At 56.2% G+C, this 140,251-nt stretch overlaps 3 protein-coding genes and 1 pseudogene across 4 annotated transcripts; 3 read left to right on the top strand and 1 right to left on the bottom strand.

Annotated features, from left to right (window-relative positions):
- Positions 1-34,589: 34,589 nt before the first annotated feature.
- LOC309583731 (olfactory receptor 14J1-like) lies at positions 34,590-35,438 on the bottom strand (the record flags this gene model as incomplete). Its single annotated transcript, XM_082299512.1, has 1 exon — positions 34,590-35,438. One exon carries the CDS (start codon positions 35,436-35,438, stop codon positions 34,590-34,592), a length of 849 nt encoding a protein of 282 aa, XP_082155638.1.
- Positions 35,439-56,862: 21,424 nt separating this feature from the next.
- On the top strand, positions 56,863-57,711 carry LOC309583760 (olfactory receptor 14J1-like; the record flags this gene model as incomplete). Its single annotated transcript, XM_082299552.1, has 1 exon — positions 56,863-57,711. One exon carries the CDS (start codon positions 56,863-56,865, stop codon positions 57,709-57,711), a length of 849 nt encoding a protein of 282 aa, XP_082155678.1.
- A 30,432-nt stretch (positions 57,712-88,143) lies between these two features.
- Positions 88,144-118,948, top strand: LOC309583700 (olfactory receptor 14J1-like; annotated as a pseudogene). Its single transcript has 4 exons — positions 88,144-89,038; positions 115,669-115,720; positions 115,895-116,011; positions 118,814-118,948. The product of its transcript is annotated as an olfactory receptor 14J1-like (transcript).
- Positions 118,949-136,769: 17,821 nt separating this feature from the next.
- On the top strand, positions 136,770-137,738 carry LOC309583699 (olfactory receptor 14J1-like; the record flags this gene model as incomplete). The annotated part of the gene is made up of 1 exon (XM_082299492.1): positions 136,770-137,738. One exon carries the CDS (start codon positions 136,770-136,772, stop codon positions 137,736-137,738), a length of 969 nt encoding a protein of 322 aa, XP_082155618.1.
- Positions 137,739-140,251: the final 2,513 nt, after the last annotated feature.

Here is a 140,251-nt window from a genome sequence, read left to right as displayed (position 1 = left end):
ACATTAAACACAGCAGAAACAAGACTGACTGACACCGTGGGGTTTGGGGTTTTACATAAATCCTATTGTTTTAGGTATTGAATATGATTTTCTAAGGGGATACTATTTATTGGATCTGGATAAAGATATCAATAATTGTGTATTTATAATAATAATAGAAACAATGTTCCTGACTTCTGGGAAGGGAAATGCGGTTTTCAAAGTCAGTTCAAGGTGTTGGCAGATGACAGAATGTAACCCCTGTAACAGCTTGTTTGCCAACACCAGCCTCTGCAGAAAATCCAGTGCCATGGGGAGCTTCAGTCAACAATTTGACAAAAATCTGGGAACACGTGTGGGAAGGAAATAGCACCCAGGGCACCTGGACAGGGATGGAAGGAGAATATTCCTTACCATGGACACATCAGACCAATAGTGCTGAAAATTGTAACATCTCCAAAGCGGATCTGGAAATTACATCAGGAAATATTGATCAGCTGACAGATTGCACTGATACCCCCTGGGGCTGTCAAATTCCAGCAGTCTGGAATGGCCCTCAGACAGGACACTGGGAATGTTTGCAGCCAGTTCAGGGGTGTCTGGGCTGGGCAGGGAGCCCAGGCCTCCCACAGGACCCCTTAGAGGTGGGTATAAAATATCCAGATTTAACAAGGTCAAGGCCAAAGGATCCCAGGACCAAGGAAAAGTGGGATTGCCCTGGGACAGACACTTGAGCTGTTTGGAATGCTGAGGTCCAGCGGCTCCTGGCTGTGGCCCAGGCTCTGAGGCTGGGCTGTGTTTGTAGAAATGATTCTGCCTTTCTCAGGGACACCTGGGCTGAGCCAACAAACAAGGAGCCTTGGAGAGGCACAGAGTGTCAGCAGGACACGGTCAGATCCTTAGGAGCCCCAGGATGGGTGGGAAGGGATGGAATTTGGAGCACACGTTTGCCCCTGGGAGAATCAGGAGCACCACGGACACTGGGGGTATGAACGTTCCGTCCCTCGTGCAAGGAGTCACCACTGGGAACCCGACTGTGGGGAAAGGTTGAAGGGGATGGAACTGGGAAACATCCCAGTGCGGGAACTCCAGCGGGATGGATTTTAGAATCCATCTCTGCTCCGCAAAGATCTGCCTTTAGGAACAGACCAGCCCCACACCATTGGGCTCTGCAAATGGGAACTTCAGTGAATGCAGCTCCTTTGGGGTTTGCTGAAATAAAGGAACAATTGCCAGCCCCAGCTAAAATGACCTTCCAGAGCAGATTGGCTTTAGCCCTATTGCTGCTACATGGACAGGGAGTGTGTGGATTCTTGAACTGAAACAGCAACACTTGTTGTGTGCACATTCCAAATGTGATGCTGGATTGGATGATTGGGTAGAGAGGATAAAATTGGTTGCTGCATCCAGCAGGGAATTAAGGGGAGGGTTAGACAGTAACTGTTTGGATAAAATATTTAGAGGACTTGGATTTTCCCTGACTGATGGTTGGCCTCACTTTTGCAAAGTCTAACTGGGATCACAGCACTACTTGTGCTTATGACACTTGCTTTGAGCTGTGTAAAGAACATGGCTGTGAAAGCAGCTGAGAAACTCGTGGGGTGTGAGTAAAGGAGCAGAGTGAGTCTTCTGAAGGCTTGAAGGGAAGAGAAGCTTCACAGCCCTCCAAGGGGGGGAAATTTGCCAGATGAAAAACCGTTTGCACCTGGTGGGTTCATACAATGCTTCTTCTCCAAAAGCCACTGGCCATGGACCCGCCCAAGGCTGATTCTGTAGGCAGCAACCAGCCCAGGTGTGCCAACTTTCACCAGTTCACCGGGCAGTCAGGGCTGGCTTTGGGGTCAGCGACCACCAGGGACCCCCAAGGAGACCCCCAGGGCAGAAGAAGGGATGTGCAAAGGGGTGGGGGAAATCTGCAATGATTTTGGGGCAATGATGATCGTGTGTGTGTTTCTGGTGGGACAATCTGGGAATGTGTCTGTGAAGCACAGTCTGCAAACAGGAACATTCCTGAACTCGGCACCCACGGCTTTGGGAGGGGCTCTCCCCTCGTGCATCCGGCCCAATAAAGAATGCTGCTGCTTCGTGCTGCGCTGGTGCTGAGGAGGTTTTGTTTCACTGAAGTTTTGGGAACACCTCTGTGCCTGTGTCACAGACCCACAGAGCAGCTGTGATGTCAGGAAGGGGCTGTGTGACATCACAGAGTGGGCTGTGACATCACAGGGTATTGGTGTGACGTCACAGAGAGGGCTGGGCCATCCCAGAACAGGCTGTGACATCACAGAGTGGCTGTATGACATCATGGAGTCAGCTGTGTGATGTCACAGAAAGGCCTGTGACATCACAGGTGGTGTGTGACATCACAGAGTGGCAATGACATCGCATAGTGAGCTATGTGACCTCACAGAGTGAGCTGTGACAGCACAGACATGGCTGTGATATCACAGAGCAGAAGTCTGACATCATAGAGTGGACTATGACATCACTGAGTGGTTGTGACATCACAGAATGGGTTGTGACATCCCAGGGTGGCTGTGTGACATCCCAGGGGGTTGGATGCCATGGCAACCCTCAGCAGTTCCAGTTCCCTTGGAAACCCCCCCAGGCCCCATTGCTGCAGTCAGGCTCCGTGGCCACTTGCCCGCAGAGCTGTGGCTGCCCTCGGCTGCCATGGCAGCCCTCAGGACAGAGCGGTGCCGGGCTGGTGCCAGCTACAATTGCAGTGACACTCGCTGATGCCCTCAGGTGCCACGGCAGCGGCCACAGGGACCCGTTCCTCACTTTGGTGCCACGGACACCAACGCTTGGCCCCGCTGCCATGGGCATTGGCACGGTCACCTGCACTCAGGGCCCGTGGCCGGGCACTGCTGCCATGGACACGGGCACGCAGCCCTGGGCCACAGGCGGCTGCCGTGGCCACCAGCCCAAGGTCCCGTGGCCAGGGCCGGGGCCATGGAAAGGAACCCGTGGAGCCGTGGTGATGCTGGGTGGCCATGGGGTGCTGCTGTGGGCTGGGCCAGAGGGAATTTCCTTGCCAGCCCTTTCTCTGGGGCTGTGTTGGGCTCTGTGCTGAGCACAGCGTTGCTCACACTGAGATGGTTTTGTTCTTGCTCAGCTTGCACAGAGCCAAGGCCTTTCCTGCCCCTCGTCCGGCCACGCTGGCGAGGGGCTGGGGGTGCGGGGCAGCTTGGCAGGGGTCACAGCCAGGACAGCTGACCCCAACTGACCCCAGGCATATCCCAGGCCACAGGACATCATGGCCAGTGCATAAAGTGGGGGGAACAAGGAGGAAGGGGGGACATTTGGAGTGAGGGTTTTTGTCTTCCCAGGTAACACTCAGGCAGGATGGGGCCCTGTTTTGCTGGTGGGCAGGGTCAGCACCAAAGACACAGACACCAACTGAAGGGGTTGTGCCATTTATAAAATGCAAATCTGCAAAAAGTCACAAAAGCATAAGCTCAGCAAAGCACATAATCATTAGCAAAGAATCACAGCAGGAGCAGCTCAGCAATGCCCCCAATCATCCCTGCCAAAGATTGCCTGCAGTGATTAACCAAGATGCAGCCCCAGTTCCCCTCAGACTTTAGCATCACCCAGAGCCACCCATCAGCTGGGGGAAGCTGTCCCAGCCAAGGACTGGAGAGCCACTCGCGGACACTGGGAATTCCTGCAGCTGCCTCCAGCCACAGCTGAGGCTCCAACCCCGCTGGGAGAGGGCCCAGCTTTGACAGTGCTGGAGAAACAAACTGACAGCACTTCTAGTGCAGGAACATCTGCTTTCATCCTCCTCTTGCCTTCCTCCTAAGCCTGGCCAGGGCTCAAGGAGGAGCCAAGGCAGCTGCCTTTGACCATACAGCCCCAGACAAGGCCAGATGTGGCCTTGTCCGGTTTCTAAATACAGAAAGGTAAATCTGTGTTTCACCAATGCCTGGTTACATAGAACATATTGTTAAAAGTACTTTGTTAATGAGTTAATGAGTGGGATACAAATATAACATTTGGTTCGAATGTTCATCAGGAGGTCAGCTGTGGCCCAGGGCCTGTTGTTCAGGCCTCACTCAGGGCCTGGTGTTCAGGCCTTGGAATTTCAATCAGTGCTTTGACCTAGACATGAACTGCAACCTTCATAACAATTCTTCTAATAATGGAGTCTTAGATTTAGGTATCAGGCATAAAGGCATCACCTCTTGTTCTCCAATTAAGTGCTGCTCAAGGTCATCACTCAGAGCTATAATTCACATTCCTTTTAAAACATGCCTCATTAGTTGCTATTCTCTGTTCTTTATCAAATCCCCCTTTTTCGTGAGACTGTGTCTCTTTTTAGACAAGTCTCAGTGCTCCATTTCCCAGCACAAAGTGTCACAACAGCTCTAACATGGAATCATAACACACCAAGTGCTCACACTGCAGTGATTACAGTGACTGCCACAAATGCATTTCGCAGCAGCCTCCAGTTTGGCAGCCCCAAAGCCAATCCCAGCAAGGAGAATTTTCTTCTTTCTGCCACTCTTCCACTGCTCTTCCCATCAAGGTGATTCCTGACTGTTGGACTTCAAACCCATCACTGATACCAGTGCAGCATTCCTGTCCTAGAATAGCCCAGGCTCCTCCTTGGCCAGCAGGCAGATAATCCAAGGCCATGCGGGTCTGCAGAGCCCCCGTTCGTGTTTGTGGGAGCTCACAGGATGTGCTGTTGGATATTTTAACAGTATCATTTGCTGCTTCTTCTAATAATCGATTCAGCTCGTTAATGTGAACTCCACAGGACGAGGCAGCGCATGTGGGGCACAGGGTGAACCAGAATCTTTGGCTTTCTGAAATCCAAGGCACTCTTTGGGTGGAAAATGTTCTCTTAACATATAACTCTTCCTTGCAGTTGTTGCTGAAGCACCCTAAAGGGAGGCATCACTCTTTTTCCTCAGTCTCACTGGGGTTAGGAACAATAATTCCATTGTCCATGGAGCTGGCACCTTTTTAATTCCAGAATAATGCCCCCAAGGTCCTTTGCTGTTCAGCTTTACCGCCGTGTCTGGGGGTAACAAGGCTTGGTGGGGTCCTTTCCCCTTCGGCTGGAGAGGTGCCGGGTCCCAGTCCCTGAGGGGCACCCAGGCTCCTGGCTGGAATCCGTGTGGAAGTCACTCAGAGTCACATCAGCCTTCACATGGAGCCCCGTGGATCAGAGCATTTTCCAGAGGGGCCGTGGGGGCAAACAGGGAGATTGGGTCTGGCAGGATCTGTGAAACAATATCCTGTAACATCTCCTTGTTCTCACACAGAACACTTGGCTGCAGGGACACATTCCCATCGTTCCTGCCCGGGTTCCAGGGTTCAAACAGTGCTGTCTTTCCCCGGAGCTGTTCCTTCAGCTGCCTCGGGAGGGCCATTGGGCCTCTGGACCCACACTCGGGCTCCATTATTAGGACTGCTGGATCCAAACCCTTTCTCTCCACCGACAGTGGTCATTTGAGGTGGATCTCCTTTTTTCACAATTGTTTATAAACCTGCAGTATCAGTAATTGTGCCGGCCTGTCATGGAGTTAAATAATCCAATCTTGTTCACTATTGTTTACCAGAATTCCTTTGATTTCTCCTTGATAATCTGCATCAATTCCTCCTCCCATGACATGAACACTTTGCAAGGCCAAGCTCCAGCAAGCAGTTATCAAACCAAAGTGTCCCGGAGGAATCTGAATTCCTATTCCTGCATTGATAACTCTCCCTTGCTCCTGATTTATCCCAATTAATCCTAATGCAGGAAGGCCCAGCCCTGCAGCCTCTGGGGTGGCCCTGTCAGGGCCCATCGCACCCAGAACGATTTCCCAGGAAGTCCAAGTCTCCCTGTCCATGGGTGGATTTGCAGACTGGGTGCAGCCGGGCACACCCAGGGGTTTCCATTTCCCCAGCGGGCCCATTGTTAAGGCTATGGAGCACATCTGGGAGATGGGTTCTCCATCAGGACGGGTTCCCATCTCCGCATTTTTTCAGCTGCTCTTTTAACAACCCCTTCATCTGCTCAACCAATCCTGCAGCTTGTGCATAGCCTGGGATATGAAAAACCCAGCAGTCTTCATCACTCTCTTTTTCACAGGAACAGACAAAGCATTCCAGATCACAGTATCAGCAAACCCTATAAAAACAGCCAATTCCATCCCTTCCTCCTTTATTCATTGTATGCAATCTCACAGAGTTTACCAGTAACCTTTGGGTCCTGGCCAACCATTTTCTGGAGGGTATTTAGTGTTACATCTAATTATATAGTAGTATTATATAATAATAATAGTGTTACATCTAAAGAATTCGTATTGTCAGCACTATTTCACATTATTATTTATATACAATATAAATATTCTTTTATATATATATCAACTAGGATATTATTATTAGTTCACTTGCACAAAGACATTTGAGCTCAAGATTAAAAACTTCTTCTATTGCTCCATGTGGGAGCATTCCAACAACAATTGTTCCTTCTGTTGGTGCTGCTTCCAATACGCTGTTAACAAAATCCATCCTCCTCTTCCCAAACCCACAAGCTCTTTTCCTTTTTCCATATCCAATTTTGGGATGCATTTTAAGACATCCAGCGCTTCAGCTCCTTTTAACCAACTGCCCCACTGCTCGCACGGTGCTCCGACCGCAGCCCACTCCAGAGCCAGCGAACTCCAGGGAAGCTCTTCCCATCTGGGATTTCGGACAGGACTGATTCCTTACATTTACATTTAAAAAGTGACATTTTGGTGCAATCCGGCCAGACTACGCCAGTTTTGTTGTACCAGTGGGCAGGGCCAGCACCAAAGACACAGACACCAACTGAAGGAACTGTGTCATTTGCTACAGCTCAAAGCAGCAAAGAATCAGAGCAGGAGCAGCTCAGCAATGCCCCCAGTCATCCCTGCCAAAGATTGCCTGCAGTGATTAACCAAGATGCAGCCCCAGTTCCCCTCAGACTTTAGCATCACCCAGAGCCACCCATCAGCTGGGGGAAGCTGTCCCAGCCAAGGACTGGAGAGCCACTCGCGGACACTGGGAATTCCTGCAGCTGCCTCCAGCCACAGCTGAGGCTCCAACCCCGCTGGGAGAGGGCCCAGCTTTGACAGTGCTGGAGAAACAAACTGACAGCACTTCTAGTGCGGGAACATCTGCTTTCATCCTCCTCTTGGCTTCCTCCTAAGCCTGGCCAGGGCTCAAGGAGGAGCCAAGGCAGCTGCCTTTGACCATACAGCCCCAAACAAGGCCAGATGTGGGATTTCATGGCCTTGTCTGGTGTCTAAACACAGAAAGGTCAATACATGTTTCACTAATGAGAGGATACATCAATCACAACGCTAATGATCATGCATATTTCGGTAATGAGCAGATACAAAGATAACCTTTGGTTGGAAGGTTCATCCAGAGGTCACCTTTGGCTCAGGGCCTCTTGTCCAGGCCTTGGCACTTCAGGGATGTGGTTTAGTGCTGGGCTTGACAGTGCTGGGTTAATGGTTGGACTCGATGAGCTCAGAGGTCTTTTCCAACAGGAAGGATTCTGTCATTCCAGGATTCTGTCTGCTGCATTCAGCCAGGTCCATGGCACCAGCATTACTTTGGTCAAAAGTCTCCTCTTGCTCAGCTCTTGTGGCCTAAGGCTTCAGCTCCTTCAGCTCCTGGTGCTGAGCTGCTCATGCTGAACGAGATGACTCGGAGAGAAGAATACAGTTCATCCAATTCCTTCTGGCACACGGAGAGGGGAGGCTGTGAAAACAGGAGCATTGTTTGCTGTGGCCTCCTCTGTGCCCTTCACGCCTTTCAGCGCTTTGAAACAGCCAAGAGCTTTCTCCAAGAGTGCAATGAAGCAGCTGTTCCTGCTCCCAGCTCTCGCCCTTCCCAGTCTCTGCCCTTGGCTGCTTTTGTCCCTCTTGCTGTGCCCTCTGTGCCCCCGGGGCTCGGTGGCTGCTGCCCAGGGCTGTGGCACTGGCACAGATCCAGTGCTCGAGACCCTCCTTTCTCTGCCCTCGGAGCTGCCTGCTCACAGCAGCCTTTTCCATCTGCAAGCTCCACATGGACAGGGAGTGCCCACCTCTGCTCCTTGCACACCCTCCAGGAGCCCAGGGCTGCCATCTGCAGTCCCTGCTGGCACTGAGGGCTCCCAGGTGCCCCAGGCTGCTGTGACACCGCTGCCAACGGGAGGGAACAGTGGCAGGGGCTGTGCTGAAGTCAGCTCCATTTGCTGCTGCTGCTGCTGCTGTGGGGGTCATTTGTCCAGCCCTGCCCCAGAGCCAGGGATCAGATCCAGGCCCTGCTGCTGCTCCCTCGGGATCAGGCACAGTTTGGGTGTTGCTGTCAGTGCCAGCAGGAGCGGGCGCTGGAGCAGCGGGTGCTGACAGTGCCCCGAGCCCCGGGGCCCGAGGGGTGCCTGGGCTGCGGGGCTGGCAGGGAGCTGCCCCTTGTTCTCCCTGTGCCTCACGCAGAGCTGGGCCGCTCACAAGTGGGGCAGCACAGCAAACAGGGAGCCTGCGAGTCTCTGCCAGCCCTGTCTGCTCAGAGATTGGGCCTTGGAGCTGCAGGGGGACAAAGGCAGCTGCTTCTGCTCCCTCTGCATGTCCCCATGTTCAGCAGTGCTGCTCCATCATTTAGGATATGTTTTCTGTTTAAATAATTAGAAAAACAAAAAAGAAAAAACCCAGAAAATATTATGAAACATAAAACCAAAACCCAAATGTGGAGTGAAAAGTCTTTTGTAACTCTAGATTAAGAGGTAACTGATCTTTTCAAAAAGACAACTCAGGTATTTGTAAATATGCTGAGGGCATTGATCCATCTTACTGACCTCAGCAGTCCTTTGTTAAAGATTTTGGGCTTTGTTTCCAACATTGTTATTTTAAATTGTGGTTGAAGCAATAGGAAATTGCTTGTGCCCTGCCAGCTCTGAGCAGGACTGGCAATCTAAACTCTGTCCCACCCCAACTCATGGAGAAGATGCCCTTCCTTCTCACCCTGCAATGAGCTGCACATTCCCTTGGAAATTGTCAGGGGGTTCTTAAAGACACCAAGTCCCACTCAGGGCTTTTTGCTCTGCTTTGGCACTGGAGAAGGGCGATTCTTCATCCATCAGCTCCAGACTGCACTGCCTCAGGAACACGGCCCACTCGCCAGGTTGGGCCCACTCGTGGCACTTCCAGAGGAGGAAGAAAGTGCAATGGCACAATTCCAGCCCAAAAGGAAGGAAGAGTGGGACAGACAGAACACCCTGTGCAGATCCAGGCGTTCAGCTGGGACTGTGCAGAGTTTGGGTTCTTGCCAGTGGGATGTGTGTCCCTGACTGCAATCTCTTGGCCTGCACCAGAGTCTCACTCACCTGCAAAAGCAGAAAGCTCCGTCGCTGTGCTCGCAAGGGGCCCGTCTGATGCAAAGCTGTCAGAGCCCTGTGAGGGGAGAGCGGGCCCAGCCGTGCCCGGGGCTGAGCCCCAGCAGAGCCCTGGCGGAGCCCAGAGCAGCCTCAGCATCGGCAGAGCCCGGCTGTGAGGAGAGAAAGCAGAACCCGCCCGTCAGCTGAAGCCTCCTGTCCCCTTGTCCCAGCCGCCCGCAGTGCCCAGGCCGTGCTGGCCGTGCTCAGAGCTGGGCCCAAAGCTGCCCAGCATTGCTGCCTTTGGGAGCAGAGCAGCAGGGCAGGACATGTGCCCAGCCTGCAGCCAGCCATGGCACAGCCACCTCCTCAGCAGCTGCCCAGAGCCCAAAAGCAGCTTGGCAGCCACTGAAGAATTCCCTGCAGCCGCCCCAGCAAAGGGGGAACCTTTGGTGCCCGGCCAGGCCGTGCCATGCCCAGCTCTGGCAGCATCCCCCTGGCTCTGGACTCACCTGCACACTGGCCGTGGAGCGTGTCTTTGGAGAAGGTGCCACAATCAAAGGCCATCATCTTCAGCTGCCGCTGGCCAGCTCCAGGAAGAGGTTGTCGGCCTTGAGCTCGGCCTTGGTGGCTCCAGCAGCAGCAGCCCCACCTGCTACAGCTTCTCCAGGGGCTCCTTCTCCTTCCCTGGGGCCACACCAGGCTCTCAGCGTTCTGCCCAGGGCCCCAGCCATCAGTGAACCAGACAAGCAAAACCAGGGGGGATGGTGGCCACCAGGGCTTGCCAGAGCAGGCCTCCAGCTCAGCTGCAGCCCAAGAGCTGCGTGTTCCCTTCTGATGCTCCCTGCTCAGAGCTATAGGCAGGACAAAAGAGTCTGCTTTGCTTTGCCACTGATTGCCAAGAGATGGGTGGGGCTGTTCCCTGCCAGGCCCCTGGATCACACTGTGCCCGTGGCTCTCTGCCATCCTCTAGGGCACATGAACACCCTGCAGCCAAGGGTCACTGAAGAGCTCTTCCAAGGACGGCCTGGCCAAGGGCTGCATGGACAAGCACCTCTTCAGAACATCCTGGCACTCTGGGCACAGAAAGCAGAAACCACCAGTCAGCTGCAGAAGGATCCCGCCCGCTTTGCCCCCCGTTCCCATGCCCAGGCCATGCTGGCTGTGCCCAGAGCTGTGCCTAAACTTGCCCATGCATTCTGTGCTTTGGAGGCAGCAGGAGAGCAGGACATGTGCCACCTGCTCAGAGCTGCCAGAGCGGGATGCTCCTGAGCCCGCTGCTGCCTCCCAGCACTGCTATTCCCCCCGTGCCGCAGAGATGAGGTAGCCACCTGGAGAGAGCCGTCGTGGGAACAGGATCCGCCCCCAGATGATCTCCTGGCCCCTCCTGAACGGGTGCTTCCCCACCACCAGGTGGTACAGCAGGAGGCCCAGGGACCAGATCGTCGCTGCCTCGCCGTGGTAGCGTTGGTGGTGGATCCACTCGGGTGGGCTGTACAACAGGGTTCCTGTGGAACACAGACCGAGTCCATCAGGGGATGCTGCTGCTCCCAGAGCCTCGCCCCAGCATCCCTGGGCACGCAGGGGCTGCACCAGTGGCACATGGGGTGACCCGCTGCCCTCCTGCCAGCACCTGTGACTTGTGTACAAACTTGGGGTTGGAAAAGAGGCCACTGGTGTTGGAAAAGGGCAGTGGAAGCCCTGGGGAGGCCCAACCATGACATGCAAATGAAAAACCCACCCAGTGGTGGCGAAACCCCACTCTCCTCCCTGCCTCCAGCGCCCCAAGAAACATCAAGAAGCCAAGGCAAACCAGGGCAGCAGAACAGTCCAGGCCCTTCCTCACCTGCACACCAAACCGGCCGGTGCACGGGGTCTGACCCCCCTCTCTGCTACCCCCACGGGAGATTTTGTTGGGCTGGCTGCCCCCGTTCCAGCCCCAGCCCAGGGCAGAGTGGGTGCTGAAGGCTGGCAGCAGGGCTGGGAACTGCCCCCTCCCAGCCCCACCCCAAAGCAACTTGGCTTAAGAATTAATCCCATCCCGGCAACAATGAGGGGAAGCCCCGGTGCCACACCCAGGCTGGGCCATGAGATGCCCAGGAGCATCCCCTGGGAGGGCTCACCTGCAAACTGAGTGTAGGCTGTGTCCTGGAGGAAGGCGCCGCAGCCAAAGTCGATCAGTTTCAGCTGCCCGGTGGCCAGGTCGAGCACGATGTTCTCGGGCTTGATGTCCCGGTGCAGGACCCCGCAGCTGGTGCAGTGCCGCACGGCCTCCAGCACCTGGCCGAACAGCCCCCGCGCCTCCTCCTCGGGCAGGAACCTCCGCTCCGCCAGCAAACCCGACAGGTCCTGACACCGCTCCGGACGCTCCAGCACCAGCAAGAAGCTGCTGGGCAGCTCAACCCACTCCAGGAGCCGGATGACACCACGGAACCCAGTGGACACCTTGTCCAGCAGCACGATCTCCAGGGGCGCACGGGCGCCGTCGGGCTGCGGGAGGAGCACGGTGCCGTCAGCGGGGCTGAGGCCGTGCCAGGGCTCTGGGACCCCTCACCCAGCCCGGGACGCTCTGCGCCCCCCGCTCAGCCCCCGCCCGCTCTCCCTCCGGGGCTCCCGGCGGCTCCCACCCCGCCGGGCCCCGGCTCCTCGCCGCCCGGCACGCCCCGGCTCTGCCGCTGGCCCCGCTCACTCACCAGCTCGCCCCAGTGCCGGACGCGGTCCCGCGGCACGCATTTGATGGCCACCTGCGAGCAAGGGGCAGCAGCGGGCTGAGCTCACCGCCCGCCCCGCCGCACCCCGGCCTTCTCCTCCTCCGCCCTCCTCCTGCACCCTCCTTCTCCTCCTCCTCCGCCCTTCTCCTCCTGCACCCTCCTCCTCCTCCGCCGGCCCCGCCACTCACCGGGGCGCCGTCCGCGAGCCGCGTGCCCGAGAAGACGCTGCCGAAGCCGCCGCTGCCCAGCAGCGAACCCACCCGGTACCGCTCCTGCAGGGCCTCCTGCGCCTTCCCTGCGGGCGACACGCGGCCGTCAGCGCTCGGCCCGGGGCCAGACACGGCTCCCGACCGCCCTCCGACCGCCCCGGCCCGGGCATCCCCATCCGAACGGAACACCGGCGGCTCGGGGCCGGCGGCCGCGCTGCCGAGCGGCGGAGCTCGGGCCGGGGAAGCCGCAGCGGAGGCGGCGGGAGCGGCCGCGCCCCGTGTGTCCTCCGCGGGCCCCGGGAGGAGCCGGGGCCGGCGCCGAGGGCGGAGCCGAGGGCGGAGCCGGACTCCGCGTCGGGGCCGGGGCCGGGGCCGGAGCCGGGACAGGCGGAGCCAAAGGGTGGCGATGCCGCCCCAGCCCCGGGCACCGATGCCCGCCCGGCAGCGCCACAGCCACAGCGAGAGCCGGGCGGAGGCGAGACCGCGGCGGGACGCCCGGGGCCGGGGAGGGGGCGGCCCCGCCCGGGGCCTGGGGCGGGCCTGGGCCATGGCCCGGCCCGGCAGGGGGAGGGGGAGAGACCGGGAGAGGAGGGGGACACCGGGAAAGGGACACCGAGAGAGGAGGGGGACACCGGGAACGGGAGGCGCGGGGAAGGTGCGGAACAGAGGGAGAGGAGGAGCAAGAGCAAGAAACGGAGAGAGTCTGTAGAGTCCCTTGTGATCGCTGCTGCCGCTGCTGCCGCTGCTGCCGCTGCAACTGAAGCGCCGGGGCCGTTTGTCCGAGTGTCCGCGTGTCCGAGTGTCCGCGTGTCCGAGTGTCCGCGTGTCCGTTCCCCGCTCGCCCCACGCTCCCCACGGCCGAGCCCCGCTCGCCCCGGGGGCAGCCCCTGAGTCTGTGCAAACACGGGAACTTTGCCGTGTCCAGCCCGGATCCAGAGTCCTGGCTCCTGCACGGTGGCAGAGGAATCCCCTCGGCTGCTGCTGTGCCTTGTCCCTGCTGAGGGTCAGACACTGCCGGGCCACATTCCCTGCCTGTAGAATTCGTGCCCCACCCAAGCTCTGCACTTTTGTCTCCAGCATTGCTTTCCAATAAAAACAGGGGAAGGCAAACTGTGTGCAGCTCACGGTACTTCAGAGTGTCTAAAACTTGCTAAGGCACAGATCTTAGAGGTGAGATCCATTTGGAATGCATGGGATGGAGAAGCAGTGCAACATGAAAAAGGGGAGCACAGAAATAGAGAGGAAAACACCTCGGATTGTTTCTTTCCATTTTCATTTCACTTCTGGAAAGCTGTTTCAGTTTTCTGGGAATCTTCTCTGCAGTCCTGTCTGCTCTTTTCAAGAATCTTTCTGGGAGAATGAGGTGCAGCCCCTGTCACAAGATGTGCCACCAACTGCAGCTTCTCTTGGCTTCCCACACTGTGAGTGCAGCACGAGTGCTGCAGCAAAGCAGGACAAATGTTGGGAGAAGTTTACAAATTGTCCTTTCTTTTCCCTGTGGGCTGGGCAGTTGTGCCATTGGTGAGGTTTTCATTGTGGCTGTTCTAACCTAAGAAATCAGGAGGTGGAACCAGGAATTGTTAGGCACTGCAACCCTGGCTGAACTCAGAGAAAGAATCCCCAGAGCCTGCAGCCAGAAATGGAGAGCTGTGTGATAATCATTCCCACATCTCCGTGGACATCTGGAAAGTGATCTAGAACATGAAAATGGGCTGACAGAGGTACTTTGTTTCTGTGTTCAGTTTAGATCAGTCTACATCTCTTGCACTGCTATAAATCAAGAGCACAATCAGTTCATGCAAGCTGGACCTCTCAGACACTGAAATAATCTGAAAAGGAGAAATGCAGGGAATGATTTTGTGAACTTTGTCTGGAAGAAGGGTGATTTTTTCTAATAATTTCTAATCCATTTCCTCTGCTTTTATCCTTCCTAACAAGGCCATTTGCATCCCAGATCAAATGAGAACCCTGAGCTTGTGGAAGTGCCTGAAAGATGCCCTGTTCTTCTGCAGGGACACTCAGGCTGTAACAGGAGCCGAGCCCTTTCTTGGGAAGCCTCCTCCCAGCTGGAATTTGTGCCGTGCTGGGAGAGCAGGAGGGGGAGAGCGATGGGATGGGCGCTGTGTGGGAGGAGCAGGAGGTTTGGGCCGCAGGACGTTCCCTCTGCGCCGCTGCCCCGCAATTGGCGGCCGTGCCCAGGGCTCCAGGCTTCTGAGCATTTCAATCTCTGCTAATCATGATGCCTGTGACAAAAATACTGAGTTCACTGTCACGAAAGCACCGTGGGTAGTGCTGATCGAAAGAGGCAATTGCGGTTTTCTGATAAAGTTCAGGTGGCAACCAGAAGAGGGGCAAGAGCAGCCGCGATCTCCAGTTCCCATGGCAAAGGCAACAACAGCCCCGTGCTGTCAGCTCAGGGGGAGTAAAACCGTGCTGAGAGCAGCGCTGGAAGCCGATCCTTCCTTTTTTCTCTGAAGGCTGGCTCAGGGCAGCACAGCCGGGCCCTGAGGAATCGGGGCTGTTTGGGGGTGATGGTTGCTCTGCTCCAGAACTCCCCTGGAAAAAGCCCTTGGGAAGCCGAGGCGGGAGCGGGCGGGAAGGGCCGGCGCTGCTGCTGCTCGTGCCCGGCAGCCCCGGCCGGGCCGGGCCGGCGCCCGCTGCGCTGCGGCTCCTGCTGCTGCCAGAGCCGGGCGGGACTCGGGGACAGGGAACGGGCCCGGGGGACAGCAAAGGCTCGGGGGCTGCAGGGATGTTCGCGCTCGGGCCAGCGCCGGCACAGAGCTTCGGCCTCGGCATTAACCCCGAGGGAAACGCTGGGGAAAGGCTCCGGTTCAGCCTTTCTGTGCTCGTTGCTGTGAAGTGCCCGAAATAAAAGGAGAACAAGCAGGGCCTGACCCCTTCTCCTTGGGAGGAGCCCCGTGCCTGGGGCTGTGAGGGGCTGTGAGGGGCCATGAGGGGCTGTGAGGGGCCGTGAGGGGCTGAGAGGGGCTGAGAGGGGCTGTGAGGGGCCGAGAGGGGCCGAGAGGGGCTGAGAGGAGCGTCAGCCCTGGCAGGAGGATGTCCTGCCATGTCCCTCCCTCCTTCCTTTTCTCTTGTTGCCTTTTTTTTTTTCTTTTCTCTTTCTCTCTCTTTTTCTCTTGTTGGAGAGGATCAAAGTTTGGTAAGAAAGTTTCACAGGTATGTAGGCTTGGCAGAAGGATCTCCAAATGTAGAAATGAAAGCAAGTTTTGATATAGAGTAAAAGATGTTTTGCTGAACCAGTGATCACTGAATAGCTGAGAAGGCAAAGGTTGGAGATGAGTTGGAAGGAGATTTTTAGAAATAGGACAAAGGCATGTGACTACGAACAAAGATGTGTTTTTCACCAAGTAAATGAGTCTCAAGAAGAGCATAAGTAAATAGAAAACAGGTTTTTACCAAAAAGAAAGATATGGCAGGCAAACAAGAAATGTTGATGTAGCAAGAAGAAGAGAGGTCTGAGAATTTTCCACTGTAAGCTTAAATTGTAACTTACTTACTCTTGTGATTGGATAATAATGACTATAATATGGTGTCGTGGGTTCGGTTTGTAACCGGGCAGAAACACCAATTTAGTGTAGTGGTTTGGTCCAAAATACTCATTACTGTTTATCTGCTGTGAGATAAGAATTAGGAGAAATGCAAAGCAGGCACCAAACTTGGAAGAATATAAAGAAGTTTATTAACAAATCTAAAAGAGGGAAGAAGGAAAAAAAAAAATTATACCACTTTCAGAACTCTCCTCCTCCTCCCACCTTCCTCCCTTCTCCCACTGACAATGTGAAAAGACAACCCTTGAGATGTTCAGTCTGTTACCACTTCCATAATAACCTTGTTCAGTCCATTTAGAAAGAGAAGTCTCTTCTTGCTCATGCTATGAATGAAAACATTATCACAACGAGCCAGCCGCCCACTTCCAAATATTGTTCAGTCCATTTAGGAAGAGGAGTCTCTCTGCTCGCATGTGAGTCCCTTCCCCCGACTTGCAGCTTTTCCTGCAACTGCTTTCGGGGGTCCACTCTTGAAGTTTTTTGGGGTACAATTTTAAGGTTGAGCCGTTCAGAAACAAAAACAGAGGCCCTTCTCCTTCCCTGGGAGCAAAGGGTCTTCCTCATCTTCATCGTTAAGACTATCTCTGGGAGCATCTCTAGGTACTGAGGTTTTCTCCTTTCCCGTTTGGAGCAAAAGTCCTCATCTGGTTCATCTCTAGGAACTGAGGTTTTCTCCTTTCCCGTTTGGAGCAAAAGTCCTCATCTGGTTCATCTCTCCCTGTCCAAACTTCTCATGAAATTACAGCTGCGTCAGCATCTGCCTATCTCGGCGCAGGTGCTTTTGCTTACGAGTTGAACACTCCACCCCCCATATCTTCATGAAATTACAACAGGATACACTGATATATCATAGCTTCACAACAGAATTTCAGCTTTAAGCATCTCCTCTCTCTCTTCCCTCAGGTTTCCAGCTCTTCACAGCAATAAAAAGGGTTAATCTCACCTCGGCCTTGCAGCTTTGCAGCTGGAATGTTGAATTTTTTCTTATCGCAGTGGAGAGGGGGGAGAGCCGAGCCGCTCAGGCTGCCCACGGCAAGGCAGTGGGGGGGGTTCCACGGCTGGAACAGGTCCATGGCTCCAGGATGGCCGTGGCCCGGCCCAGCCTGGCCCAAGCAGGGCCTGGCCGGGCCTGCTGGCCCCCACACGGGGCCCGCAGCCACCTGTCCCAGCGCCGGAAACAAGAGAGAGCTTGGAGGGGGAGTTTGCCTATTCTTAAATGTGGATCACAGAGGTGTTCACAACTTTAAGTGGTTTAGAGAATTGTCCATATTCAAACTGGCCGCTGATAGGTTCTGTCAGTTCCCAGAGGAAACTGTAAGCACCCCTTAGCAAGGACGTCCCTTCCGGGACTATGCTTGCTAACCTATGACATATGGTGATGGTAGTAGCTATGATAGGCTATAGGCAAATGTAAAGGTACTGTGTGTGGTGCTTATGGGTTGTTATGTATTAAGATACTCAGCAAAGAAAAGTATCTGATGCTTTGTAACTTGAACAGCAAGCGGCTTCAGGTATGCCTACAGCTGGAGCTGGCAGCTGTAGGGCTGGCTCTGGATACCCACTCCCTGAGCTGCTGTAACTTCGCCTATGCAATAAACAGCTTTCAAGAGAGCCGCCTGAAGTCCAGACATCCTTTGTGAACCCTTCTCCTATAGGACAGATTTATTGTAGCACTGTGATTAAGCCTGCAAGCTGTAGCTAAAATTAGCCTTTAGGTTTAGAGGTATATACACTGAGTGCTTCCGAATAAAATCCTAGATTAACCCGCATTTTTGTTGGTGGTGTCCCTGATCTCTTCATGTGTCACAACGAGCAGCCAGCCTGAACAGGTCAGCTGGAGGACAGAATGACAAAGATGAAGATAATGAAGAAGTGAAGAGACTCCCTACACAGAATTACCTGAAAAGGACAGCCCTGCTCCATGAAAGAGTAGCGCTGTGAAGCAAGATATCGACTTCAGAGACGTGACATGTAGGACAGGCTGTTGGGGGGATATGAGAAATTTCTGGATGTTGAAGTGTATATAAACTGTTCCGGTTTGGCCAAATTTAGAAATATATCCTCTGAGAGAATGCACAACCACTCCTCCCCCACCAGGTTCAGGAAAAAATAAATTTTCCTCAAAGAAAAGTGAAGAACATAAAACTATTTATTTAACAAACACATGGGAAAGGAAAATAATGTTAACTGGTAAAATCTTTCGCTGTAGAGGAAAAACCTGGGAAAGTGTTCGAGTCCTCCCTTTGGTCTCCTCGGAGCTGGGGCTTGGGCCGGGGCCAGGCCCTCTGTGCTCGGTGGAAAGTCCTCCTGATGTGCTCTGATGTTAAAGCAATCAAGCAGTCCAGTAGAAAAGGGAGAAAATCCAAAATTCCAGGGTGTTGAGAGTCTTTCTGAAGAATGGCTAAAAAGCAAAGGTCATGATAACACAGGAGGCTTAGAAAAGATGCAGACACTGAGTCCTTGAGCAAGAAGTTGCATAGATAACAGAATGTGCATTCAGATAAGAAAGAAGACAGAAACCATATGGAAGAGAAGGATAAGACCACCGTGTTTGCAGATCCCACGGAATAGCTCCCACCAATGAGGAGCTCAACTTTTGCAATATGTATGAGCTAATTAAAGGTACTATAAGTAAGTGTAGTTTTGAAAAATAAATCGAGACTTGCTGAACATCATGCCTTGAGTGCTTGTCTCCCGCGACTCCACCCAACATCTGGCACCCGAACAGGAGAAGTTGCCCTTGCCTTATGCGATGGGGGAGTTGCGTTGGGGTCGGGTCCCGCAGCTAGACGGACGGCGAAAGAGGTCTCGTATACTGCAACGATTTCCTCCGCGCCCGAGTGACCGCACAGGCGGGCTCGCCGATACGTGCTGCCGAAGCCTGGAGGGGCTAGCAACGGTACCGACGTAAGTATGGAAAGGCAAGCAGCACAGGAACTTTTCAAGGCTTTTTTGCTTAAGCGTAATTTTAAAGGGATTGATCTTGATAAAGACCTCCCCGCTCTTTTAACGCATGCGCGCTCTTACGGTTTTTTCGCTGACCCCCACTCCATTCATGAATTAAGTCAGTGGCGCGCGTATAGTGACAAACTCTGGGATCTTGTCTTAGATGACGATAAGCCAGCTAAAAAGATAGCTAAACTATGGAGAGTTGTTTATAATGAACTTTTAATGGTACAGGCAGAAAAGAAAGCCGCAGAAAAGATTAAAGTTGCACAGGACCGTAATCGTCTTTACGGGGAACATGGTCCCTCTCCCTTCTCTGGTCCGCCTAATCCCCCCACCTTTGCTACGGTTCACGTACCCCCTGAGGCTCTTGCCTCTGAGTTGCCTTCCGCGCCTCCCCCCCCCCCCCCCTCCTGCTCCTCCCACGCCTTCCTTGCCGCAGCCTGCTCCTCCGCCCTTGCCTCACCCGTCTCCGCCGGACTGTTCTCGCTCGCGAAACCCCTTTGTTAGCCCTGAGCCTGTCCCTGGGGCAGAGTCTGACCTCGCGGAGGCCATGGCTAGGGGCCATCGAGAACTTTGGGCTGCGGTTGCTCGTGAGGGCTTACAAAAGGGTGATTCTGACATGCTGGCGGCTGCTCAGGACAGCATAGCGTTCCCTGTCTTATTTGTCCCTAATCCGCAAGGGGGCGGCAATATCGCGCAGGTGACTAATCTGGATTGGAAGCTGTTAGCTCAGCTGCGAGCAACGGTGGGGAATTACGGTGTCACCAGTGAACCAGTTAAACAGATGCTTGATTATATTTTTAACGCTTTTACCCTTCTTCCTGCTGACATTAAAGGCATTACTAAGCTCATGTATACCCCGCATCAGCGACTGCTTTTTGAGGCTCGCTGGAGGGAGGAGGCAGCTGTTAGTGCAGATCTCGCTAGACCCCAGGGAGATCCGTTAGCAGATATCACTGTAGATGAACTTCTAGGACAAGGTCAACATATGAGGGTTGAGGCTCAGGCTGCACTAGGCCCTGCTAAATTGCGGGAAGCTATGGCAGTTGCTAAGAAAGCTATGGATAAAGTCCGAGCCCCGGGTGGGATCCCTATGTATATGAACATTAAGCAAGGCAGAGAGGAATCTTTAGGCTCTTTTGTTGACAAAGTTATGGAAGCCATCTCAAAAGCTGGGGTTCAAGAGCATATGCATGACCCGTTACTTAAGCAATGCCTTTTACAAAATGGCAACCAAGCCACCCGTGCTCTTATTACTTCCACCCCAGGGGATTGGACTGTCCAGCAACTTTTAGAGAAAGCTGCGACCATGCCCACTGGCTCGCAACTATTCTTAGCACAAGCCTTAGCAAAATTAGATGAAGGGTTTAAAGAACAGGCTATTAGCTCTCAAAATCAGGTTATGGCAGCCCTTGCTCCTCTCCAAGCGGCAGCAGCACGTCCCCGCCCAGCTCCAGGTGGCCGCATGAAGTGTTACCGCTGTGGGACACCCAGTCATATTCGTCAGGAATGTACAGCCGCAAGAATTTAGCGACCCAGCGCGAACAGCGGCCGCGCGACGACACAAGTAACCGCTCCAGCACCTCTACCTGTCCCCGCCCAGCGACAAGCGGAAGTCTCGGCCTGGACCTGGCAGCCTCAGTAGATACTGAGTTGCTAACATCAGAAATCCATCGCATTCCCACTGGTGTCATCGGACCTGTGTACATTAATGGCCAAGCTATGGGAGAACTTATTGTAAGTCGTTCATCTGCAATTACAATGGGACTCCTAGTAGAGACTGGTCTTGTTGATGCTGACTCCGCTGGAGAAATTTTTATTTTAGCACATACCGATTATCCTCCTGTTAAGATCCCGGCAGGACAAAAGTTAGCACAACTAGTACCATTACCACATCTGGCTTCAAGCATTCCGCCTGTTTGTGATGCACCTAGGTGTCAGCCAAGTCCTGGCTCTACTGGATCTCTGACCTTACTCACTATTGATCTCACCTCCCGCCCACGGAAGCGTTGTCTCCTGCTGCATCAGGCAGAGTCCATCACCTTGGAACCTATCCTCAACCCCCGACGCCCATGCCTTGGGTGCGCTACAAAGACCCCAAGACGGGACTTTGGCAGGATCCTGTAAAAACCTTGTACTGGGGAAGAGGTTACTTATGTGTGTCCACTCCGACAGGTCCCCTATGGGTTCCGGCCAAATGGACTAAGCCTGTTGTCACTGATGAGCAACCCACAACAGAGGAAGAAAAGAAGGGTACAGAGGAAAATATCACAGATCCTGCAGGAAGTTGAGCAGCGGTTTTGCATTACCTTCCTTGTGGACTCTGAACAGGAGATAGAGGGTTATCTCCTCCCACATTTGCAGAGACACTTTTTGCGCTTTTGCCAGTCTAGTTGCTTTGCATGTAATTGTAATAATCATAAGGCGTGGGTAAAATTGCTTTGCGGAGGCTGTAATTTACAGTGGTGGGTCCACCAGCAACATCTATCAGAAGGGTTTTAGTGTCAGTCTTGCAGTTTTCACTGGCACCGTGAGACAGCTCAAGGAGCATTAGTACAACTCACAGGCAAAAATATCATTGACAGTTTGCAATTAGTTGAAAATCTTGAAGATCTGCGGCTAAGAGAATTAGCGTGGTCAGTACAGCATTTAGCAAAAAAGATCTTAGCCGATAGCTACTCTGTAGTTTTGCAATCCTCGTGCCAACCAAATATCGGGGTTCCCATTCAGTGGCAAGTTGACCCAAGAAAGTGGGATCATGTTTGCCGGCGGTTTAAGCATCGTGCTGCTAATCGCAGGCTCAGTAATGGGTCACCCCCTTTCCTATCCTCCTAAAGTGTTTGACCCTAGAGATAATATCTGGGTCTCCTTGGCACGTGAATTGAACACCACAACATTCTGTGCCTCCTTAGCCACACCCAGGACCCCATTTTTGACATGCTTAGTTGGAGTACCACTAACAGATAATACATGGCGTAACTTCGTAATCGAGACCCAGAACCAGTTCAAAATTATTAGACCATTAAAATCCACAATGAATATTACCACTGGCCTACAAGAGTATGATAGCTGGGATGATAAACTCCCGGTGGGCCCTGAGCCACAAGAGATAGAACTAGTTGATTCTCTTAACGCTACAGCCTGTATTTATATTAATAGTTCACGTGATTTATGCCAAGAGGGCAGCCTTAATGGCTGTCGACTGAATGAATCCAACCCCACCTTGATTTATCCTATTGGCAATGCTTCACAGTGGGATTTAGAATGGTGCAACGTTACCGTGAGAAATCGATCTCTTGCAGCCCCTGGAACGTTTTTCCCTCGAAAGTTACCCAGAGGGTTTTTCCTAATTTGTGGGAATCGTGCCTGGTCAGGTATTCCATCCAGGCCTGTAGGTGGGCCCTGTACCTTTGGCCAACTGAGTCTTGCACTTCCACAGCACCATCCTAATGCTACACACCGAACACGATGGCGGAGGTCTTTAACAGAAACTATAACACCTGAATGTCAGGATGACCTCACGCTATGGAGCAAATCAGAAGTGCTTTTTACCTCCCTTTTTGTTCCTGGTGCAGCTGCGGCACGAGCCCATCGTCACTTAGAAAAACTGGCATGTTGGGTAGTTAAACAGGCAAACGGTACCAGCCGAGTGTTGTCTGAACTTGCAGAAGATCTGAGTTCAGTCCAACACGCCCTGCTTCAGAATAGAGCAGCTATAGATTTTCTACTCTTAGCCCACGGCCATGGCTGTGAAGACTTTGAAGGAATGTGCTGTATGGATCTTGAGGATCATTCTAAGTCCATCCACGCCGAAATTAAGAATTTGATTGAACACTCCCAAAAAATAAAAAAGGACTCCGGATTTTTCGGATTAGAAGGACTTACAGAGTGGATGGGCTTAGAAGGATGGATGAAAAGTGTGATTAAATCCTTAATGCTGTTGCTAATAATTGTTTTGCTTGGTTTACTTATGCTTAGCTGTATAATGTCATGTGTAAAAAATTTAATTTCGAAGTCAGTCAATATGACTATGATCATGCAAAAAGAAAACAGGGGAAGTGTTGAGAGTCTTTCTGAAGAATGGCTAAAAAGCAAAGGTCATGATAACACAGGAGGCTTAGAAAAGATGCAGACACTGAGTCCTTGAGCAAGAAGTTGCATAGATAACAGAATGTGCATTCAGATAAGAAAGAAGACAGAAACCATATGGAAGAGAAAGATAAGACCACCGTGTTTGCAGATCCCACGGAATAGCTCCCACCAATGAGGAGCTCGACTTTTGCAATATGTATGAGCTAATTAAAGGTACTATAAGTAAGTGTAGTTTTGAAAAATAAATCGAGACTTGCTGAACATCATGCCTTGAGTGCTTGTCTCCCGCGACTCCACCCGACATCCCGAATATTCCCCTGAACCCCAAATTCACCCCCAAATTCTGGTAAAATGGCACCGCTTTAGACCTCTTTGTTTAATTTATTTTTATGCCAATTTTTACTGTTTCAATGGGATTAACACAGAAATTACTTAGGCTGCAGAAGATCTCCAAGATCATCCAGGGTTGCTTGATACCACCAGAAGAAACAATTGTACAGAGTAGATGAAAAATTTAGGGTGTAAAGGTAAAAAATCAGCTCTTCCCATTGAATCTCCAATGTTGATCTGAGTCCCGATGGATGTTCCTGCCCCTGCGTTCACCCAGGTGCCTACGGGGATCCAGGAGAAGGTGGAGAGCACCAGCCAGGGCTCTTCCCAACCTGGATCACAGGGAATGTGGGTCACCAGGGCTCTGCCAAACGTGGCTCCTCTGATGGGAGATGGAGTTGGAGCAGAGGACAAAGCTCTTGCCACAGTCGGGGCACTCGCAGGGCTTCCCTTAGCGGTGCCTCCGTTGGTGTTTGGCCAAGGTAGAGCTCTGTGAGAAGCTCTTCCCGCACTGGGGACACTCGTAGGGCCTCTCCCCGGTGTGGATGCGCTGGTGCATGATGAGGTGGGAGTTTCGTTTGAAGCCCTCCCTGCAGTCGGGGCAGCGGAAGGGCCTCTCATCCGTGTGAATCCGCTGGTGCTGGAGGAGAGTGGAGCTGGTCTGAAACCCCTTCCCACACTGGAGACACTCGTAGGGCCTCTCCCCGGTGTGGATGCGCCGGTGGGTGATGAGGTGGGAGTTTCGTTTGAAGCCCTCCCTGCATTCGGGGCAGCGGAAGGGCCTCTCATCCGTGTGAATCCGCTGGTGCCGGAGGAGATGGGAGCTGGTGTGAAACCTCTTCCCACATTCCCCACACTCGTAGGGCCTCTCCCCTGTGTGGATCATCTGGTGGCGGATCAGGTGGGAGCTCTGGCTGAAGCTCTTCCCACATTCCCCACACGTGTGGAGCTTCTCCCCATTGTGAAGCTGCTCATGAACCACCAGCTCTGACCTCTGGCTGCATCTCTGGCCGCCTTCCCGGCACAGGGTGGGTCTTTCCTCCTCAGAGCACCCTGGGCTGCGTTTGCAGCCCCTCCTCCTGCAGAATCTCCGGGGCTTTTCCTCCCCATTGGATTCCAGCGCCGTGGAGCCGCTCAAAACGGCCTCTTCCACCAGGTTCTGCCGCGGGGATTTGTCCTCCCTGGGCTCCGTGCTCAGCTCCTTGTCTGGGGAGGAAGGACAAGGAGAGGATGGGATTTGCCTCCGTGCCACAGGGAAGGGCAAGGAGATCCCCCCAGTCCGTCCCCGGCAGGACGGCGTCGGCAGCGGGGTTGTCCTGCAGCCGGGGGCGATGCTGGGCTGGGAGATGGAGCAGGAGAGAGGGGAAAGGGGCACTGACTTCCTCCTCACCTGCCTGGGGCTCCCGGGGCATTTTCCTCTTCCTCACAGCCTCCTCCTTCATCTGGCCAAGGGCTGGGAATGGGAAATCCTGGTTTGGGGAAAACAAGGGATGAGCACATTGAGTTTAAGGTCCCTCTGCCCAAGTCCATCTCTAGAAGTCACTGGGCACTGTGTGTCCATAAAAATCTGCTCTGAAAAAGCCTCTCAGGAGTTCCCTCTCTCTGGTCTCTCCCCTTTGTCTTTGGGGGTCCCCTCTGTCCCAGCTGCTGGGGTCCCTCTTTCATTGGGAGTCCTCCTCTCTCCTTGGTCTCCCCCCTCCCCAGGCTGCTGGGAGTCCAGGAATCCAAAAGCTCCCCCCTTTGGTCTCCCCACTTAGGGACGCTGGGGGTTATGGGGTCCCCAGGTCCCTTCTCCCCTTATTCTCTGCTTCGGGGTGCAGGGGGTCCAAGGAGTCCCCCCTGCCCCTCTCCAGGCTGTTGAGGGTCCCGCGAATGGCGGCGCTCCCCCCTCTCTGGGCTCCCCACTTTGGGGCCCTGGGGGTCACAGGGGTTCGCTCCTCCAGACTGCCGGGGCTCCCCTGCTCCCGGTACTGCCCCTCTCTGCTCGTCCCACTCTGGGGCTCCCGAGGTTCCCCCTCCGGCTCTCCCAAGGGGTCCCGCAGCCCCCTGGCTCCGGGCTGGAGGTGGCCGTGCCTGACCCGGGCAGACCCAACCCCCACCACGGGGCGTACCCCACATCCCCCTGCCCGCTGCCAGGGCTCTGCTGGCACCGCCACCGGGACCCCCAGAAACACCTCCTGGGGACCCCCAATGTCCTCACAAGGGGCATTTTCTGCTCAGCTTTGGAGTTCTTCATTCTCCAAACATCCCCCCAAAAAACCCAACCCAGGGAACCCCCCAGGATATCTGGGCCGAGCTCCCCCTCCCCGGGCACCTGCGGGATGGGGGGCGATGATCCCACGGGTGGGGGGCTGTGAATTCAGGGAGCGCTCAACCTCATGTGGGGAGTGACTGGGTCTGAACTGGGGGCAACTGGGTTCAACTGGAACCACACTGGAAGATAATGGGAGCAGCTGTGCCCATGCTGGGGTCATACTGGGATCCTACTGGAACTGACTGGGATGATACTGGGAGTATCTGAGAGGGACTGTGATCATACTGGAATCAGACTGCAAGGGACTGGAAAGGTGCTGGACATGACTGGAACCATACTGGAGGTGACTGGGAGCAACAGAGACCATGCTGGGAGCAAATGGGATCGTATTTGGAGGAACTTGGAGTGACTGGATTCATACTGGGAGCAACTGGGCCCACACTGGGAGTGACAGGGAGGCACTCTGGGCATGACTGGAATAATACTGGGAGTACCTGGAGTGACTGGGATCATACTGGGGGTGATTGGGTGCAACTGGGATCATACTGGCATTGAGAGGGAGCAGCTGGGATCACATTTGGGGACACTGGGACCATACTGGAAGTGACTGGAACCATACTGGCAGTGACTACGGGTCCTACTGGGATCATGCTGGGAGCCACTGGGATTACAGTGGGTGTGAATGGAACCTGACTGGGGGTTACTGGGAGCTGCTGGGCCCATGCTGGGAGGAAAATGTGGACACATTGGGAGTAACTGGGATCAACTGGAAGGTACTGGAACCACGCTGAGGGGACTGAGACCACAACTGGCATCATACTGGGAGCAACTGGGACCACACTTTGGGCAACTGCAAGAAACTGGGATCATGCTGGAAGACCCTGGAAGTAACTGGGAAAGACTGGGATCATTCTGCGGTAACTGGAACCTTACTGGAGCAACTGGGAGTGCCTGGGTATGACTACAAGCATGCTGAGGGCAACTGGGATATACTGGGAGTGTCTGTAACCATACTGGGGGTGACTGGAACCACACTGGGAACAGCTGGGATCATGCTGGGGGGAAATGAGACCACGCTGGATGCACCTGGGAGCAACTGGATCTATGCTGGGGGCAACTGGGCATATCTGGGACTATTCAAGGGGCAACTGGGATCATACTGGGAGGAACTGGGAACAACTGGAACTATGCTGGGGGCAACTGGGATCATACCGGTATCACAGTGGGTCCATGCTGGGTGAGACTGGCATCATACTGAGGGTGACTGGAATCATACTGGGATTGACTGGGAGTGGCTGTGAGCAACTGGAATCGTGCTGAAAGCAGCTGGGAAGAATTGGGAAGGAGTGGGAGCATGCTGGGGGTGACTGGGATATACTGGGAGAGACAGGGAGTCACGAGGATCATAATGGAGGCTACTGGGCTCATGCTGGCATTGACAGGGAGCAACTGGGATCACAGTGGGGGCCACTGGCATCATACTGGGGGTGACTGGGATCATCCTGGGATTATAGTGGGTGTCAATGGGGGTTACTGGGAGCGACCAGGCCCATGCTGAGAGCCTACTGGGGATGCACTGGGAGGAACTGGGAATGATAGGATGCATGCTGGTGACAACTGGGATGTACTGGCAGTGACTGGGATAAATCTGGGGGCAACTGATCCATGCTGAGGTAACTGGGAGTGCCTGGGAATGACCACAAGAATATTCAGGGCAACTGGGATATACTGGGAGTGCCTGAGACCATGCGGGTGGTGACTGGGACCACACTGGGTGTGACTGGGAATGTGCTGGGGAAAACTGGGACCATGCTGGGGGCAACTGGGAGCAATTGTGAGTGACTGGGGCCCTGCTGGGAGAGACTGGCATCATACTGGGAGTGACTGGGACTATCCTGGGGCAACTGCGAGAACTGGGAACACACTGGACAAAAGTGGGAAGAACTGGGAGCAACTGAGACTGTGCTGGGGGCAAATTGCATCATAATGGGGAGTGACTGGGAGTGACTGGGTTCATACTGGGAGTAACAGGGATTCTGCAGGGAGTGAGGGGAAGTGACCAGGATCATACTGGGCCTGACTGGGCTCATACTGGGACTGATGAGGAAACTGAAACCACTCGGGGAGGGAACTGCGCTCATACTGGGAGCAGCCATTTCCCAGCCCCGGGACCCCCGAGCCCCTTTCCAGCCCCGGCACCCCCGAGCCCCTTTCCCAGCCCCGGGACCCCCGAGCCCCTTTCCCAGCCCCGGGACCCCTGAGCCCCTTTCCAGCCCCGGGACCCCCGAGCCCCTTTCCCAGCCCCGGCACCCCCGAGCCCCTTTCCAGCCCCGGCACCCCCGAGCCCCTTTCCAGCCCCGGCACCCCCGAGCCCCTTTCCCGGCCCCGGGACCCCCGAGCCCCTTTCCCGGCCGTGCCGCCCCTGCAGCCCCCAGACCCCCCCGCCGGGGTCCCGCCAATCCCAGGGGTCCCCCCTCTCGGGCTCCCCGCTTTGGCCTTCTGGGGCTCTCCTCTCTCCGGGGTCCCGCTTAGGGAAGCCGCGGCTCTCCCGGGGCTCCCCAAAACCGGTGTCCCCCCGCCCCCGCCGGCCCCGCGCCGTCCCCACGGGGCCCCGGCAGAGCTCGGAGGGCCCGGCCCGGGAAGCCCAACCCCCACCGCGGGGGGACCCGCATCCCCCCGCCCCCGCCGGGCCTCTGCCGCCACCGCCACCCCCAAAAACACCTCCCGGGACCCCCCGATATCCGCCCCCGCCGGGGCATCTGCGGCTCGCCTTTGGAGCCCCGCAAGCTCCAAACATCGCGCCGCCCGCCCCGACAGACAGCATGAAACAGCGAGCCCCAAATCGATTCCCTGCGAGCTCCAAATATCCCTCCCCCCTCCAAAAACACCGCCCGGCATGTTTGGGCCGAGCTCCCCCTCCCCGGGCACCTGCGGGATGCGGGGCGGGCGATGCTCCCGGCCCGAGCGGCTGCGGATCCAGAGAGCGCTGCCCGCACGTGGAGCCTCCTCCGCCTGCTCCGGCTCCTCCTTCTTCCCCCCGTGCCTCCTCTTCCTCCTCCTCTGGCCCGCCTCCTCCTCCTCCTGCCCTTCCTCCGTGCCTGCGGCCGCGGCCCGGGAGCTCTCGGGGCAGCGGGGCCGGGCCGGGCCACGATGGGAAAGGGCTGGGTCACCCCAGAGCGAGCTGGGGCAGCGGAGCTTTGGGGCAACAGCGGCAAAGGGGTGCGAGAGGGGGGATCCGGGCAGGTGGGACAGCGGCAAAGGGCTTCCAGTGGGGTCCCCCAGTTAAGCCCAGCACCCCAAAGCCCGTCCCAGCCCTCCCCGTTCCCTCCCCAGCCCCGGCTGAGTGCGGGGCTCAGCCCAGGAGCCGTCGCCGTTCGGGGCTCCCCCGAGTGCAGCAAACGGGAGAGTGCCCCCCGGGTGAAATGTTGGGGTTCGCTCTACCATCGGCGCTTTAAGATGCCCCGGTAAAGTCGGTGCCCACTGTAACTCCCGTTAAAAGGGCAACACCACTCCCGTTGATTCCGGCAGCGGAGCCCCGGGGGGGTTTGGGGGTCCCGGCAGGGTTTGGGGATCCCGGGAGGGTTTGAGGCTCCTGGGAGGGTTTGGGGGTCCCGGCAGGTTTTGGGGGTCCCGGGAGGGTTTGTGGGTCCCGGCAGGGTTTGGGGGTCCCGGCAGGGTTTGGGGGTCCCGGGAGGGTTTGTGGGTCCCGGCAGGGTTTGGGGGTACCTGGGTGGTGCCGATGATGGCGATGGGGACCCCGTGCTGGGTCTGAACATTCGCGAGGGGCTCCTGGGGGGGTTTTGTGGGTCCCGGGGGTTTTTTGGCGTCCCGGTGTTTTTTGGGGTTCCCGAGGGGAGTTTTCAGGGGTCTCAAAGTGGGGGTTTGGGCGATCACAAGGGGAATATTTGGGTGTCCCAAGGCTGTTTTGGGGTCCCTGCCGGTGATGGAGATGGGGACCCCGTGCCAGGTATAAACTTTCTCAAGAGGGTCCGGGGGGTGTTGGGAGGTCCTGTGGGAATTTTGGTGTCCTGAGAGGGTTTTGGGGGGTCTGTATGGGGCTTTGCGGTCCTGGGGAGTTTTTGGAGGGTCCCGGGGATATTTTCGGGGTCCCAGGAGAGGTTGGGGTTCCCCGGGGGGGTGTTGGGGATTCCCGGGAGGTTTTGGGGTACCTGGGCGATGCCGGTGACAGAGCTGGGGACCCCGTGCCGGGTATGAACCTTCTCGCTGCGCACGGGCAGCGTCAGCGTGTTCAGGGAGATCCTGGGGGGCCCGGGGGGTTCACCCCAAATCCCAGGGGACCCCAAATGCTGAGGGACCCCTGAACTCCCCTCACCGCTGGATCTGCTGCAGGCAGGGGGGCACCAGCACTCGGCCCCCACCCCCCACTCTGACGGGGGGGCTGCAGAAGAAATCTGGGGGGCACAGACGGGTGAATGGGAACACCTGGGACCATGGTGGGATCATAGTGGGATCATCCTGGGAGTGACTGGGATCATACTGAGTGTAACTGAAAGTGACTGGGATCATACTGGGGGTGACTGGGAGCCCCAGGGCCCATGCTGGGAGTGACCTGGGCCCCACCCCGGGTGGAACTGGGGGAACTGGCCCAGCCGGGGCTCAGGGTTGTTCTCCCCCAGGGCTGCTGCCACCCCCGGCCCCAGAGAGCCGAGGGACAGGGGACAGCCGAGGGACAGGGGACAGCCAGGGAACACGGCCTGGCGCAGGGACACTGTGCTCCAGCACTCTGGGCTGTTGTGCCCGGGGCGTTGCCCTTGGGCTCCCAGGACAGGCAGAGGGGGCAGAATCCCCTCCAGGAGCTGCTGTTGGCTCGAAGCTTTGGTGTTGGACATTCTCAACCACTCAGTGATTTCATAGTCTCCTCTATGATGTCAGACCTCTGCCCAGTGATATCACCGCCTTATCTGCGATGTCACCGCTCACTCTATGATGTCACATAGCAACCCTGTGATGTCATAGCCACTCTGTGATGTCACACCACCTGTGATGTCACAGTCCTCTCTGTGATATCACACAGCTGCTCTGTGATGTCACAGCTGACTCTATGATGTCATACAGCCACCCTGTGATGTCACAGCCTGTTCTGGGATGTCACACGACCACTCTGTGATGTCACACCAGCACCCTGTGATGTCACAACCTGCTTTCTGATGTCACAAGTGCTCTGTGATGTCAGTCTGCTAGATGATATCTGACCTCTGCCCTGTGATGTCATAGCCCAATCTGTGATGCCACAGAACCACTCTGTGATGTCACAAAGGTGCTCCATGATGTCACAGTAGACTCTATGATGTCATACAGCCACCCTGTGATGTCGCAGCCAACTCTGTGATGTCACACAGCCCCTTCCTGACATCACAGCTGCTCTGGGGGTCTGTGACACAGGCACAGAGGTGTTCCCAAAACTTCAGTGAAACAAAACCTCCTCAGCACCAGCGCAGCACGAAGCAGCAGCATTCTTTATTGGGCCGGATGCACGAGGGGAGAGCCCCTCCCAAAGCCGTGGGTGCCGAGTTCAGGAATGTTCCTGTTTGCAGACTGTGCTTCACAGACACATTCCCAGATTGTCCCACCAGAAACACACACACGATCATCATTGCCCCAAAATCATTGCAGATTTCCCCCACCCCTTTGCACATCCCTTCTTCTGCCCTGGGGGTCTCTTTGGGGGTCCCTGGTGGTCGCTGACCCCAAAGCCAGCCCTGACTGCCCGGTGAACTGGTGAAAGTTGGCACACCTGGGCTGGTTGCTGCCCACAGAATCAGCCTTGGGCGGGTCCATGGCCAGTGGCTTTTGGAGAAGAAGCATTGTATGAACCCACCAGGTGCAAACGGTTTTTCATCTGGCAAATCTCCCCCCCTTGGAGGGCTGTGAAGCTTCTCTTCCCTTCAAGCCTTCAGAAGCCTCACTCTGCTCCTTTACTCACATCCCACGAGTTCCTCAGCTGCTTTCACAACCATGTTCTTTACACAGCTCAAAGCAAGTGTCATAAGCACAAGTAGTGCTGTGATCCCAGTTAGACTTTGCAAAAGTGAGGCCAACCATCAGTCAGGGAAAATCCAAGTCCTCTAAATATTTTATCCAAACAGTTACAGTCTAACCCTCCCCTTAATTCCCTGCTGGATGCAGCAGCCGATTTTATCCTCTCTACCTGATCATCCAATCCAGCATCACATTTGGAATGTGCACACAACAAGTGTTGCTGTTTCAGTTCAAGAATCCACACACTCCCTGTCCATGTAGCAGCAATGGGGCTAAAGCCAATCTGCTCTGGAAGGTCATTTTAGCTGGGGCTGGCAATTGTTCCTTTATTTCAGCAAACCCCAAAGGAGCTGCATTCACTGAAGTTTCCATTGGCAGAGCCCAATGGTGTGTGGCTGGTCTGTTCCTAAAGGCAGATCTTTGCGGAGCAGAGATGGATTCTAAAATCCATCCCGCTGGAGTTCCCGCACTGGGATGTTTCCCAGTTCCATCCCCTTTAACCTTTCCCCACAGTCGGGTTCCCGGTGGTGACTCCTTGCACGAGGGACGGAACGTTCATACCCCCAGTGTCCGTGGTGCTCCTGATTCTCCCAGGGGCAAACGTGTGCTCCAAATTCCATCCCTTCCCACCCATCCTGGGGCTCCTAAGGATCTGACCGTGTCCTGCTGACACTCTGTGCCTCTCCAAGGCTCCTTGTTTGTTGGCTCAGCCCAGGTGTCCCTGAGAAAGGCAGAATCATTTCTACAAACACAGCCCAGCCTCAGAGCCTGGGCCACAGCCAGGAGCCGCTGGACCTCAGCATTCCAAACAGCTCAAGTGTCTGTCCCAGGGCAATCCCACTTTTCCTTGGTCCTGGCATCCTTTGGCCTTGACCTTGTTAAATCTGGATATTTTATACCCACCTCTAAGGGGTCCTGTGGGAGGCCTGGGCTCCCTGCCCAGCCCAGACACCCCTGAACTGGCTGAAAACATTCCCAGTGTCCTGTCTGAGGGCCATTCCATACTGCTGGAATTTGACAGCCCCAGGGGGTATCAGTGCAATCTGTCAGCTGATCAATATTTCCTGAGGTAATTTCCAGATCCGCTTTGGAGATGTTACAATTCTCAGCAGTATTGTTCTGATGTGTCCATGGTAAGGAATATTCTCCTTCCATCCCTGTCCAGGTGCCCTGGGTGCTATTTCCTTCCCACACGTGTTCCCAGATTTTTGTCAAATTGTTGACTGAAGCTCCCCATGGCACTGGATTTTCTGCAGAGGTTGGTGTTGGCAAACAAGCTGTTACAGGGGTTACATTCTGTCATCTGCCGCTGCCGGGGCTGACAGCGAGGCCAGGGACACACAGGGAATTTCTGGGCATTGCCTGCGCTGGGCAGGGCTGAGTGTGGGGAAGGCAGAGCTCAGCTGGCCTCGGTGGCTGCAGGAAAAGCCGAGAGCCCGAAGAGCCCCCGTGGCTGTGCTGGAGAGCAAGGCTGGAGGAGGGAAATGCGGGGCTGCTGCGGGATGGGGAGGGGGATTGAATTCCAGCAGGCACCGACGGGGGGCTGAGAGACTCAAGGGCTCCTTGGCCTGAGCCTGTCCTGGAAAGGTCTCTCAGCCCTCTGTGCCCATGAAGGGCTCCAAGGAGGAGCAGAGCTCATCTTGGCAGGACCCTCATGGAATCCCTGAGGGACAAATGCCAGTGCCTGCCCAGCCTTCCCAACGTCCCTGACACCAGAGGCCTTTTCCACATCCCTCGGTTCCAGGTCAGTGCCCAGAACACAGCACAGGCCTGTCCAGGTCCTGGGGGCGATTCCCAAGGGAGGCAGCTGTGATTTCTCCCCACAGACCCACCACTCCGGTGTCTCTCTGTGCAGCCCTTGGCTGTACTGAGCACTTTCCCTGGAGCCTCCCTGCCCTGGACATTTCTCTCCATGCAGTTCTCAGCACAGCAAAGAATTCAGGTGCTTTCCCAGAGGACATTACTCTGGCAGTGAAGTGGCCTCAGGGCACAGTTTGTGCCCCTGGAATTGTGCCAGCCCCGAGTGCTGCTGATGGTGTTTGTGCTCACTCGGGTTCATCTCCCCACACCCACTGGATGCACTGCTGAAGGCTCCTCAGGACACAGCAAACACGGACTGCTGGCCTGGTCACTTGGTGTCCCTCCGTGCAGGGACAAACAACCTCCTGCAGGGGAGGGCAGAGGCCAGTGCTGGGATTGCTGGTGGCAGGGGCTGGTGTGGGACACTTGCCCTGGGCACCTTCCCAGGCTGTGCCCGGAACAAAGGCACAGCCCAGGTCCTGCTCTGCTGCTCCCTCAGGTCCATCCCAGGAGCTCTGGCAGTGCCAGGACACTGCTGCCTGCCCCCCCTGCACACTCCCCCCTGCCCCTGGGCACTGGGGTTTGCTTTGCCAGGGCATTCCTGGGGCACATTCCTGACAGCAGCTCTGGAGGAGAGCGAAGCCTTCCTGCCCTGCCCCCAGGAGATGCCCTTTGCTGATGGAGCTGCTGTGCTGGAGCCCGGCTGTGTCCCAGCAGTGCCCGTGGCCTGTCCCTGCCTGTGCTCACAGCACGGACACGCAGCAGGACAGTGACCGAGCTGCCCGAGCACTCCGGCCTTGCACCCTCAGAAGGGCTGGGAAAGGGAGTGTGGAGCTGGGAAGAGCAGAGGTGGGAAGAGGCTGGGCCATTGTCCCTGGCCGTGCTGCTGTGCTGGGAGTCTCTTCCCTCCAGCTCTGCCCACAGGCACTGCCCCTGCAGAGCCAGAGAAGGGCTGAGGAACAAACCTTGGACACAAAGGTCAGGACAGCCCCTTGTTTTGATTCAAATGCACAGGGAAGAAGCCTCCTGAAAGTCTTTGTGTTTCAAAAGAAAGGTAGATGTTCATGCAGAAATGCAAGGAGTAGTACTACAGTACTTTATAAGAAGCAGAATAACACCAGAAAAAGAATAAGAAAAAGCACCAATGAAAATATGGACAAAGAGGAAAAAGAGGCCAAGATTGTAAAGAGTTAAATTCTGAAGGTTCTGGAGCAGAAAAGAGAGAGTTTATTGCTTCTGAGAAGCATCCTAGTCATAATTTTCCTCGCATGGCAGAAGGAAATAGAAAGATTTTAACTTGTGAAAAGTATCCAGTCCTCACTTTCCTCAGGGCATCCCTGAGCTCCTGGTTCCTCAGGCTGTAGATGAGGGGGTTCAGGGCTGGAGGCACCACCGAGTACAGAACTGACAGTGCCACATCCAGGGATGGGAGGAGATGGAGGGGGGCTTCAGGTGGGCAAACATAACAGTGCTGAGGAACAGAGAGAGCACGGCCAGGTGAGGGAGGCACGTGGAAAAGGCTTTGTGCCGGCCCTGCTCAGAGGGGATCCTCAGCACAGCCCTGAAGATCTGCACATAGGAGAAAACAATGAACACAAAACAGCCAAAGAGCAAACAGCCACTGACAGCGATGAGCCCAAGTTCCCTGAGGTGGGATTTGGAGCAGGAGAGCTTGAGGATGTGTGGGATTTCACAGAAGAACTGGTCCAGGGCATTGCCCTGGCCCAGGGGCAGGGAAAATGTATTGGCCGTGTGCAGGAGAGCGTAGAGAAAGGCACTGGCCCAGGCAGCTGCTGCCATGTGGGCACAAGCTCTGCTGCCCAGGAGGGTCCCGTAGTGCAGGGCTTTGCAGATGGACACGTAGCGCTCGTAGCACATGATGGTGAGGAGGAAATCCTCTGCTGAGAGGAAGAACAGAAAGAAAAACACGTGAGCAGCACATGCTGAGTAGGAGATGTGGCTGGTGCCCCAGAGGGAATTGTGCATGGCCTTGGGGACAGTGGTGCAGATGGAGCCCAGGTCGGTGAGGGCCAGGCTGAGCAGGAAGAAGAACATGGGGCTGTGCAGGTGCTGGCCGCAGGCTCCGGCGCTGATGATGAGGCCGCTGCCCAGGAGGGCAGCCAGGGAGATGCCCAGGAAGAGGCAGAAGTGCAGGAGCTGCAGCTGCCGCGTGTCTGCCAATGCCAGCAGGAGGAAGGGGCTGATGGAGCTGCTGTTGCACATTTTGAGCCTCTGGCCATGGAGTGCTGTTGAAGGACGAGACAGTGAGGAGTCAGGGGAGACTTTGCTGAGCAATGTCCAAGCCCTTTCTCCTGGCCCTGCCCCCCAGTTTTCCTTTTCTCAGAGCCCTTCCCTCAGCCCCGTGCCTGGAGCTCTGCTGGGATCTGGCCCCGTTGCTGTGACGAGCAGGGGCTGTGCCCATGGACAGCGAGGAGTCAGCTCTGCTCTGCTTCAGCGGGGACATGGGAATGGGGACAGGGGCCGGTCCTGGGGCTGGACTCCATCAGCCCAAAGTGCTCCTGAGGCAGAGGAGCTGGGCAGCATCTCCTGTGCCAGGGCTAAGGAACGGTGACGGCCAAAGGCACTTTGAGAGGGTTTCCTGCTGTGCCCAGGGAGAGCAGAGAGAGCTGTGCAAGGCAAGAGCATTGGCTGTAACTCAGAGAAGGGTGAGGGGAGCTGCTCTGTCGCTCCATCTGTCCCCAGCTGCCCCTCCTGAGATCGAGGGCAGTCACTGTGTTCCCCTGAAAATCAGCCTGGCACAGCTGAGAGCAGAGGGACCCACAGCAGAGCAAAGTGGCTCAGCCTTTCTCAGAGTCTCAGCCCCACTGCTGGCCAAGGACACTCCCGGCCCCAGTGTCCCCTGGAAGGCAGCTCACAGCTGGGATGGCATCCCGAGGGCACAGCGAGGGTCCTGTCCATGGCCCTGCTGGAGGAGAGCCGGCTCATTGCCAGCCTCCCAGCCCGGCGTGCCCAGAGCTCCCGGGGCACAGGGAGCTGGGACACCCCATTGCTGTGCTCAGCCTGCACAGGAGGAGCCCCAGGGCTGGGCCTGAGCCTGCAGCTGGAGCTGCCATTCCCAGAGAGCCCCTGAGCAGCGCCAGGAGCAGCTGAGCAGGGCAAGGAGAGAGAGCCGGGCCCTGAGGAAAAGCCTTTCCCTGCGCAGCGCTGCCCAGCCCCTCCCGGGCAGCACCAGGGCAGGACAGTCGCCCTCAGGCCCCGGGCAGCAGGAACGGGCCCGCGGCCGCAGAGATGCCCTTCATCTCTGGTGCTGCTCTGCCGGCCCAGGAGGGCACCGAGGGCCCCGAGCCCCCGGGCTGAGGGCCCCGAGCCCCCGGGCTGAGGGCTGTGCTGGCTGCGAGGGGACACCGGGGCTGCGCTGCTCAGGGCGGTGTCTGCTCTGCAGGGCAGGCCCGGCAGCTGCCACAGCTCCCCTCAGCAGGGCTGCCCTCAGCGCTGCCTCCCTCCCTCCCTGCCCACGGCTCTGCTGCTGGAGCTGTCCCAGCCGGGAGCTGCTCCTGCGGCCCGGGCTCCGTCCCTGCCGCTGCTGCCGGAGCCCAGCCCAGCCCCTGGGCCAGCCCTGCCCGGCAGCCGCTCGGGGCTGCGGGGATTAAAGAGCAGCTCCCCCGGGCCTGGGCACCATGGAAAGGTGATGCTGGCTGGATCTGGAGGCCGCGGAGGTGCAGGCACTTGCTGAGGCTCCCAGGAATCCTCAGTGGGATGGTTTAAGAGCCTCAGCCCCTGCTCCACCTGCACAGCTGAGTTTCCATTCCCACCAAGCTGAGCCTGGGAAAAGTGGGAGCACAAACTGAGGAAAGCAGAGACTCAAGCAGGAATCTCCTGCCCTGAATGTGCTCATGAAAATCCCCTCAGGAATGAGCTGGGCATGAGCTGGAGCTCTGAGCAGCCCTGGCCCCCACAGCAGCCTCTCCACAGCAGCAGGACCTGCCCTGCAGGAGTCACTCCTTGCAGCCACAGCTCCCCTGCACCGCCCATGGGGAGCTGCCAGGCAGGCTGAGAGCTGCCCCTGGCAGGTGGCAGATGCCCTGGCCTGGCAAAGAGCCCTCAGGGCTGCAGGAGCTGCTCTGCAGGACAGCCCTGGGCACCCCTGGCTGCTGCCCACCTTCACAGCCTGCAGCCGGCCCTGGCAGCAGGAGCCATCCTGCCCTGTCCCTCTGACGGTGCCCAGGGCAGCCCTGCTCTGCAGCACATCCTCCCCCAAGGCAGGAACGGCAGCAGAGCCATCCTCACAGCCATGGCAGCCGTGCCATGGGCCAGCTCTAGAGGATCCCTGCAGCCAGAGACTCACTGTGTCCCACGCTGGGAAGGTTTCTCCAGGAATGAGTTCAGAGCTGCCCTCCCAGCTGCTTTAGCCAGCTCTCTGCTCACTCCTCCCAGGTACCTGCAGGCAGTGCCCTCAGCCCTGCTGGGCTGGCAGAGGAGCTGCTCCTCAGCAGAGCTGCCTCTTTGAAGCTCTCCTTGGTTGCCAGGAGCTTGAGAGTTCCCTCTGTGCCAGGAGCCCAGCCCAGCTCAGCAGCACAGCAGCAGCACAAGGATTTTAATGACCCTCTCGGGGCTTTGGTGTTGTTCACATCAGACTCAGTCCCTCAGAGTGTCTTCAAAAAACTTCCCAAGAACTCAAAGTCAGATTCGAAGTCCAAAGTTTCTTTAACTTTTAATGGGTCCCAGTGAGGGACACGACTCACGTGAAAGTGTCCCCAGGTTCCAGTGAGAGCAGAACTCTGGAGGCAGCGATGGCAGGGGGGGACAAGCAAGGGAAAGGTGTCTCTGGTGCTGAGCAAAGCTGGCTGTGTTCCATGAGTGCAAAGGGCCAAGGCCTGAGCCCCAGCCCCTGGCAAGGCAGATCCTGTCCCTCCCTCAGTGCTCAGGGCTCTTGCCGGGGCACTGGGATGTGGGGATGGGCAGTGCCCAGGGCAGCACCATGGGGCGGCCCCTGCCAGGCTGCTGGGCAGGGACAAGGAGGCCCTGAGGCCCCAGGGCTGCAGGGGTCACTTGTCCCCTCCTGGCCTCAGGGCCAGGGCCAGCAGCCGTGGCCAAATGGCTGCACAAGTTGGCTCTGTCAGGGCCTTGCAGCTGCTGCCCATCCCTCTGCCCTCTGCAGCCCAGGCTGTCCCACGGTGTCCCTGCCCTGCGCCTCTGTCCCTGCAGGCTGTCCTCATCCCCCCGGCTGCCCCACCTGGCTGGCCCCTTCCTTTGCTGGCAGCTCTGCGTCCTGCCTGCCTCTGCCTGGGCACACAAAGCCTTGGGCTGCTCCAGACTCCTTCTGGGGGACGTGTTGCACCCCAGCCCTGCCTGGGAGGGAAATTCCTTTCTCCTGGTGTCCACTCTGGGCCTCCCCAGCTGCCCTGTCACAAAGGCCCCTCGGTTCCTTGGGGCCAGCAGTGCCACAGTGGCCCCTTGGTTCCATGGAACGCCACAGGGTCACAATGGTCCCCTTGGTGCCACCAGCCCTGCAGGGTCACAACGGCCCCTGGGTTCCACGAGGCCACGCAGGGTCACAGTGGTCTCCAGAGGAAGGGCAGCACCGAGCCCCAGGGTTTCAGGGGCAGATGAGACACAGCCACCAGAGGCCAAGGCCAGCCACATCTGTCTGTCCTGGCAGGTTTGTCTGGGAGCAGCCCTTGGATATCGGGAATTTGGGAGGTGGAATCCCAATTTTGGCCATGGGCACCTTGTTGAGAAGGATGGGTTTATTCCACATGAAAGAAAAGCACAAAGTCCAAGAGTTTTGGAAGAAGATGAGAGGTGGCCACCATGGGCGAGGGCAGCCAGACCTGTCTCTCATGGCAGCTTTTGTCTGGGAGCAATCCTTGGATAGACAGAATTTGGGAGGTAGAATCTCAGTTTTGGCCATGGGAGCCTGGATGGGAAGGATGGTTCTTTTCCTTAGGAAGGAAAGCATGGAGCCCCAGGAGCCCCAGGGCTCCTGAGGCAGCCCCTGCTGCCCCGGGAGGGAATTTGGGGAGGGGGCAGAGGGGGTGCGCAGCCCCCGCCGGGGGATGACCCCGGCCCAGCGCCCTTCGTTCAGCACCGAGCTGGGCTTGGGGCCGCAGGAGGAAGAGGCCGATGGGAAGCAGATCCTGCAGGGGGGACAGGGCTTGGGCTCAGGGCAAGGTCCTGCCCTGCACACCTGGCTCAGGTGTGAGCCTGCCCCGGGAAGGGAGCGGGACATTGCCATCCCCACGGATCAGGGCTGGGAGCAGCGCTGGGAGCACGGACATGGAAATCCTGGGAGCCACTGGGACCGCCCTGGGGGGTGAATGATCCCCCCCAGCACCTTTCCAGGCCGCCCTGCGAGCTGAGAAATGCTCGCTGGGCCTCGGCCTTGGCCAAGAGCCCCCGGGCTCAGCTGCTCTGAGCTCAGGCGCTGCCGGCTCCCGCAGCCCGCCCAGGGCCGCCCTGCCCGTGCCGGGGCTGTGCTGGAATTCTCTGCTGCTGCTGGGCCACTTGGGGGCTCTGGCCCAGCAGGAAAGGTGACCCTGAGCCAGGAGCTTTCCTTGGCCGCAGCAAAGCCTCGGCACGGAAAGACCTTCCCAGCGCTGGGCCCTGGGCCGGGAGGGATTGTGCCACCACAGCTGTCCCTCCATTTCTTCTGCCAGGCAGCTTTAGCACAGGAGAAGTGGAGAAGCCAGAGCTGCCTCTCAGCTTTCCGCAGTCCTGCAGAGCAATCCTGTGTGGGAAGCAGCCTGGGAACAGGGTTGAGGTGCCAGGGCAGGGGAATTGAGAGCCCTTTCCTCCGCCGTGGGCCCAGGCTCTGGCCCTTGCCCTTTGCAATGGCCCTGCAGCTGCCAGAGGGGCCTTTTTGGCTCAGCTGAGAGCAGTCCTGCTGCAAGGCTGTCCTCGAGCTGCTTGGGCTGCACATGTGCCCAGGGAATGCTCATTGCTTGCAGTCTCAGGCGCTGTGGGTGTGCAGGTGTAACTACTGCAGGAGGGAACAGCTCTGCTGGGGGCAGTTCTCTTTTTCTTGGTGGTTTTTCTGTTGAATGAACGTTCCCTGCCAGCTCTGGGCAGAGCTCTGTAGCTGTATGTGCCACTTGTGTGTGGCACTGTGGCTCAGGAGGTGGCCAAGGGGAGCTTGGCCGAGGTGTGGGCAGAGGAATGGCCATCAGGCCAGGCTGGGGGGTCAGCGGCCGGTCAGTTGCGTTGCGTGGCCGCGGCTCTGGAGGCTTGTGTGGGAGCGTGTGCAGGGCTGGAAGGCTGGGGCTGCCGCCGCTGTGTCCCAGAGCCGGGAAGGCCGGGGCTGGCCCGGCCCTGGCCCAGCCCCGCCAGCTCTGGCAGCTGCCGGCGGGGACACAAAGGGCAGCTCCGAGCTGCGGCCGCTGCGCTGCGGCCGCACAAAGGCAGCGCCCGCAGAGCTCCAGGGCAAGGTCCTGGCCCTGGCTCGGGGCTGGGCCGGGGCCAGCGGCAGAAAATCAACTTGCAGCTTGGGCCCCGCAGCAGGGAGGAGCAGCAATTGCTGGCTGAGAGAGACTCTTGCCAAGGGCCTGCGGGGCCGGGCCCCAGGGAACGGCTTCCCGCTGCCCGAGGGCAGGCTGAGATGGGATGTGGGGCAGCAATGGTTCCCTGGCAGGGCGCTCAGGGCCTGGCCCAGGCTGGCCCCAGAAGCTGCGGCTGCCCCCGCATCCCTGCAAGTGTCCCAGGCCGGCTCGGCCATTGGGGCTTCCTGCCCAGGAGGGCTGGGCTGGGCTGGGCTGGGGCTGCTGAGGGCGGGATGGGCTCTGCCTGAGACAGCTGAAGGCTGCGCATGATGAGGCCGGGGGGACCCCGTTCCTCAGTGGGTTCTGGGGTATCCCACATTCCTGAAGGGATCTCAGGGTATGTCCCGTTCCTGAGGCAGTTTTGGGGTGCCCCCAATGCTTTGGGAGGGGTTGTGAGAGGGGGTCTCTGGTGCTTGGAAGGGGGACCTATTGTCAGGGATGTGGGGAGCCCATTTTGGGAAGGATGCTGCTGTTTCTGGCAATGTTGAGAGGTTCTGAATGGGCTGTGGGGCCCTGGCTCTCATTTTGGGACTTGAGGTGAGCCCATGGGCACAGCAAGGCCTGAGGAGAGGTTCCAAGCTCCCATTTGGGATGGAGGGATTGAGCGGGTGCCTGCAATCAACTCAAAGCCAGCCCCAGTGTGTCGATGGCAGCCCCAAATGGCTCGATCCGTCAGCCCCAAGGCCCGGCTGTGGGGAGTCAGGAAGCACAGAAGGGGAATTGGTGTCCAGGAGGGGTGGGATGGGATGGGATGGGATGGGATGGGATGGGGTGGGATGGGATGGGATGGGATGGGATGGGATGGGATGGGATGGGATGGGATGGGATGGGATGGGATGGGATGGGATGGGGTGGGATGGGGTGGGATGGGGTGGGGATGGGATGGGATGGGATGGGATGGGATGGGATGGGATGGGATGGGATGGGATGGGGTGGGGATGGGGTGGGGATGGGATGGGATGGGATGGGATGGGATGGGGGTGGCATTGTGGGGGTGGGATGAAGTTTGGGATTGATGGGGTGGTTTGGGCACTTGGAGTGGGGCATTTCAGGAAGGGAAAGAAGGAGCTGCTTTTGGGGAGGCTCCTGCTGCTTTTTGACAATTTTGGGGCCTCTAGGTGGCTTCTGGGAGGTTGCAGTGAATTTGGGGAAGGTGCCGAAACCCCCTGCAATTTGGGGGGCTGAGGTGAAGTCCCCACATTTTGGGAGGGTGAGGGGATCCCAATTGGGAGGGGGTCCTGCTGCTTTGCACCCCTTAAGTGGGGTGAGAATTGGGCAAGGAAGGAAGGAAGGAAGGAACAAGGAAAGGAAGGAAGAAAAGAAAAATAGAAGAAAGAAAAAAAAGAAAGAAGGAAAGAGAGCAAGAAGAAATAATAAAAAAGAAAAAAAAAAGAAAAAAATTAAAAATGAAGGAAGGAAGCAAGAAAGATATAATAAAAATGAAAAAAAAGAAAAGAAGAAAGGAAGAAGATCAAAAGACATATAAAAAAGGAAATGAAAGTGATTAAAAATGAAAAGAATTAGAAAGAAAGCAAGACTAAATAACATGAAACCAACAAGGAAAAATTATTTAAAAAGAAAAGAAAAATCATTAAAAAGATGAAGCAAGGAAGCAAAAAGATAATAAAAATGAAAGAAAGGAAGAAAAGAGGAAAGAAAGAAAGTGAAAGAAAAGAAAAATTAACAAGAAAATGAAAAAAGTGAAGAAATTAGAAAAGAAGAAAGAAACAAAGAAATGAACAAAGAAAGCAAGAGTACATAACATGAAACCAACAGAAAAATAAAAGGAAAAGAAAAAAAAAGAAGAAAGAAAGAAGCAAGGAAGAAAGAAAAAAAGAACAGAAAGACACAAGAAAAAACCAAAAGAAGAACAGAAAGAAAGCCAAAAGAGAATGAAGGAAAACACAAAGCAACAAAAAAAATTTAAAAGAAAGAAAAAAAGATAAAAGAGTGAAGTATGAAGAAAGCAAGCTAAAAGAAATGAACACGAAAATTTAAAAAGCAAAGGAAAGTAAAAGATAAAGGAAAGACTCAATAATGTGAGACCAAGAAGAAAAATGAAAAAATAAAATGAAGAAAGCAGCAAGAAACAATTAAAGAACCAAGAGAAATATTGAAAAATGAAGAAATAAAGAAAAAAGCAAGAAGGTAATAAAAATGAATGAAGGAAAGGAAGAAAAAAAGAAAGACTGAAAACATGAAACCAACAAGAAAATAAATGTTAAGAAAAGTCAAAAAAAGAAGAAAGAAACAAGGAAGAAAGAAAATGACAGAAAGAAAGACATGAGAAAAAATAAAAGAACAAGAGAACCAAAGAAAGCAGAAAAAGAAAGAAAGATGAAAAACAGAAAGCAACAAAGACAAGAAAAAGAAAAAAGGTAAAAAAATGAAGGAAAGAAAAAAGAAGGAAAGAAAACGAAAAGAAATCCACAAGAAAATTTAAAAAGTGAAGAAAAAGAGAAGAAGAAAGAAAGACTAAGTAATGTGAAACAAAAAAACTTTAAAAAAAAAAGAGGAAAGAACCAAAAAAGAAGGAGAAAAGAAAAGAAAGAAAGACACAAGAAAAAATAAAAGAAAGAAGAAAGAAAGAAAGAAGAAAGCAACGAAAAAATAGGAAAAAGAAAGAAAAAAGATGAAAGAATGAAGAAAGAAAGCAAGCTAAAAGAAATCCAGGAGAAAATGAAACCCTTGTGCCACTGCGGGACCTTGTGCAGCCAAGGAGAGCATTGTGAGAGTGCGGGGCCACGGAACCAAGGGACCATTGGGACCTTGTGGGGCCTCCTGGACTCAAGGGACCATTGCCACACTGTGGGGCCTCATGGAATGAAGGGTCCATGGTGCCACTGCAGAGCCAAGGACACCATGGTTACACTGCGGGGCCATGGAACCAAGGCACCATTGGGACACCCCGTGGCCTCATCCTCTGGAATTCCAACACATCTGAGGGATGGCAGCACCTGCAGGCAGCACGGAAGGATTCTGGGGAGAGCCTTTGATCCCTGCTCCAAAGGAAATCAGAGAAAGAGCCCTGCTCAGATCAAGGCACCTTTTCCTTTTCCTTTTTCTTTTCCTTTTCCTTTTCCTTTTCCTTTTCCTTTTCATTTTCCTTTTCCCTTTCCCTTTCCCTTTCACTTTTCCTTTTCCATTTCCTTTTCCTTTTCCTTTTCCTTTTCCTTTTCCTTTTCCTTTTCCTTTTCCTTTTCCTTTTCCTTTTCCTTTTCCTTTTCCTTTTCCTTTTCCTTTTCCTTTTCCTTTCCTGGTGTAAACTGTTGACCTGCCTGTAAGGTGCAGCAAAAGCTTTGCAGGGTTTGGTTCAAGGTCCCCAAGGTGGGAAGAGGGAAGTGTTGGAGTCCCTTCTAAGAGAAGGCTTGGAGTCTTTGTGCCATGACTGCCTGGGATGCATGGAACAAGTGTGTTCTGGCAGACTCTGGGACCTCGAGAGCAATCCCATGCAGGAGCCAGCACTGGCCCTGCACCCTGGTGGGAGCAGCGTGGTGCGGATGGGAAACGGGCAGCTGGGTGTGCAGTGGCAACCTCGAGCCAGGTCCTAGAAGGCCAGGCTTTAGCTTTGAACAGAGCAGCACAAAAAGCAGAATGAATGACCTTGCCTAGAAATCCCTGAAGGACAAAGGGTGACCATATGGACTGATTTGAACTCTGGGTTTGCAATAATACACGCCCAGGGAGCCACATGGAAGGAAAGGGCACAGAGGTCTCCAGTGAGCACAAAAAGAAATCAGTCCCCTACTGCAGAGTGTGCCAAAGCCAAAAGAAGTGGCCCTGCTGCCCTTGTAAAGCCCATGGGTTTGGAGACTCCCCAGGTAATCCAGGGAATCCATTGGCTGACCAAACAGCTCAAGAGGGTGCTGCAAAAGCTCTCCTTGCACTAATATCTAGCAAAAACTGGAATGTTCTGCAACAACAACCAGATTCCAGTGATCAGGACAGGCAGTCAGCCCCAGCAGCAGCAGCAGCTACGGAAAATCCCAGCAGGTGATTGGTAACCCCGTGTGGGCAGGTAATTGTAGCTCCACAATTAATGTAGAACGGAACTAAAACATCAGCAAACACAGGAGGAAATGGAGAATCTGGTGGCCAGTTTACAAAGGCATCTAGTAAGCACCAAAATGGCAAAAAATGATAGATCAGTTGTTGAGAAAGATGGGATTGGTTTTGAAGGAAGAAGGCTGCCTCCAGGGCTGGTTAAATGGGAATCACCAGGTGATTTTGGCCAACTGATTTTGCAGAAGTGCCCAGGCAGAAGGGCACTGGCACATTTTGGCATTGGTGGATCCTTTTTCTGGATGGCCAGAAGCTTTCCCATGTGGCACCAACAAGCCAAGGGAAGGCTCAGAAGTTTTGCAGAAATGAATATTTAATAGCACTGGGACTAACTCTTGTAAGCCTTAAAAGGTGCATGGTTCTCAACAGATCATTGGGGCTGGACTCGCCTGTGCATCCTTTCCAACCAGGAGATGCGGTGTGCATCAGAACCTGGAATTTTGGAACAATCCAGCCAAAGTGGAAGGGACCATCTCAAGTCCTCCTGGTAACCTACCCTGCACTCAAGGTAGAAGGAATCCAACTTGGGGTTCATCACATGTGGGTAAAACCAGCGAGCACACATTAAACACAGCAGAAACAAGACTGACTGACACCGTGGGGTTTGGGGTTTTACATAAATCCTATTGTTTTAGGTATTGAATCTGATTTTCTAAGGGGATACTATTTATTGGATCTAGATGGAGATGATCAATAATTGTGTATCTATAATAATAATAGAAACGATGTTCCTGACTTCTGGGAAGGGAAATGCGGTTTTCAAAGTCACTGCAAGATGTTGGCAGATGACAGAATGTAACCCCTTAACAGCTTGTGTGCCAACACCAACCTCTGCAGAAAATCCAGTGCCATGGGGAGCTTCAGTCAGCAATTTGACAAAAATCTGGGAACACGTGTGGGAAGGAAATAGCACCCAGGGCACCTGGACAGGGATGGAAGGAGAATATTCCTTACCATGGACACATCAGAACAATAGTGCTGAAAATTGTAACATCTCCAAAGCGGATCTGGAAATTACCTCAGGAAATATTGATCAGCTGACAGATTGCACTGATACCCCCTGGGGCTGTCAAATTCCAGCAGTATGGAATGGCCCTCAGACAGGACACTGGGAATGTTTGCAGCCAGTTCAGGGGTGTCTGGGCTGGGCAGGGAGCCCAGGCCTCCCACAGGACCCCTTAGAGGTGGGTATAAAATATCCAGATTTAACAAGGTCAAGGCCAAAGGATCTGAGGACCAAGGAAAAGTGGGATTGCCCTGGGACAGACACTTGAGCTGTTTGGAATGCTGAGGTCCAGCGGCTCCTGGCTGTGGCCCAGGCTCTGAGGCTGGGCTGTGTTTGTAGAAATGATTCTGCCTTTCTCAGGGACACCTGGGCTGAGCCAACAAACAAGGAGCCTTGGAGAGGCACAGAGTGTCAGCAGGACACGGTCAGATCCTTAGGAGCCCCAGGATGGGTGGGAAGGGATGGAATTTGGAGCACACGTTTGCCCCTGGGAGAATCAGGAGCACCACGGACACTGGGGGTATGAACGTTCCATCCCTCGTGCAAGGAGTCACCACTGGGAACCCGACTGTGGGGAAAGGTTAAAGGGGATGGAACTGGGAAACATCCCAGTGCGGGAACTCCAGCGGGATGGATTTTAGAATCCATCTCTGCTCCGCAAAGATCTGCCTTTAGGAACAGACCAGCCCCACACCATTGGGCTCTGCCAATGGGAACTTCAGTGAATGCAGCTCCTTTGGGGTTTGCTGAAATAAAGGAACAATTGCCAGCCCCAGCTAAAATGACCTTCCAGAGCAGATTGGCTTTAGCCCCATTGCTGCTACATGGACAGGGAGTGTGTGGATTCTTGAACTGAAACAGCAACACTTGTTGTGTGCACATTCCAAATGTGATGCTGGGTTGGATGATCAGGTAGAGAGGATAAAATCGGCTGCTGCATCCAGCAGGGAATTAAGGGGAGGGTTAGACTGTAACTGTTTGGATAAAATATTTAGAGGACTTGGATTTTCCCTGACTGATGGTTGGCCTCACTTTTGCAAAGTCTAACTGGGATCACAGCACTACTTGTGCTTATGACACTTGCTTTGAGCTGTGTAAAGAACATGGCTGTGAAAGCAGCTGAGGAACTCGTGGGATGTGAGTAAAGGAGCAGAGTGAGTCTTCTGAAGGCTTGAAGGGAAGAGAAGCTTCACAGCCCTCCAAGGGGGGGAGATTTGCCAGATGAAAAACCGTTTGCACCTGGTGGGTTCATACAATGCTTCTTCTCCAAAAGCCACTGGCCATGGACCCGCCCAAGGCTGATTCTGTAGGCAGCAACCAGCCCAGGTGTGCCAACTTTCACCAGTTCACCGGGCAGTCAGGGCTGGCTTTGGGGTCAGCGACCACCAGGGACCCCCAAGGAGACCCCCAGGGCAGAAGAAGGGATGTGCAAAGGGGTGGGGGAAATCTGCAATGATTTTGGGGCAATGATGATCGTGTGTGTGTTTCTGGTGGGACAATCTGGGAATGTGTCTGTGAAGCACAGTCTGCAAACAGGAACATTCCTGAACTCGGCACCCACGGCTTTGGGAGGGGCTCTCCCCTCGTGCATCCGGCCCAATAAAGAATGCTGCTGCTTTGTGCTGCGCTGGTGCTGAGGAGGTTTTGTTTCACTGAAGTTTTGGGAACACCTCTGTGCCTGTGTCACAGACCCCCAGAGCAGCTGTGATGTCAGGAAGGGGCTGTGTGACATCACAGAGTGGGATGTGACATCACAGGGTGGCTGTTTGACATCATAGAGTCTACTGTGACATCATGGAGCACCTTTGTGACATCACAGAGTGGTTCTGTGGCATCACAGATTGGGCTATGACATCACAGGGCAGAGGTCAGATATCATCTAGCAGACTGACATCACAGAGCACTTGTGACATCACAAAGCAGGTTGTGACATCACAGGGTGCAGGTGTGACATCACAGAGTGGTCGTGTGACATCCCAGAACAGGCTGTGACATCACAGGGTGGCTGTATGACATCATAGAGTCAGCTGTGACATCACAGAGCAGCTGTGTGATATCACAGAGAGGACTGTGACATCACAGGTGGTGTGACATCACAGAGTGGCTATGACATCACAGGGTTGCTATGTGACATCATAGAGTGAGCTGTGACATCGCAGATAAGGCTGTGATATCACTGGGCAGAGGTCTGACATCATAGAGGAGACTATGAAATCACTGAGTGGTTGAGAATGTCCAACACCAAAGCTTCGAGCCAACAGCAGCTCCTGGAGGGGATTCTGCCCCCTCTGCCTGTCCTGGGAGCCCAAGGGCAACGCCCCGGGCACAACAGCCCAGAGTGCTGGAGCACAGTGTCCCTGCGCCAGGCCGTGTTCCCTGGCTGTCCCCTGTCCCTCGGCTCTCTGGGGCCGGGGGTGGCAGCAGCCCTGGGGGAGAACAACCCTGAGCCCCGGCTGGGCCAGTTCCCCCAGTTCCACCCGGGGTGGGGCCCAGGTCACTCCCAGCATGGGCCCTGGGGCTCCCAGTCACCCCCAGTATGATCCCAGTCACTTTCAGTTACACTCAGTATGATCACAGTCACTCCCAGGATGATCCCACTATGATCCCACCATGGTCCCAGGTGTTCCCATTCACCCGTCTGTGCCCCCCAGATTTCTTCTGCAGCCCCCCCGTCAGAGTGGGGGGTGGGGGCCGAGTGCTGGTGCCCCCCTGCCTGCAGCAGATCCAGCGGTGAGGGGAGTTCAGGGGTCCCTCAGCATTTGGGGTCCCCTGGGATTTGGGGTGAACCCCCCGGGCCCCCCAGGATCTCCCTGAACACGCTGACGCTGCCCGTGCGCAGCGAGAAGGTTCATACCCGGCACGGGGTCCCCAGCTCTGTCACCGGCATCGCCCAGGTACCCCAAAACCTCCCGGGAATCCCCAACACCCCCCGGGGAACCCCAACCTCTCCTGGGACCCCGAAAATATCCCCGGGACCCTCCAAAAACTCCCCAGGACCGCAAAGCCCCATACAGATCCCCCAAAACCCTCTCAGGACACCAAAATTCCCACGGGACCTCCCAACACCCCCCGGACCCTCTTGAGAAGGTTTATACCTGGCACGGGGTCCCCATCTCCATCACCGGCAGGGACCCCAAAACAGCCTTGGGACACCCAAATATTCCCCTTGTGATCGCCCAAACCCCCACTTTGAGACCCCTGAAAACTCCCCTCGGGAACCCCAAAAGACCCCGGGACGCCAAAAACCCCCGGGACCCACAAAACCCCCCCAGGAGCCCCTCGCGAATGTTCAGACCCAGCACGGGGTCCCCATCGCCATCATCGGCACCACCCAGGTACCCCCAAACCCTGCCGGGACCCCCAAACCCTGCCGGGACCCCCAAACCCTGCCGGGACCCCCAAACCCTCCCGGGACCCCCAAACCCTGCCGGGACCCCCAAACCCCCCCGGGGCCCCAAACCCTCCCGGGACCCCCAAACCCTCCCAGGAGCCTCAAACCCTCCCGGGATCCCCAAACCCTGCCGGGACCCCCAAACCCCCCCGGGGCTCCGCTGCCGGAATCAACGGGAGTGGTGTTGCCCTTTTAACGGGAGTTACAGTGGGCACCGACTTTACCGGGGCATCTTAAAGCGCCGATGGTAGAGCGAACCCCAACATTTCACCCGGGGGGCACTCTCCCGTTTGCTGCACTCGGGGGAGCCCCGAACGGCGACGGCTCCTGGGCTGAGCCCCGCACTCAGCCGGGGCTGGGGAGGGAACGGGGAGGGCTGGGACGGGCTTTGGGGTGCTGGGCTTAACTGGGGGACCCCACTGGAAGCCCTTTGCCGCTGTCCCACCTGCCCGGATCCCCCCTCTCGCACCCCTTTGCCGCTGTTGCCCCAAAGCTCCGCTGCCCCAGCTCGCTCTGGGGTGACCCAGCCCTTTCCCATCGTGGCCCGGCCCGGCCCCGCTGCCCCGAGAGCTCCCGGGCCGCGGCCGCAGGCACGGAGGAAGGGCAGGAGGAGGAGGAGGCGGGCCAGAGGAGGAGGAAGAGGAGGCACGGGGGGAAGAAGGAGGAGCCGGAGCAGGCGGAGGAGGCTCCACGTGCGGGCAGCGCTCTCTGGATCCGCAGCCGCTCGGGCCGGGAGCATCGCCCGCCCCGCATCCCGCAGGTGCCCGGGGAGGGGGAGCTCGGCCCAAACATGCCGGGCGGTGTTTTTGGAGGGGGGAGGGATATTTGGAGCTCGCAGGGAATCGATTTGGGGCTCGCTGTTTCATGCTGTCTGTCGGGGCGGGCGGCGCGATGTTTGGAGCTTGCGGGGCTCCAAAGGCGAGCCGCAGATGCCCCGGCGGGGGCGGATATCGGGGGGTCCCGGGAGGTGTTTTTGGGGGTGGCGGTGGCGGCAGAGGCCCGGCGGGGGCGGGGGGATGCGGGTCCCCCCGCGGTGGGGGTTGGGCTTCCCGGGCCGGGCCCTCCGAGCTCTGCCGGGGCCCCGTGGGGACGGCGCGGGGCCGGCGGGGGCGGGGGGACACCGGTTTTGGGGAGCCCCGGGAGAGCCGCGGCTTCCCTAAGCGGGACCCCGGAGAGAGGAGAGCCCCAGAAGGCCAAAGCGGGGAGCCCGAGAGGGGGGACCCCTGGGATTGGCGGGACCCCGGCGGGGGGGTCTGGGGGCTGCAGGGGCGGCACGGCCGGGAAAGGGGCTCGGGGGTGCCGGGGCCGGGAAAGGGGCTCGGGGGTGCCGGGGCCGGGAAAGGGGCTCGGGGGTCCCGGGGCTGGAAAGGGGCTCGGGGGTGCCGGGGCTGGAAAGGGGCTCGGGGGTCCCGGGGCTGGGAAATGGCTGCTCCCAGTATGAGCCCAGTTCCCTCCCCGAGTGGTTCCAGTTTCCTCCTCAGTCCCAGTATGAGCCCAGTCAGTCCCAGTATGATCCTGGTCACTTCCCCTCAGTCCCTGCAGAATCCCTGTTACTCCCAGTATGAACCCAGTCACTCCCAGTCACTCCCCATTATGATGCAATTTGCCCCCAGCACAGTCTCAGTTGCTCCCAGTTCCTCCCACTTTTGCATATTGTATTCCCAGTTCTCCCAGTTGCCCCAGCATAGTCCCAGTCACTCCCAGTATGATACCAGTCTTGCCCAGCAGAGCCCCAGTCACTCATGATTGCCCCCAGTTGCCCCCAGCATGGTCCCAGTTTTCCCCAGCACATTCCCAGTCACTCCCAGTGTGGTCCCAGTCACCACCCGCATGGTCTCAGACACTCCCAGTATATCCCAGTTGCCCTGACCATTCTCGTGGTCATTCCCAGGCACTCCCAGTTAGCTCAGCATGGATCAGTTGCCCCCAGATTTATCCCAGTCACTGCCAGTACATCCCAGTTGTCACCAGCATGCATCCTATCATTCCCAGTTCCTCCCAGTTCCTCCCAGTGCATCCCCAGTAGGATCTCAGCATGGGCCTGGTCGCTCCCAGTAACCCCCACTGACACCCACGCTAATCCCAGGATGATCCCAGTCACTCCCAGTATGATGCCAGTGGTCCCCAGGGTGTTCCCAGTTGCTCTCTGTCAATGCCAGCATGAGCCCAGTAGCCTCCAGTATGATCCCCGTGACTCCCAGTATATCCCAGTATATCCCAGTCACCCCTAGCATGCTCCCAGTCACTCCCACTTCTACCCAGTTGCTTTCAGCATGATTCCAGTTGCTCACAGCCACTCCCAGTCAATCCCAGTATGATTCCAGTTACCCCCAGTATGCCCCCAGTCAGTTTCAGGTACTCCCAGTATTATTCCAGTCATGCCCAGAGTGCCTCCCTGTCACTCCCAGTGTGGGCCCAGTTGCTCCCAGTATGAATCCAGTCACTCCAAGTTCCTCCAAATACGATCCCATTTGCTCCCAGCATGGTCTCTGTTGCTCCCAGTCACCTCCAGTATGGTTCCAGTCATGTCCAGCATCTTTCCAATCCCTCCCAGTCTGATTCCAGTATGATCACAGTCCCTCTCAGATACTCCCAGTATCATCCCAGTCAGTTCCAGTAGGATCCCAGTATGACCCCAGCATGGGCACAGCTGCTCCCATTATCTTCCAGTGTGGTTCCAGTTGAACCCAGTTGCCCCCAGTTCAGACCCAGTCACTCCCCACATGAGGTTGAGCGCTCCCTGAATTCACAGCCCCCACCCGTGGGATCATCGCCCCCCATCCCGCAGGTGCCCGGGGAGGGGGAGCTCGGCCCAGATATCCCGGGGGGTTCCCTGGGTTGGGTTTTTTGGGGGGATGTTTGGAGAATGAAGAACTCCAAAGCTGAGCAGAAAATGCCCCTTGTGAGGACATTGGGGGTCCCCAGGAGGTGTTTCTGGGGGTCCCGGTGGCGGTGCCAGCAGAGCCCTGGCAGCGGGCAGGGGGATGTGGGGTACGCCCCGTGGTGGGGGTTGGGTCTGCCCGGGTCAGGCACGGCCACCTCCAGCCCGGAGCCAGGGGGCTGCGGGACCCCTTGGGAGAGCCGGAGGGGGAACCTCGGGAGCCCCAGAGTGGGACGAGCAGAGAGGGGCAGTACCGGGAGCAGGGGAGCCCCGGCAGTCTGGAGGAGCGAACCCCTGTGACCCCCAGGGCCCCAAAGTGGGGAGCCCAGAGAGGGGGGAGCGCCGCCATTCGCGGGACCCTCAACAGCCTGGAGAGGGGCAGGGGGGACTCCTTGGACCCCCTGCACCCCGAAGCAGAGAATAAGGGGAGAAGGGACCTGGGGACCCCATAACCCCCAGCGTCCCTAAGTGGGGAGACCAAAGGGGGGAGCTTTTGGATTCCTGGACTCCCAGCAGCCTGGGGAGGGTGGAGACCAAGTAGAGAGGGGGACTCCCAATGAAAGAGGGACCCCAGCAGCTGGGACAGAGGGGACCCCCGGACACCAAAGGGGAGAGACCAGAGAGAGGGAACTCCTGAGAGGCTTTTTCAGAGCAGATTTTTATGGACACACAGTGCCCAGTGACTTCTAGAGATGGACTTGGGCAGAGGGACCTTAAACTCAATGTGCTCATCCCTTGTTTTCCTCAAACCAGGATTTCCCATTCCCAGCCCTTGGCCAGATGAAGGAGGAGGCTGTGAGGAAGAGGAAAATGCCCCGGGAGCCCCAGGCAGGTGAGGAGGAAGTCAGTGCCCCTTTCCCCTCTCTCCTGCTCCATCTCCCAGCCCAGCATCGCCCCCGGCTGCAGGACAACCCCGCTGCCGACGCCGTCCTGCCGGGGACGGACTGGGGGGATCTCCTTGCCCTTCCCTGTGGCACGGAGGCAAATCCCATCCTCTCCTTGTCCTTCCTCCCCAGACAAGGAGCTGAGCACGGAGCCCAGGGAGGACAAATCCCCGCGGCAGAACCTGGTGGAAGAGGCCGTTTTGAGCGGCTCCACGGCGCAGGAATCCAACGGGGAGGAAAAGCCCCGGAGATCCCGCAGGAGGAGGGGCTGCAAACGCAGCCCAGGGTGCTCTGAGGAGGAAAGACCCACCCTGTGCTGGGAAGGCGGCCGGAGATGCAGCCAGAGGTCAGAGCTGGTGGTTCATGAGCAGCTTCACAATGGGGAGAAGCCCCACAAGTGTGGAGAATGTGGGAAGAGCTTCAGGTGGAGCTCCCACCTGATCCGCCACCAGATGATCCACACCGGGGAGAGGCCCTACGAGTGTCCCCAGTGTGGGAAGAGGTTTCACACCAGCTCCAATCTCCTCCAGCACCAGCGGATTCACACGGATGAGAGGCCCTTCCGCTGCCCCGACTGCAGGGAGGGCTTCAAACAAAACTCCCACCTCGTCACCCACCGGCGCATCCACACCGGGGAGAGGCCCTACGAGTGTCCCCAGTGCGGGATGAGCTTCTCCAGGAGCTCTCACTTGACCCAACACCAACGGAGGCACCGCTAAGGGAAGCCCTGCGAGTGCCCCGACTGTGGCAAGAGCTTTGTCCTCTGCTCCAACTCCATCTCCCATCAGAGGAGCCACATTTGGCAGAGCCCTGGTGACCCACATTCCCTGTGATCCAGGTTGGGAAGAGCCCTGGCTGGTGCTCTCCACGTTCTCCTGGATCCCCGTAGGCACCTGGGTGAACGCAGGGGCAGGAACATCCATCGGGACTCAGATCAACATTGGAAATTCACTGGGAACAGCTGATTTTTTACCTTTACACCCTAAAATTTTCGTCTGCTCTGTCCAATTGTTTCTTCTGGTGGCTGCGGAGACAAACAATGGACTCTACACGATTCGGTGTGAATCAGGCAGAAGCCATTTTATTGATGACCTACTGTCCCTCATATACAGTTCTTGCTTTCCCTACATGCGATCGTGCATAATTATTATGGGTTCAGGGCTATTTTCACACGCTGCTTTATGCTTTGTGATTGGCTCTTGTCTGTGTGTCACATTGTCTGTCGTGTATGTCACAACTGTCCTTCAGTTTGCCTTTTCTTATCCTTTTCTTCCTTTGCTTGTTCCTCATTCACATCCTCCCCAGTGCTGCTTGTTCCTTTCTCACAACCTCCCCATGGACTCTTCCCCTGTGTAGGTGCTCAAGTCCTTCTGTCTTACGTGCTCTGGTTCCTCTGTTTTATGGCTGGTTCACATTATGTCGATTTTCTAGTAAAAACATGATTTCCACAGTCGAGGCATCAATGGGTCCCACTGAGCTCCATGCCCACCACAGGCTCCTCATGGACTCCTTGGAGGAGAGAATTGGGGGCCAGGATTGCACAAAGCTCTCAGAGACTCCCAGGCAAAAGCCAAAGCCAAAGTCCTTTGAAAACCCTGCAGTCCCTGGGAGCATTGAGGAGCCCCCAGGGCCATTCCTGACCAAGGCTCCCCAGGGACTCCTTCCAGCAGATCCCTGAGGCCACTGGGATGTGGGGGGATGCTGAGGGCAGGACAAGGGGCTGACGGTGCCCAGCCTTGCTGGGGCTGTGCCAGGAGGCCCCAGGGCCTCAGGACAAGGTGTCTCCTCCCAGCCCTTGGTGGCACAGATGCTGCTGTGCCCCAGGGCACCAAGAATTGGCTTCTCTTTGTCCCCCTGTCATCCCTGCCTCCAGTTCTCTGCTCTGACTGCAGCCTGGGGACACTTTCTCAGTCGTGTCCCTCACTGGGACCCATGAAAACTTCCAGAAACTTTGAAGTTCAATTCTGGCTGGAATTCTTGAGAGGTTTGTGCCAGTCCCTGTCAGGGACTGATGTTCAGGGCCTCAGCAGCAAGGCCCAAGAGGGTCATTGCAGTCCTTGTGCTGTGTGTGTGCTGCTGAGCTGGGCCGGGCTCCTGGCACAGAGGCAGCTCCTGGCAAGCGGCAGCGCTGCAGAGAGACAGCTCTGGCCAGGAGCAGCTCCTGGGCACAGCCCAGCAGGGCTGGGGCACTGCCTGCAGCCAGCCCGGGCACAGCACAGAGGGACACAGGGCTGAAACTCAGCCGGGGCTGGGAAGGGGCTGGGAAGTGACTGCAGGAGAATCACTCCCAGCCCCTGGCACAGGAAGCCTCTGGCTGCAGGACACGGCAGCTGCAGCTCCTGGAGGGATCTCCTAAAGCTGCAGCATCCCCCTGCCTACGGATTCTGTGAGTACAACTCGGAGCATCTCGAGTGCAGGGGAGGTGAAATGCTCATGAGCCTCTGACGGGCTGAGGGTTTCTGATCACTCCCAGAATATTTCCAATACAAGGATTTTGATAGAAATGAGGAAATTTCCTGAGACTTTGTTTTCAGTTTCCTGCCATTGGAGAATGGTGGGGAGGGTGGATAAATATTAAAGGTGTGATGAATTTTGTCAGGTCCCTGGGACATCCAAACTGTTCCTTTCAGTGATCAGCAGGTGCACAGGAGATGCCTCCTGTGCTTTCAGCCACTCCCGTGCCCATGGACAGCACCAGCATCACCTTGGCTGGACCCCTCAGGCTCAGTCTGAGCTGTCCTTTCTCCAAGCTGCAAACAGAACCTGCCCCAGCCAGTGCCCTGCACACAGGCAGGTTTCTGTAGGGCCAAGGAGAGTGCACAGAGATTTGGGGTCTGTGAGTGCTGGCAGGGAGAGATCAGGCACAGGGAAACAGCTCCAGGAGGAAAATCCCCAGGAAGCAGAGAGGAGATCAGGGAAGGAGAGAAAACAAAGCCAACAATGTGTCAGGGAGAGTTTAGAGATCCCCACAGGATCCCCTCCAGTGCAGCCCCTCCCTCTGAAGAAGCCCCCTCCCTCCTGTGCCCCCCAGCCAAGGCTCTGGCCTCAGGGCCGGGGGTCCAAGGCGTGAAGCCCCTCCTGGGCAGGCAGAGCTGCAGCAGAGCCGTGGGGCAGCTCTGCAGCCCCGGGCCCAGTTCCCTCTGCAGAGCACAGGGCTGGGAGCAGCTCCCCGGCCCTGGGGGCTCTGGGAGGGGGCACAGCTGGCTCAGGGTGACGCTGGCCCCAGAGCCCGGCTGTGGGCAGGGCTGTCAGTGCAGCCAGGGCAGCAGCTCAATCTCCCTTCATCCAGTGCCCGCTCTGGGACTCTTGGCTCTCTCCCCGAGGTTTCCTTCCAAGCTGGGAGTTTCCTCCAGGATGCAAACGTGTCCTGGAGCATCTTTGTGTTATCTGAAAGGCCCAGAGAGAGGAGAAAAGCAGAGATGCTACAAGTGTGCAAATGCTGTCGGGTTGGTGAAATGAGCCAGGGGTGTCCTCGACTACGAATGTGGTGCTGAGACCTTGAGAGAGGGACGGACATTTGGGGGTCTGTGGTGGATCCATCTGCTCCCAGCAGCACCTGGTGATCTTTAAGGGAAACATGGGAGGGTGAACATTCTACATTTGAGAGAAGTGAAACTGAGAAAATCTGAGCAGGTCAGAATGACAGAGCACCTCCCCTGAGTCTCCACTCATCATCTTGCCTTGCAAAAGTTGCTCTTTTCTCCCTGAAGGCAGCAGAAATGCTGAGGATTTCTGATACCCAAGAATACCAAGAGAGATATGGGGGGAGTTAGAAAAAAAAACCTCAGAACTCTTAAACACAAAAGGGTGTCTGTGTGTGTTCCAGGGGAGGGTGGATGGGAAATGGCTTTGGTTGTGGTTACAGATCTCCTCTAACTCTTCACTGTGTTTTTCTCCATGGTAGAACCCAATGCCCGGACACAGCCAATGTCCAACAGCAGCTCCATCAGCCCCTTCCTCCTGCTGGCATTGGCAGACACGCGGCAGCTGCAGCTCCTGCACTTCTGCCTCTTCCTGGGCATCTCCCTGGCTGCCCTCCTGGGCAGCGGCCTCATCATCAGCGCCGGAGCCTGCGGCCAGCACCTGCACAGCCCCATGTTCTTCTTCCTGCTCAGCCTGGCCCTCACCGACCTGGGCTCCATCTGCACCACTGTCCCCAAGGCCATGCACAATTCCCTCTGGGGCACCAGCCACATCTCCTACTCAGCATGTGCTGCTCACGTGTTTTTCTTTCTCTTCTTCCTCTCAGCAGAGGATTTCCTCCTCACCATCATGTGCTACGAGCGCTACGTGTCCATCTGCAGAGCCCTGCACTACGGGACCCTCCTGGGCAGCAGAGCTTGTGCCCACATGGCAGCAGCTGCCTGGGCCAGTGCCTTTCTCTACGCTCTCCTGCACACGGCCAATACATTTTCCCTGCCCCTGGGCCAGGGCAATGCCCTGGGCCAGTTCTTCTGTGAAATCCCACACATCCTCAAGCTCTCCTGCTCCAAATCCCACCTCAGGGAACTTGGGCTCATCACTGTCAGTGGCTGTTTGCTCTTTGGCTGTTTTGTGTTCATTGTTTTCTCCTATGTGCAGATCTTCAGGGCTGTGCTGAGGATCCCCTCTGAGCAGGGCCGGCACAAAGCCTTTTCCACGTGCCTCCCTCACCTGGCCGTGCTCTCTCTGTTCCTCAGCACTGTTATGTTTTCCTACCTGAAGCCCCCCTCCATCTCCTCCCATCCCTGGATGTGGCACTGTCAGTTCTGTACTCGGTGGTGCCTCCAGCCCTGAACCCCCTCATCTACAGCCTGAGGAACCAGGAGCTCAGGGATGCCCTGAGGAAAGTGAGGACTGGATACTTTTCACAAGTTAAAATCTTTCTATTTCCTTCTGCCATGCGAGGAAAATTATGACTAGGATGCTTCTCAGAAGTAATAATCTCTCTCTTTCCTGCTCCAGAACCTTCAGAATGTAACTTTACAATCCGGGCCTTTTTTTTCCTCTTTGTCCATATTTTCATTGGTGCTTTTTCTTATTCTTTTTCTGGTGTTATTCTGCTTTTTATAAAGTACTGTAGTACTACTCCTTGCATTTCTACATGAACATCTACCTTTCTTTTGAAACACAAAGACTTTCAGGAGGCCTCTTCCCTGTGCATTTGAATATAAACAAGGGGCTGCCCTGACCTTTGTGTCCAAGGTTTGTTCCTCAGCCCTTCTCTGGCTCTGCAGGGGCAGTGCCTGTGGGCAGAGCTGGAGGGAAGAGACTCCCAGCACAGCAGCACGGCCAGGGACAATGGCCCAGCCTCTTCCCACCTCTGCTCTTCCCAGCTCCACACTCCCTTTCCCAGCCCTTCTGAGGGTGCAAGGCCGGAGTGCTCGGGCAGCTCGGTCACTGTCCTGCTGCGTGTCCGTGCTGTGAGCACAGGCAGGGACAGGCCACGGGCACTGCTGGGACACAGCCGGGCTCCAGCACAGCAGCTCCATCAGCAAAGGGCATCTCCTGGGGGCAGGGCAGGAAGGCTTTGCTCTCCTCCAGAGCTGCTGTCAGGAATGTGCCCCAGGAATGCCCTGGCAAAGCAAACCCCAGTGCCCAGGGGCAGGGGGGAGTGTGCAGGGGGGGCAGGCAGCAGTGTCCTGGCACTGCCAGAGCTCCTGGGATGGACCTGAGGGAGCAGCAGAGCAGGGCCTGGGCTGTGCCTTTGTTCCGGGCACAGCCTGGGAAGGTGCCCAGGGCAAGTGTCCCACACCAGCCCCTGCCACCAGCAATCCCAGCACTGGCCTCTGCCCTCCCCTGCAGGAGGTTGTTTGTCCCTGCACGGAGGGACACCAAGTGACCAGGCCAGCAGTCCGTGTTTGCTGTGTCCTGAGGAGCCTTCAGCAGTGCATTGAGTGGGTGTGGGGAGATGAACCCGAGTGAGCACAAACACCATCAGCAGCACTCGGGGCTGGCACAATTCCAGGGGCACAAACTGTGCCCTGAGGCCACTTCACTCCCAGAGTAATGTCCTCTGGGAAAGCACCTGTTATAAACATATATTATAGTATTGGCTTCTCGCAAAGTATTAAAGTAGATATTATATAATGTTAGAAATGCTTTTTGCTGTGTGGATGTAGTTTTCTCTCGTTTTAGCAAGAATGTTAGCAAGTGTGAGCAAGTAAGATAACCTCCAAGGGAGCAGAGGATGAGGCCCAAGGAGCTGCTAATCAACACTTTGTCCAGAGAACAAAAGGGCCCAAAGGCTGCTCCGCCCGGAGAACGGGCAGCCAGGAGGGTCCGAGAGCTGCTATCACCGCTCTGCCCGGGGGGCAAAGAGGCCCAAAGCTGCAATCAGCCCTGACTGTCTGGAGAATTAAGAGATCCACCCCACCATCGACTCTTACCTAGCGGGCCCAACCCCAAGAATCAAAAGAAATAAAACCACAAGGCAGAAGACTATGCATGCTCTAAAAAGGCGGACCCAAGGAGTGGCCATGCAGATCAATTCCTGGAAAAGTTTTAATATGAATAGAGAACAGACAGTAAAAATGGTATAAAAGAGACTCACCTCGGGCATCAGGTGTGCTCTTGGCAGAGCGCCAAGGCACCCGGCCGTTATCCCTTTGCTTTATTTTACGTGTCTCTTATTGTCTTTATATTAAACTCTTTAAATTCTAACAGGAGAGTGAACCTCGCTTTTCACAGCACCTGAATTCTTTGCTGGGCTGTGCTGAGAACTGCATGGAGACAAACGTCCAGGGCAGGGAGGCTCCAGGGAAAGTGCTCAGGACAGCCAAGGGCTGCACAGAGAGACACCGGAGTGGTGGGTCTGTGGGGAGAAATCACAGCTGCCTCCCTTGGGAATCGCCCCCAGGACCTGGACAGGCCTGTGCTGTGTTCTGGGCACTGACCTGGAACCGAGGGATGTGGAAAAGGCCTTTGGTGTCAGGGATGTTGGGAAGGCTGGGCAGGCACTGGCATTTGTCCCTCAGGGATTCCATGAGGGTCCTGCCAAGATGAGCTCTGCTCCTCCTTGGAGCCCTTCATGGGCACAGAGGGCTGAGAGACCTTTCCAGGACAGGCTCAGGCCAAGGAGCCCTTGAGTCTCTCAGCCCCCCGTCGGTGCCTGCTGGAATTCAATCCCCCTCCCCATCCCGCAGCAGCCCCGCATTTCCCTCCTCCAGCCTTGCTCTCCAGCACAGCCACGGGGGCTCTTCGGGCTCTCGGCTTTTCCTGCAGCCACCGAGGCCAGCTGAGCTCTGCCTTCCCCACACTCAGCCCTGCCCAGCGCAGGCAATGCCCAGAAATTCCCTGTGTGTCCCTGGCCTCGCTGTCAGCCCCGGCAGCGGCAGATGACAGAATGTAACCCCTGTAACAGCTTGTTTGCCAACACCAACCTCTGCAGAAAATCCAGTGCCATGGGGAGCTTCAGTCAACAATTTGACAAAAATCTGGGAACCCACTGAGGAACGGGGTCCCCCCGGCCTCATCATGTGCAGCCTTCAGCTGTCTCAGGCAGAGCCCATCCCGCCCTCAGCAGCCCCAGCCCAGCCCAGCCCAGCCCTCCTGGGCAGGAAGCCCCAATGGCCGAGCCGGCCTGGGACACTTGCAGGGATGCGGGGGCAGCCGCAGCTTCTGGGGCCAGCCTGGGCCAGGCCCTGAGCGCCCTGCCAGGGAACCATTGCTGCCCCACATCCCATCTCAGCCTGCCCTCGGGCAGCGGGAAGCCGTTCCCTGGGGCCCGGCCCCGCAGGCCCTTGGCAAGAGTCTCTCTCAGCCAGCAATTGCTGCTCCTCCCTGCTGCGGGGCCCAAGCTGCAAGTTGATTTTCTGCCGCTGGCCCCGGCCCAGCCCCGAGCCAGGGCCAGGCCCTTGCCCTGGAGCTCTGCGGGTGCTGCCTTTGTGCGGCCGCAGCGCAGCGGCCGCAGCTCGGAGCTGCCCTTTGTGTCCCCGCCGGCAGCTGCCAGAGCTGGCGGGGCTGGGCCAGGGCCGGGCCAGCCCCGGCCTTCCCGGCTCTGGGACACAGCGGCGGCAGCCCCAGCCTTCCAGCCCTGCACACGCTCCCACACAAGCCTCCAGAGCCGCGGCCACGCAACGCAACTGACCGGCCGCTGACCCCCCAGCCTGGCCTGATGGCCATTCCTCTGCCCACACCTCGGCCAAGCTCCCCTTGGCCACCTCCTGAGCCACAGTGCCACACACAAGTGGCACATACAGCTACACAGCTCTGCCCACAGCTGGCAGGGAACGTTCCTTCAACAGAAAAACCACCAAGAAAAAGAGAACTGCCCCCAGCAGAGCTGTTCCCTCCTGCAGTAGTTACACCTGCACACCCACAGCGCCTGAGACTGCAAGCAATGAGCATTCCCTGGGCACATGTGCAGCCCAAGCAGCTCGAGGACAGCCTTGCAGCAGGACTGCTCTCAGCTGAGCCAAAAAGGCCCCTCTGGCAGCTGCAGGGCCATTGCAAAGGGCAAGGGCCAGAGCCTGGGCCCACGGCGGAGGAAAGGGCTCTCAATTCTCCTGCCCTGCCACCTCAACCCTGTTCCCAGGCTGCTTCCCACACAGGATTGCTCTGCAGGACTGCGGAAAGCTGAGAGGCAGCTCTGGCTTCTCCACTTTTCATGAGCTAAAGCTGCCTGGCAGAAGAAATGGAGGGACAGCTCTGGTGGCACAATCCCTCCCGGCCCAGGGCCCAGCGCTGGGAAGGTCTTTCCGTGCCGAGGCTTTGCTGCGGCCAAGGAAAGCTCCTGGCTCAGGGTCACCTTTCCTGCTGGGCCAGAGCCCCCGAGTGGCCCAGCAGCAGCAGAGAATTCCAGCACAGCCCCGGCACGGGCAGGGCGGCCCTGGGCGGGCTGCGGGAGCCGGCAGCGCCTGAGCTCAGAGCAGCTGAGCCCGGGGGCTCTTGGCCAAGGCCGAGGCCCAGCGAGCATTTCTCAGCTCGCAGGGCGGCCTGGAAAGGTGCTGGGGGGGATCATTCACCCCCCAGGGCGGTCCCAGTGGCTCCCAGGATTTCCATGTCCGTGCTCCCAGCGCTGCTCCCAGCCCTGATCCGTGGGGATGGCAATGTCCCGCTCCCTTCCCGGGGCAGGCTCACACCTGAGCCAGGTGTGCAGGGCAGGACCTTGCCCTGAGCCCAAGCCCTGTCCCCCCTGCAGGATCTGCTTCCCATCGGCCTCTTCCTCCTGCGGCCCCAAGCCCAGCTCGGTGCTGAACGAAGGGCGCTGGGCCGGGGTCATCCCCCGGCGGGGGCTGCGCACCCCCTCTGCCCCCTCTCCAAATTCCCTCCCGGGGCAGCAGGGGCTGGCTCAGGAGCCCTGTGGGCAGGGAAAAGGGGGTGACACCGGGATGGGGGAGGTCACACATGCTCTGGGGGGACACACACGGCCCCTGGGGACCCCCCCTCACCTTCTCGTGCAGCGCCAGGAGGGTGAACCCCAACATGGAGCCCCCGACCCCCAGCAGCATCTTGGGGGGTGGGTTCTGGTGGCAGCTTTGGGGGTCTGGGGGGGAGGTCACAACTGCCCTAAAACCCCCTCCCAGCCCCACAGCCACTCCCAGACCCCTCAAACCACCCCACAGCTCCCAGCCAGGACTCCCCCAACCACTCCCTGCAATAGAAATGGCCCCAAAAGCCACAAAATCCCCTTTCCATCTCCCCAAACACACACCCAAATTGTCTCCCAGCCACACAGCCCTGCCAGCACCCAAAACTCCCTCAGAGACTGCCTCAAAATCCCCCTAAACCCCATCCCATCACTGTAAGTGGCTCCAAGGGCCACAAAAGCCCCTCCCAGTTCCCCAAGGAGCCCCCAAACCCCCTCCCACCCCCCATGGTACCGACCAGGACAGGCTGGGGGAAAGGAACATCCACAGCCCAGAGCAGCTCAGGCACTTGAGCAGCGATTTGGGCACTTGGGAGGTCACACCCCAAAGGGGGAGACCCAGGCCAGGGACTGGGACACACAACCGGAATTCCTGGAGAACAGATGGGCTCAGGTGGACATGTTCTGCCCCCAGAACTACGAGATTGTGGCCCCTATCTGCCTGGCTTCATGGCTTCACAACACTCAGATCCTCCCGAATATTCCCCTGAACCCCAAATTCACCCCCAAATTCTGGTAAAATGGCGCCGCTTTAGACCTCTTTGTTTAATTTATTTTTACGCCAATTTTTACTGTTTCAATGGGATTAACACAGAAATTACTTAGGCTGCAGAAGATCTCCAAGATCATCCAGGGTTGCTTGATACCACCAGAAGAAACAATTGTACAGAGTAGATGAAAAATTTAGGGTGTAAAGGTCAAAAATCAGCTCTTCCCAATGGATCTCCAATGTTGATCTGAGTCCCGATGGATGTTCCTGCCCCTGCATTCACCCAGGTGCCTACGGGGATCCAGGAGAACGTGGAGAGCACCAGCCAGGGCTCTTCCCAACCTGGATCACAGGGAATGTGGGTCACCAGGGCTCTGCCAAATGTGGCTCCTCTGATGGGAGATGGAGTTGGAGCAGAGGACAAAGCTCTTGCCACAGTCGGGGCACTCGCAGGGCTTCCCTTAGCGGTGCCTCCGTTGGTGTCTGGTCAAGGTAGAGCTCTGTGAGAAGCTCTTCCCACACTGGGGACACTCGTAGGGCCTCTCCCCGGTGTGGATGCGCTGGTGGGTGACGAGGTGGGAGTTTCGTTTGAAGCCCTCCCTGCAGTCGGGGCAGCGGAAGGGCCTCGCATCCGTGTGAATCCGCTGGTGCAGGAGGAGATGGGAGCTGGTGTGAAACCTCTTCCCACACTCCCCACACTCGTAGGGCCTCTCCCCGGTGTGGATCATCTGGTGGCGGATCAGGTGGGAGCTCCGGCTGAAGCTCTTCCCACATTCCCCACACTTGTGGGGCATCTCCCTGCCACGAAGCTGCTCATGAACCACCAGCTCTGACCTCTGGCTGCATCTCCGGCCGCCTTCCCAGCACAGGGTGGGTCTTTCCTCCTCAGAGCACCCTGGGCTGCGTTTGCAGCCCCTCCTCCTGTGGGATCTCCGGGGCTTTTCCTCCCCGTTGGATTCCTGTGCTGCGGAGCCGCTCAAAACGGCCTCTTCCACCAGGTTCTGCCGCAGGGATGTGTCCTCCCTGGGCTCCGTGCTCAGCTCCTTGTCTGGGGAGGAAGGACAAGGAGAGGATGGGATTTGCCTCCGTGCCACAGGGAAGGGCAAGGAGATCCCCCCAGTCCGTCCCCGGCAGGACGGCGTCGGCAGCGGGGTTGTCCTGCAGCCGGGGGCGATGCTGGGCTGGGAGATGGAGCAGGAGAGAGGGGAAAGGGGCACTGACTTCCTCCTCACCTGCCTGGGGCTCCCGGGGCATCTTCCTCTTCCTCACAGCCTCCTCCTCCATCTGGCCAAGGGTTGGGAATGGGAAATCCTGGTTTGGGGAAAACAAGGGATGAGCACATTGAGTTTAAGGTCCCTCTGCCCAAGTCCATCTCTAGAAGTCACTGGGCACTGTGTGTCCATAAAAATCTGCTCTGAAAAAGCCTCTCAGGAGTTCCCTCTCTCTGGTCTCTCCCCTTTGGTGTCCGGGGGTTCCCCCTGTCCCAGCTGTTGGGGGTCCCTCTTTTATTGGGGTCCCCCTCTCTACTTGGTCTCCACCCTCCCCAGGCTGCTGGGAGTCCCAGGAATCCAAAAGCTCCCCCCTTTGGTCTTCCCACTTAGGGATGCTGGGGGTTATGGGGTCCCCAGGTCCCTTCTCCCCTTATTCTCTGCTTCGGGGTGCAGGGGGTCCAAGGAGTCCCCCCTGCCCCTCTCCAGGCTGTTGAGGGTCCCGCGAATGGCGGCGCTCCCCCCTCTCTGGGCTCCCCACTTTGGGGCCCTGGGGGTCACAGGGGTTCGCTCCTCCAGACTGCCGGGGCTCCCCTGCTCCCGGTACTGCCCCTCTCTGCTCGTCCCACTCTGGGGCTCCCGAGGTTCCCCCTCCGGCTCTCCCAAGGGGTCCCGCAGCCCCCTGGCTCCGGGCTGGAGGTGGCCGTGCCTGACCCGGGCAGACCCAACCCCCACCACGGGGCGTACCCCACATCCCCCTGCCCGCTGCCAGGGCTCTGCTGGCACCGCCACCGGGACCCCCAGAAACACCTCCTGGGGACCCCCAATGTCCTCACAAGGGGCATTTTCTGCTCAGCTTTGGAGTTCTTCATTCTCCAAACATCCCCCCAAAAAACCCAACCCAGGGAACCCCCCGGGATATCTGGGCCGAGCTCCCCCTCCCCGGGCACCTGCGGGATGGGGGGCGATGATCCCACGGGTGGGGGGCTGTGAATTCAGGGAGCGCTCAACCTCATGTGGGGAGTGACTGGGTCTGAACTGGGGGCAACTGGGTTCAACTGGAACCACACTGGAAGATAATGGGAGCAGCTGTGCCCATGCTGGGGTCATACTGGGATCCTACTGGAACTGACTGGGATGATACTGGGAGTATCTGAGAGGGACTGTGATCATACTGGAATCAGACTGCAAGGGACTGGAAAGGTGCTCGACATGACTGGAACCATACTGGAGGTGACTGGGAGCAACAGAGACCATGCTGGGAGCAAATGGGATTGATCGTATTTGGAGTAACTTGGAGTGACTGGATTCATACTGGGAGCAACTGGGCCCACACTGGGAGTGACAGGGAGGCACTCTGGGCATGACTGGAATAATACTGGGAGTACCTGGAGTGACTGGGATCATACTGGGGGGGTGATTGGGTGCAACTGGGATCATACTGGCATTGAGAGGGAGCAGCTGGGATCACATTTGGGGACACTGGGACCATACTGGAAGTGACTGGAACCATACTGGCAGTGACTACGGGTCCTACTGGGATCATGCTGGGAGCCACTGGGATTACAGCAGGTGTGAATGGAACCTGACTGGGGGTTACTGGGAGCTGCTGGGCCCATGCTGGGAGGAAAATGTGGACACATTGGGAGTAACTGGGATCAACTGGAAGGTACTGGAACCACGCTGAGGGGACTGAGACCACAACTGGCATCATACTGGGAGCAACTGGGACCACACTTTGGGAGACTGACAGAAACTGGGATCACGCTGGAGGACCCTGGTAGTAACTGGAAAAGACTGGGATCATTCTGCGGTAACTGGAACCTTACTGGAGCAACTGGGAGTGCCTGGAAATGACTATAAGCATGCTGAGGGCAACTGGGATATACTGGGAGTGTCTGTAACCATACTGGGGGTGACTGGAACCACACTGGGAACAGCTGGGATCATGCTGGGGGGAAATGAGACCATGCTGGGGGCACCTGGGAGCAACTGGATCTATGCTGGGGGCAACTGGGCGTGACTGGGACTGTTCTAGGGGCAACTGGGATCATACTGGGAGGAACTGGGAACAACTGGAACTATGCTGGGGGCAACTGGGATCATACCGGAATCACAGTGGGTCCATGCTGGGTGAGACTGGCATCATACTGAGGGTGACTGGAATCATACTGGGATTGACTGGGAGTGGCTGTGAACAACTGGAATCGTGCTGAAAGCAGCTGGGAAGAAGTGGGAGGGACTGGGAGCATGCTGGGGGTGACTGGGATATACTGGGAGAGACAGGGAGTCACGGGGATCATACTGGAGGCTACTGGGCTCATGCTGGCATTGACAGGGAGCAACTGGGAACACCCTGGGCACCACTGGCATCATACTGGGAGTGACTGGGATCATCCTGGGATTATAGTGGGTGTCAATGGGGGTTACTGGGAGCGACCAGGCCCATGCTGAGAGCCTACTGGGGATGCACTGGGAGGAACTGGGAATGATAGAATGCATGCTGGTGACAACTGGGATGTACTGGCAGTGACTGGGATAAATCTGGGGGCAACTGATCCATGCTGAGGTAACTGGGAGTGCCTGGGAATGACCATGAGAATGGTCAGGGCAACTGGGATATACTGGGAGTGTCTGAGACCATGTGGGTGGTGACTGGGACCACACTGGGTGTGACTGGGAATGTGCTGGGGAGAACTGGGACCATGCTGGGGGCAACTGGGGGCAAACATGAGTGACTGGGGCTCTGCTGGGAGAGACTGGCATCATACTGGGAGTGACTGGGACTATCCTGGGGCAACTGGGAGAACTGGGAACACACTGGACAAAAGTGGGAGGAACTGGGAGCAACTGAGACTGTGCTGGGGGCAAATTGCATCCTAATGGGGAGTGACTGGGAGTGACTGGGTTCATACTGGGTGCAACAGGGAATCTGCAGGGAGTGAGGGGAAGTGACCAGGATCATACTGGGACTGACTGGGCTCATACTGGGACTGAGGAGGAAACTGGAACCACTCGGGGAGGGAACTGGGCTCATACTGGGAGCAGCCATTTCCCAGCCCCGGGACCCCCGAGCCCCTTTCCAGCCCCGGCACCCCCGAGCCCCTTTCCCGGCCGTGCCGCCCCTGCAGCCCCCAGACCCCCCCGCCGGGGTCCCGCCAATCCCAGGGGTCCCCCCTCTCGGGCTCCCCGCTTTGGCCTTCTGGGGCTCTCCTCTCTCCGGGGTCCCGCTTAGGGAAGCCGCGGCTCTCCCGGGGCTCCCCAAAACCGGTGTCCCCCCGCCCCCGCCGGCCCCGCGCCGTCCCCACGGGGCCCCGGCAGAGCTCGGAGGGCCCGGCCCGGGAAGCCCAACCCCCACCGCGGGGGGACCCGCATCCCCCCGCCCCCGCCGGGGCTCTGCCGCCACCGCCACCCCCAAAAACACCTCCCGGGACCCCCCGATATCCGCCCCCGCCGGGGCATCTGCGGCTCGCCTTTGGAGTCCCGCAAGCTCCAAACATCGCGCCGCCCGCCCCGACAGACAGCATGAAACAGCGAGCCCCAAATCGATTCCCTGCGAGCTCCAAATATCCCTCCCCCCTCCAAAAACACCGCCCGGCATGTTTGGGCCGAGCTCCCCCTCCCCGGGCACCTGCGGGATGCGGGGCGGGCGATGCTCCCGGCCCGAGCGGCTGCGGATCCAGAGAGCGCTGCCCGCACCTGGAGCCTCCTCCGCCTGCTCCGGCTCCTCCTTCTTCCCCCCGTGCCTCCTCTTCCTCCTCCTCTGGCCCGCCTCCTCCTCCTCCTGCCCTTCCTCCGTGCCTGCGGCCGCGGCCCGGGAGCTCTCGGGGCAGCGGGGCCGGGCCGGGCCACGATGGGAAAGGGCTGGGTCACCCCAGAGCGAGCTGGGGCAGCGGAGCTTTGGGGCAACAGCGGCAAAGGGGTGCGAGAGGGGGGATCCGGGCAGGTGGGACAGCGGCAAAGGGCTTCCAGTGGGGTCCCCCAGTTAAGCCCAGCACCCCAAAGCCCGTCCCAGCCCTCCCCGTTCCCTCCCCAGCCCCGGCTGAGTGCGGGGCTCAGCCCAGGAGCCGTCGCCGTTCGGGGCTCCCCCGAGTGCAGCAAACGGGAGAGTGCCCCCCGGGTGAAATTTTGGGGTTCGCTCTACCATCGGCGCTTTAAGATGCCCCGGTAAAGTCGGTGCCCACTGTAACTCCCGTTAAAAGGGCAACACCACTCCCGTTGATTCCGGCAGCGGAGCCCCGGAGGGGGGTTTGGGGGTCCCGGCAGGGTTTGGGGGTCCCGGGAGGGTTTGGGGGTCCCGGCAGGGTTTGGGGGTACCTGGGTGGTGCCGATGATGGCGATGGGGACCCCGTGCTGGATGTGAACATTCGCGAGGGGCTCCTGCGGTGTTTTGTAGATCCCGGGGGTTTTGGGGTCACGGTGGTTTTGGGGGGTTCCCGAGGGTGGTTTTCAGGGGTCCCAAAGTGGGGGTTTGGGTGATCCCGGGGGGAAAATTTGGAGGTCCCAAGGCTGTTTTGGGTTCCCTGCCAGTGATGGAGATGGGGACCCCGTGCCAGGTATAAACCTTCTCAAGGGGGTCCGGGGGGTGTTGGGAGGTCCCGTGGAAATTTTGGTGTCCTGAGAGGGTTTTGGGGGGTCTGCATGGGGCTTTGCGGTCCTGGGGATATTTTCGGGGTCCCAGGAGAGGTTGGGGTTCCCCGGGGGGTGTTGGGGATTCCCGGGAGGTTTTGGGGTACCTGGGCGATGCCGGTGACAGAGCTGGGGACCCCGTGCCGGGTATGAACCTTCTCGCTGCGCACGGGCAGCGTCAGCGTGTTCAGGGAGATCCTGGGGGACCCGGGGGGTTCACCCCAAATCCCAGGGGACCCCAAATGCTGAGGGACCCCTGAACTCCCCTCACCGCTGGATCTGCTGCAGGCAGGGGGGCACCAGCACTCGGCCTCCACCCCCCACTCTGACGGGGGGGCTGCAGAAGAAATCTGGGGGGCACAGACGGGTGAATGGGAACACCTGGGACCATGGTGGGATCATAGTGGGATCATCCTGGGAGTGACTGGGATCATACTGAGTGTAACTGAAAGTGACTGGAATCATACTGGGAGTGACTGGGAGCCCCAGGGCCCATGCTGGGAGTGACCTGGGCCCCACCCCAGGTGGAACTGGGGGAACTGGCCCAGCTGGGGCTCAGGGTTGTTCTCCCCCAGGGCTGCTGCCACCCCCGGCCCCAGAGAGCCGAGGGACAGGGGACAGCCGAGGGACAGGGGACAGCCAGGGAACACGGCCTGGCGCAGGGACACTGTGCTCCAGCACTCTGGGCTGTTGTGCCCGGGGCGTTGCCCTTGGGCTCCCAGGACAGGCAGAGGGGGCAGAATCCCCTCCAGGAGCTGTTGTTGGCTCGAAGCTTTGGTGTTGGACATTCCCGCGGAGCCACCTGCAGTGGCCGGAGCCCGGGCGGTGCCCGGTGCCACCAAAGCCGCTCCGTCAGTGCCCTCCTGCCCCGGGCAGGGCAGAGAACACCGAAGGAAAGGCCCGAGCTCGGCTCGGGGCAGGGAGAGGGCACTCCCCTGGCGCTGCCACGGGCACCACAGACCCGGCCTGGGGAAAGGATTGGGATTCATGTCCCAGCGAGTCGCAGCAGGGATCGCTTCTCATTTCACCGCTGTCATTTGATTGGCCATGAATTCCAATCATTTCCCCATGGAATTCCCATGGCAGTGGGCTGGGGGGAGATCCATCCATGGAATTCTCACCTGACTGGGGTGACAGTGAGATCTGCCCGTGGAAATTCCATGGGAATTCCTGCATTCCCAAGTGCCCCATTCCTGAATCCCACATTCCCATAGGAATTCCCCTCCCCCTCCCACACCCACCTTTGTGCTCCAGAGCCTCCTGACCACATCCGATGTATTCTGGGAGCTCTTCCACACAGGTGTGTCCCAGGTAATGCTTCATCTGCTCTGCCAGGATCCCTTTGGATTCCCAGCACCTCTGGGGGATCCGGGTGGCACCGTCGGACACCGCAAAGCTCCCGGATGCCAGCTGGAAGGAGATGAAATCCCACCCGTCGTAGCCGTGCCGGTGGGATCCATGGACGCTCCGTTGGACAGGAGGTCGCAGCTGGAAACCACCTGCACCGTGGGGAGACCTGGGAACGAGGAGAGAACGGACCCATGGAGTTGTGTCCCAGCCCCACGGAGCCCCTTGCAGCTCCCTGCATTCCTATGCCAGGCACGCAGATCCCATCCCACTCCCACAGATCCCATTCCCACAGATCCCAGCCCAGCCCCCGGCTCCCCCCACTCCCCCCGCTCTGGTTGTACCGGCCCCGTCTCCAGGTCACTGTCGGCCGCGTGCCGGTTCCTCTCCTTGAGCCGGGTCTGGCCATCCCAATATCCCGGGTCTGGCCATCCCAATATCCCGGGTCTGGCTATCCCAATATCCCGGGTCTGGCCATCCCAATATCCCGGGTCTGGCCGTCCCAATATCCCGGGTCTGGCCGTCCCAATATCCCGGGTCTGGCTATCCCAATATCCCGGGTCTGGCTATCCCAATGTCCCAGGTCTGGCTATCCCAGTATCCCGGGTCTGGCTATCCCAGTATCCCAGGTCTGGCTATCCCAGTATCCCGGGTCTGGCCATCCCAATATCCCAGGTCTGGCTATCCCAATGTCCCAGGTCTGGCTATCCCAGTATCCCGGGTCTGGCTATCCCAGTATCCTGGGTCTGGCTATCCCAGTATCCCGGGTCTGGCTATCCCAGTATCCCGGGTCTGGCTATCCAAGTATCCCAGGTCTGGCTATCCCAGTATCCCGGGTCTGGCTATCCCAATATCCCGGGTCTGGCTATCCCAGTATCCCAGGTCTGGCTATCCCAATGTCCCGGGTTTGGCTATCCCAGTATCCCGGGTCTGGCTATCCCAGTATCCTGGGTCTGGCTATCCCAATATCCCGGGTTTGGCTATCCCAGTATCCCAGGTCTGGCCATCCCAGTATCCCGGGTCTGGCTATCCCAATATCCCGGCTCAGCTCCCGCTCCCATCCCCGTGCCTGCGGCTCCATCCGGCCCCGCTCGCTGTGGCAGCGCTCGGAGGGGGTCCCGTCCACGTCCCCGTGATCAGGGACTGGGGGACCCCCGGGCCGGGCCCTGACAGCGCCACTTCCAGGTACTGCAGGGGGTGGAGAACTGGGGGGACACAGAGATCTGGGGGGTGGGAGTTTGGGGATCCAGGGGGTCTGCAGGTCAAGGAAAGGGGGCACTTGAAGAGTTGGGAGAGCTGGGAAGGAGGTTCAGGGGCTCAGAGTCAAGAAAAGGGGGTGCAGGGACTGGGAGAGGTGGGATGGGGTGTCCAGGGAATCCTGTGCCCAGGAAAGGGGGTGCCAGGGGCCCTCAGTGTGAGGAAAGGAGGTGCTGGGGGGCTGGGAAATGCAGGAATGGGGTCCCAGGGTAAAGGGTGGGTCTGGGGGCTGGGAGAGGGGGGTGGCCGGGAAAAGGCTGGGTTGGTGCTGGATAAGGGGGTGCAGGGGGGTCTCAGTGCCGGGCAAAGGGGTAAAAGGGCATCTCGGTTCTCAGGAATGGGGGTGCAGGGGGGCCTCAGGGCCGAGGAAATGGGGGGCAGGGACTTGGAGAGGCAGAAGGGAGTTCCAGGGGCTCCCTGTGCCCAGGGAAGGGGGGTAACAGGGTGGGGGCACCCGGGAACGGGGAGTTCAGGGGGTCTCTGGTCTTGCAGAAAGGTGGGGCTGGGGGCTGGGAAAGGCAGGAATGGGGGTCCGAGGTGTTCCAGGGCATCCCAGGGTCAAGCACACGGGAGGTCTGGAGGCTGGGAGACATGGGATGGCCGGGAAAAGGGGAGCAGGGGGGTCCTGATGTCCGGCAGTAGGGGATTCAGGGGGGTCCCTGTGCAGGATGAGGGGTTCAGGGGGGTCCCGGGGGTGCTGGGGTCCCAGTCCCCCCTCGCCGCCCCAGGAGCCCCCAGCCCCAGCGCTGGAGCCATCGCGCTGCTCCGGGCAGATCCCGGCGGCGCAGGCTGGGAGATGCGGCAGTGCCCGAGGGAGGGCAGGGGAACGGGGGGATCACTTCCAGCTGTCCCAGGGAAGGCTCTGTAAATCCCAGTCAATCCCAGTATGGTTATAGACAATCCCAGTATGGTTACAGACACTCCCAGTACCTCCAAGTTCCCCTCAGCATGTCCGTAGTCATTCCCAGACACTCCCAGCGGCCCCAGTGAGGTGTTAGTTATCCCAGTATGATCCCAGTCATGCCCAGAATATCCCAGTTGCCTCCAGCATGCATCCAGTCATTCCCCGTTACTCCCAGTTGCTTGCAGCATCATCCCAGTTTCTCTCGGTTGCTCCCAGTAGGCCAAGGTGTGATCCCAGCTGCTCCCTTTCAACACCAGTATGATCCCAGTCACCTCCAGTATGATCCTTGTCACATGCCAGCATTGCCAGTATGGTCCCATTATCATCCCAATTGCTTCCAATCACTCCCAGTATGGTCCCAGTTGCCTCCAGCATGGTTCCAGTTGCTTCCTAGATCAACCCAGTCAGTCCCAGTATGATGCCATTTGCCCCCAGCGTGCTCCCAGTTGCTCCCAGTCACCCCCAGTAGGGGGGATGATATGCATGGTGTGTTCCCAGTCACTCTCAGATACTCCCAGTATTAGTCCAGTCACTCCCAATATGATCCAAATGTGACCCCAGTGTGCTCCCAGTCGCTGCCAGTATGAACCAGTTGTGCCCCACATGGTTCCAGTTGCTCTCTTTCACCCTCACTTTAGTTCCAGTAACTCCCAGTCTCTCCCAGTGTACCCCAGTTCCATCCAGCATATTCCCAGTCACTCTGTCGCGGGTTCGGTTCGTAACCGGGCAGAAACACCAATTTAGTGTAGTAGTTTGGTCCAAAATACTCATTTACTGTTTATCTTCTGTGACATAAGAATTAGGAGAAATGCAAAGCAGGCCCCAAACTTGGAAGAATATAAAGAAGTTTATTAACAGACCTTAAAGAGGGAAAAAAAATTACACCATACCTTCAGAACTCTCCTCCTCCCCCCACCTTCCTCCCTTCTCCCACTGACAATGTAAAAAGACAACCCTTGAGATGTTCAGTCTGTTACCACTTCCATAATAACCTTGTTCAGTCCATTTACAAAGAGAAGTCTCTTCTTGCTCATGCTATGAAAACATTATCACAACGAGCCAGCCGCCCACTTCCAAATATTGTTCAGTCCATTTAGGAAGAGGAGTCTCTCTGCTCGCATGTGAGTCCCTTCCCCCGACTTGCAGCTTTTCCTGCAACTGCTTTCAAGGGTCCACTCTTGAAGTTTTTGGGGTACAATTTTAAGGTTGAGCCGTTCAGAAACAAAAAACAGAGGCCCTTCTCCTTCCCTGGGAGCAAAGGGTCTTCCTCATCTTCATCTCTAGGACTATCTCTGGGAGCATTTCTAGGTACTGAGGTTTTCTCCTTTCCCGTTTGGAGCAAAAGTCCTCATCTGGTCCATCTCTCCCTGTGCAAACTTCTCATGAAATTACAGCTGCGTCAGCATCTGCCTATCTCAGCGCAGGTGCTTTTGCTTACGAGCTGAACACTCCACCCCCCATATCTTCATGAAATTACCACAGGATACTCTGATATATCACAGCTTCACAACAGAATTTCAGCTTTAAGCATCTCCTCTCTCTCTTCCCTCAGGTTTCCAGCTCTTCACAGCAATAAAAGGGTTAATCTCACCTCGGCCTTGCAGCTGTGTGGCTTATCGCTGTTGTCACCTGACCTCTGCCGGACAGAGGTGCGGCTTTGCTGAAATCTTGGCCGCAGTGGAGGGGGGGTGGAGTTCCGAGCCGCTCTGGCTGCCACAGCCCTGCTGGGGGGGTCATCCTGGAGCCATGGCCTGGCCCGAGCAGGGCCTGGGCCGGGCCCACTGGGCCCCGCTCGGGCCCCGCAGCCACCTGTCCCAGCGCCAGAAACGAGAGAGAGAGAGCTGGGGGGGTTTGTCTGTTCTTAAGTGTGGATCACAGAGGTGGTCACAACTTTAAGTGGCTTAAAGAATTGTCCATATTCAAACTGGCCGCTGCTAGGTTCTGTCAGGTCCCAGAGGAAGCTGTAAGCACCCCTTAGCAAGGACATCCCTTCTAGGACTTAAGAATTATTATCAAAATTACATTCAACTTCTACCATATTCCACCCCTAGCCATTTCAGTACAATTACAATATAAGTGTCTCACAATCATGCTACTTAACTTATGACTTAATACCTGCTTTGCCCAATATTCCTCCTAATTAATCTTTATCTCACAGGTCTCATCAATTGCCAGCATTCCCCACCATTTTGTAGCGGGTTCAGTTTGTAACCGGGCAGAAACACCAATTTAGTGTAGTGGTTTGGACCAAAATACTCATTTACTGTTTATCTTCTCTGAGATAAGAATTAGGAGAAATACAAAGCAGGCACCAAACTTGAAAGAATATAAAGAAGTTTATTAACAGACCTAAAAGAAGGAAAAAAAAAAATTATACCACCATCAGAACTCTCCTCCTCCCTCCACCTTCCTCCTTTCTCCTACTGACAATGTAAAAAGACAACCCTTGAGATGTTCAGTCTGTTTACCACTTCTAAAATAACCTTGTTCAGTCCATTTAGAAAGAGAAGTCTTTGCAGATTTCCATTCTATAAATTACACAAGTCCTTCAGTTGGTGTCTGTGTCTTTGGTGCTGACCCTGCCCACCAGCAAAACAGGGCCCCATCCTGCCTGAGTGTTACCTGGGAAGACAAAAACCCTCACTCCAAATGTCCCCCCTTCCTCCTTGTTCCCCCCACTTTATACACTGGCCATGATGTCCTGTGGCCTGGGATATGCCTGGGGTCAGTTGGGGTCAGCTGTCCTGGCTGTGACCCCTGCCAAGCTGCCCCGCACCCCCAGCCCCTCGCCAGCACGGCCGGACGAGGGGCAGGAAAGGCCTTGGCTCTGTGCAAGCTGAGCAAGAACAAAACCATCTCAGTGTGAGCAACGCTGTGCTCAGCACCGAGCCAAACACAGCCCCAGAGAAAGGGCTGGCAAGGAAATTCCCTGTGGCCCAGCCCACAGCAGCACCCCATGGCCACCCAGCATCACCACAGCTCCACGGGTTCCTTTCCATGGCCCCGGCCCTGGCCACGGGACCTTGGGCTGGTGGCCACGGCAGCCGCCTGTGGCCCAGGGCTGCGTGCCCGTGTCCATGGCAGCAGTGCCCGGCCACGGGCCCTGAGTGCAGGTGACCGTGCCAATGCCCATGGCAGCGGGGCCAAGCGTTGGTGTCCGTGGCACCAAAGTGAGGAACGGGTCCCTGTGGCCGCTGCCGTGGCACCTGAGGGCATCAGCGAGTGTCACTGCAATTGTAGCTGGCACCAGCCCGGCACCGCTCTGTCCTGAGGGCTGCCATGGCAGCCGAGGGCAGCCACAGCTCTGCGGGCAAGTGGCCACGGAGCCTGACTGCAGCAATGGGGCCTGGGGGGGTTTCCAAGGGCACTGGAACTGCTGAGGGTTGCCATGGCATCCAACCCCCTGGGATGTCACACAGCCACCCTGGGATGTCACAACCACTCTGTGATGTCACATAGCCACCCTATGATGTCATAGCCACTCTGTGATGTCACACCACCCATCTGTGATGTCACAGTGCTCTCTGTGATATCACTGTGATAGCTCTGTGATGTCACAGCTGACTACGATGTCACACAGCCACCCTGTGATGTCACACGACCACTCTGTGATGTAACACAAGCGCCCTGTGATGTCACAGTCGTATCTGTGACATCACAACTCTGCACTATGCTGTCACACCAGCACCCTGTGATGTCACAGCCATCTCTGTGATGTCATAGTCTGCCCAGTGATGTCACAGCCCAAGCTGTTATGTCACAGCACCACTCTGTGATGTCACGTAGCTGTTCCATGATGTCACAGTAGACTCTATGATGTCAAACAGCCACCCTGTGATGTCACAACCCACTCTGTGATGTCACACAGCCCCTTCCTGACATCACAGCTGCTCTGGGGGTCTGTGACACAGGCACAGAGGTGTTCCCAAAACTTCAGTGAAACAAAACCTCCTCAGCACCAGCGCAGCACGAAGCAGCAGCATTCTTTATTGGGCCGGATGCACGAGGGGAGAGCCCCTCCCAAAGCCGTGGGTGCCGAGTTCAGGAATGTTCCTGTTTGCAGACTGTGCTTCACAGACACATTCCCAGATTGTCCCACCAGAAACACACACACGATCATCATTGCCCCAAAATCATTGCAGATTTCCCCCACCCCTTTGCACATCCCTTCTTCTGCCCTGGGGGTCTCCTTGGGGGTCCCTGGTGGTCGCTGACCCCAAAGCCAGCCCTGACTGCCCAGTGAACTGGTGAAAGTTGGCACACCTGGGCTGGTTGCTGCCCACAGAATCAGCCTTGGGCGGGTCCATGGCCAGTGGCTTTTGCAGAAGAAGCATTGTATGAACCCACCAGGTGCAAACGGTTTTTCATCTGGCAAATCTCCCCTCCTTGGAGGGCTGTGAAGCTTCTCTTCCCTTCAAGCCTTCAGAAGCCTCACTCTGCTCCTTTACTCACATCCCACGAGTTCCTCAGCTGCTTTCACAGCCATGTTCTTTACACAGCTCAAAGCAAGTGTCACAAGCACAAGTAGTGCTGTGATCCCAGTTAGACTTTGCAAAAGTGAGGCCAACCATCAGTCAGGGAAAATCCAAGTCCTCTAAATATTTTATCCAAACAGTTACTGTCTAACCCTCCCCTTAATTCCCTGCTGGATGCAGCAACCAATTTTATCCTCTCTACCTGATCATCCAACCCAGCATCACATTTGGAATGTGCACACAACAAGTGTTGCTGTTTCAGTTCAAGAATCCACACACTCCCTGTCCATGTAGCAGCAACAGGGCTAAAGCCAATCTGCTCTGGAAGGTCATTTTAGCTGGGGCTGGCAATTGTTCCTTTATTTCAGCAAACCCCAAAGGAGCTGCATTCACTGAAGTTCCCATTTGCAGAGCCCAATGGTGTGGGGCTGGTCTGTTCCTAAAGGCAGATCTTTGCGGAGCAGAGATGGATTCTAAAATCCATCCCGCTGGAGTTCCCGCACTGGGATGTTTCCCAGTTCCATCCCCTTTAACCTTTCCCCACAGTCGGGTTCCCGGTGGTGACTCCTTGCACGAGGGACGGAACGTTCATACCCCCAGTGTCCGTGGTGCTCCTGATTCTCCCAGGGGCAAACGTGTGCTCCAAATTCCATCCCTTCCCACCCATCCTGGGGCTCCTAAGGATCTGACCGTGTCCTGCTGACACTGTGCCTCTCCAAGGCTCCTTGTTTGTTGGCTCAGCCCAGGTGTCCCTGAGAAAGGCAGAATCATTTCTACAAACACAGCCCAGCCTCAGAGCCTGGGCCACAGCCAGGAGCCGCTGGACCTCAGCATTCCAAACAGCTCAAGTGTCTGTCCCAGGGCAATCCCACTTTTCCTTGGTCCTGGCATCCTTTGGCCTTGACCTTGTTAAATCTGGATATTTTATACCCACCTCTAAGGGGTCCTGTGGGAGGCCTGGGCTCCCTGCCCAGCCCAGACACCCCTGAACTGGCTGAAAACATTCCCAGTGTCCTGTCTGAGGGCCATTCCATACTGCTGGAATTTGACAGCCCCAGGGGGTATCAGTGCAATCTGTCAGCTGATCAATATTTCCTGAGGTAATTTCCAGATCCGCTTTGGAAATGTTACAATTCTCAGCACTATTGTTCTGATGTGTCCATGGTAAGGAATATTCTCCTTCCATCCCTGTCCAGGTGCCTTGGGTGCTATTTCCTTCCCACACGCATTCCCAGATTTTTGTCAAATTGTTGACTGAAGCTCCCCATGGCACTGGATTTTCTGCAGAGGTTGGTGTTGGCAAACAAGCTGTTACAGGGGTTACATTCTGTCATCTGCCAACACCTTGAACTGACTTTGAAAACCGCATTTCCCTTCCCAGAAGTCAGGAACATCGTTTCTATTATTATTATAGATACACAATTATTGATCATCTTTATCCAGATCCAATAAATAGTATCCCCTTAGAAAATCAGATTCAATACCTAAAACAATAGGATTTATGTAAAACCCCAAACTCCACGGTGTCAGTCAGTCTTGTTTCTGCTGTGTTTAATGTGTGCTCGCTGGTTTTACCCACATGTGATGAACCCCGAGTTGGATTCCTTCTACCTTGAGTGCAGGGTAGGTTACCAGGAGGACTTGAGATGGTCCCTTCCACTTTGGCTGGATTGTTCCAGAATTCCAGGTTCTGATGCACACCGCATCTCCTGGTTGGAAAGGATGTACAGGCGAGTCCAGCCCCAATGATCTGTTGAGAACCATGCACCTTTTAAGGCTTACAAGAGTTAGTCCCAGTGCTATTAAATATTCATTTCTGCAAAACTTCTGAGCCTTCCCTTGTCTTGTTGGTGCCACATGGGAAAGCTTCTGGCCATCCAGAAAAAGGATCCACCAAATGCCAAAATGTGCCAGTGCCCCTTCTGCCTGGGCACTTCTGCAAAATCAGTTGGCCAAAATCACCTGGTGATTCCCATTTAACCAGCCCTGCAGGCAGCCTTCTTCCTTCAAAACCAATCCCATTTTTCTCAACAACTGATTATTTTTTGCCATTTTTCTGCTTACTAGATGCCTTTGTAAACTGGCCACCATATTCTCCATTTCCTCCTGTGTTTGCTGATGTTTTAGTTCCGTTCTACATTAATTGTGGAGCTACAATTACCTGCCCACACGGGGTTACCAATCACCTGCTGGGATTTTCCGTAGCTGCTGCTGCTGCTGGGGCTGACTGCCTGTCCTGATCACTGGAATCTGGTTGTTGTTGCAGAACATTCCAGTTTTTGCTAGGTATTAGTGCAAGGAGAGCTTTTGCAGCCCCCTCTTGAGCTGCTTGGTCAGCCAATGGATTCCCTGGATTACCTGGGGAGTCTCCAAACCCATGGGCTTTACAAGGGCACCAGGGCCACTTCTTTTGGCTTTGGCACACTCTGCAGTAGGGGACTGATTTCTTTTTGTGCTCACTGGAGACCTCTGTGCCCTTTCCTTCCATGTGGCTCCCTGGGCGTGTATTATTCCAAACCCAGAGTTCAAATCAGTCCATATGGTCACCCTTTGTCCTTCAGGGATTTCTAGGCAAGGTCATTCATTCTGCTTTTTGTGCTGCTCTGTTCAAAGCTAAAGCCTGGCCTTCTAGGACCTGGCTCGAGGTTCCCCCTGCACACCCAGCTGCCCGTTTCCCATCCGCACCACGCTGCTCCCACCAGGGTGCAGGGCCAGTGCTGGCTCCTGCATGGGATTGCTCTCGAGGTCCCAGAGTCTGCCAGAACACACTTGTTCCATGCATCCCAGGCAGTCATGGCACAAAGACTCCAAGCCTTCTCTTAGAAGGGACTCCAACACTTCCCCACCTTGGGGACCTTGAACCAAACCCTGCAAAGCTTTTGCTGCACCTTACAGGCAGGTCAACAGTTTACACCAGGAAAGGAAAAGGAAAAGGAATAGGAAAAGGAAAAGGAAAAGGGAAAGGGAAAGCGAAAGGGAAAGGAAAAGGGAAAGGGAAAGGGAAAGGGAAAGGAAAAGGAAAAGGAAAAGGAAAAGGAAAAGGAAAAGGAAAAGGAAAAGGAAAAGGAAAAGGAAAAGGAAAAGGAAAAGGTGCCTTGATCTGACCAGGGCTCTCTCTCTGATTTCCTTTGGAGCAGGGATCAAAGGCTCTCCCCAGAATCCTTCCGTGCTGCCTGCAGGTGCTGCCATCCCTCAGATGTGTTGGAATTCCAGAGGATGAGGCCACGGGGTGTCCCAATGGTGCCTTGGTTCCATGGCCCCGCAGTGTAACCATGGTGTCCTTGGCTCTGCAGTGGCACCATGGACCCTTCATTCCATGAGGCCCCACAGTGTGGCAATGGTCCCTTGAGTCCAGGAGGCCCCACAAGGTCCCAATGGTCCCTTGGTTCCGTGGCCCCGCACTCTCACAATGCTCTCCTTGGCTGCACAAGGTCCCGCAGTGGCACAAGGGTTTCATTTTCTCCTGGATTTCTTTTAGCTTTCTTTCTTTCTTCATTCTTTCCTCTTTTTTCTTTCTTTTTCCTATTTTTTTGTTGCTTTCTTCTTTCTTTCTTCATTCTTTCTTTTATTTTATCTTGTGTCTTTCTTTCTTTTCTTTTCTCCTTCTTTTTTGGTTCTTTCCTCTTTTTTTTTTAAAGTTTTTTTGTTTCACATTACTTAGTCTTTCTTTCTTCTTCTCTTTTTCTTCACTTTTTAAATTTTCTTGTGGATTTCTTTTCGTTTTCTTTCCTTCTTTTTTCTTTCCTTCATTTTTTTACCTTTTTTCTTTTTCTTGTCTTTGTTGCTTTCTGTTTTTCATCTTTCTTTCTTTTTCTGCTTTCTTTGGTTCTCTTGTTCTTTTATTTTTTCTCATGTCTTTCTTTCTGTCATTTTCTTTCTTCCTTGTTTCTTTCTTCTTTTTTTGACTTTTCTTAACATTTATTTTCTTGTTGGTTTCATGTTTTCAGTCTTTCTTTTTTTCTTCCTTTCCTTCATTCATTTTTATTACCTTCTTGCTTTTTTCTTTATTTCTTCATTTTTCAATATTTCTCTTGGTTCTTTAATTGTTTCTTGCTGCTTTCTTCATTTTATTTTTTCATTTTTCTTCTTGGTCTCACATTATTGAGTCTTTCCTTTATCTTTTACTTTCCTTTGCTTTTTAAATTTTCGTGTTCATTTCTTTTAGCTTGCTTTCTTCATACTTCACTCTTTTATCTTTTTTTCTTTCTTTTAAATTTTTTTTGTTGCTTTGTGTTTTCCTTCATTCTCTTTTGGCTTTCTTTCTGTTCTTCTTTTGTTTTTTTCTTGTGTCTTTCTGTTCTTTTTTTCTTTCTTCCTTGCTTCTTTCTTTCTTCTTTTTTTTTCTTTTCCTTTTATTTTTCTGTTGGTTTCATGTTATGTACTCTTGCTTTCTTTGTTTATTTCTTTGTTTCTTTCTTCTTTTCTAATTTCTTCACTTTTTTCATTTTCTTGTTAGTTTTTCTTTTCTTTCACTTTCTTTCTTTCCTCTTTTCTTCCTTTCTTTCATTTTTATTATCTTTTTGCTTCCTTGCTTCATTTTTTTAATGATTTTTCTTTTCTTTTTAAATAATTTTTCCTTGTTGGTTTCATGTTATTTAGTCTTGCTTTCTTTCTAATTCTTTTCTTTTTTAATCACTTTCCTTTTTTATATGTCTTTTGATCTTCTTCCTTTCTTCTTTTCTTTTTTTTCATTTTTATTATATCTTTCTTGCTTCCTTCCTTCATTTTTAATTTTTTTCTTTTTTTTTCTTTTTTATTATTTCTTGTTGCTCTCTTTCCTTCTTTCTTTTTTTCTTTCTTCTATTTTTCTTTTCTTCCTTCCTTTCCTTGTTCCTTCCTTCCTTCCTTCCTTGCCCAATTCTCACCCCACTTAAGGGGTGCAAAGCAGCAGGACCCCCTCCCAATTGGGATCCCCTCACCCTCCCAAAATGTGGGGACTTCACCTCAGCCCCCCAAATTGCAGGGGGTTTCGGCACCTTCCCCAAATTCACTGCAACCTCCCAGAAGCCACCTAGAGGCCCCAAAATTGTCAAAAAGCAGCAGGAGCCTCCCCAAAAGCAGCTCCTTCTTTCCCTTCCTGAAATGCCCCACTCCAAGTGCCCAAACCACCCCATCAATCCCAAACTTCATCCCACCCCCACAATGCCACCCCCATCCCATCCCATCCCATCCCATCCCATCCCATCCCATCCCATCCCATCCCATCCCATCCCATCCCATCCCACCCCATCCCATCCCATCCCCATCCCACCCCATCCCATCCCATCCCATCCCATCCCATCCCATCCCATCCCATCCCACCCCTCCTGGACACCAATTCCCCTTCTGTGCTTCCTGACTCCCCACAGCCGGGCCTTGGGGCTGATGGATCGAGCCATTTGGGGCTGCCATCGACACATTGGGGCTGGCATTGAGTTGATTGCAGGCACCCGCTCAATCCCTCCATCCCAAATGGGAGCTTGGAACCTCTCCTCAGCCCTTGCTGTGCCCATGGGCTCACCTCAAGTCCCAAAATGAGAGCCAGGGCCCCACAGCCCATTCAGAACCTCTCAACATTGCCACAAACAGCAGCATCCTTCCCAAAATGGGCTCCCTGCATCCCTGACCATAGGTCCCTCTTCCAAGGAACAGAGCCCCCCTCTCACAACCTCTCCCAAAACATTGGGGGGACCCCAAAACTGCCTCAGGAACGGGACATACCCTGAGATCCCTTCAGGAATGTGGGATACCCCAGAACCCACTGAGGAACGGGGTCCCCCCGGCCTCATCATGCGCAGCCTTCAGCTGTCTCAGGCAGAGCCCATCCCGCCCTCAGCAGCCCCAGCCCAGCCCAGCCCAGCCCTCCTGGGCAGGAAGCCCCAATGGCCGAGCCGGCCTGGGACACTTGCAGGGATGCGGGGGCAGCCGCAGCTTCTGGGGCCAGCCTGGGCCAGGCCCTGAGCGCCCTGCCAGGGAACCATTGCTGCCCCACATCCCATCTCAGCCTGCCCTCGGGCAGCGGGAAGCCGTTCCCTGGGGCCCGGCCCCGCAGGCCCTTGGCAAGAGTCTCTCTCAGCCAGCAATTGCTGCTCCTCCCTGCTGCGGGGCCCAAGCTGCAAGTTGATTTTCTGCCGCTGGCCCCGGCCCAGCCCCGAGCCAGGGCCAGGACCTTGCCCTGGAGCTCTGCGGGCGCTGCCTTTGTGCGGCCGCAGCGCAGCGGCCGCAGCTCGGAGCTGCCCTTTGTGTCCCCGCCGGCAGCTGCCAGAGCTGGCGGGGCCGGGCCAGGGCCGGGCCAGCCCCGGCCTTCCCGGCTCTGGGACACAGCGGCGGCAGCCCCAGCCTTCCAGCCCTGCACACGCTCCCACACAAGCCTCCAGAGCCGCGGCCACGCAACGCAACTGACCGGCCGCTGACCCCCCAGCCTGGCCTGATGGCCATTCCTCTGCCCACACCTCGGCCAAGCTCCCCTTGGCCACCTCCTGAGCCACAGTGCCACACACAAGTGGCACATACAGCTACAGAGCTCTGCCCACAGCTGGCAGGGAACGTTCCTTCAACAGAAAAACCACCAAGAAAAAGAGAACTGCCCCCAGCAGAGCTGTTCCCTCCTGCAGTAGTTACACCTGCACACCCACAGCGCCTGAGACTGCAAGCAATGAGCATTCCCTGGGCACATGTGCAGCCCAAGCAGCTCGAGGACAGCCTTGCAGCAGGACTGCTCTCAGCTGAGCCAAAAAGGCCCCTCTGGCAGCTGCAGGGCCATTGCAAAGGGCAAGGGCCAGAGCCTGGGCCCACGGCGGAGGAAAGGGCTCTCAATTCCCCTGCCCTGGCACCTCAACCCTGTTCCCAGGCTGCTTCCCACACAGGATTGCTCTGCAGGACTGCGGAAAGCTGAGAGGCAGCTCTGGCTTCTCCACTTCTCCTGTGCTAAAGCTGCCTGGCAGAAGAAATGGAGGGACAGCTCTGGTGGCACAATCCCTCCCGGCCCAGGGCCCAGCACTGGGAAGGTCTTTCCGTGCCGAGGCTTTGCTGCGGCCAAGGAAAGCTCCTGGCTCAGGGTCACCTTTCCTGCTGGGCCAGAGCCCCCGAGTGGCCCAGCAGCAGCAGAGAATTCCAGCACAGCCCCGGCACGGGCAGGGCGGCCCTGGGCGGGCTGCGGGAGCCGGCAGCGCCTGAGCTCAGAGCAGCTGAGCCCGGGGGCTCTTGGCCAAGGCCGAGGCCCAGCGAGCATTTCTCAGCTCGCAGGGCGGCCTGGAAAGGTGCTGGGGGGGATCATTCAGCCCCCAGGGCGGTCCCAGTGGCTCCCAGGATTTCCATGTCCGTGCTCCCAGCGCTGCTCCCAGCCCTGATCCGTGGGGATGGCAATGTCCCGCTCCCTTCCCGGGGCAGGCTCACACCTGAGCCAGGTGTGCAGGGCAGGACCTTGCCCTGAGCCCAAGCCCTGTCCCCCCTGCAGGATCTGCTTCCCATCGGCCTCTTCCTCCTGCGGCCCCAAGCCCAGCTCGGTGCTGAACGAAGGGCGCTGGGCCGGGGTCATCCCCCGGCGGGGGCTGCACACCCCCTCTGCCCCCTCCCCAAATTCCCTCCCGGGGCAGCAGGGGCTGCCTCAGGAGCCCTGGGGCTCCTGGGGCTCCGTGCTTTCCTTCCTAAAGAAGAGAACCATCCTTCCCATCCAGGCTCCCATGGCCAAAACTGAGATTCTACCTCCCAAATTCTGTCTATCCAAGGATTGCTCCCAGACAAAAGCTGCCATGAGAGACAGGTCTGGCTGCCCTCGCCCATGGTGGCCACCTCTCATCTTCTTTCCAAACTCTTGGACTTTGTGCTTTTCTTTCATGTGGAATAAACCCATCCTTCTCAACAAGGTGTCCATGGCCAAAATTGGGATTCCACCTCCCAAATTCCCAATATCCAAGGGCTGCTCCCAGACAAACCTGCCAGGACAGACAGATGTGGCTGGCCTTGGCCTCTGGTGGCTGTGTCTCATCTGCCCCTGAAACCCTGGGGCTCGGTGCTGCCCTTCCTCTGGAGACCACTGTGACCCTGCGTGGCCTCGTGGAACCCAGGGGCCGTTGTGACCCTGCAGGGCTGGTGGCACCAAGGGGACCATTGTGACCCTGTGGCGTTCCATGGAACCAAGGGGCCACTGTGGCACTGCTGGCCCCAAAGAACCGAGGGGCCTTTGTGACAGGGCAGCTGGGGAGGCCCAGAGTGGACACCAGGAGAAAGGAATTTCCCTCCCAGGCAGGGCTGGGGTGCAACACGTCCCCCAGAAGGAGTCTGGAGCAGCCCAAGGCTTTGTGTGCCCAGGCAGAGGCAGGCAGGACGCAGAGCTGCCAGCAAAGGAAGGGGCCAGCCAGGTGGGGCAGCCGGGGGGATGAGGACAGCCTGCAGGGACAGAGGCGCAGGGCAGGGACACCGTGGGACAGCCTGGGCTGCAGAGGGCAGAGGGATGGGCAGCAGCTGCAAGGCCCTGACAGAGCCAACTTGTGCAGCCCTTTGGCCACGGCTGCTGGCCCTGGCCCTGAGGCCAGGAGGGGACAAGTGACCCCTGCAGCCCTGGGGCCTCAGTGCCTCCTTGTCCCTGCCCAGCAGCCTGGCAGGGGCCGCCCCATGGTGCTGCCCTGGGCACTGCCCATCCCCACATCCCAGTGCCCCGGCAAGAGCCCTGAGCACTGAGGGAGGGACAGGATCTGCCTTGCCAGGGGCTGGGGCTCAGGCCTTGGCCCTTTGCACTCCTGGAACACAGCCAGCTTTGCTCAGCACCAGAGACACCTTTCCCTTGCTTGTCCCCCCCTGCCATCGCTGCCTCCAGAGTTCTGCTCTCACTGGAACCTGGGGACACTTTCACGTGAGTCGTGTCCCTCACTGGGACCCATTAAAAGTTAAAGAAACTTTGGACTTCGAATCTGACTTTGAGTTCTTGGGAAGTTTTTTGAAGACACTCTGAGGGACTGAGTCTGATGTGAACAACACCAAAGCCCCGAGAGGGTCATTAAAATCCTTGTGCTGCTGCTGTGCTGCTGAGCTGGGCTGGGCTCCTGGCACAGAGGGAACTCTCAAGCTCCTGGCAACCAGTGAGAGCTTCAAAGAGGCAGCTCTGCTGAGGAGCAGCTCCTCTGCCAGCCCAGCAGGGCTGAGGGCACTGCCTGCAGGTACCTGGCAGGAGTGAGCAGAGAGCTGGCTAAAGCAGCTGGGAGGGCAGCTCTGAACTCATTCCTGGAGAAACCTTCCCAGCGTGGGACACAGTGAGTCTCTGGCTGCAGGGATCCTCTAGAGCTGGCCCATGGCACGGCTGCCATGGCTGTGAGGATGGCTCTGCTGCCGTTCCTGCCTTGGGGGAGGATGTGCTGCAGAGCGGGGCTGCCCTGGGCACCGTCAGAGGGACAGGGCAGGATGGCTCCTGCTGCCAGGGCCGGCTGCAGGCTGTGAAGGTGGGCAGCAGCCAGGGGTGCCCAGGGCTGTCCTGCAGAGCAGCTCCTGCAGCCCTGAGGGCTCTTTGCCAGGCCAGGGCATCTGCCACCTGCCAGGGGCAGCTCTCAGCCTGCCTGGCAGCTCCCCATGGGCGGTGCAGGGGAGCTGTGGCTGCAAGGAGTGACTCCTGCAGGGCAGGTCCTGCTGCTGTGGAGAGGCTGCTGTGGGGGCCAGGGCTGCTCAGAGCTCCAGCTCATGCCCAGCTCATTCCTGAGGGGATTTTCATGAGCACATTCAGGGCAGGAGATTCCTGCTTGAGTCTCTGCTTTCCTCAGTTTGTGCTCCCACTTTTCCCAGGCTCAGCTTGGTGGGAATGGAAACTCAGCTGTGCAGGTGGAGCAGGGGCTGAGGCTCTTAAACCATCCCACTGAGGATTCCTGGGAGCCTCAGCAAGTGCCTGCACCTCCGCGGCCTCCAGATCCAGCCAGCATCACCTTTCCATGGTGCCCAGGCCCGGGGGAGCTGCTCTTTAATCCCCGCAGCCCCGAGCGGCTGCCGGGCAGGGCTGGCCCAGGGGCTGGGCTGGGCTCCGGCAGCAGCGGCAGGGACGGAGCCCGGGCCGCAGGAGCAGCTCCCGGCTGGGACAGCTCCAGCAGCAGAGCCGTGGGCAGGGAGGGAGGGAGGCAGCGCTGAGGGCAGCCCTGCTGAGGGGAGCTGTGGCAGCTGCCGGGCCTGCCCTGCAGTGCAGACACCGCGCTGAGCAGCGCAGCCCCGGTGTCCCCTCGCAGCCAGCACAGCCCTCAGCCCGGGGGCTCGGGGCCCTCAGCCCGGGGGCTCGGGGCCCTCAGCCCGGGGGCTCGGGGCCCTCGGTGCCCTCCTGGGCCGGCAGAGCAGCACCAGAGATGAAGGGCATCTCTGCGGCCGCGGGCCCGTTCCTGCTGCCCGGGGCCTGAGGGCGACTGTCCTGCCCTGGTGCTGCCCGGGAGGGGCTGGGCAGCGCTGCGCAGGGAAAGGCTTTTCCTCAGGGCCCGGCTCTCTCTCCTTGCCCTGCTCAGCTGCTCCTGGCGCTGCTCAGGGGCTCTCTGGGAATGGCAGCTCCAGCTGCAGGCTCAGGCCCAGCCCTGGGGCTCCTCCTGTGCAGGCTGAGCACAGCAATGGGGTGTCCCAGCTCCCTGTGCCCCGGGAGCTCTGGGCACGCCGGGCTGGGAGGCTGGCAATGAGCCGGCTCTCCTCCAGCAGGGCCATGGACAGGACCCTCGCTGTGCCCTCGGGATGCCATCCCAGCTGTGAGCTGCCTTCCAGGGGACACTGGGGCCGGGAGTGTCCTTGGCCAGCAGTGGGGCTGAGACTCTGAGAAAGGCTGAGCCACTTTGCTCTGCTGTGGGTCCCTCTGCTCTCAGCTGTGCCAGGCTGATTTTCAGGGGAACACAGTGACTGCCCTCGATCTCAGGAAGGGCAGCTGGGGACAGATGGAGCGACAGAGCAGCTTCCCTCACCCTTCTCTGAGTTACAGCCAATGCTCTTGCCTTGCACAGCTCTCTGCTCTCCCTGGGCACGGCAGGAAACCCTCTCAAAGTGCCTTTGGCCGTCACCGTTCCTTAGCCCTGGCACAGGAGATGCTGCCCAGCTCCTCTGCCTCAGGAGCACTTTGGGCTGATGGAGTCCAGCCCCAGGACCGGCCCCTGTCCCCATTCCCATGTCCCCGCTGAAGCAGAGCAGAGCTGACTCCTCGCTGTCCATGGGCACAGCCCCTGCTCGTCACAGCAATGGGGCCAGATCCCAGCAGAGCTCCAGGCACGGGGCTGAGGGAAGGGCTCTGAGAAAAGGAAAACTGGGGGGCAGGGCCAGGAGAAAGGGCTTGGACATTGCTCAGCAAAGTCTCCCTTGACTCCTCACTGTCTCGTCCTTCAACAGCACTCCATGGCCAGAGGCTCAAAATGTGCAACAGCAGCTCCATCAGCCCCTTCCTCCTGCTGGCATTGGCAGACACGCGGCAGCTGCAGCTCCTGCACTTCTGCCTCTTCCTGGGCATCTCCCTGGCTGCCCTCCTGGGCAGCGGCCTCATCATCAGCGCCGGAGCCTGCGGCCAGCACCTGCACAGCCCCATGTTCTTCTTCCTGCTCAGCCTGGCCCTCACCGACCTGGGCTCCATCTGCACCACTGTCCCCAAGGCCATGCACAATTCCCTCTGGGGCACCAGCCACATCTCCTCAGCATGTGCTGCTCACGTGTTTTTCTTTCTGTTCTTCCTCTCAGCAGAGGATTTCCTCCTCACCATCATGTGCTACGAGCGCTACGTGTCCATCTGCAAAGCCCTGCACTACGGGACCCTCCTGGGCAGCAGAGCTTGTGCCCACATGGCAGCAGCTGCCTGGGCCAGTGCCTTTCTCTACGCTCTCCTGCACATGGCCAATACATTTTCCCTGCCCCTGGGCCAGGGCAATGCCCTGGGCCAGTTCTTCTGTGAAATCCCACACATCCTCAAGCTCTCCTGCTCACACTGCCACCTCAGGGAGCTCGGGCTTGTTGTGTTTTCCATCTGTTTAACTTTTGGTTCTTTTGTGTTCATTGTTTTCTCCTATGTGCAGATCTTCAGGGCTGTGCTGAGGATCCCCTCTGAGCAGGGCCGGCACAAAGCCTTTTCCACGTGCCTCCCTCACCTGGCCGTGCTCTCTCTGTTCCTCAGCACTGTTATGTTTGCCCACCTGAAGCCCCCCTCCATCTCCTCCCATCCCTGGATGTGGCCCTGTCAGTTCTGTACTCGGTGGTGCCTCCAGCCCTGAACCCCCTCATCTACAGCCTGAGGAACCAGGAGCTCAGGGATGCCCTGAGGCAAGTGAGGACTGGATACTTTTCACAAGTTAAAATCTTTCTATTTTCTTCTGCCATGCGAGGAAAATTATGACTAGGATGCTTCTCAGAAGCAATAAACTCTCTCTTTTCTGCTCCAGAACCTTCAGAATGTAACTCTTTACAATCTTGGCCTCTTTTTCCTCTTTGTCCATATTTTCATTGGTGCTTTTTCTTATTCTTTTTCTGGTGTTATTCTGCTTTTTATAAAGTACTGTAGTACTACTCCTTGCATTTCTGCATGAACATCTACCTTTCTTTTGAAACACAAAGACTTTCAGGAGGCTTCTTCCCTGTGCATTTGAATATAAACAAGGGGCTGTCCTGACCTTTGTGTCCAAGGTTTGTTCCTCAGCCCTTCTCTGGCTCTGCAGGGGCAGTGCCTGTGGGCAGAGCTGGAGGGAAGAGACTCCCAGCACAGCAGCACGGCCAGGGACAATGGCCCAGCCTCTTCCCACCTCTGCTCTTCCCAGCTCCACACTCCCTTTCCCAGCCCTTCTGAGGGTGCAAGGCCGGAGTGCTCGGGCAGCTCGGTCACTGTCCTGCTGCGTGTCCGTGCTGTGAGCACAGGCAGGGACAGGCCACGGGCACTGCTGGGACACAGCCGGGCTCCAGCACAGCAGCTCCATCAGCAAAGGGCATCTCCTGGGGGCAGGGCAGGAAGGCTTCGCTCTCCTCCAGAGCTGCTGCCAGGAATGTGCCCCAGGAATGCCCTGGCAAAGCAAACCCCAGTGCCCAGGGGCAGGGGGGAGTGTGCAGGGGGGGCAGGCAGCAGTGTCCTGGCACTGCCAGAGCTCCTGGGATGGACCTGAGGGAGCAGCAGAGCAGGGCCTGGGCTGTGCCTTTGTTCCGGGCACAGCCTGGGAAGGTGCCCAGGGCAAGTGTCCCACACCAGCCCCTGCCACCAGCAATCCCAGCACTGGCCTCTGCCCTCCCCTGCAGGAGGTTGTTTGTCCCTGCACGGAGGGACACCAAGTGACCAGGCCAGCAGTCCGTGTTTGCTGTGTCCTGAGGAGCCTTCAGCAGTGCATCGAGTGGGTGTGGGGAGATGAACCCGAGTGAGCACAAACACCATCAGCAGCACTCGGGGCTGGCACAATTCCAGGGGCACAAACTGTGCCCTGAGGCCACTTCACTCCCAGAGTAATGTCCTCTGGGAAAGCACCTGTTATAAACATATAGTATTGGCTTCTCGCAAAGTATTAAAGTAGATATTATATAATGTTAGAAATGCTTTTTGCTGTGTGGATGTAGTTTTCTCTCGTTTTAGCAAGAATGTTAGCAAGTGTGAGCAAGTAAGATAACCTCCAAGGGAGCAGAGGATGAGGCCCAAGGAGCTGCTAATCAACACTTTGTCCAGAGAACAAAAGGGCCCAAAGGCTGCTCCGCCCAGAGAACGGGCAGCCAGGAGGGTCCGAGAGCTGCTATCACCGCTCTGCCCGGGGGGCAAAGAGGCCCAAAGCTGCAATCAGCCCTGACTGTCTGGAGAATTAAGAGATCCACCCCACCATCGACTCTTACCTAGCGGGCCCAACCCCAAGAATCAAAAGAAATAAAACCACAAGGCAGAAGACTACGCATGCTCTAAAAAGGCGGACCCAAGGAGTGGCCATGCAGATCAATTCCTGGAAAAGTTTTAATATGAATACAGAACAGACAGTAAAAATGGTATAAAAGAGACTCACCTCGGGCATCAGGTGTGCTCTTGGCAGAGCGCCAAGGCACCCGGCCGTTATCCCTTTGCTTTATTTTACGTGTCTCTTATTGTCTTTATGTTAAACTCTTTAAATTCTAACAGGAGAGTGAACCTCGCTTTTCACAGCACCTGAATTCTTTGCTGGGCTGTGCTGAGAACTGCATGCAGACAAACGTCCAGGGCAGGGAGGCTCCAGGGAAAGTGCTCAGGACAGCCAAGGGCTGCACAGAGAGACACCGGAGTGGTGGGTCTGTGGGGAGAAATCACAGCTGCCTCCCTTGGGAATCGCCCCCAGGACCTGGACAGGCCTGTGCTGTGTTCTGGGCACTGACCTGGAACCGAGGGATGTGGAAAAGGCCTCTGGTGTCAGGGACGTTGGGAAGGCTGGGCAGGCACTGGCATTTGTCCCTCAGGGATTCCATGAGGGTCCTGCCAAGATGAGCTCTGCTCCTCCTTGGAGCCCTTCATGGGCACAGAGGGCTGAGAGACCTTTCCAGGACAGGCTCAGGCCAAGGAGCCCTTGAGTCTCTCAGCCCCCCGTCGGTGCCTGCTGGAATTCAATCCCCCTCCCCATCCCGCAGCAGCCCTGCATTTCCCTCCTCCAGCCTTGCTCTCCAGCACAGCCACGGGGGCTCTTCGGGCTCTCGGCTTTTCCTGCAGCCACCGAGGCCAGCTGAGCTCTGCCTTCCCCACACTCAGCCCTGCCCAGCGCAGGCAATGCCCAGAAATTCCCTGTGTGTCCCTGGCCTCGCTGTCAGCCCCGGCAGCGGCTCCGTGGCCCCTCTGTGCCCCGCTGCCCCAGCCATGGTGCCCCAGCCCCTGTGCAGGCCCAGCCCAGGACAGGAGCGCTGCGGGTGGGAACGGCCCCTGGGCCCTGCTGCCCACAGCAGCCTTGGGGCTCTGCGCTGTTGAGCTTTGGACGGGGTACCCTTCCTTCCCGGACCAGAGTGAGAGAGCAGAGGAGGCTGCTGTTCTGCTGAGTTCTGTATTTCATAGTCTCACAGCTTTCTTGAAGGCAGAGTTCAAAGGGGGTTACATGATAAAGGCAAGCAGCAACAGCAACAACAGGCAAAAACAGCTTCTTCTTCTTCTTCTATATGCTCTATATGCTCTATATGCTCTAGACTCTATATTTTTTCTTACAGAAGTGTGGATTAGATTTGTTAATTGACCAATAAGATTAACACACGATTCTAGTTTTCCTTTTCTTAACCGATCCTGGTCTAATTCTAACAGTCGTAAGCCTCACACCAGTGTTACACAGGTATTACACAGATTTGTGGATGCAGTTTCTATCAGCTCTTATTGTTTACGTGAACGCTCTATCTAAAAAATGTGAACAGTGTCATTCTATCCATATTTTGTCTAAAGTAAAGAATTCTGTGAAAAGGTAACACTGCTGCAGTAAGAACTGTGTTTAAGGTCTCTGCTGCAGCTTTTCAATGTTTAAGGCACTTAGCATATATTTCTACTAAAAGTTAAAAAATCTGTATTTCTATTTCACTTTGGTGTGACTTCATGTATCTCAGCTTGTCCAAAGGTTTTAATTCAACCCCTGTGCTTTGGCTTCCCTCTGGGCCTGAGTCCAGAGGAGCTTTCACTTCAACAAAACAGAACACTTACAAGAAAAGTAAATGGAGTGGGAACTCATGAGAGATTGAATTTTCTCTGATTCAACTCCAGGATTGATGCCATAGACTTCTGAGTGGAAGAATAATTAATTCATTCTCCTTAAGACAATAAATCAAGAGAATAAATTAGACTTTTGTATCAGGTATGAGTGAATAGATTGCATCCAACATAAGTTTTTCCTGTAGGATTTTTATTTTTTTTTTTTATTTTCTCAGGAGATTGTATCAAGGCAGAAGAATTAAATTCAAGATATTTGTAGCAAAGAGATCTCTGCTGAACTGATTGTTCCAAATAAACATATCCCTTACCCCATATTTCCATGACCAGAAGTTTTACTAATTTTGGACTCTAGTATATTGTACTGTATGTGTATTCAGAATACTTTGCAACAGTTAAATTTGCTTAAATTTCATTTCAGACATTTACTTAATTTTAAGAATTTGCCTCATTTCAGCCATCTTTTAAAAAGTATTTTCACACTTTTATTTTTTTTGTCTGTTACCTTTTCAGTGAGGAGGATCATCATTTGGGTTTTCTCTTGGTACCTCACTAATGCACTCTGAGAGCCATGTTCTGTGTTATTAATGTAGTAGTGATCCGGGGTTCATGGATGGCTACTGCAGGAAACTTGATGGCCAGTAGTGAAAACAGCAAAAATAATGATGAGAGGAGCCACAGACGTTCTGCTGTCTGAGAACTGTGAACTGCCAAAATCAAAAAGGTCAGTGCTCTTCTGGTTCAGAATGCCCTTCAGTTGGAGCTGGAACATACTTTGGGCTAAGAGCCTGAGCACAAGAGGCTGTAGCACCTATTTGGTTCAGCAGTTCCCTATTGCCCTACTCCATACTCCACTGCATTCCAGCATGTGATTTGCTGAGCTGTAGACTGTCCCTGAGTGGTGTGATTGCCTGGAATGCTTGAAAATTTGGCTTCACATTCCTCAGTTTCTTTTCAGCATTTTCTCTGTTCCCCTCGTTGCCTGACACCAGCCCCTGTTTTACTTCTAGATGGAGAACAAGGTTACAAACTACAACTTCTCTTCCTATGTCCTTAGAGGGGTTCTCACCTGTAATAATAAATGAAATAGGTTTCATTCCTTTTGATTCCTCCTGGTATGATGCAAAGAAAGGAAAGGTAGCTGGAACTATGGCTTTTTGGGGTGGCTGTTTTACCAGAGCCCTGGGTCTGTATTACGGATATTCGTGTTGGCCAGACTGTCTCAGCAGAAAGAGGGAGGAGTGCAATATTAATGTCAGGAGCTCATCCCTGTCCGTGATTTATTAAAAGAAGCCTAGCTTCATGTCTTAGGCCCTGAATGAAATACCTGCAGTTTGGCTGCCTGAGTTTGTATCTATGGATCCCACTTCTGTGCAATGTCTGAAGGCCAGGGAACTGCCTTTGTTACCTCTCCTACTGGCACTGCTACAGGAGAAGGAAAGAAATCCAACTAATTTTGAATCAGCTAACGTGTCCCTTTTGGATACAGAATTCACTGAGAGCCATAAATACAGTGCGTGGCTTTAATAAAGCACAAACGTGAATTTTAAACCACACCTGGCATTGATGTTGCTTGGACTGAATGTGTGCACAGCCCAATGTTTCTCCTCATTGTCCCTGTTATGAATTTCTGCCATTTTTCCTCTTCATTCCTGTCTGAACAAAAGCAGACTTTGTGCCACTGAGTTGAGAACGTTATAAATAAGGTATGTAATTCGTGCTATTATGTATAAAATTGGAGTGTAATCAGACCCTACAGAGACCGAGTTTCAAAATCCCTTCACCAGCCCAGCTGAGAGAAAAATTTCACAACACTAAAAGAAGTTCTCTCACAATAAGTGAGGATTCCACCCAGGTGGGGTTAGATCTTATCACCGGGACATTTGCACCATAACGACTTGATTGCCACCTTCTGATATCTACATCTCATCTGATAAGGAATCGGACATCCCGGGAACTAAAAATAACTGTTCCAGGAAGCAGAGATGGCCCATTCATCAGCAGAAATGGCCCACTCATCACCCAGGATGGACAATTCCTGGGATCCAGGAAAGGCTTTGCGCAGCCCAACTCCGGGACAAGAAAACTTCATGAATATGCTAAAATGACGAGAAGAATAGAATTAATTCGGACTCTGCCCAAAAAATGCATAAGAAGGGACCAGCCAAAGCAGCATCCGTGAACTTGGGAGGTCTGGTGCGACAGAGATCAGATCTATGCGTGTTCACCCAGCTCCGACCCCGGGCTCGGAGCTGCTTTTCTCCATCGTGGCTTTTAAAACCGATATTTCGGTCACATAATAAATGTCATTTCTTTATAAATTTTGATTGGGCAATTTTGTTTATCTTAAGAACATCCTTCTCAGGCATCAGGAAACTGCCCCATCTCTTTGTTCACCATCTCGAGTGCTTTTCTCACTCAGAGAGGATGGTAACACCACAGGGATTCGTGTACTGACTCTGAGCAGCAAGCTTTGGCCCTGGTGAAGCTGAAGGACCATAAGGCAAGGCAGGAATTTGTTAAGAAGTTCTCACTAATCCCTGGATTTGAAGGAATGATGGAATAAATGGCAAACCTTTTGCTTCAGGCACTGGAGCAGATGATTTTTCTAACAAATAATATTGTTTTGAGCGTTACTGAGCTCATTCACCTTGTGAGGGATTTTTTCTTTAAAAAAACATTGATTTCTTTGTACCTTAACTGCACAGCTTTTGAACAGCTGGGTGCTTTTGTGTTCCTTCTCCCGTTTATGACGTCAGTGTGCTTTTTACTGCATATCCAAGAACAGCTTTTAATTTTTCTCATTTTTAGCTTCACTTCCTAGTTCTTACAGTTAAGTGCATTTTTTATGTTGTAGGTCACCTGTCACATTTCCCTCGGGCAGTATCTGTACACTGCAAGTGATTCAGCCTCTCTCTTTCTGTTCCATCTCATGCTAATGGCTGGGAGATGTTATCTGGGTTAGCCAGGCTAAGGAACATCCTGTTCTTGCCTGATTTTCTTGAGCTGAGAATCTTCTGGCTATCTCACTGCTCCTTGGAGTATTGTGTTGCTCTGGGTTCTGCAGATAGTTATCTGAGGTGTGAACTGGCCAGATGAGTTGCTGCCCTTTGTAAATGGCTCTGTTTAAATTTCTGTGCTATCTTGGACACCGCTTAAGGTGTTGGATCCTTCTTGCTTCAGGTGCTGTAAATGGGAAGATGAGAAATTCCTTCCCATCACTGATGAAAGTCCTGGCCAATCTCAGTATCAGGGGAGATCTTAATGTGATGAATTTCCTTTGCTGCAGTGTCTGTGCCAGGCTTTTCTCCCTTGTGTTTGATCGTTTATAACATACACAGATACATGTTTTACTTAGGGAAAATCTGGGAGCATGGTGTGTTCATAGCTACTCGGTAACATATTTTCAGTATATATAACACGTGAATGGAAAAGGGGAAGTGCAGCACAATGAGTGTGTTTTGGGTATCTCCTGCAGATGTTGAATCTGGCCATAAGAAGAGATTTCTAAGAAAGTTTTATTAATGAACGTTGCATCATTGCTTTTTTTATGCTTGCAGCTGCTCAGAGGGAAGGAAAGTCCCACGTCTCTCTTACACTTGTTGAAACACAGCATGATTTGTTGGTGTATATAAATTTAAGCTAGCTATTTCTCATTTGACTTCATTTTGCTTTGTGCCAAGGTCCTCTGGAGTAACTGAAACAAAAGTAAAATGCCTGTTCTGATGGAATGATTGAATAAAATGTAAAAGGATAGCAACAGTCAAATTAGATCCTCTTGCTGCTCATTGCCAGGAAGAGCTGGTTCATTAAACCAAAGCAGGATGGAAGTGATGAGCAATGTGCTTGCTTAAAGGATTCCTCCCTTGAGAGGGTGATGGTGTCACCTGGATCCTTGAGATCATCATCTGCTGCTTGCTGACTGCCTCTGAGGAACAAGCCTCAATGTCACCTTACCTGTCTGTGACCCATCGGCCTCGGGAAACAGCTGCTTTCTCTCATGCTGCACTGGTTTGGAAAGGAAGGAAGAGGCAGGAAAATTGTGACTTTCACCTGTGTGAGTGCTTTGGTGGCAACAAGATTGTGTCTTTCTATGTAAGAAAGTGTGTCTCTCTCTTTAAAAGCCTGGTGCTTGTTATCTTTGCTAAGCAATTGCAAAGAACCAATGAAATAGACAGTGTTGTGGTGGATATTAACTTTTAATGAGTTTACAGAATAGAGCCTTTCATAATTGGAATTCCTTAGCTCTACAGAGATAATGAAAATAAGAATGTAGTGAAGTTGCTATATACACTAGCAGATGATTTCCAAACACTGAAACCCAAAGGATTTAAAATTTATTCTGCTAAGAAATTGCTTGGGACATGCAACTCTTGGACAGGAACTACATTTCATGCTAAGTAGACATCATCTGGTTATGTTGAAATGTAAAGACTCAATTGGGGTCTTGCAGAAAGCAGTGGTAGAAGTACTGTTGGCTTTGCTAAACGCAGACCTGGGGCAGTGGGAACTATCCTGGTGCTGGCAGACAACAAGGTCTGCATGGAGGCGGGGGTGGGGGAAATCACGGGTAGGGCTTGGCCCCAGTATTTTCAGAACTATAAAGGACTTGGAATGGCCTGGGAAATTCTGTTCCGGGTAGAGCTGATGATGGGATGGGTCAGCATTTAGGAAATGCTGATTAAATGAAGGGCACGCAGGGAGTTGAAGACATTGTGTTAAGGTGAACAAGACCGGGACACCGCGCTGGGGCCCCGCGCACTTTTCCAGCCCGGCCGCCCCCACGGGCCGGGCCCCGCGGCTCCCGCTGCCGCCCCCCAGCACGGGGCTGTGTCCCAGACCCCACGGTCCAGCCCGAGGGTTGGGGGCGGCAGCGGAGCTGCTGGACGGAGCTTCCAGCCCCGCCAGCCGCAGCTCCGATCCCTTGGGCCGTGACGCCGGGGATGGGTGTCCGTCGGCGCTCGGGGTCTGTCAGCTTTTGCAATGCAGAGGGAGAAACTGAGTCCCAAGGGGTGTCGGTTTCCATCAATCGCTATTTCTCCTCTCTTTTCCATGACGGATTTCACAGCACTTCCTTTCGCCCCAGAGATTTGGAAAACAAAATTCCCGGCTGCCCCGGATCCCTGCAGCTCTCCACAGCTCCAGCCTCGTCCCTCCTCTCCGTTTCCTTCTCTCCAGTCTCTCCCGCCTGGCCCTGCCGGCTCGGAGGAAGGAGATTCCCCCGGCACCCCCTGCCTCCTCCTCCTGTCCCGTGGGGCGCAGTTGGTGCTTCTGGAGCCGCCTGCCCGCGCAGCCGGACCCGCCCTGCGGCCGCTCAGCGCTGCAGCCGAGGGAATGAATTGCAGGCACCGCTGCGCTGGGCTGGCCCTGGCCGGGTGCCCGGGGCCACCAAAGCCGCTCTGGCACTCTGCTCACAGCTGCAGCACACAGAGCACTGAAGGAAAGGCTCGTGGGCTGGGATCGGGGCAGGGAGAGCTCACTCACTGCTCACTGCCAGGGCCACAACAGACCCAAGCTGGGGAAATGAATGGAATTTATTTCCAAACCAATCACACCAGGACAAGGAGAACTAAAACAAATCCTAAAGAAACACCTTCCCCACCCCTCCCTCCTTCCCGGGCTCCCAGTCTCCGCCCGCAGTCCCTCCTCTGCCCTCCCTGCACGGCAATCGTGTCACCAGCCATGAACTTGGCTTTTGCCTCATCCCGGGATCTCTTCCCGGACAGGAAGAACTTTCCCCAGCACAGATTCAGGCTGTGGCGGCCTTTGAGGCTCAGGGTGTTTCTCCTGCAGCTCCTTGCAGGTCTCCTCTCCCCGTGCCGGCTCTCCTGCGCCACAGAACTCTGCCGGCTGCAGCTTTGCAAACGTCAGGTCCAGGTCTGGATGTTCCTGCACGATTTGCTCGAGGTCCTTGGGGGCTGCATCCGATCCACTGTTGTTGTGTTCCCTCTCGGCACGGAGCCCGTGGATCTGATGGCCTCTGGCCAGGGCCTGGCACAGGAGGTGGAACCTGGGTGCTGCTGCAGCGGCGCCGGGGGAGCCCCAGGACTCGCTGTGGCCGCTGTGGCAGCCGCAGCATAGCCCGTTCCCAGCGAGGAGCCCAGGGCTCCGTGGGGCTCTGCAGGACCTCGGCCCTGGGGCTCGTCTGCATCAGCCCGGGCAGCTGGGCTGGACTTGGCTTCGTTTGTGCCTCTGGCTGCCCTGGCACAGCAGCTGCCCAGCGCCCAGGGGACAGCAATGGGAGCGGGGCAGGTCGGGGTGAGCTTCAGTGTCTGTGCCCGGCAGAAATGCCAAAGCCTTCCCTAAGGAGCAGCGAGTGCTGCCAGAGCACAGGATGCTGCTGCTGCTGCTGCTGCTGCTGCTGCTGCTGCTGCTGCTGCTGAGCACGGGACGGCCCCAGGGCTGATGCCAGACAAAGCCGGGATGGGAGCCACAAACAACGGGAGGGGGGGGGGAGGGGCAGGAGAGGATGAGGAAGAGCGAGGGGGGAGGGCGGATGGAGGAGCAGGAGCGGCAGGAAGAGGAGAGATAAAAGGGGAGGGGCGGGAGGAAGAGGAGAGATAAAAGGGGAGGAGCGGGAGGAAGAGGAGAGATAAAAGGGGAGGAGCGGGAGGAAGAGGCAGGACAGAGGAGGCAGGAAGAGGAGCCTCCACGTGCATCCATCGCTCTCTGTGTCCGCAGCTCTCAGCTCCCCCCATCCCGCAGGTGACCGGGTAGGGACAGCTCGCCCCAAATATCTTGGGCGATCACTGGTGTTATTTTTGGGAGAGGGGATTTTTGGAGCTTGGAGGACTCCAGCACCGAGCCCCAAATATCTTTGTTGGTTCCTGGGGGAAGGGGGTTTGGTGGGGCGGGGGGAGAGGCGGATGTTTGGATCTTGCGGGGCTCCAAATGTGAGTCGGAAATGCCCCTTGGGGGATATTGGGGAGCCCCCGGCACGCGGGGTTTTTGGGGTCCCGGTGGCGGCTGCCGGGAGAAATGGGATGGGGCGGGATGGGGCCCGGGAAGGGTGGGGTGTGGATTGGGGGGTGGGATGAAGTGTGGCGGAGGGGGATGGGCGGGATGGGGCCTGGGCTGAGGCAGCCGAAGGTTGGGGATGATGAGGCCGGGGGGACCCCACTCCTGAGGGGCGTGCGGGGTATCCGGCAGCTCGGAGGGAGTTTTGGGGCACCCCTAATCCTGAGGGGGTGGTGCCGGCAGCGGGGGACACGTGGCTCCGGCAGCTCTGGCCCCAGCTGAGCCCCCCCCGCCGCCAGCGCCCCCCGGAGCGGAATTTGGGGAGGGGGAGGTGGGGGCGGCCAGGCCGGGCCCCCCCGCGCTGTCCCGGCGGGGGCCGAGTGCGGGCGGGAGCCCCGCGGGGCCCGGCCCTGCCCGGGCACGGCTGATGCCGCCCGCCCGCGCTCCGCACTGGTCCGGACTGGTGCTCCCAGTGCCGTGCGGGGCGGGGCCGCTCTGGGGACCCCCCAGGGCACAGCGCGGCTGCTTTGGGGCTGTGGGCAGCGCCCGGCGCTGGGCATGGGGCGGGTGGGGGCAGCTGGGGCCGCACTGGTGGCACTGGTGGTGCTGGGAGCCCCCCGGCCGCGGGCGAGGAGCTCTGGGGTGAGGGGCGGGGGGGGGAAAGGGAGACCCGTTTTAAAGAGGGGAAGAGCAGTGAAAAGGGGATCGGACTCCCCAGACTGAGTGGGAGAGGGAACTGAGAGCCCCAAACCAGGTACGTGGGACACGGAGGCTTTGGGGGAGGATGAGAAAGGAGAGGGGGATATCGGAGAGAGGGAGGAAAAAGGGAGTGGGACCCTTCCCCTTCGTGGGGTCCGTTGGTGGATGAGGATTGGGGGATGATGGGAAAAGGGTGGAGGAGGGGAAAGATGGGGGGTGGGACCTCCAGAGGAGTGGGAGGGGTTCTGGAGAAGCCCAAAGTTGCCATCATTGCAGGGGACTGATCTCCTGTGGGAAGAGCTTTGGCCGGAGCACGGAGCTGATCTCCCAGCACAGGATCCAAGTGGGGGAGAAGTCCTGTGTCTGCCCAAGCTTTGCCCAGAGGTGCCATCTCAGAGGAGAGAGACCCTACAGGGGCCAGGAGGGCAGGAAAAGCTTTCATAGGAGCTCCAGCCTCCCCAGACACCAGGGGATCCACACTGGGGAGCCCCTATGGATGCCCAGACTCTGGGAAGGGCTTCACTGTGAGCCCCAAGCCCCTGGAACACCTGGAGGAGCCACCTGGAGGAGGGTCCCTACAAGTTCTCGGCTGCAGGAAGAGCCCCAAGGAGCCCAGGTCCCTCCAGAACCACCACCTGAAGCAGAAGGTGGTGACAACTCTCCATCCCAGGGCCCTGGGAACACTCTGGGGTCTCCGGGCTGACCTCTCCCAACAAGAACTCACAGCAGCCCTCGTCCTGCCCCTAAAATCCCTTGGGATCTCCCATCAGTCTCTGCATTCCCCGCTCCCCTCTCCATCCTGACATGAGACCAGAGGGGTGGAAGTCCCCACCCAGGGTGACCACAACACCAAGTTTTTATCTCCACCCACCAATTTTGCATCTTTTCCCTTGGCCAGGTTACCCCAGGGTGTGGGAGCAGCCCAGAGCCCTGCACTGCCCATCCCGACCTGTCCTGGCTCCATTCCCATTCCTCCCGTGGGATGTGAGGGGCTTGGGGAACAGGGGAGGAGGGATGGAAGACAAGAAGGGGGGAAGAAGAAGCAGGAGAAAGGATGGAGAGAGGAGGAGCAGGAGGTGGGATTAGGGAGAAGGAGGAGGACGGATAAAGGAAGACGAGAAGAAGGTGGAGGAAGAGGAGGGAGCTCGTGGGTCCAGCGGTCCCAGAATTTGCAGGCCCCTCACCCCAAGGAGCATCGACCCCCCCATCCCACAGGTGATGGGGAGGGGGAGCTTGGCCCAAATATCCTGGGGAGTCCCTGGGCCGGTGTTTGTGGGGGGGATGTTTGGATCTTGCAGGAGTCCAGAGCTGAGCTGTAGGTGCCCCTTGAGGGGATACTGGGGGGTCCCCAGGCGGTGTTTTTGGGGGGTCCCTGTGCTGGCTGCTGGCAGAGCCTCAGTGGGGGGTGGTGGGATGTCAGGTCCACCCCATGCTGGTGGGTCAGGCACGGCCACCTCCAGCCCGGAGCCAGGGGGCTGCGGGACCCCTTGGGAGAGCCGGAGGGGGAACCTCGGGAGCCCCAGAGTGGGACGAGCAGAGAGGGGCAGTACCGGGAGCAGGGGAACCCCGGCAGTCTGGAGGAGCGAACCCCTGTGACCCCCAGGGCCCCAAAGTGGGGAGCCCAGAGAGGGGGGAGCGCCGCCATTCGCGGGACCCTCAACAGCCTGGAGAGGGGCAGGGGGGACTCCTTGGACCCCCTGCACCCCGAAGCAGAGAATAAGGGGAGAAGGGACCTGGGGACCCCATAACCCCCAGCATCCCTAAGTGGGGAGACCAAAAAGGGGAGCTTTTGGATTCCTGGACTCCCAGCAGCTTGGGGAGGGTGGAGACCAAGGAGAGAGGAGGAATCCCAATGAAAGAGGGACCCCAGCAGCTGGGACAGAGGGGACCCCCAAACACCAAAGGGGAGAGACCAGAGACAGGGAACTCCTGAGAGGCTTTTTCAGAGCAGATTTTTATGGACACACAGTGCCCAGTGACTTCTAGAGATGGACTTGGGCAGAGGGACCTTCAAACTCAATGTGCTCATCCCTTGTTTTCCCCAAACCAGGATTTCCCATTCCCAACCCTTGGCCAGATGGAGGAGGAGGCTGTGAGGAAGAGGAAGATGCCCCGGGAGCCCCAGGCAGGTGAGGAGGAAGTCAGTGCCCCTTTCCCCTCTCTCCTGCTCCATCTCCCAGCCCAGCATCGCCCCCGGCTGCAGGACAACCCCGCTGCCGACGCCGTCCTGCCGGGGACGGACTGGGGGGATCTCCTTGCCCTTCCCTGTGGCACGGAGGCAAATCCCATCCTCTCCTTGTCCTTCCTCCCCAGACAAGGAGCTGAGCACAGAGCCCAGGGAGGACAAATCCCCGCGGCAGAACCTGGTGGAAGAGGCCGTTTTGAGCGGCTCCACGGCCCTGGAATCCAACGGGGAGGAAAAGCCCCGGAGATCCCGCAGGAGGAGGGGCTGCAAACGCAGCCCAGGGTGCTCTGAGGAGGAAAGACCCACCCTGTGCTGGGAAGGCATCCGGAGATGCAGCCAGAGGTCAGAGCTGGTGGTTCATGAGCAGCTTCACGATGGGGAGAAGCGCCACAAGTGTGGGGAATGTGGGAAGAGCTTCAGGTACAGCTGCCACCTGATCCGCCACCAGATGATCCACACCGGGGAGAGGCCCTACGAGTGTGGGGAGTGTGGGAAGAGGTTTCAGACCAGCTCCAGTCTCCTCCGGCACCAGCGGATTCACACGGATGCGAGGCCCTTCCGCTGCCCTGACTGCAGGGAGGGCTTTAGGTACAACTCTGACCTCATCAAGCACCGGCGCATCCACACCGGGGAGAGGCCCTACGAGTGTCCCCAGTGTGGGAAGAGGTTTCACACCAGCTCCCATCTCCTCCTGCACCAGTGGATTCACACGGATGAGAGGCCCTTCCGCTGCCCCGACTGCAGGGAGGGCTTCAAACGAAACTCCCACCTCGTCACCCACCGGCGCATCCACACCGGGGAGAGGCCCTACGAGTGTCCCCAGTGTGGGAAGAGCTTCTCACAGAGCTCTACCTTGACCAGACACCAACGGAGGCACCACTAAGGGAAGCCCTGCGAGTGCCCCGACTGTGGCAAGAGCTTTGTCCTCTGCTCCAACTCCATCTCCCATCAGAGGAGCCACATTTGGCAGAGCCCTGGTGACCCACATTCCCTGTGATCCAGGTTGGGAAGAGCCCTGGCTGGTGCTCTCCACGTTCTCCTGGATCCCCGTAGGCACCTGGGTGAACGCAGGGGCAGGAACATCCATCGGGACTCAGATCAACATTGGAGATTCAATGGGAAGAGCTGATTTTTGACCTTTACACCCTAAAATTTTCATCTACTCTGTACAATTGTTTCTTCTGGTGGTATCAAGCAACCCTGGATGATCTTGGAGATCTTCTGCAGCCTAAGTAATTTCTGTGTTAATCCCATTGAAACAGTAAAAATTGGCGTAAAAATAAATTAAACAAAGAGGTCTAAAGCGGTGCCATTTTACCAGAATTTGGGGGTGAATTTGGGGTTCAGGGGAATATTCGGGAGGATCTGAGTGTTGTGAAGCCATGAAGCCAGGCAGATAGGGGCCACAATCTCGTAGTTCTGGGGGCAGAACATGTCCACCTGAGCCCATCTGTTCTCCAGGAATTCCGGTTGTGTGTCCCAGTCCCTGGCCTGGGTCTCCCCCTTTGGGGTGTGACCTCCCAAGTGCCCAAATTGCTGCTCAAGTGCCTGAGCTGCTCTGGGCTGTGGATGTTCCTTTCCCCCAGCCTGTCCTGGTCGGTACCATGGGGGGTGGGAGGGGGTTTGGAGGCTCCTTGGGGGACTGGGAGGGGCTTTTGTGGCCCTTGGAGCCACTTACAGTGATGGGATGGGGTTTAGGGGGATTTTGAGGCAGTCTCTGAGGGAGTTTTGGGTGCTGGCAGGGCTGTGTGGCTGGGAGACAATTTGGGTGTGTGTTTGGGGAGATGGAAAGGGGATTTTGTGGCTTTTGGGGCCATTTCTATTGCAGGGAGTGGTTGGGGGAGTCCTGGCTGGGAGCTGTGGGGTGGTTTGAGGGGTCTGGGAGTGGCTGTGGAGCTGGGAGGGGGTTTTACGGCAGTTGTGACCTCCCCCCCAGACCCCCAAAGCTGCCACCAGAACCCACCCCCCGAGATGCTGCTGGGGGTCGGGGCGCTCCATGTGGGGGTTCACCCTCCTGGCACTGCACGAGAAGGTGAGGGGGGGTCCCCAGGGGCCGTGTGTGTCCCCCCAGAGCGTGTGTGACCTCCCCCATGCCGGTGTCACCCCCTTTTCCCTGCCCACAGGGCTCCTGAGGCAGCCCCTGCTGCCCCAGGAGGGAATTTGGGGAGGGGGCAGAGGGGGTGCGCAGCCCCCGCCGGGGGATGACCCCGGCCCAGCGCCCTTCGTTCAGCACCGAGCTGGGCTTGGGGCCGCAGGAGGAAGAGGCCGATGGGAAGCAGATCCTGCAGGGGGGACAGGGCTTGGGCTCAGGGCAAGGTCCTGCCCTGCACACCTGGCTCAGGTGTGAGCCTGCCCCGGGAAGGGAGCGGGACATTGCCATCCCCACGGATCAGGGCTGGGAGCAGTGCTGGGAGCACGGACATGGAAATCCTGGGAGCCACTGGGACCGCCCTGGGGGGTGAATGATCCCCCCCAGCACCTTTCCAGGCCGCCCTGCAAGCTGAGAAATGCTCGCTGGGCCTCGGCCTTGGCCAAGAGCCCCCGGGCTCAGCTGCTCTGAGCTCAGGCGCTGCCGGCTCCCGCAGCCTGCCCAGGGCCGCCCTGCCCGTGCCGGGGCTGTGCTGGAATTCTCTGCTGCTGCTGGGCCACTCGGGGGTCTGGCCCAGCAGGAAAGGTGACCCTGAGCCAGGAGCTTTCCTTGGCCGCAGCAAAGCCTCGGCACGGAAAGACCTTCCCAGCGCTGGGCCCTGGGCCGGGAGGGATTGTGCCACCAGAGCTGTCCCTCCATTTCTTCTGCCAGGCAGCTTTAGCACAGGAAAAGTGGAGAAGCCAGAGCTGCCTCTCAGCTTTCCACAGCGCCCGCAGAGCTCCAGGGCAAGGTCCTGGCCCTGGCTCGGGGCTGGGCCGGGGCCAGCGGCAGAAAATCAACTTGCAGCTTGGGCCCCGCAGCAGGGAGGAGCAGCAATTGCTGGCTGAGAGAGACTCTTGCCAAGGGCCTGCGGGGCCGGGCCCCAGGGAACGGCTTCCCGCTGCCCGAGGGCAGGCTGAGATGGGATGTGGGGCAGCAATGGTTCCCTGGCAGGGCGCTCAGGGCCTGGCCCAGGCTGGCCCCAGAAGCTGCGGCTGCCCCCGCATCCCTGCAAGTGTCCCAGGCCGGCTCGGCCATTGGGGCTTCCTGCCCAGGAGGGCTGGGCTGGGCTGGGCTGGGGCTGCTGAGGGCGGGATGGGCTCTGCCTGAGACAGCTGAAGGCTGCGCATGATGAGGCCGGGGGGACCCCGTTCCTCAGTGGGTTCTGGGGTATCCTGGGGCTCCTGGGGCTCCATGCTTTCCTTCCTAAGGAAAAGAACCGTCCTTCTCATCCAGGCTCCCATGGCCAAAACTGAGATTTACCTCCCAAATTCTGTCTATCCAAGGATTGCTCTCAGACAAAAGCTGCCATGAGAGACAGGTCTGGCTGCCCTCGCCCATGGTGGCCACCTCTCATCTTCTTCCAAAACTCTTGGACTTTGTGCTTTTCTTTCATGTGGAATAAACCCATCCTTCTCAACAAGGTGCCCATGGCCAAAATTGGGATTCCACCTCCCAAATTCCCAATATCCAAGGGCTGCTCCCAGACAAACCTGCCAGGACAGACAGATGTGGCTGGCCTTGGCCTCTGGTGGCTGTGTCTCCTCTGCCCCTGAAACCCTGGGGCTCGGTGCTGCCCTTCCTCTGGAGACCACTGTGACCCTGCGTGGCCTCGTGGAACCCAGGGGCCGTTGTGACCCTGCAGGGCTGGTGGCACCAAGGGGACCATTGTGACCCTGTGGCGTTCCATGGAACCAAGGGGCCACTGTGGCACTGCTGGCCCCAAAGAACCAAGGGGCCTTTGTGAGAGGGCAGCTGGGGAGGCCCAGAGTGGACACCAGGAGAAAGGAATTTCCCTCCCAGGCAGGGCTGGGGTGCAACACGTCCCCCAGAAGGAGTCTGGAGCAGCCCAAGGCTTTGTGTGCCCAGGCAGAGGCAGGCAGGACGCAGAGCTGCCAGCAAAGGAAGGGGCCAGCCAGGTGGGGCAGCCGGGGGGATGAGGACAGCCTGCAGGGACAGAGGCGCAGGGCAGGGACACCGTGGGACAGCCTGGGCTGCAGAGGGCAGAGGGATGGGCAGCAGCTGCAAGGCCCTGACAGAGCCAACTTGTGCAGCCCTTTGGCCACGGCTGCTGGCCCTGGCCCTGAGGCCAGGAGGGGACAAGTGACCCCTGCAGCCCTGGGGCCTCAGGGCCTCCTTGTCCCTGCCCAGGGGTGCAGGATCAGGGGGGTTCTCCTCAGGCGGGCAGCGTCGGCTCCAGGAGGCCCCAGAGTGTCTGGCAGCAGGCGATGGTGGTGGGGGGGAAAGGCAAAGGTCAGGGACTCTGCCCCTCGCTTTTCCCTCCACACCTGCACCAGTTTCACCTTCCTTTTTATGGGCCTCAAGGCGAGCTACCCATGGTCTGTACCGCCCATTTTATGATAAGCAGACCAAATGACGAGGCATTTTTGAAGCAGTCATAATGACAAAGCACTTTTTGGAGCCTTTCTCTTATTATTAGGCTCTTACAGTGACCCTGCAGGGCCCATGGAACCAAGGGAACGTGGAACAGCTCTGGCTGCCTTGGGCTCCCGGGGCCGCCTGACAGCTCTGGCTGACCTTGGCATGTCCAGGGCTGATTCTCATCTGCCCCTGGAGTGCTGGGGCTCCGTGCTTTCCTTCCTATGGAACAGAACTGTCCTCCTCCAGGGGCCCGTGGTCCAAAGTGGGATTCTGCCTCCAAAATTCCGTCTGTCAAAGGATTGCTCTGTGACGAAAGGTGCCAGGACAGACGGGTCTGGCTGGCCTTGGCCTCTGGCGGTCGCCTCTCATCTGCCTTCCAAACGCTGGGGCTCCGTGATTTCTTCCCATGGAAAAGAAACGTCCTTCTCCTCCAGGAACAAATGGCCAAAAGTGGGATTCTATCTCCCACATTCTGTCTATCCAAGGATTGCTCCTAGGCAGGAGCTGCCAGGACAGATGGGCCTGGCTGGCCTTGGCCTCCTGGGGGCCACTTCTCATCAACCTTCAAAACACCGGTGCTCCACTGTGGGAATTAACAGCAGGTCAGCGAGCCTGTCTGATTCCGACATCGATCTTAGCACAATCCGTTTGTACCCATGAGAAACTTAGTGTGAACAGAAGCAAGACACCTAAACAACAGAAAGAGAAAACAGCAACAAGGCTGCACCTGGTGTTTTTCTGAACACTCAGAATGCTGATGCTATAGGTAACCAATAACAGGATGTTGCAGTTAAATAATAGCTAATGACTCTGTTGTAGAAGTGAAGCAACCAATGGATAAGTTAATGAATGATAAACATACAAAAGTGTATAAATGACACTGACTTTTTAGAATAAACAGCCTTTTGCCTGGGGTTGTTGGTGGGGTTGGTGTGTGTCGTGTCCGTCCCAACAGCAACTCTCCACCCTTTCCCTACAGTGGAAAAGAACCGTCATTCCCATCCAGGTGCCCATGGCCAAAACTGGGATTCCACCTCCAAATTTCTGTATATCCAAGGATTGTTCCCAGATGAAACCTTCCAGGACAGACAGCTCTGCCTGGCTTGGCCTCCCAGGGACCACCTCTCATCTTCCCATGGAATTAAATATCTTTTATGTCCGGGCATCCATGACCGATATTGAGAATCCACCTCCAAAATTCCAGATATCCAAGGATGGCTCCCAGACCAAAGCTGCCATGAGAGACAGGTCTGGCTGCCCTCACCCATGGTGACCACCTCTCATCTTCTTCCAAAACACTCGGACTTTGTGCTTTTCTTTCATATGGAAAAAAACCCATCCATCTCAACAAGTCGCCCATGGCCAAAATTGGGATTCCACCTCCCAAATTCCCAATATCCAAGGGCTGCTCCCAGACAAACCTGCCATTACCATCAAGTCTGTCTGGCTTGGCCTCCTGAGGGCCAGATCTCACCCACCTTCCAAACCCTGGGGCTCTGTGCTTTCCTTCCTATGGAAAAGACTCATCCTGCCTGTCCAGGCACAAATGGCCAAAACTGAGATTCCACCTCCCAGATTCCCAATATCCAAGGGCTGCTCCCAGACAAACCTGGCAGGACAGACAGATGTGGCTGGCCTTGGCCTCTGGTGGCTGTGTCTCCTCTGCCCCTGAAACCCTGGGGCTCGGTGCTGCCCTTCCTCTGGAGACCACTGTGACCCTGCGTGGCCTCGTGGAACCCAGGGGCCGTTGTGACCCTGCAGGGCTGGTGGCACCAAGGGGACCATTGTGACCCTGTGGCGTTCCATGGAACCAAGGGGCCACTGTGGCACTGCTGGCCCCAAAGAACCGAGGGGCCTTTGTGACCCTGCAGAGCCCACGGAACCAAGGGAACATGGAACAGCTCTGGCTGCCTTGGGCTCCTGGAGCCGCCTGGCAGCTCCGGCTGACCTTGGCATGGCCAGAGCTGCTTCTCACCTGCCCTGCAGCGCTGGGGCTCCGTGCTTTCCTTCCTATGGAACAGAACTGTCCTTCTCCTCCAGGGGCCCATGGCCAAAACTGGGATTCTACATCCACATTTGATTATGTAAGGATTGTTCCCATATGAAACTTGCCAGGACAGACAGCTCTGGCTGGCCTTGGCCTCTTGGGGGCCACCTCTCATCTGCCTTTGAAACACTGCGGGGCTGTGCTGTTCTTCCCATGGAAAAGAAACATCTTTCAAGTGCAGGTGTCCATGGCCAAAACTGGGAATCCAGCTCCAAAATTCCATATATCCAAGTACAGCTCCCAGGCAAAATCTGCCAGGACTGACAAGTCCAGCTTCCCTTGGCTTCCTGAGGGCCAGCTCTCAGCTGCCTTTGAAACGCTGGGGCTGTGCTTCTCTTCCTGTGGAACAGAACCATCCTTCTCCTCCAGCTGCCCATGGCCAAAATTGGAATTTGGCCTCCAAAATTCCATCTATCCAAGGATTGCTGCCAGACAAAAGCTGCCAAGGCCAACAGGTCTGGCTGGCCTTGGCCTCTGGTGGCCGCCTTTCATGGATCACAGGGATACAGTTTGTTTTATCACAGATACTGTCCATGGTTACATCCACCCCTCAGTCTCGTGCCACCTATAGGTGGCATCTCTGCCCTGATGACCTGAGGCATCATGGGCCCACGAGTAGGGCTAATGAGAAACACCAAAACAACAAGCAGGTAGATCAGGCTGCAAAGATAGAGGTGTCACAGGTAGACTTGGACTGGAAACACAAGGGAGAGTTGTTCCTAGCTCGATGGGCCCATGATGCCTCAGGCCATCAGGGCAGAGATGCCACCTATAAGTGGGCACGAGACCGAGGGGTGGATCTGACCATGGACAGTATCTCCCAGGTGATCCATGACTGTGAGACATGTGCTGCGATCAAGCAGGCCAAGCGGGTGAAGCCCCTGTGGTACGGTGGGCGATGGTCCAAATACAAGTATGGGGAGGCCTGGCAGATTGATTACATCACACTGCCTCAAACCCGCCAAGGCAAGCGCTGTGTGCTCACAATGGTAGAAGGCACCACAGGATGGCTGGAGACCTACCCTGTGCCTCACGCTACTGCCCAGAACACCATCCTGGGCCTGGAAAAGCAAGTCCTTTGGAGGCATGGCACCCCTGAGAGAATTGAATCTGACAATGGGACTCATTTTAAGACAGCCTTATTAACACCTGGGCTAGAGAACATGGCATAGAGTGGGTGTACCACATCCCTTACCATGCACCAGCTGCAGGCAAAGTGGAACGGTGCCATGGATTGTTGAAAACCACCTTGAAGGCACTGGGTGGGGGAACTTTCAAAAATTGGGAACAGAATCTGGCAAAGGCCACCTGGTTAGTTAACACCTGAGGTTCCACCAATAGAGCTGGTCCAGCCCAGTCTGAATCCCTGCATACAGCAGATGGAGATAAGGCCCCAGTAGTGCATGTCAGAGGTCTGTTAGGAAAGACTGTGGGGATGAATTCTGCCTCGAGTACAGACCAACCCATCCGTGGGGTTGTCTTTGCTCAGGGACCTGGTTGCACATGGTGGGTAATGCAGAAAGATGGAAGAACACGTTGTGTACCACAGGGAGATCTGATTGTTGGGTGAAAACCACCTGTAGTGTGAAATGCCTGGGTACCCCTGCTTGCTGAGGGTCACTGTCACTGTTCGTACATAGCTGTATATATATATGTATATGTATATGTATTGATGTGTGTGTGTAGAGTTAGAATATCTTAGTTTGGGCATTGAGCCAATGATATGGGATAAGGGGTGGAATGTCTTGGGGTGACTTTATGATGCATATCCCATATCACTGCCCTATGCCCAGAAATTAATTTTTGTGCTTTTCTGTGCCTCTAAACTGAGCCTGAGAGGGGGAAGGAAAAACTGAGCAAAACTTTCTCAAAGCAGTTTTTGCTTGTTCAAGGTCACACACAGACAGCAATTGGTTTTCCCCACTGTGGCAGGGGAGGGAGGAAGCACCCGGCTTGCTGCTCCCAGGACAGTTTTTTTTGGCCAGTGGTTCAGCTGCTTTGTTCTCCGGAGAGAGACTGAGAGTTGAATTTTTCCTTCCCTGGAATTTTGGATTTTCTCCCTTTTCTACTGGACTGCTTGATTGCTTTAACATCAGAGCACATCAGGAGGACTTTCCACCGGGCACAGAGGGCCTGGCCCCGGCCCAAGCCCCAGCTCCGAGGAGACCAAAGGGAGGACTCGAACACTTTCCCAGGTTTTTCCTCTACAGCGAAAGATTTTACCAGTTAACATTATTTTCCTTTCCTGTGTGTTTGTTAAATAAATAGTTTTATCTTCTTCACTTTTCTTCGAGGAAAATTTATTTTTTTCCCGAACCTGGTGGGGGAGGAGTGGTTGTGCCTTCTCTCAGAGGATATATTTCTAAATTTGGCCAAACCAGAACAGTTTATATACACTTCAACATCCAGAAATTTCTCATATCCCCCCAACAGCCTGTCCTACATGTCACGTCTCTGAAGTCGATATCTTGCTTCACAGCGCTACTCTTTCATGGAGCAGGGCTGTCCTTTTCAGGTAATTCTGTGTAGGGAGTCTCTTCACTTCTTCATTATCTTCATCTTTGTCATTCTGTCCTCCAGCTGACCTGTTCAGGCTGGCTGCTCGTTGTGACACATGAAGAGATCAGGGACACCACCAACAAAAATGCGGGTTAATCTAGGATTTTATTCGGAAGCACTCAGTGTATATACCTCTAAACCTAAAGGCTAATTTTAGCTACAGCTTGCAGGCTTAATCACAGTGCTACAATAAATCTGTCCTATAGGAGAAGGGTTCACAAAGGATGTCTGGACTTCAGGCAGCTCTCTTGAAAGCTGTTTATTGCCTAGGTGAAGTTACAGCAGCTCAGGGAGTGGCTATCCAGAGCCAGCCCTACAGCTGCCAGCTCCAGCTGTAGGCATACCTGAAGCCGCTTGCTGCTCAAGTTACAAAGCATCAGATACTTTTCTTTGCTGAGTATCTTAATACATAGCAACCCATAAGCACCACACACAATACCTTTACATTTGCCTATAGCCTATCATAGCTACTACCATCACCAAATTATAGTCATTATTATCCAATCACAAGAGTAAGTAAGTTACAATTTAAGCTTACAGTGGAAAATTCTCAGACCTCTCTTCTTCTTGCTACATCAACATTTCTTGTTTGCCTGCCATATCTTTCTTTTTGGTAAAAACCTGTTTTCTATTTACTTATGCTCTTCTTGAGACTCATTTACTTGGTGAAAAACACGTCTTTGTTCGTAGTCACATGCCTTTGTCCTATTTCTAAAAATCTCCTTCCAACTCATCTCCAACCTTTGCCTTCTCAGCTATTCAGTGATCACTGGTTCAGCAAAACATCTTTTACTCTATATCAAAACTTGCTTTCATTTCTACATTCGGAGATCCTTCTGCCAAGCCTACATACCTGTGAAACTTTCTTACCAAACTTTGATCCTCTCCAACAAGAGAAAAAGAGAGAGAAAGAGAAAAGAAAAAAAAAAAGGCAACAAGAGAAAAGGAAGGAGGGAGGGACATGGCAGGACATCCTCCTGCCAGGGCTGACGCTCCTCTCAGCCCCTCTCGGCCCCTCTCAGCCCCTCTCAGCCCCTCTCAGCCCCTCACGGCCCCTCACAGCCCCTCACAGCCCCTCACGGCCCCTCTCGGCCCCTCACAGCCCCTCTCAGCCCCTCTCAGCCCCTCTCGGCCCCTCTCGGCCCCTCTCGGCCCCTCTCAGCCCCTCTCGGCCCCTCTCGGCCCCTCACGGCCCCTCTCGGCCCCTCTCAGCCCCTCTCAGCCCCTCTCGGCCCCTCTCGGCCCCTCTCAGCCCCTCTCGGCCCCTCACGGCCCCTCTCAGCCCCTCTCGGCCCCTCTCAGCCCCTCACGGCCCCTCTCGGCCCCTCTCAGCCCCTCTCAGCCCCTCTCAGCCCCTCACAGCCCCTCACGGCCCCTCACAGCCCCTCTCAGCCCCTCACGGCCCCTCTCAGCCCCTCACAGCCCCAGGCACGGGGCTCCTCCCAAGGAGAAGGGGTCAGGCCCTGCTTGTTCTCCTTTTATTTCGGGCACTTCACAGCAACGAGCACAGAAAGGCTGAACCGGAGCCTTTCCGCAGCGTTTCCCTCGGGGTTAATGCCGAGGCCGAAGCTCTGTGCCGGCGCTGGCCCGAGCGCGAACATCCCTGCAGCCCCCGAGCCTTTGCTGTCCCCCGGGCCCGTTCCCTGTCCCCGAGTCCCGCCCGGCTCTGGCAGCAGCAGGAGCCGCAGCGCAGCGGGCGCCGGCCCGGCCCGGCCGGGGCTGCCGGGCACGAGCAGCAGCAGCGCCGGCCCTTCCCGCCCGCTCCCGCCTCGGCTTCCCAAGGGCTTTTTCCAGGGGAGTTCTGGAGCAGAGCAACCATCACCCCCAAACAGCCCCGATTCCTCAGGGCCCGGCTGTGCTGCCCTGAGCCAGCCTTCAGAGAAAAAAGGAAGGATCGGCTTCCAGCGCTGCTCTCAGCACGGTTTTACTCCCCCGAGCTGACAGCACGGGGCTGTTGTTGCCTTTGCCTTGGGAACTGGAGATCGCGGCTGCTCTTGCCCCTCTTCTGGTTGCCACCTGAACTTTATCAGAAAACCGCAATTGCCTCTTTCGATCAGCACTACCCACGGTGCTTTCGTGACAGTGAACTCAGTATTTTTGTCACAGGCATCATGATTAGCAGAGATTGAAATGCTCAGAAGCCTGGAGCCCTGGGCACGGCCGCCAATTGCGGGGCAGCGGCGCAGAGGGAACGTCCTGCGGCCCAAACCTCCTGCTCCTCCCACACAGCGCCCATCCCATCGCTCTCCCCCTCCTGCTCTCCCAGCACGGCACAAATTCCAGCTGGGAGGAGGCTTCCCAAGAAAGGGCTCGGCTCCTGTTACAGCCTGAGTGTCCCTGCAGAAGAACAGGGCATCTTTCAGGCACTTCCACAAGCTCAGGGTTCTCATTTGATCTGGGATGCAAATGGCCTTGTTAGGAAGGATAAAAGCAGAGGAAATGGATTAGAAATTATTAGAAAAAAATCACCCTTCTTCAAGACAAAGTTCACAAAATCATTCCCTGCATTTCTCCTTTTCAGATTATTTCAGTGTCTGAGAGGTCCAGCTTGCATGAACTGATTGTGCTCTTGATTTATAGCAGTGCAAGAGATGTAGACTGATCTAAACTGAACACAGAAACAAAGTACCTCTGTCAGCCCATTTTCATGTTCTAGATCACTTTCCAGATGTCCACGGAGATGTGGGAATGATTATCACACAGCTCTCCATTTCTGGCTGCAGGCTCTGGGGATTCTTTCTCTGAGTTCAGCCAGGGTTGCAGTGCCTAACAATTCCTGGTTCCACCTCCTGATTTCTTAGGTTAGAACAGCCACAATGAAAACCTCACCAATGGCACAACTGCCCAGCCCACAGGGAAAAGAAAGGACAATTTGTAAACTTCTCCCAACATTTGTCCTGCTTTGCTGCAGCACTCGTGCTGCACTCACAGTGTGGGAAGCCAAGAGAAGCTGCAGTTGGTGGCACATCTTGTGACAGGAGCTGCACCTCATTCTCCCAGAAAGATTCTTGAAAAGAGCAGACAGGACTGCAGAGAAGATTCCCAGAAAACTGAAACAGCTTTCCAGAAGTGAAATGAAAATGGAAAGAAACAATCCGAGGTGTTTTCCTCTCTATTTCTGTGCTCCCCTTTTTCATGTTGCACTGCTTCTCCATCCCATGCATTCCAAATGGATCTCACCTCTAAGATCTGTGCCTTAGCAAGTTTTAGACACTCTGAAGTACCGTGAGCTGCACACAGTTTGCCTTCCCCTGTTTTTATTGGAAAGCAATGCTGGAGACAAAAGTGCAGAGCTTGGGTGGGGCACGAATTCTACAGGCAGGGAATGTGGCCCGGCAGTGTCTGACCCTCAGCAGGGACAAGGCACAGCAGCAGCCGAGGGGATTCCTCTGCCACCGTGCAGGAGCCAGGACTCTGGATCCGGGCTGGACACGGCAAAGTTCCCGTGTTTGCACAGACTCAGGGGCTGCCCCCGGGGCGAGCGGGGCTCGGCCGTGGGGAGCGTGGGGCGAGCGGGGAACGGACACGCGGACACTCGGACACGCGGACACTCGGACAAACGGCCCCGGCGCTTCAGTTGCAGCGGCAGCAGCGGCAGCAGCGGCAGCAGCGGCAGCAGCGGCAGCAGCGGCAGCAGCGATCACAAGCGACTCTACAGACTCTCTCCGTTTCTTGCTCTTGCTCCTCCTCTCCCTCTGTTCCGCACCTTCCCCGCGCCTCCCGTTCCCGCTGTCCCCCTCCTCTCTCGGTGTCCCTTTCCCGGTGTCCCCCTCCTCTCCCGGTCTCTCCCCCTCCCCCTGCCGGGCCGGGCCATGCCCCAGGCCCGCCCCAGGCCCCGGGCGGGGCCGCCCCCTCCCCGGCCCCGGGCGTCCCGCCGCGGTCTCGCCTCCGCCCGGCTCTCGCTGTGGCTGTGGCGCTGCCGGGCGGGCATCGGTGCCCGGGGCTGGGGCAGCATCGCCACCCTTTGGCTCCGCCTGTCCCGAGCCCGGCCCCGGCCCCGGCCCCGACGCGGAGTCCGGCTCCGCCCTCGGCTCCGCCCTCGGCGCCGGCCCCGGCTCCTCCCGGGGCCCGCGGAGGACACACGGGGCGCGGCCGCTCCCGCCGCCTCCGCTGCGGCTTCCCCGGCCCGAGCTCCGCCGCTCGGCAGCGCGGCCGCCGGCCCCGAGCCGCCGGTGTTCCGTTCGGATGGGGATGCCCGGGCCGGGGCGGTCGGGGGGCGGTCGGGAGCCGTGTCTGGCCCCGGGCCGAGCGCTGACGGCCGCGTGTCGCCCGCAGGGAAGGCGCAGGAGGCCCTGCAGGAGCGGTACCGGGTGGGTTCGCTGCTGGGCAGCGGCGGCTTCGGCAGCGTCTTCTCGGGCACGCGGCTCGCGGACGGCGCCCCGGTGAGTGGCGGGGCCGGCGGAGGAGGAGGAGGGTGCAGGAGGAGAAGGAGGGTGCAGGAGGAGGAGGGCGGAGGAGGAGGAGAAGGAGGGTGCAGGAGGAGGGAGGAGGAGGAGAAGGCCGGGGTGCGGCGGGGCGGGCGGTGAGCTCAGCCCGCTGCTGCCCCTTGCTCGCAGGTGGCCATCAAATGCGTGCCGCGGGACCGCGTCCGGCACTGGGGCGAGCTGGTGAGTGAGCGGGGCCAGCGGCAGAGCTGGGGCGTGCCGGGCGGCGAGGAGCCGGGGCCCGGCGGGGTGGGAGCCGCCGGGAGCCCCGGAGGGAGAGCGGGCGGGGGCTGAGCGGGGGGCGCAGAGCGTCCCGGGCTGGGTGAGGGGTCCCAGAGCCCTGGCACGGCCTCAGCCCCGCTGACGGCACCGTGCTCCTCCCGCAGCCCGACGGCGCCCGTGCGCCCCTGGAGATCGTGCTGCTGGACAAGGTGTCCACTGGGTTCCGTGGTGTCATCCGGCTCCTGGAGTGGGTTGAGCTGCCCAGCAGCTTCTTGCTGGTGCTGGAGCGTCCGGAGCGGTGTCAGGACCTGTCGGGTTTGCTGGCGGAGCGGAGGTTCCTGCCCGAGGAGGAGGCGCGGGGGCTGTTCGGCCAGGTGCTGGAGGCCGTGCGGCACTGCACCAGCTGCGGGGTCCTGCACCGGGACATCAAGCCCGAGAACATCGTGCTCGACCTGGCCACCGGGCAGCTGAAACTGATCGACTTTGGCTGCGGCGCCTTCCTCCAGGACACAGCCTACACTCAGTTTGCAGGTGAGCCCTCCCAGGGGATGCTCCTGGGCATCTCATGGCCCAGCCTGGGTGTGGCACTGGGGCTTTCCCTCATTGTTGCCGGGATGGGATTAATTCTTAAGCCAAGTTGCTTTTGGGTGGGGCTGGGAGGGGGCAGTTCCCAGCCCTGCTGCCAGCCTTCAGCACCCACTCTGCCCTGGGCTGGGGCTGGAGCGGGGGCAGCCAGCCCAACAAAATCTCCCGTGGGGGTAGCAGAGAGGGGGCTCAGACCCCGTGCACCGGCCGGTTTGGTGTGCAGGCGAGGAAGGGCCTGGACTGTTCTGCTGCCCTGGTTTGCCTTGGCTTCTTGATGTTTCTTGGGGCACTGGAGGCAGGGAGGAGAGTGGGGTTTCGCCACCACTGGGTGGGTTTTTCATTTGCATGTCATGGTTGGGCCTCCCCAGGGCTTCCACTGCCCTTTTCCAACACCAGTGGCCTCTTTTCCAACCCCAAGTTTGTACACAAGTCACAGGTGCTGGCAGGAGGGCAGCGGGTCACCCCATGTGCCACTGGTGCAGCCCCTGCGTGCCCAGGGATGCTGGGGCGAGGCTCTGGGAGCAGCAGCATCCCCTGATGGACTCAGTCTGTGTTCCACAGGAACCCTGTTGTACAGCCCACCCGAGTGGATCCACCACCAACGCTACCACGGCGAGGCAGCGACGATCTGGTCCCTGGGCCTCCTGCTGTACCACCTGGTGGTGGGGAAGCACCCGTTCAGGAGGGGCCAGGAGATCATCTGGGGGCGGATCCTGTTCCCACGACGGCTCTCTCCAGGTGGCTACCTCATCTCTGCGGCACGGGGGGAATAGCAGTGCTGGGAGGCAGCAGCGGGCTCAGGAGCATCCCGCTCTGGCAGCTCTGAGCAGGTGGCACATGTCCTGCTCTCCTGCTGCCTCCAAAGCACAGAATGCATGGGCAAGTTTAGGCACAGCTCTGGGCACAGCCAGCATGGCCTGGGCACGGGAACGGGGGGCAAAGCGGGCGGGATCCTTCTGCAGCTGACTGGTGGTTTCTGGTTTCTGTGCCCAGAATGCCAGGATGTTCTGAAGAGGTGCTTGTCCATGCAGCCCTTGGCCAGGCCGTCCTTGGAAGAGCTCTTCCGTGACCCTTGGCTGCAGGGTGTTCATGTGCCCTAGAGGATGGCAGAGAGCCACGGGCACAGTGTGATCCAGGGGCCTGGCAGGGAACAGCCCCACCCATCTCTTGGCAATCAGTGGCAAAGCAAAGCAGACTCTTTTGTCCTGCCTGTAGCTCTGAGCAGGGAGCATCAGAAGGGAACACGCAGCTCTTGGGCTGCAGCTGAGCTGGAGGCCTGCTCTGGCAAGCCCTGGTGGCCACCATCCCCTCTGGTTTTGCTTGTCTGGTTCATTGATTGTCTGCTGGGGCCCTGGGCAGAACGCTGAGAGCCTGGTGTGGCCCCAGGGAAGGAGAAGGAGCCCCTGGAGAAGCTGTAGCAGGTGGGGCTGCTGCTGCTGGAGCCACCAAGGCCGAGCTCAAGGCCGACAACCTCTTCCTGGAGCTGGCCAGCGGCAGCTGAAGATGATGGCCTTTGATTGTGGCACCTTCTCCAAAGACACGCTCCACGGCCAGTGTGCAGGTGAGTCCAGAGCCAGGGGGATGCTGCCAGAGCTGGGCATGGCACGGCCTGGCCGGGCACCAAAGGTTCCCCCTTTGCTGGGGCGGCTGCAGGGAATTCTTCAGTGGCTGCCAAGCTGCTTTTGGGCTCTGGGCAGCTGCTGAGGAGGTGGCTGTGCCATGGCTGGCTGCAGGCTGGGCACATGTCCTGCCCTGCTGCTCTGCTCCCAAAGGCAGCAATGCTGGGCAGCTTTGGGCCCAGCTCTGAGCACGGCCAGCACGGCCTGGGCACTGCGGGCGGCTGGGACAAGGGGACAGGAGGCTTCAGCTGACGGGTGGGTTCTGCTTTCTCTCCTCACAGCCGGGCTCTGCCGATGCTGAGGCTGCTCCGGGCTCTGCCAGGGCTCTGCTGGGGCTCAGCCCCGGGCACGGCTGGGCCCGCTCTCCCCTCACAGGGCTCTGACAGCTTTGCATCAGACGAGCCCCTTGCGAGCACAGCGACGGAGCTTTCTGCTTTTGCAGGTGAGTGAGACTCTGGTGCAGGCCAAGAGATTGCAGGCAGGGACACACATCCCACTGGCAAGAACCCAAACTCTGCACAGTCCCAGCTGAACGCCTGGATCTGCACAGGGTGTTCTGTCTGTCCCACTCTTCCTTCTTTTTGGGCTGGAATTGTGCCATTGCACTTTCTTCCTCCTCTGGAAGTGCCACGAGTGGGCCCAACCTGGCGAGTGGGCCGTGTTCCTGAGGCAGTGCAGTCTGGAGCTGATGGATGAAGAATCGCCCTTCTCCACGACCAAAGCAGAGCAAAAAGCCCTGAGTGGGACTTGGTGTCTTTAAGAACCCCCTGACAATTTCCAAGGGAATGTGCAGCTCATTGCAGGGTGAGAAGGAAGGGCATCTTCTCCATGAGTTGGGGTGGGACAGAGTTTAGATTGCCAGTCCTGCTCGGAGCTGGCAGGGCACAAGCAATTTCCTATTGCTTCAACCACAATTTAAAATAACAGTGTTGGAAACAAAGCCCAAAATCTTTAACAAAGGACTGCTGAGGTCAGTAAGATGGATCAATGCCCTCAGCATATTTACAAATACCTGAGTTGTCTTTTTGAAAAGATCAGTTACCTCTTAATCTAGAGTTACAAAAGACTTTTCACTCCACATTTGGGTTTTGGTTTTATGTTTCATAATATTTTCTGGGTTTTTTCTTTTTTGTTTTTCTAATTATTTAAACAGAAAACATATCCTAAATGATGGAGCAGCACTGCTGAACATGGGGACATGCAGAGGGAGCAGAAGCAGCTGCCTTTGTCCCCCTGCAGCTCCAAGGCCCAATCTCTGAGCAGACAGGGCTGGCAGAGACTCGCAGGCTCCCTGTTTGCTGTGCTGCCCCACTTGTGAGCGGCCCAGCTCTGCGTGAGGCACAGGGAGAACAAGGGGCAGCTCCCTGCCAGCCCCGCAGCCCAGGCACCCCTCGGGCCCCGGGGCTCGGGGCACTGTCAGCACCCGCTGCTCCAGCGCCCGCTCCTGCTGGCACTGACAGCAACACCCAAACTGTGCCTGATCCCGAGGGAGCAGCAGCAGGGCCTGGATCTGATCCCTGGCTCTGGGGCAGGGCTGGACAAATGACCCCCACAGCAGCAGCAGCAGCAAATGGAGCTGACTTTCAGCACAGCCCCTGCCACTGTTCCCTCCCGTTGGCAGCGGTGTCACAGCAGCCTGGGGCACCTGGGAGCCCTCAGTGCCAGCAGGGACTGCAGATGGCAGCCCTGGGCTCCTGGAGGGTGTGCAAGGAGCAGAGGTGGGCACTCCCTGTCCATGTGGAGCTTCCAGGTGGAAAAGGCTGCTGTGAGCAGGCAGCTCCGAGGGCAGAGAAAGGAGGGTCTCGAGCACTGGATCTGTGCCAGTGCCACAGCCCTGGGCAGCAGCCACCGAGCCCCGGGGGCACAGAGGGCACAGCAAGAAGGACAAAAGCAGCCAAGGGCAGAGACTGGGAAGGGCGAGAGCTGGGAGCAGGAACAGCTGCTCCATTGCACTCTTGGAGAAAGCTCTTGGCTGTTTCAAAGCGCTGAAAGGCGTGAAGGGCACAGAGGAGGCCACAGCAAACAATGCTCCTGTTTTCACAGCCTCCCCTCTCCGTGTGCCAGAAGGAATTGGATGAACTGTATTCTTCTCTCCGAGTCATCTCGTTCAGCATGAGCAGCTCAGCACCAGGAGCTGAAGGAGCTGAAGCCTTAGGCCACAAGAGCTGAGCCAGAGGAGCCTTTTGACCAAAGTAATGCTGATGCCATGGACCTGGCTGAATGCAGCAGACAGAATCCTGGAATGACAGAATCCTTCCTGTTGGAAAAGACCTCTGAGCTCATCGAGTCCAACCATTAACCCAGCACTGTCAAGCCCAGCACTAAACCACATCCCTGAAGTGCCAAGGCCTGGACAAGAGGCCCTGAGCCAAAGGTGACCTCTGGATGAACCTTCCAACCAAAGGTTATCTTTGTATCTGCTCATTACCGAAATATGCATGATCATTAGCGTTGATTGATGTATCCTCTCATTAGTGAAACATGTATTGACCTTTCTGTGTTTAGACACCAGACAAGGCCATGAAATCCCACATCTGGCCTTGTCTGGGGCTGTATGGTCAAAGGCAGCTGCCTTGGCTCCTCCTTGAGCCCTGGCCAGGCTTAGGAGGAAGCCAAGAGGAGGATGAAAGCAGATGTTCCCGCTCTAGAAGTGCTGTCAGTTTGTTTCTCCAGCACTGTCAAAGCTGGGCCCTCTCCCAGCGGGGTTGGAGCCTCAGCTGTGGCTGGAGGCAGCTGCAGGAATTCCCAGTGTCCGCGAGTGGCTCTCCAGTCCTTGGCTGGGACAGCTTCCCCCAGCTGATGGGTGGCTCTGGGTGCTGGTAAAGTCTGAGGGGAACTGGGGCTGCATCTTGGTTAATCACTGCAGGCAATCTTTGGCAGGGATGATTGGGGGCATTGCTGAGCTGCTCCTGCTGTGATTCTTTGCTGCTTTGAGCTGTAGCAAATGACACAGTTCCTTCAGTTGGTGTCTGTGTCTTTGGTGCTGGCCCTGCCCACTGGTACAACAAAACTGGCGTAGTCTGGCCGGATCGCACCAAAATGTCACTTTTTAAATGTAAATGTAAGGAATCAGTCCTGTCCGAAATCCCAGATGGGAAGAGCTTCCCTGGAGTTCGCTGGCTCTGGAGTGGGCTGCGGTCGGAGCACCGTGCGAGCAGTGGGGCAGTTGGTTAAAAGGAGCTGAAGCGCTGGATGTCTTAAAATGCATCCAAAAATTGGATATGAAAAAAGGAAAAGAGCTTGTGGGTTTGGGAAGAGGAGGATGGATTTTGTTAACAGCGTATTGGAAGCAGCACCAACAGAAGGAACAATTGTTGTTGGAATGCTCCCACATGGAGCAATAGAAGAAGTTTCTAATCTTGAGCTCAAATGTCTTTGTGCAAGTGAACTAATAATAATATCCTAGTTGATATATATATAAAAGAATATTTATATTGTATATAAATAATAATGTGAAATAGTGCTGACAATACGAATTCTTTAGATGTAACACTATTATTATTATATAATACTACTATATAATTAGATGTAACACTAAATACCCTCCAGAAAATGGTTGGCCAGGACCCAAAGGTTACTGGTAAACTCTGTGAGATTGCATACAATGAATAAAGGAGGAAGGGATGGAATTGGCTGTTTTTATAGGGTTTGCTGATACTGTGATCTGGAATGCTTTGTCTGTTCCTGTGAAAAAGAGAGTGATGAAGACTGCTGGGTTTTTCATATCCCAGACTATGCACAAGCTGCAGGATTGGTTGAGCAGATGAAGGGGTTGTTAAAAGAGCAGCTGAAAAAATGCGGAGATGGGAACCCGTCCTGATGGAGAACCCATCTCCCAGATGTGCTCCATAGCCTTAACAATGGGCCCGCTGGGGAAATGGAAACCCCTGGGTGTGCCCGGCTGCACCCAGTCTGCAAATCCACCCATGGACAGGGAGACTTGGACTTCCTGGGAAATCGTTCTGGGTGCGATGGGCCCTGACAGGGCCACCCCAGAGGCTGCAGGGCTGGGCCTTCCTGCATTAGGATTAATTGGGATAAATCAGGAGCAAGGGAGAGTTATCAATGCAGGAATAGGAATTCAGATTCCTCCGGGACACTTTGGTTTGATAACTGCTTGCTGGAGCTTGGCCTTGCAAAGTGTTCATGTCATGGGAGGAGGAATTGATGCAGATTATCAAGGAGAAATCAAAGGAATTCTGGTAAACAATAGTGAACAAGATTGGATTATTTAACTCCATGACAGGCCAGCACAATTACTGATACTGCAGGTTTATAAACAATTGTGAAAAAAGGAGATCCACCTCAAATGACCACTGTTGGTGGAGAGAAAGGGTTTGGATCCAGCAGTCCTAATAATGGAGCCCGAGTGTGGGTCCAGAGGCCCAATGGCCCTCCCGAGGCAGCTGAAGGAACAGCTCCGGGGAAAGACAGCACTGTTTGAACCCTGGAACCCGGGCAGGAACGATGGGAATGTGTCCCTGCAGCCAAGTGTTCTGTGTGAGAACAAGGAGATGTTACAGGATATTGTTTCACAGATCCTGCCAGACCCAATCTCCCTGTTTGCCCCCACGGCCCCTCTGGAAAATGCTCTGATCCACGGGGCTCCATGTGAAGGCTGATGTGACTCTGAGTGACTTCCACACGGATTCCAGCCAGGAGCCTGGGTGCCCCTCAGGGACTGGGACCCGGCACCTCTCCAGCCGAAGGGGAAAGGACCCCACCAAGCCTTGTTACCCCCAGACACGGGGGTAAAGCTGAACAGCAAAGGACCTTGGGGACATTATTCTGGAATTAAAAAGGTGCCAGCTCCATGGACAATGGATTTATTGTTCCTAACCCCAATGAGACTGAGGAAAAAGAGTGATGCCTCCCTTTAGGGTGCTTCAGCAACAACTGCAAGGAAGAGTTTCATGTTAAGAGACCATTCTCCACCCAAAGAGTGCCTTGGATTTCAGAAAGCCAAAGATTCTGGTTCACCCTGTGCCCCACATGTGCTGCCTCGTCCTGTGGAGTTCGCATTAACGAGCTGAATCGATTATTAGAAGAAGCAGCAAATGATACTGTTAAAATATCCAACAGCACATCCTGTGAGCTCCAACAAACACGAACGGGGGCTCTGCAGACCCGCATGGCCTTGGATTATCTGCCTGCTGGCCAAGGAGGAGCCTGGGCTATTCTAGGACAGGAATGCTGCACTGGTATCAGTGATGGGTTTGAAGTCCAACAGTCAGGAATCACCTCGATGGAAAGAGCAGTGGAAGAGTGGTAGAAAGAAGAAAATTCTCCTTGCTGGGATTGGCTTTGGGGCTGCCAAACTGGAGGCTGCTGCGAAATGCATTTGTGGCAGTCACTGTAATCACTGCAGTGTGAGCACTTGGTGTGTTATGATTCCATGTTAGAGCTGTTGTGACACTTTGTGCTGGGAAATGGAGCACTGAGACTTGTCTAAAAAGAGACACAGTCTCACGAAAAAGGGGGATTTGATAAAGAACAGAGAATAGCAACTAATGAGGCATGTTTTAAAAGGAATGTGAATTATAGCTCTGAGTGATGACCTTGAGCAGCACTTAATTGGAGAACAAGAGGTGATGCCTTTATGCCTGATACCTAAATCTAAGACTCCATTATTAGAAGAATTGTTATGAAGGTTGCAGTTCATGTCCAGGTCAAAGCACTGATTGAAATTCCAAGGCCTGAACACCAGGCCCTGAGTGAGGCCTGAACAACAGGCCCTGGGCCACAGCTGACCTCCTGATGAACATTCGAACCAAATGTTATATTTGTATCCCACTCATTAACTCATTAACAAAGTACTTTTAACAATATGTTCTATGTAACCAGGCATTGGTGAAACACAGATTTACCTTTCTGTATTTAGAAACCGGACATGAAATCCAACATCTGGCCTTGTTTGGGGCTGTATGGTCAAAGGCAGCTGCCTTGGCTCCTCCTTGAGCCCTGGCCAGGCTTAGGAGGAAGCCAAGAGGAGGATGAAAGCAGATGTTCCCGCTCTAGAAGTGCTGTCAGTTTGTTTCTCCAGCACTGTCAAAGCTGGGCCCTCTCCCAGCGGGGTTGGAGCCTCAGCTGTGGCTGGAGGCAGCTGCAGGAATTCCCAGTGTCCGCGAGTGGCTCTCCAGTCCTTGGCTGGGACAGCTTCCCCCAGCTGATGGGTGGCTCTGGGTGCTGGTAAAGTCTGAGGGGAACTGGGGCTGCATCTTGGTTAATCACTGCAGGCAATCTTTGGCAGGGATGACTGGGGGCATTGCTGAGCTGCTCCTGCTGAGATTCTTTGCTAATGATTATGTGCTTTGCTGAGCTTATGCTTTTGTGACTTTTTGCAGATTTGCATTTTATAAATGGCACAACCCCTTCAGTTGGTGTCTGTGTCTTTGGTGCTGACCCTGCCCACCAGCAAAACAGGGCCCCATCCTGCCTGAGTGTTACCTGAGAAGACAAAACCCCTCACTCCAAATGTCCCCCCTTCCTCCTTGTTCCCCCCACTTTATGCACTGGCCATGATGTCCTGTGGTCTGGGATATGCCTGGGGTCAGTTGGGGTCAGCTGTCCTGGCTGTGACCCCTGCCAAGCTGCCCCGCACCCCCAGCCCCTCGCCAGCGTGGCCGGACGAGGGGCAGGAAAGGCCTTGGCTCTGTGCAAGCTGAGCAAGAACAAAACCATCTCAGTGTGAGCAACGCTGTGCTCAGCACAGAGCCCAACACAGCCCCAGAGAAAGGGCTGGCAAGGAAATTCCCTGTGGCCCAGCCCACAGCAGCACCCCATGGCCACCCAGCATCACCACGGCTCCACGGGTTCCTTTCCATGGCCCCGGCCCTGGCCACGGGACCTTGTGCTGGTGGCCACGGCAGCCACCTGTGGCCCAGGGCTGCGTGCCCGTGTCCATGGCAGCAGTGCCCGGCCACGGGCCCTGAGTGCAGGTGACCGTGCCAATGCCCATGGCAGCGGGGCCAAGCGTTGGTGTCCGTGGCACCAAAGTGAGGAACGGGTCCCTGTGGCCGCTGCCGTGGCACCTGAGGGCATCAGCGAGTGTCACTGCAATTGTAGCTGGCACCAGCCCGGCACCGCTCTGTCCTGAGGGCTGCCATGGCAGCCGAGGGCAGCCACAGCTCTGCGGGCAAGTGGCCACGGAGCCTGACTGCAGCAATGGGGCCTGGGGGGGTTTCCAAGGGCACTGGAACTGCTGAGGGTTGCCATGGCATCCAACCCCCTGGGATGTCACACAGCCACCCTGGGATGTCACAACCCATTCTGTGATGTCACAGCCACTCAGTGATGTCATAGTCCACTCTATGATGTCAGACTTCTGCTCTGTGATATCACAGCCATGTCTGTGCTGTCACAGCTCACTCTGTGAGGTCACACAGCTCACTATGCGATGTCATTGCCACTCTGTGATGTCACACACCACCTGTGATGTCACAGGCCTTTCTGTGACATCACACAGCTGACTCCATGATGTCATACAGCCACTCTGTGATGTCACAGCCTGTTCTGGGATGGCCCAGCCCTCTCTGTGATGTCACACCAATACCCTGTGATGTCACAGCCCACTCTGTGATGTCACACTGCCCCTTTCTGACATCACAGCTGCTCTGGGGTTCTGTGACACAGGCACAGAGGTGTTACCAAAACTTCAGTGAAACAAAACCTCCTCAGCACCAGCGCAGCACGAAGCAGCAGCATTCTTTATTGGGCCAGATGCACGAGGGGAGAGCCCCTCCCAAAGCCGTGGGTGCCGAGTTCAGGAATGTTCCTGTTTGCAGACTGTGCTTCACAGACACATTCCCAGATTGTCCCACCAGAAACACACACACGATCATCATTGCCCCAAAATCATTGCAGATTTCCCCCACCCCTTTGCACATCCCTTCTTCTGCCCTGGGGGTCTCTTTGGGGGTCCCTGGTGGTCGCTGACCCCAAAGCCAGCCCTGACTGCCCGGTGAACTGGTGAAAGTTGGCACACCTGGGCTGGTTGCTGCCCACAGAATCAGCCTTGGGCGGGTCCATGGCCAGTGGCTTTTGGAGAAGAAGCATTGTATGAACCCACCAGGTGCAAACGGTTTTTCATCTGGCAAATTTCCCCTCCTTGGAGGGCTGTGAAGCTTCTCTTCCCTTCAAGCCTTCAGAAGCCTCACTCTGCTCCTTTACTCACATCCCACGAGTTCCTCAGCTGCTTTCACAGCCATGTTCTTTACACAGCTCAAAGCAAGTGTCATAAGCACAAGTAGTGCTGTGATCCCAGTTAGACTTTGCAAAAGTGACACCAGCCATCAGTCAGGGAAAATCCAAGTCCTCTAAATATTTTATCCAAACAGTTACTGTCTAACCCTCCCCTTAATTCCCTGCTGGATGCAGCAACCAATTTTATCCTCTCTACCTGATCATCCAATCCAGCATCACATTTGGAATGTGCACACAACAAGTGTTGCTGTTTCAGTTCAAGAATCCACACACTCCCTGTCCATGTAGCAGCAATAGGGCTAAAGCCAATCTGCTCTGGAAGGTCATTTTAGCTGGGGCTGGCAATTGTTCCTTTATTTCAGCAAACCCCAAAGGAGCTGCATTCACTGAAGTTCCCATTGGCAGAGCCCAATGGTGTGTGGCTGGTCTGTTCCTAAAGGCAGATCTTTGCGGAGCAGAGATGGATTCTAAAATCCATCCCGCTGGAGTTCCCGCACTGGGATGTTTCCCAGTTCCATCCCCTTTAACCTTTCCCCACAGTCGGGTTCCCAGTGGTGACTCCTTGCACGAGGGACGGAACGTTCATACCCCCAGTGTCTGTGGTGCTCCTGATTCTCCCAGGGGCAAACGTGTGCTCCAAATTCCATCCCTTCCCACCCATCCTGGGGCTCCTAAGGATCTGACCGTGTCCTGCTGACACTCTGTGCCTCTCCAAGGCTCCTTGTTTGTTGGCTCAGCCCAGGTGTCCCTGAGAAAGGCAGAATCATTTCTACAAACACAGCCCAGCCTCAGAGCCTGGGCCACAGCCAGGAGCCGCTGGACCTCAGCATTCCAAACAGCTCAAGTGTCTGTCCCAGGGCAATCCCACTTTTCCTTGGTCCTGGCATCCTTTGGCCTTGACCTTGTTAAATCTGGATATTTTATACCCACCTCTAAGGGGTCCTGTGGGAGGCCTGGGCTCCCTGCCCAGCCCAGACACCCCTGAACTGGCTGCAAACATTCCCAGTGTCCTGTCTGAGGGCCATTCCATACTGCTGGAATTTGACAGCCCCAGGGGGTATCAGTGCAATCTGTCAGCTGATCAATATTTCCTGATGTAATTTCCAGATCTGGTTTGGAGATGTTACAATTCTCAGCACTATTGTTCTGATGTGTCCATGGTAAGGAATATTCTCCTTCCATCCCTGTCCAGGTGCCCTGGGTGCTATTTCCTTCCCACACGTGTTCCCAGATTTTTGTCAAATTGCTGACTGAAGCTCCCCATGGCACTGGATTTTCTGCAGAGGTTGGTGTTGGCAAACAAGCTGTTACAGGGGTTACATTCTGTCATCTGCCAACATCTTGCACTGACTTTGAAAACCGCATTTCCCTTCCCAGAAGTCAGGAACATCATTTCGATTATTATTATAAATACACAATTATTGATCATCTCCATCTAGATCCAATAAATAGTATCCCCTTAGAAAATCATATGCAATACCTAAAACAATAGGATTTATGTAAAACCCCAAACCCCACGGTGTCAGTCAGTCTTGTTTCTGCTGTGTTTAATGTGTGCTCGCTGGTTTTATCCACATGTGATGAACCCCGAGTTGGATTCCTTCTACCTTGAGTGCAGGGTAGGTTACCAGGAGGACTTGAGATGGTCCCTTCCACTTTGGCTGGATTGTTCCAGAATTCCAGGTTCTGGTGCACACCGCATCTCCTGGTTGGAAAGGATGTACAGGCGAGTCCAGCCCCAATGATCTGTGGAGAACCATGCACCTTTTAAGGCTTACAAGAGTTAGGCCCAGTGCTATTAAATATTCATTTCTGCAAAACTTCTGAGCCTTCCCTTGGCTTGTTGGTGCCACATGGGAAAGCTTCTGGCCATCCAGAAAAAGGATCCACCAATACCAAAATGTGCCAGTGCCCCTTCTGCCTGGGCACTTCTGCAAAATCAGTTGGCCAAAATCACCTGGTGATTCCCATTTAACCAGCCCTGCAGGCAGCCTTCTTCCTTCAAAACCAATCCCATCTTTCTCAACAACTGATCTATCATTTTTTGCCATTTTGGTGCTTACTAGATGCCTTTGTAAACTGGCCACCAGATTCTCCATTTCCTCCTGTGTTTGCTGATGTTTTAGTTCCGTTCTACATTAATTGTGGAGCTACAATTACCTGCCCACACGGGGTTACCAATCACCTGCTGGGATTTTCCGTAGCTGCTGCTGCTGCTGGGGCTGACTGCCTGTCCTGATCACTGGAATCTGGTTGTTGTTGCAGAACATTCCAGTTTTTGCTAGGTATTAGTGCAAGGAGAGCTTTTGCAGCCCCCTCTTGAGCTGTTTGGTCAGCCAATGGATTCCCTGGATTACCTGGGGAGTCTCCAAACCCATGGGCTTTACAAGGGCACCAGGGCCACTTCTTTTGGCTTTGGCACACTCTGCAGTAGGGGACTGATTTCTTTTTGTGCTCACTGGAGACCTCTGTGCCCTTTCCTTCCATGTGGCTCCCTGGGCGTGTATTATTGCAAACCCAGAGTTCAAATCAGTCCATATGGTCACCCTTTGTCCTTCAGGGATTTCTAGGCAAGGTCATTCATTCTGCTTTTTGTGCTGCTCTGTTCAAAGCTAAAGCCTGGCCTTCTAGGACCTGGCTCGAGGTTCCCACTGCACACCCAGCTGCCCGTTTCCCATCCGCACCACGCTGCTCCCACCAGGGTGCAGGGCCAGTGCTGGCTCCTGCATGGGATTGCTCTCGAGGTCCCAGAGTCTGCCAGAACACACTTGTTCCATGCATCCCAGGCAGTCATGGCACAAAGACTCCAAGCCTTCTCTTAGAAGGGACTCCAACACTTCCCTCTTCCCACCTTGGGGACCTTGAACCAAACCCTGCAAAGCTTTTGCTGCACCTTACAGGCAGGTCAACAGTTTACACCAGGAAAGGGAAAGGAAAAGGAAAAGGTGCCTTGATCTGACGAGAGCTCTTTCTCTGATTTCCTTTGGAGCAGGGATCAAAGGCTCTCCCCAGAATCCTTCCGTGCTGCCTGCAGGTGCTGCCATCCCTCAGATGTGTTGGAATTCCAGAGGATGAGGCCACGGGGTGTCCCAATGGTGCCTTGGTTCCATGGCCCCGCAGTGTAACCACGGTGTCCTTGGCTCTGCAGTGGCACAATGGACCCTTCATTCCATGAGGCCCCACAGTGTGGCAATGGTCCCTTGAGTCCAGGAGGCCCCACAAGGTCCCAATGGTCCCTTGGTTCCGTGGCCCCGCACTCTCACAATGCTCTCCTTGGCTGCACAAGGTCCCGCAGTGGCACAAGGGTTTCATTTTCTCCTGGATTTCTTTTAGCTTGCTTTCTTTCTTCATTCTTTCATCTTTTTTCTTTCTTTTTCCTATTTTTTTTGTTGCTTTCTTCTTTCTTTTATTTTTTCTTGTGTCTTTCTTTTTTTCTTTTTCTCTTTCTTTTTTGGTTCTTTCCTCTTTTTTTTTAAAGTTTTTTTGTTTCACATTACTTAGTCTTTCTTTCTTCTTCTCTTTTTCTTCACTTTTAAAATTTTCTTTTTGATTTCTTTTTGTTTTCTTTCCTTCTTTTTTCTTTCCTTCATTTTTTTACCTTTTTTCTTTTTCTTGTCTTTGTTGCTTTCTGTTTTTCATCTTTCTTTCTTTTTCTGCTTTCTTTGGTTCTCTTGTTCTTTTATTTTTTCTCATGTCTTTCTTTCTGTCATTTTCTTTCTTCCTTGTTTCTTTCTTCTTTTTTTGACTTTTCTTAACATTTATTTTCTTGTTGGTTTCATGTTTTCAGTCTTTCTTTTTTTCTTCCTTTCCTTCTTTCATTTTTATTACCTTCTTGCTTTTTTCTTTATTTCTTCATTTTTCAATATTTCTCTTGGTTCTTTAATTGTTTCTTGCTGCTTTCTTCATTTTATTTTTTCATTTTTCTTCTTGGTCTCACATTATTGAGTCTTTCCTTTATCTTTTACTTTCCTTTGCTTTTTAAATTTTCGTGTTGATTTCTTTTAGCTTGCTTTCTTCATACTTCACTCTTTTATCTTTTTTTCTTTCTTTTAAAGTTTTTTTGTTGCTTTGTGTTTTCCTTCATTCTCTTTTGGCTTTCTTTCTGTTCTTCTTTTGGTTTTTTCTTGTGTCTTTCTGTTCTTTTTTTCTTTCTTCCTTGCTTCTTTCTTTCTTCTTTTTTTTTCTTTTATTTTTCTGTTGGTTTCATGTTATGTACTCTTGCTTTCTTTGTTTATTTCTTTGTTTCTTTCTTCTTTTCTAATTTCTTCACTTTTTTTCATTTTCTTGTTAATTTTTCTTTTCTTTCACTTTCTTTCTTTCCTCTTTTCTTCCTTTCTTTCATTTTTATTATCTTTTTGCTTCCTTGCTTCATTTTTTTAATGATTTTTCTTTTCTTTTTAAATAATTTTTCCTTGTTGGTTTCATGTTATTTAGTCTTGCTTTCTTTCTAATTCTTTTCATTTTTAATCACTTTCATTTCCTTTTTTATATGTCTTTTGACCTTTTTCCTTTCTTCTTTTCTTTTTTTTTCATTTTTATTATATCTTTCTTGCTTCCTTCCTTCATTTTTAATTTTTTTCTCTTTTTTTTCTATTTTATTATTTCTTGTTGCTCTCTTTCCTTCTTTCTTTTTTTCTTTCTTCTATTTTTCTTTTCTTCCTTCCTTTCCTTGTTCTTTCCTTCCTTCCTTGCCCAATTCTCACCCCACTTAAGGGATGCAAAGCAGCAGGATCCCCTCCCAATTGGGATCCCCTCACCCTCCCAAAATGTGGGGACTTCACCTCAGCCCCCCAAATTGCGGGGGGTTTCGGCACCTTCCCCAAATTCACTGCAACCTCCCAGAAGCCACCTAGAGGCCCCAAAATTGTCAAAAAGCAGCAGGAGCCTCCCCAAAAGCAGCTCCTTCTTTCCCTTCCTGAAATGCCCCACTCCAAGTGCCCAAACCACCCCATCAATCCCAAACTTCATCCCACCCCCACAATGCCACCCCCATCCCCATCCCCATCCCCATCCCCATCCCATCCCACCCCTCCTGGACACCAATTCCCCTTCTGTGCTTCCTGACTCCCCACAGCCGGGCCTTGGGGCTGACGGATCGAGCCATTTGGGGCTGCCATCGACACATTGGGGCTGGCATTGAGTTGATTGCAGGCACCCGCTCAATCCCTCCATCCCAAATGGGAGCTTGGAACCTCTCCTCAGGCCTTGCTGTGCCCATGGGCTCACCTCAAGTCCCAAAATGAGAGCCAGGGCCCCACAGCCCATTCAGAACCTCTCAACATTGCCACAAACAGCAGCATCCTTCCCAAAATGGGCTCCCCACATCCCTGACAATAGGTCCCCCTTCCAAGTACCAGAGCCCCCCTCTCAGAACCTCTCCCGAAGCATTGGGGGCACCCCAAAACTGCCTCAGGAACGGGACATACCCTGACATCCCTTCAGGAATGTGGGATACCCCAGAACCCACTGAGGAACGGGGTCCCCTCAGCCTCATCATGCGCAGCCTTCAGCTGTCTCAGGCAGAGCCCATCCCGCCCTCAGCAGCCCCAGCCCAGCCCAGCCCAGCCCTCCTGGGCAGGAAGCCCCAATGGCCGAGCCGGCCTGGGACACTTGCAGGGATGCGGGGGCAGCCGCAGCTTCTGGGGCCAGCCTGGGCCAGGCCCTGAGCGCCCTGCCAGGGAACCATTGCTGCCCCACATCCCATCTCAGCCTGCCCTCGGGCAGCGGGAAGCCGTTCCCTGGGGCCCGGCCCCGCAGGCCCTTGGCAAGAGTCTCTCTCAGCCAGCAATTGCTGCTCCTCCCTGCTGCGGGGCCCAAGCTGCAAGTTGATTTTCTGCCGCTGGCCCCGGCCCAGCCCCGAGCCAGGGCCAGGACCTTGCCCTGGAGCTCTGCGGGCGCTGTGGAAAGCTGAGAGGCAGCTCTGGCTTCTCCACTTTTCATGTGCTAAAGCTGCCTGGCAGAAGAAATGGAGGGACAGCTCTGGTGGCACAATCCCTCCCGGCCCAGGGCCCAGCGCTGGGAAGGTCTTTCCGTGCCGAGGCTTTGCTGCGGCCAAGGAAAGCTCCTGGCTCAGGGTCACCTTTCCTGCTGGGCCAGAGCCCCCGAGTGGCCCAGCAGCAGCAGAGAATTCCAGCACAGCCCCGGCACGGGCAGGGCGGCCCTGGGCGGGCTGCGGGAGCCGGCAGCGCCTGAGCTCAGAGCAGCTGAGCCCAGGGGCTCTTGGCCAAGGCCGAGGCCCAGCGAGCATTTCTCAGCTCGCAGGGCGGCCTGGAAAGGTGCTGGGGGGGATCATTCACCCCCCAGGGCGGTCCCAGTGGCTCCCAGGATTTCCATGTCCGTGCTCCCAGCGCTGCTCCCAGCCCTGATCCGTGGGGATGCCAATGTCCCGCTCCCTTCCCGGGGCAGGCTCACACCTGAGCCAGGTGTGCAGGGCAGGACCTTGCCCTGAGCCCAAGCCCTGTCCCCCCTGCAGGATCTGCTTCCCATCGGCCTCTTCCTCCTGCGGCCCCAAGCCCAGCTCGGTGCTGAACAAAGGGCGCTGGGCCGGGGTCATCCCCCGGCGGGGGCTGCGCACCCCCTCTGCCCCCTCCCCAAATTCCCTCCCGGGGCAGCAGGGGCTGCCTCAGGAGCCCTGGGGCTCCTGGGGCTCCGTGCTTTCCTTCCTAAAGAAGAGAACCGTCCTTCCCATCCAGGCTCCCATGGCCAAAACTGAGATTCTACCTCCCAAATTCTGTCTATCCAAGGATTGCTCCCAGACCAAAGCTGCCATGAGAGACAGGTCTGGCTGCTCTCGCCCATGGTGGCCACCTCTCATCTTCTTCCAAAACTCTTGGACTTTGTGCTTTTCTTTCATGTGGAATAAACCCATCCTTCTCAACAAGGTGCCCATGGCCAAAATTGGGATTCCACCTCCTGAATTCCCAATATCCAAGGGCTGCTCCCAGACAAACCTGCCAGGACAGAAAGATGTGGCTGGCCTTGGCCTCTGGTGGCTGTGTCTCATCTGCCCCTGAAACCCTGGGGCTCGGTGCTGCCCTTCCTCTGGAGACCACTGTGACCCTGCGTGGCCTCGTGGAACCCAGGGGCCGTTGTGACCCTGCAGGGCTGGTGGCACCAAGGGGACCATTGTGACCCTGTGGCGTTCCATGGAACCAAGGGGCCACTGTGGCACTGCTGGCCCCAAAGAACCAAGGGGCCTTTGTGACAGGGCAGCTGGGGAGGCCCAGAGTGGACACCAGGAGAAAGGAATTTCCCTCCCAGGCAGGGCTGGGGTGCAACACGTCCCCCAGAAGGAGTCTGGAGCAGCCCAAGGCTTTGTGTGCCCAGGCAGAGGCAGGCAGGACGCAGAGCTGCCAGCAAAGGAAGGGGCCAGCCAGGTGGGGCAGCCGGGGGGATGAGGACAGCCTGCAGGGACAGAGGCGCAGGGCAGGGACACCGTGGGACAGCCTGGGCTGCAGAGGGCAGAGGGATGGGCAGCAGCTGCAAGGCCCTGACAGAGGCAACTTGTGCAGCCCTTTGGCCACGGCTGCTGGCCCTGGCCCTGAGGCCAGGAGGGGACAAGTGACCCCTGCAGCCCTGGGGCCTCAGGGCCTCCTTGTCCCTGCCCAGCAGCCTGGCAGGGCCTGCCCCATGGTGCTGCCCTGGGCACTGCCCATCCCCACATCCCAGTGCCCCGGCAAGAGCCCTGAGCACTGAGGGAGGGACAGGATCTGCCTTGCCAGGGGCTGGGGCTCAGGCCTTGGCCCTTTGCACTCATGGAACACAGCCAGCTTTGCTCAGCACCAGAGACACCTTTCCCTTGCTTGTCCCCCCCTGCCATCGCTGCCTCCAGAGTTCTGCTCTCACTGGAACCTGGGGACACTTTCACGTGAGTCGTGTCCCTCACTGGGACCCATTAAAAGTTAAAGAAACTTTGGACTTCGAATCTGACTTTGAGTTCTTGGGAAGTTTTTTGAAGACACTCTGAGGGACTGAGTCTGATGTGAACAACACCAAAGCCCCGAGAGGGTCATTAAAATCCTTGTGTTGCTGCTGTGCTGCTGAGCTGGGCTGGGCTCCTGGCACAGAGGGAACTCTCAAGCTCCTGGCAACCAAGGAGAGCTTCAAAGAGGCAGCTCTGCTGAGGAGCAGCTCCTCTGCCAGCCCAGCAGGGCTGAGGGCACTGCCTGCAGGTACCTGGCAGGAGTGAGCAGAGAGCTGGCTAAAGCAGCTGGGAGGGCAGCTCTGAACTCATTCCTGGAGAAACCTTCCCAGCGTGGGACACAGTGAGTCTCTGGCTGCAGGGATCCTCTAGAGCTGGCCCATGGCACGGCTGCCATGGCTGTGAGGATGGCTCTGCTGCTGTTCCTGCCTTGGGGGAGGATGTGCTGCAGAGCGGGGCTGCCCTGGGCACCGTCAGAGGGACAGGGCAGGACGGCTCCTGCTGCCAGGGCCGGCTGCAGGCTGTGAAGGTGGGCAGCAGCCAGGGGTGCCCAGGGCTGTCCTGCAGAGCAGCTCCTGCAGCCCTGAGGGCTCTTTGCCAGGCCAGGGCATCTGCCACCTGCCAGGGGCAGCTCTCAGCCTGCCTGGCAGCTCCCCATGGGCGGTGCAGGGGAGCTGTGGCTGCAAGGAGTGACTCCTGCAGGGCAGGTCCTGCTGCTGTGGAGAGGCTGCTGTGGGGGCCAGGGCTGCTCAGAGCTCCAGCTCATTCCTGAGGGGATTTTCATGAGCACATTCAGGGCAGGAGATTCCTGCTTGAGTCTCTGCTTTCCTCAGTTTGTGCTCCCACTTTTCCCAGGCTCAGCTTGGTGGGAATGGAAACTCAGCTGTGCAGGTGGAGCAGGGGCTGAGGCTCTTAAACCATCCCACTGAGGATTCCTGGGAGCCTCAGCAAGTGCCTGCACCTCCGCGGCCTCCAGATCCAGCCAGCATCACCTTTCCATGGTGCCCAGGCCCGGGGGAGCTGCTCTTTAATCCCCGCAGCCCCGAGCGGCTGCCGGGCAGGGCTGGCCCAGGGGCTGGGCTGGGCTCCGGCAGCAGCGGCAGGGACGGAGCCCGGGCCGCAGGAGCAGCTCCCGGCTGGGACAGCTCCAGCAGCAGAGCCGTGGGCAGGGAGGGAGGGAGGCAGCGCTGAGGGCAGCCCTGCTGAGGGGAGCTGTGGCAGCTGCCGGGCCTGCCCTGCAGTGCAGACACCGCCCTGAGCAGCGCAGCCCCGGTGTCCCCTCGCAGCCAGCACAGCCCTCAGCCCGGGGGCTCGGGGCCCTCAGCCCGGGGGCTCGGGGCCCTCAGCCCGGGGCTCGGGGCCCTCAGCCCGGGGGCTCGGGGCCCTCGGTGCCCTCCTGGGCCGGCAGAGCAGCACCAGAGATGAAGGGCATCTCTGCGGCCGCGGGCCCGTTCCTGCTGCCCGGGGCCTGAGGGCGACTGTCCTGCCCTGGTGCTGCCCGGGAGGGGCTGGGCAGCGCTGCGCAGGGAAAGGCTTTTCCTCAGGGCCCGGCTCTCTCTCCTTGCCCTGCTCAGCTGCTCCTGGCGCTGCTCAGGGGCTCTCTGGGAATGGCAGCTCCAGCTGCAGGCTCAGGCCCAGCCCTGGGGCTCCTCCTGTGCAGGCTGAGCACAGCAATGGGGTGTCCCAGCTCCCTGTGCCCCGGGAGCTCTGGGCACGCCGGGCTGGGAGGCTGGCAATGAGCCGGCTCTCCTCCAGCAGGGCCATGGACAGGACCCTCGCTGTGCCCTCGGGATGCCATCCCAGCTGTGAGCTGCCTTCCAGGGGACACTGGGGCCGGGAGTGTCCTTGGCCAGCAGTGGGGCTGAGACTCTGAGAAAGGCTGAGCCACTTTGCTCGGCTGTGGGTCCCTCTGCTCTCAGCTGTGCCAGGCTGATTTTCAGGGGAACACAGTGACTGCCCTCGATCTCAGGAGGGGCAGCTGGGGACAGATGGAGCGACAGAGCAGCTCCCCTCACCCTTCTCTGAGTTACAGCCAATGCTCTTGCCTTGCACAGCTCTCTCTGCTCTCCCTGGGCACAGCAGGAAACCCTCTCAAAGTGCCTTTGGCCGTCACCGTTCCTTAGCCCTGGCACAGGAGATGCTGCCCAGCTCCTCTGCCTCAGGAGCACTTTGGGCTGATGGAGTCCAGCCCCAGGACCGGCCCCTGTCCCCATTCCCATGTCCCCGCTGAAGCAGAGCAGAGCTGACTCCTCGCTGTCCATGGGCACAGCCCCTGCTCGTCACAGCAACGGGGCCAGATCCCAGCAGAGCTCCAGGCACGGGGCTGAGGGAAGGGCTCTGAGAAAAGGAAAACTGGGGGGCAGGGCCAGGAGAAAGGGCTTGGACATTGCTCAGCAAAGTCTCCCCTGACTCCTCACTGTCTCCTCCTTCAACAGCACTCCATGGCCAGAGGCTCAAAATGTGCAACAGCAGCTCCATCAGCCCCTTCCTCCTGCTGGCATTGGCAGACACGCGGCAGCTGCAGCTCCTGCACTTCTGCCTCTTCCTGGGCATCTCCCTGGCTGCCCTCCTGGGCAGCGGCCTCATCATCAGCGCCGGAGCCTGCGGCCAGCACCTGCACAGCCCCATGTTCTTCTTCCTGCTCAGCCTGGCCCTCACCGACCTGGGCTCCATCTGCACCACTGTCCCCAAGGCCATGCACAATTCCCTCTGGGGCACCAGCCACATCTCCTACTCAGCATGTGCTGCTCACGTGTTTTTCTTTCTCTTCTTCCTCTCAGCAGAGGATTTCCTCCTCACCATCATGTGCTACGAGCGCTACGTGTCCATCTGCAAAGCCCTGCACTACGGGACCCTCCTGGGCAGCAGAGCTTGTGCCCACATGGCAGCAGCTGCCTGGGCCAGTGCCTTTCTCTACGCTCTCCTGCACACGGCCAATACATTTTCCCTGCCCCTGGGCCAGGGCAATGCCCTGGGCCAGTTCTTCTGTGAAATCCCACACATCCTCAAGCTCTCCTGCTCCAAATCCCACCTCAGGGAACTTGGGCTCATCGCTGTCAGTGCCTGTTTGCTCTTTGGCTGTTTTGTGTTCATTGTTTTCTCCTATGTGCAGATCTTCAGGGCTGTGCTGAGGATCCCCTCTGAGCAGGGCCGGCACAAAGCCTTTTCCACGTGCCTCCCTCACCTGGCCGTGCTCTCTCTGTTCCTCAGCACTGTTATGTTTGCCCACCTGAAGCCCCCCCTCCATCTCCTCCCATCCCTGGATGTGGCCCTGTCAGTTCTGTACTCGGTGGTGCCTCCAGCCCTGAACCCCCTCATCTACAGCCTGAGGAACCAGGAGCTCAGGGATGCCCTGAGGAAAGTGAGGACTGGATACTTTTCACAAGTTAAAATCTTTCTATTTCCTTCTGCCATGCGAGGAAAATGATGACTAGGATGCTTCTCAGAAGCAATAAACTCTCTCTTTTCTGCTCCAGAACCTTCAGAATGTAACTTTTTACAATCTTGGCCTCTTTTTCCTCTTTGTCCATATTTTCATTGGTGCTTTTTCTTATTCTTTTTCTGGTGTTATTCTGCTTTTTATAAAGTACTGTAGTACTACTCCTTGCATTTCTACATGAACATCTACCTTTCTTTTGAAACACAAAGACTTTCAGGAGGCTTCTTCCCTGTGCCTTTGAATCAAAACAAGGGGCTGTCCTGACCTTTGTGTCCAAGGTTTGTTCCTCAGCCCTTCTCTGGCTCTGCAGGGGCAGTGCCTGTGGGCAGAGCTGGAGGGAAGAGACTCCCAGCACAGCAGCACGGCCAGGGACAATGGCCCTGCCTCTTCCCACCTCTGCTCTTCCCAGCTCCACACTCCCTTTCCCAGCCCTTCTGAGGGTGCAAGGCCGGAGTGCTCGGGCAGCTCGGTCACTGTCCTGCTGCGTGTCCGTGCTGTGAGCACAGGCAGGGACAGGCCACGGGCACTGCTGGGACACAGCCGGGCTCCAGCACAGCAGCTCCATCAGCAAAGGGCATCTCCTGGGGGCAGGGCAGGAAGGCTTTGCTCTCCTCCAGAGCTGCTGTCAGGAATGTGCCCCAGGAATGCCCTGGCAAAGCAAACCCCAGTGCCCAGGGGCAGGGGGGAGTGTGCAGGGGGGGCAGGCAGCAGTGTCCTGGCACTGCCAGAGCTCCTGGGATGGACCTGAGGGAGCAGCAGAGCAGGGCCTGGGCTGTGCCTTTGTTCCGGGCACAGCCTGGGAAGGTGCCCAGGGCAAGTGTCCCACACCAGCCCCTGCCACCAGCAATCCCAGCACTGGCCTCTGCCCTCCCCTGCAGGAGGTTGTTTGTCCCTGCACGGAGGGACACCAAGTGACCAGGCCAGCAGTCCGTGTTTGCTGTGTCCTGAGGAGCCTTCAGCAGTGCATCGAGTGGGTGTGGGGAGATGAACCCGAGTGAGCACAAACACCATCAGCAGCACTCGGGGCTGGCACAATTCCAGGGGCACAAACTGTGCCCTGAGGCCACTTCACTGCCAGAGTAATGTCCTCTGGGAAAGCACCTGAATTCTTTGCTGGGCTGTGCTGAGAACTGCATGGAGACAAACGTCCAGGGCAGGGAGGCTCCAGGGAAAGTGCTCAGGACAGCCAAGGGCTGCACAGAGAGACACCGGAGTGGTGGGTCTGTGGGGAGAAATCACAGCTGCCTCCCTTGGGAATCGCCCCCAGGACCTGGACAGGCTGTGCTGTGTTCTGGGCACTGACCTGGAACCGAGGGATGTGGAAAAGGCCTCTGGTTTCAGGGATGTTGGGAAGGCTGGGCAGGCACTGGCATTTGTCCCTCAGGGATTCCATGAGGGTCCTGCCAAGATGAGCTCTGCTCCTCCTTGGAGCCCTTCATGGGCACAGAGGGCTGAGAGACCTTTCCAGGACAGGCTCAGGCCAAGGAGCCCTTGAGTCTCTCAGCCCCCCGTCGGTGCCTGCTGGAATTCAATCCCCCTCCCCATCCCGCAGCAGCCCCGCATTTCCCTCCTCCAGCCTTGGTCTCCAGCACAGCCACGGGGGCTCTTCGGGCTCTTGGCTTTTCCTGCAGCCACCGAGGCCAGCTGAGCTCTGCCTTCCCCACACTCAGCCCTGCCCAGCGCAGGCAATGCCCAGAAATTCCCTGTGTGTCCCTGGCCTTGCTGTCAGCCCCGGCAGCGGCTCCGTGGCCCCTCTGTGCCCCGCTGCCCCAGCCATGGTGCCCCAGCCCCTGTGCAGGCCCAGCCCAGGACAGGAGCGCTGCGGGTGGGAACGGCCCCTGGGCCCTGCTGCCCACAGCAGCCTTGGGGCTCTGCGCTGTTGAGCTTTGGACGGGGTACCCTTCCTTCCCGGACCAGGGTGAGAGAGCAGAGGAGGCTGCTGTTCTGCTGAGTTCTGTATTTCATAGTCTCACAGCTTTCTTGAAGGCAGAGTTCAAAGGGGGTTACATGATAAAGGCAAGCAGCAACAGCAACAACAGGCAAAAACAGCTTCTTCTTCTTCTTCTGTATGCTCTATATGCTTTATATGCTCTATATGCTCTATACTCTATATTTTTTCTTGCCGAAGTGTGGATTATATTTGTTAATTGGCCAATAAGATTAACACACGATTCCAGTTTTCCTTTTCTTAACCTATCCTGGTCTAATTCTAACAGTCGTAAGCCTCACACCAGTGTTACACAGGTATTACACAGATTTGTGGATGCAGTTTCTATCAGCTCTTACTGTTTACGTGAACGCTCTATCTAAAAAATGTGAACAGTGTCATTCTATCCATATTTTGTCTAAAGTAAAGAATTCTGTGAAAAGGTAACACTGCTGCAGTAAGAACTGTGTTTAAGGTCTCTGCTGCAGCTTTTCAATGTTTAAGGCACTTAGCATATATTTCTACTAAAGGTTAAAAAATCTGTATTTCTATTTCACTTTGGTGTGACTTCATG

This window comes from Coloeus monedula, assembly GCF_965178545.1.
Source record: "Coloeus monedula genome assembly, chromosome: 32".
In the NCBI taxonomy this organism is placed as follows: domain Eukaryota; kingdom Metazoa; phylum Chordata; class Aves; order Passeriformes; family Corvidae; genus Coloeus; species Coloeus monedula.
The sequence above is the reverse complement of the archived record's forward strand: the minus strand, read 5'-3'. Positions and strand labels throughout refer to the sequence as shown.